At 52.0% G+C, this 140,635-nt stretch overlaps 5 protein-coding genes across 9 annotated transcripts; 1 reads left to right on the top strand and 4 right to left on the bottom strand.

The window, feature by feature from the left end:
• Window positions 1-428: 428 nt before the first annotated feature.
• Window positions 429-6,131, bottom strand: LOC137365578 (caM kinase-like vesicle-associated protein; the record flags this gene model as incomplete). Its single annotated transcript, XM_068027961.1, has 5 exons — window positions 6,024-6,131; window positions 5,260-5,391; window positions 4,600-4,674; window positions 3,931-4,069; window positions 429-549 (listed from the first exon to the last, which is right to left on the bottom strand). Coding segments are annotated over exons 1-5 (562 nt in total), but the record flags the coding sequence as incomplete, so codon positions are not given.
• Window positions 6,132-55,566: 49,435 nt separating this feature from the next.
• On the bottom strand, window positions 55,567-69,945 carry LOC137365577 (NADH dehydrogenase [ubiquinone] 1 beta subcomplex subunit 11, mitochondrial-like). The gene is made up of 3 exons (XM_068027960.1): window positions 69,714-69,945; window positions 67,794-67,924; window positions 55,567-55,844 (listed from the first exon to the last, which is right to left on the bottom strand). Exons 1-3 carry the CDS (start codon window positions 69,906-69,908, stop codon window positions 55,715-55,717), a joined length of 456 nt encoding a protein of 151 aa, XP_067884061.1. The 5' UTR covers window positions 69,909-69,945; the 3' UTR covers window positions 55,567-55,714.
• A 635-nt stretch (window positions 69,946-70,580) lies between these two features.
• Window positions 70,581-86,076, bottom strand: LOC137365576 (immunoglobulin superfamily member 3-like). 2 transcript variants are annotated; one of them, XM_068027958.1, is made up of 6 exons: window positions 85,690-86,076; window positions 83,086-83,499; window positions 81,299-81,709; window positions 79,680-80,096; window positions 79,275-79,383; window positions 70,605-70,724 (listed from the first exon to the last, which is right to left on the bottom strand). In XM_068027958.1, the coding sequence occupies exons 1-6, from the start codon at window positions 85,745-85,747 to the stop codon at window positions 70,685-70,687; spliced, it is 1,449 nt and encodes a 482-aa protein (XP_067884059.1). In that variant the 5' UTR covers window positions 85,748-86,076; the 3' UTR covers window positions 70,605-70,684. The 2 variants fall into 2 exon arrangements, with proteins under 2 accessions (XP_067884060.1, XP_067884059.1); XM_068027959.1 differs by lacking the exon at window positions 79,275-79,383 and having other exon boundaries at window positions 70,581-70,724.
• A 1,358-nt stretch (window positions 86,077-87,434) lies between these two features.
• Window positions 87,435-93,941, top strand: LOC137365580 (selenide, water dikinase 1-like). Its single transcript, XM_068027967.1, has 8 exons — window positions 87,435-87,697; window positions 89,121-89,224; window positions 89,475-89,582; window positions 91,164-91,318; window positions 91,496-91,586; window positions 91,703-91,802; window positions 92,136-92,348; window positions 92,469-93,941. Exons 1-8 carry the CDS (start codon window positions 87,685-87,687, stop codon window positions 92,693-92,695), a joined length of 1,011 nt encoding a protein of 336 aa, XP_067884068.1. The 5' UTR covers window positions 87,435-87,684; the 3' UTR covers window positions 92,696-93,941.
• A 12,664-nt stretch (window positions 93,942-106,605) lies between these two features.
• On the bottom strand, window positions 106,606-125,757 carry LOC137365579 (NF-kappa-B essential modulator-like). Of its 4 annotated transcripts, XM_068027963.1 has the most exons (15): window positions 125,595-125,757; window positions 122,091-122,333; window positions 121,733-121,923; window positions 118,152-118,286; window positions 117,671-117,805; window positions 117,080-117,141; window positions 116,136-116,210; window positions 114,916-115,069; window positions 114,226-114,344; window positions 109,446-109,598; window positions 108,970-109,060; window positions 108,200-108,340; window positions 107,875-108,017; window positions 107,700-107,764; window positions 106,606-107,344 (listed from the first exon to the last, which is right to left on the bottom strand). In XM_068027963.1, the coding sequence occupies exons 2-15, from the start codon at window positions 122,179-122,181 to the stop codon at window positions 107,178-107,180; spliced, it is 1,722 nt and encodes a 573-aa protein (XP_067884064.1). In that variant the 5' UTR covers window positions 122,182-122,333; window positions 125,595-125,757; the 3' UTR covers window positions 106,606-107,177. The 4 variants fall into 4 exon arrangements, with proteins under 4 accessions (XP_067884064.1, XP_067884066.1, XP_067884065.1 ...); XM_068027965.1 differs by lacking the exon at window positions 117,671-117,805; XM_068027964.1 differs by lacking the exon at window positions 118,152-118,286.
• Window positions 125,758-140,635: the final 14,878 nt, after the last annotated feature.

Raw genomic sequence — 140,635 nt, 5'->3', positions numbered from 1 at the left:
CCAATCCTTGTCATCCTGCAGCCACGTCTCCGCAATGGCTATCAGATCATATTTAATAACTTCAATGTGTGCTATCAGTTCGTCCACTTTGTGCATTCGGATACAGAGCCTTTAGTTTTGTCTTTTTGTCAATGTCTGGACACAGTTCCCAGCGGGAATCGTTGGCCAACGAACAGGGGCAGTGACCCCTCCCCCCCACCCCAGCCCAACCGGCAGCATATTTTAACCCCAGCCTACCTCTTCCCCACGCCGGGTGGCACTGAGGCCAGTTGTCGCCCATTCTCAACCCGACCCTGGTGAGACTGGGCCAACTGGGCACCAGGCCTTGGATCGAGCCCAGGCCTTTCCTGCTCTGTAATTGCCGGGTGGTTCAGTCCCAGACCGGGAGCAGCGTGACACACTGTGAGGGGAGATGGCCGGTTCCCTACCCAGATATTCCGGTGTTCCACAGGGATTGGAGATCGATCCAGTCTCGAATCGCGACAAGTGGAAGTCCCCAATCACCACCTTTGAAGGCTTCTGTTGGCTGTAATACATCAGATTCTCCAACTGAAAGATAAAAACAGAGAGAGGCTCCAGTCAGTGTACAGATATCTCCCTGAGAGAGAGGGGACTGAGAGACACCAGTCAGTGTACAGATATCTCCCTGAGAGAGAGGGGACTGAGAGACACCAGTCAGTGTACAGATATCACCCTGAGAGAGAGGGATTGAGAGACACCAGTCAGTGTACAGATATCACCCTGAGAGAGAGGGACTGAGAGACACCAGTCAGTGTACAGATATCACCCTGAGAGAGAGGGGACTGAGAGACACCAGTCAGTGTACAGATATCACCCTGAGAGAGAGGGACTGAGAGACCAGTCAGTGTACAGATATCTCCCTGAGAGAGAGGGGACTGAGACACCAGTCAGTGTACAGATATCACCCTGAGAGAGAGGGGACTGAGAAACACCAGTCAGTGTACAGATATCACCCTGAGAGAGAGGGACTGAGAGACACCAGTCAGTGTACAGATATCACACTGAGAGAGAGGGACTGAGAGACCAGTCAGTGTACAGATATCTCCCTGAGAGAGAGGGGACTGAGACACCAGTCAGTGTACAGATATCACCCTGAGAGAGAGGGATTGAGAGACACCAGTCAGTGTACAGATATCACCCTGAGAGAGAGGGACTGAGAGACCAGTCAGTGTACAGATATCACCCTGAGTGAGAGAGGACTGAGAGACACCAGTCAGTGTACAGATATCTCCCTGAGAGAGAGGGGACTGAGAGACACCAGTCAGTGTACAGATATCACCCTGAGAGGGAGGGGACTGAGAGACACCAGTCAGTGTACAGATATCACCTTGAGAGAGAGGGGACTGAGACACCAGTCAGTGTACAGATATCACACTGAGAGAGAGGGACTGAGAGACCAGTCAGTGTACAGATATCACCCTGAGAGAGAGGGGACTGAGAGACACCAGTCAGTGCACAGATATCACCCTGAGAGAGAGGGACTGAGAGACCAGTCAGTGTACAGATATCACCCTGAGAGAGAGGGACTGAGAGACCAGTCAGTGTACAGGTATCACCCTGAGAGAGAGGGGACTGAGAGACACCAGTCAGTGTACAGATATCACACTGAGAGAGAGGGGACTGAGAGACACTAGTCAGTGTACAGATATCACCCTGAGAGAGAGAGGGACTGAGAGACACCAGTCAGTGTACAGATATCTCCCTGAGAGAGAGGGGACTGAGACACCAGTCAGTGTACAGATATCACCCTGAGAGAGAGGGACTGAGAGACACCAGTCAGTGTACAGATATCACCCTGAGAGAGAGAGGGACTAAGACACCAGTCAGTGTACAGATATCACCCTGAGAGAGGGGGACTAAAACACCAGTCAGTGTACAGATATCACCCTGAGAGAGAGGGACTGAGAGACACCAGTCAGTGTACAGATATCTCCCTGAGAGAGAGGGGACTGAGACACCAGTCAGTGTACAGATATCTCCCTGAGAGAGAGGGGACTGAGACACCAGTCAGTGTACAGAGATCACCCTGAGAGAGCGGGGACTGAGAGACACCAGTCAGTGTCCAGATATCTCCCTGAGAGAGAGGGGACTGAGACACCAGTCAGTGTACAGATATCTCCCTGAGAGAGAGGGGACAGAGACACCAGTCAGTGTACAGATATCACCCTGAGAGAGAGGGACTGAGAGACACCAGTCAGTGTACAGATATCACCCTGAGAGAGAGAGGGACTAAGACACCAGTCAGTGTACAGATATCACCCTGAGAGAGAGGGACTGAGAGACACCAGTCAGTGTACAGATATCACCCTGAGAGAGAGAGGGACTGAGAGACACCAGTCAGTGTACAGATATCACCCTGAGAGAGAGGGACTGAGAGACACCAGTCAGTGTACAGATATCACCCTGAGAGAGAGGGACTGAGAGACACCAGTCAGTGTACAGATATCACCCTGAGAGAGAGGGGACTGAGACACCAGTCAGTGTACAGAGATCACCCTGAGAGAGAGGGGACTGAGACACCAGTCAGTGTACAGAGATCACCCTGAGAGAGCGGGGACTGAGAGACACCAGTCAGTGTACAGATATCTCCCTGAGAGAGAGGGGACTGAGACACCAGTCAGTGTACAGATATCTCCCTGAGAGAGAGGGGACTGAGACACCAGTCAGTGTACAGATATCACCCTGAGAGAGAGGGACTGAGAGACACCAGTCAGTGTACAGAGATCACCCTGAGAGAGAGGGGACTGAGAGACACCAGTCAGTGTACAGATATCTCCCTGAGAGAGAGGGGACTGAGACACCAGTCAGTGTACAGATATGACCCTGAGAGAGAGGGACTGAGAGACACCAGTCAGTGAACAGATGTCTCCCTGAGAGAGAGAGACTGAGAGACACCAGTCAGTGTACAGATATCTCCCTGAGAGAGAGAGACTGAGAGACACCAGTCAGTGTACAGATGTCTCCCTGAGAGAGAGGGGACTGAGAGACACCAGTCAGTGTACAGATATCACCCTGAGAGAGAGGGACTGAGAGACACCAGTCAGTGTCCAGATATCACCCTGAGAGAGAGGGACTGAGAGACACCAGTCAGTGTACAGATATCACCCTGAGAGAGAGGGACTGAGAGACACCAGTCAGTGTACAGATATCACCCTGAGAGAGAGGGACTGAGAGACACCAGTCAGTGTACAGATGTCTCCCTGAGAGACACCAGTCAAGTACAGATATCACCCTGAGAGAGAGGGGACTGAGAGACACCAGTCAGTGTACAGATATCACCCTGAGAGAGAGGGGACTGAGAGACACCAGTCAGTGTACAGATATCACCCTGAGAGAGAGGGACTGAGAGACACCAGTCAGTGTACAGATATCACCCTGAGAGGGAGGGACTAAGACACCAGTCAGTGTACAGATATCACCCTGAGAGAGAGGGACTAAGACACCAGTCAGTGTACAGATATCACCCTGAGAGAGAGGGGACTGAGAGACACCAGTCAGTGTACAGATATCACACTGAGAGAGAGGGGACTGAGAGACACCAGTCAGTGTACAGATATCACCCAGAGAGAGAGGGACTGAGAGACACCAGTCAGTGTACAGATATCACCCTGAGAGGGAGGGACTAAGACACCAGTCAGTGTACAGATATCACCCTGAGAGAGAGGGACTAAGACACCAGTCAGTGTACAGATATCACCCTGAGAGAGAGGGGACTGAGAGACACCAGTCAGTGTACAGATATCACCCTGAGAGAGAGGGGACTGAGACACCAGTCAGTGTACAGATATCTCCCTGAGAGAGAAGGGACTGAGACACCAGTCAGTGTACAGATATCACACTGAGAGAGAGGGGACTGAGAGACACCAGTCAGTGTACAGATGTCTCCCTGCCTGTCACACTGGATCTTACCTTAATGTTACGATGGACAATGCAGAGAGAGTGCAGGTACGAGACCATCTCCAGTACCTGTCGGATCACGTTGCTGGCGTCCCTCTCGGTGTACGAGCCCTGATCGAGAATCCAGTCGAAGAGATCCCCTCCTGTAGCCCTGGAAAACGTCAAGGATGGAGATTAGGTTGAGGGAGGGCGTGGCAGGGAGGGGGAGGTGCAGCGGGGGGCAGGGCAATAGTGGGGAGAAGCTGGGCGACGGGTGAACTCGGTGAAAGTTGAGGATATCAGGGAACACTATTTGTGAGTGGGTGGGAAGTGGATTGGCAGAATGGGCTCGGCGGGGGTGGGGGTTTGTCAGGGCGAATAGGAAAGTTTCAGTGCCGGCTATTCGACTGTGGGGTGAATCACGGCTGAGCTCCATCCCAGTCTCTCTAGCAGAGGGAATCACCCGAGCGGAAGAAGGAGGACCTCTGCCCCCCCCCCCCCACCCTCCCCCCACTCCCCAGATGACATTTGCTCCCACGGGACGCTGAGACAGCTGAGAGCTTTCCCCCAAACCCCAGGGTGAGGTCAGGCTAACTGAGCCTCAGGCCGGAGGCGGAGCCCGGGCCTTGTTGGGCCTCAGTTCTCTCAGCCTGGTTAACAAGGGAAAGTCTCTGTCAGCCCGGCCCTACCGGGTAAACTCACAGCTCCTGAATGATGAAGTATTCTTTCTGAGTCTCAAAGGTGTCGATAAGCTGCAGGATATTTGGGTGATTTACCCTGAAAAAAAAAACAGACAGCAATTACTCATTCAACCTTTCCCCTCTGCCCGGTTTCCCATTTGTCACTGACCATCAGTGGGGCTATTTGTCTGGGACTAAACAAAGGTTCATCCTGTTTATACAGAGTAAAGCTCCCTCTACACTGTCCCCATCAAACACTCCCCAGGACAGGTACAGCACGGGGGTTAGATACAGAGTAAAGCTCCCTCTACACTGACCCCATCAAACACTCCCCAGGACAGGTACAGCACGGGGGGTTAGATACAGAGTAAAGCTCCCTCTACACTGTCCCCATCAAACACTCCCCAGGACAGGTACAGCACGGGGGGTTAGATACAGAGTAAAGCTCCCTCTACACTGTCCCCATCAAACACTCCCCAGGACAGGTACAGCACGGGGGTTAGATACAGAGTAAAACTCCCTCTACACTGTCCCCCATCAAACACTCCCCAGGACAGGTACAGCACGGGGGGTTAGATACAGAGTAAAGCTCCCTCTACACTGTCCCCCATCAAACACTCCCCAGGACAGGTACAGCACGGGGGGTTAGATACAGAGTAAAGCTCCCTCCGACCACACTCACATCTTCAGAATGACAATCTCATTCTTGGCTGCCCTCCGCACTTTCCGTCCATCCGTCTTTGAAAATTTCTTGCAGGAGAACAGCTTGTCGGACAGCTTCTCCCTGGCGACGCAGATCTCGCAGAATTCCTTCCTGTTGTGGAGGGGGTGGGCGGGGAGAAGAGAGATGGACCGTGACTTTGGGATCGGACTTTGCAGGCGGCAGCAGCGAGCGCTTTGGAAAGTGAGGACGCTTTGTTGATCAGTTTGTACGTTGGTGTGGGTCCACCCATGGTGTACATAGACACACACACAGGCCAGTGTTGAGTTGGTTGATCAGTGGATCTTAAAGGTGTCTGGGCTCCACTGCGATGCAACCCATGGCCGAGTAGCCTGCTGATGCTCACTTGTTTCAGGCTGGAGTGGCGCGAAGGCCAATTGGCCCGGTGGGTCACTTGCCCGCCCCGCCCCCCCCACCCCCCCAGCCGTGGGAGGATGTCGGGGGGTGGTGGAGAGAATGATCCAACAAGAGTCATTGAATGCCGAGTTCGGGAGGGCCACTGCTGGCACTTGGCAGAGCGAGGGGGTGAGGACTCTGGGGGACTGGGAGGGGCACAGGCCACGAACCAAAGGCCCCGTCGCAGGGGTCGGACAGCAGGCGAGTTGGCCAGGGGGTGCGTTGCGATCCAGTTGAAATGCTCGCAACGGTGGGAGACAGAGACTCGAGGAGTTGTGGGGGGAACATGTGAGGGAGGAAGGTGCAGCAAGGGAGGGACAATAACTCACGCGCGCAGCAGCTGCCCAATGGTGTACTTGTCAGTCAGTTCACTCAACGTGTTGTAATATTTCCCGCTGCGGAGATTGAGGCAGCTGAATGGCATAGCGGAATATCCCTGTATCCTGGGGAAGAAAGAGAGAGAGGGATCAACTCCGTCCCCAACACTCCCCCCTATATCCACCCTCCCTCCCTGCGACCAAAGCTCTTGACTCCATCCAACACTGCTCCCTCCATCCCTCATCCATCCTCCCTGCCTCTCTTAATCTCCTGCCCATCACATCCCTGCCTTCCGGCAGTGGGGGGGTGGGGTGGGGTGAACGACACTGCACTGTGACCTGGGTGTCCGGGCTGATGTTCAACTGTCCCAGTGACTCGCACGGCTCCTGCCAGCTCCTTGCTATTCCCACAAATCAGAAACTCGGGTCCGCCTCGATCTGATCTCTGGAAGGCCCAGCGGCTCAATGCAGGTCAGAGCCTTCCTCAAGATGCACAACGAGGGAGACAGATGGTCGCCTCCTGCAGCACACACAGATATCAGCCGCTCCGAGCTGTTTACCCAGCACAGAGTGTACCCTGTGACATTACTGTACAGAGAGAGAGAGAGCACAGTGTGTACCCTGTTACATTACCGTACAGAGAAAGAGAGAGAGCACAGAGTGTACCCTGTTACATTACTGTACAGAGAGAGAGAGCACAGAGTGTACCCTGTTACATGACTGTACAGAGAAAGAGAGAGAGATCACAGAGTGTACCCTGTTACATTACTGTACAGAGAGATGGAGAGAGATCACAGAGTGTACCCTGTTACATTACTGTACAGAGAAAGAGAGAGAGATCACAGAGTGTACCCTGTTACATTACTGTACAGAGAGAGAGAGCACAGAGTGTACCCTGTTACATTACTGTACAGAGAGAGAGAGAGCACAGAGTGTACCCTGTTACATTACTGTACAGAGAGAGAGAGAGCACAGAGTGTACCCTGTTACATTACTGTACAGAGAGAGAGTGAGTACAGAGTGTACCCTGTTACATTACTGTACAGAGGGAGAGAGAGCACAGAGTGTACCCTGTTACATTACTGTACAGAGAGAGAGAGAGAGCACAGAGTGAACCCTGTTACATTACTGTACAGAGAGAGAGAGAGCACAGAGTGTACCCTGTTACATTACTGTACAGAGAGAGAGAGAGAGCACAGAGTGTACTCTGTTACATTACTGTACAGAGACAGAGAGAGAGAGCACAGAGTGTACCCTGTTACATTACTGTACAGAGAGAGAGCGAGCACAGAGTGAACCCTGTTACATTACTGTACAGAGAGAGAGAGATCACAGAGTGTACTCTGTTACATTACTGTACAGAGAGAGAAAGAGAGATCACAGAGTGTACTCTGTTACATTACTGTACAGAGAGAGAGAGAGAGCACAGAGTGTACCCTGTTACATTACTGTACAGAGAGAGAGAGAGCACAGAGTGAACCCTGTTACATTACTGTACAGAGAGAGAGAGAGAGAGATCACAGAGTGTACTCTGTTACATTACTGTACAGAGAGAGAGAGATCACAGAGAGGACGCTGTTACATTACTGTACAGAGAGAGAGAGATCACGGAGTGTACCCTGTTACATTACTGTACAGAGAGAGAGAGCACAGAGTGTACCCTGTTACATTACTGTACAGAGAGAGAGAGCACAGAGTGTACCCTGTTACATTACTGTACAGAGAGAGAGAGTACAAAGTGTACCCTGTTACATTACTGCACAGAGAGAGAGAGAGAGAGCACAGAGTGTACCCTGTTACATTACTGTGCAGAGAGAGAGAGATCACAGAGTGTACTCTGTTACATTACTGTACAGAGAGAGAGTGAGTACAGAGTGTACCCTGTTACATTACTGTACAGAGAGAGAGAGAGCACAGAGTGTACCCTGTTACATTACTGTACAGAGAGAGAGAGAGTGAGTACAGAGTGTACCCTGTTACATTACTGTACAGAGAGACAGAGAGAGATCACAGAGTGTACCCTGTGACATTACTGTACAGAGAAAGAGAGAGAGATCACAGAGTGTACCCTGTTAAATTACTGTACAGAGAGAGGGAGAGCACAGAGTGCACCCTGTTACATTACTGTACAGAGAGAGAGAGCACAGAGTGTACCCTGTTACATTACTGTACAGAGAGAGGGAGCACAGAGTGGACCCTGTTACATTACTGTACAGAGAGAAAGAGCACAGAGTGTACCCTGTTACATTACTGTACAGAGAGAGAGAGCACAGAGTGTACCCTGTTACATTACTGTACAGAGCGAGGGAGAGAGAGCACAGATTGTACCCTGTTACATTACTGTATAGAGAGACAGAGAGAGATCACAGAGTGTTCCCTGTGACATTACTGTACAGAGAGAGCACAGAGTGTACCCTGTTACATTACTGTACAGAGAGAGAGAGCACAGTGTACCCTGTTACATTACTGTACAGAGAGAGTGAGTACAGAGTGTACCCTGTTACATTCCTGTACACAGAGAGAGAGCACAGAGTGTACCCTGTTACATTACTGTACAGAGAGAGAAAGAGAGATCACAGAGTGTACTCTGTTACATTACTGTACAGAGACAGAGAGAGAGAGCACAGAGTGTACCCTGTTACATTACTGTACAGAGAGAGAGAGAGCACAGAGTGAACCCTGTTACATTACTGTACAGAGAGAGAGAGAGAGAGATCACAGAGTGTACTCTGTTACATTACTGTACAGAGAGAGAGAGATCACAGAGAGGACGCTGTTACATTACTGTACAGAGAGAGAGAGATCACAGAGTGTACCCTGTTACATTACTGTACAGAGAGAGAGAGCACAGAGTGTACCCTGTTACATTACTGTACAGAGAGAGAGAGTACAAAGTGTACCCTGTTACATTACTGCACAGAGAGAGAGAGAGAGCACAGAGTGTACCCTGTTACATTACTGTGCAGAGAGAGAGAGAGAGATCACAGAGTGTACTCTGTTACATTACTGTACAGAGAGAGAGTGAGTACAGAGTGTACCCTGTTACATTACTGTACAGAGAGAGAGAGAGCACAGAGTGTACACTGTTACATTACTGTACAGAGAGAGAAAGAGAGAGATCACAGAGTGTACTCTGTTACATTACTGTACAGAGAGAGAGAGAGAGCACAGAGTGTACCCTGTTACATTACTGTACAGAGAGAGAGAGAGCACAGAGTGAACCCTGTTACATTACTGTACAGAGAGAGAGAGAGAGAGATCACAGAGTGTACTCTGTTACATTACTGTACAGAGAGAGAGAGATCACAGAGAGGACGCTGTTACATTACTGTACAGAGAGAGAGAGATCACGGAGTGTACCCTGTTACATTACTGTACAGAGAGAGAGAGCACAGAGTGTACCCTGTTACATTACTGTACAGAGAGAGAGAGCACAGAGTGTACCCTGTTACATTACTGTACAGAGAGAGAGAGTACAAAGTGTACCCTGTTACATTACTGCACAGAGAGAGAGAGAGAGAGAGCACAGAGTGTACCCTGTTACATTACTGTGCAGAGAGAGAGAGAGAGATCACAGAGTGTACTCTGTTACATTACTGTACAGAGAGAGAGTGAGTACAGAGTGTACCCTGTTACATTACTGTACAGAGAGAGAGAGAGCACAGAGTGTACCCTGTTACATTACTGTACAGAGAGAGAGAGAGTGAGTACAGAGTGTACCCTGTTACATTACTGTACAGAGAGACAGAGAGAGATCACAGAGTGTACCCTGTGACATTACTGTACAGAGAAAGAGAGAGAGATCACAGAGTGTACCCTGTTAAATTACTGTACAGAGAGAGGGAGAGCACAGAGTGCACCCTGTTACATTACTGTACAGAGAGAGAGTGAGTACAGAGTGTACCCTGTTACATTACTGTACAGAGAGAGAGCACAGAGTGTACCCTGTTACATTACTGTACAGAGAGAGTGAGTACAGAGTGTACCCTGTTACATTACTGTACAGAGAGAGTGAGTACAGAGTGTACCCTGTTACATGACTGTACAGAGAGAGAGAGAGCACAGAGTGTACCCTGTTACATTACTGTGCAGAGAGAGAGAGAGAGATCACAGAGTGTACTCTGTTACATTACTGTGCAGAGAGAGAAAGAGAGATCACAGAGTGTACTCTGTTACATTACTGTACAGAGAGAGAGAGAGAGCACAGAGTGTACCCTGTTACATTACTGTACAGAGAGAGAGAGAGCACAGAGTGAACCCTGTTACATTACTGTATAGAGAGAGAGAGAGAGAGATCACAGAGTGTACTCTGTTACATTACTGTACAGAGAGAGAGAGAGAGCACAGAGTGTACCCTGTTACATTACTGTACAGAGAGAGAGAGAGCACAGAGTGAACCCTGTTACATTACTGTACAGAGAGAGAGAGAGAGAGATCACAGAGTGTACTCTGTTACATTACTGGACAGAGAGAGAGAGATCACAGAGAGGACGCTGTTACATTACTGTACAGAGAGAGAGAGATCACGGAGTGTACCCTGTTACATTACTGTACAGAGAGAGAGAGCACAGAGTGTACCCTGTTACATTACTGTACAGAGAGAGAGAGCACAGAGTGTACCCTGTTACATTACTGTACAGAGAGAGAGAGTACAAAGTGTACCCTGTTACATTACTGCACAGAGAGAGAGAGAGAGAGCACAGAGTGTACCCTGTTACATTACTGTGCAGAGAGAGAGAGAGAGATCACAGAGTGTACTCTGTTACATTACTGTACAGAGAGAGAGTGAGTACAGAGTGTACCCTGTTACATTACTGTACAGAGAGAGAGAGAGCACAGAGTGTACCCTGTTACATTACTGTACAGAGAGAGAGAGAGTGAGTACAGAGTGTACCCTGTTACATTACTGTACAGAGAGACAGAGAGAGATCACAGAGTGTACCCTGTGACATTACTGTACAGAGAAAGAGAGAGAGATCACAGAGTGTACCCTGTTAAATTACTGTACAGAGAGAGGGAGAGCACAGAGTGCACCCTGTTACATTACTGTACAGAGAGAGAGTGAGTACAGAGTGTACCCTGTTACATTACTGTACAGAGAGAGAGCACAGAGTGTACCCTGTTACATTACTGTACAGAGAGAGAGTGAGTACAGAGTGTACCCTGTTACATTACTGTACAGAGAGAGTGAGTACAGAGTGTACCCTGTTACATGACTGTACAGAGAGAGAGAGAGCACAGAGTGTACCCTGTTACATTACTGTACAGAGAGAGAGAGCACAGAGTGTACCCTGTGACATTACTGTACAGAGAGAGAGAGCAAAGAGTGTACCCTGTTACATTACTGTACAGAGAGAGAGAGCACAGAGTGTACCCTGTTACATTACTGTACAGAGAGAGGGAGCACAGAGTGGACCCTGTTACATTACTGTACAGAGAGAAAGAGCACAGAGTGTACCCTGTTACATTACTGTACAGAGAGAGAGAGCACAGAGTGTACCCTGTTACATTACTGTACAGAGCGAGGGAGAGAGAGCACAGATTGTACCCTGTTACATTACTGTATAGAGAGACAGAGAGAGATCACAGAGTGTACCCTGTGACATTACTGTACAGAGAGAGCACAGAGTGTACCCTGTTACATTACTGTACACAGAGAGAGAGCACAGTGTACCCTGTTACATTACTGTACAGAGAGAGTGAGTACAGAGTGTACCCTGTTACATTCCTGTACACAGAGAGAGAGCACAGAGTGTACCCTGTTACATTACTGTACAGAGAGATGGAGAGAGATCACAGAGTGTACCCTGTTACATTACTGCACAGAGAAAGAGAGAGAGATCACAGAGTGTACCCTGTTACATTACTGTACAGAGAGAGAGAGATCACAGAGTGTACCCTGTTACATTACTGTACAGAGAGAGAGAGCACAGAGTGTACCCTGTTACATTACTGTACAGAGAGAGAGAGAGCACAGAGTGTACCCTGTTACATTACTGTACAGAGAGAGAGAGAGCACAGAGTGTACCCTGTTACATTACTGTACAGAGAGAGAGTGAGTACAGAGTGTACCCTGTTACATTACTGTACAGAGGGAGAGAGAGCACAGAGTGTACCCTGTTACATTACTGTACAGAGAGAGAGAGAGCACAGAGTGTACTCTGTTACATTACTGTACAGAGAGAGAGAGAGAGAGCACAGAGTGTACCCTGTTACATTACTGTACAGAGAGAGAGCGAGCACAGAGTGAACCCTGTTACATTACTGTACAGAGAGAGAGATCACAGAGTGTACTCTGTTACATTACTGTACAGAGAGAGAAAGAGAGATCACAGAGTGTACTCTGTTACATTACTGTACAGAGAGAGAGAGAGAGCACAGAGTGTACCCTGTTACATTACTGTACAGAGAGAGAGAGAGCACAGAGTGAACCCTGTTACATTACTGTACAGAGAGAGAGAGAGAGAGATCACAGAGTGTACTCTGTTACATTACTGTACAGAGAGAGAGAGATCACAGAGAGGACGCTGTTACATTACTGTACAGAGAGAGAGAGATCACAGAGTGTACCCTGTTACATTACTGTACAGAGAGAGAGAGCACAGAGTGTACCCTGTTACATTACTGTACAGAGAGAGAGAGTACAAAGTGTACCCTGTTACATTACTGCACAGAGAGAGAGAGAGAGCACAGAGTGTACCCTGTTACATTACTGTACAGAGAGAGAGAGAGCACAGAGTGAACCCTGTTACATTACTGTGCAGAGAGAGAGAGAGAGATCACAGAGTGTACTCTGTTACATTACTGTACAGAGAGAGAGTGAGTACAGAGTGTACCCTGTTACATTACTGTACAGAGAGAGAGAGAGCACAGAGTGTACCCTGTTACATTACTGTACAGAGAGAGAGTGAGTACAGAGTGTACCCTGTTACATTACTGTACAGAGAGAGAGCACAGAGTGTACCCTGTTACATTACTGCACAGAGAGAGAGAGAGCACAGAGTGAACCCTGTTACATTACTGTACAGAGAGAGAGAGATCACAGAGAGGAAGCTGTTACATTACTGTACAGAGAGAGAGAGATCACAGAGTGTACTCTGTTACATTACTGTACAGAGAGAGAAAGAGAGATCACAGAGTATACTCTGTTACATTACTGCACAGAGAGAGAGAGAGAGAGAGCACAGAGTGTACCCTGTTACATTACTGTACAGAGAGACAGAGAGAGATCACAGAGTGTACCCTGTGACATTACTGTACAGAGAAAGAGAGAGAGATCACAGAGTGTACCCTGTTAAATTACTGTACAGAGAGAGAGAGAGCACAGAGTGCACCCTGTTACATTACTGTACAGAGAGAGAGTGAGTACAGAGTGTACCCTGTTACATTACTGTACAGAGAGAGAGCACAGAGTGTACCCTGTTACATTACTGTACAGAGAGAGAGTGAGTACAGAGTGTACCCTGTTACATTACTGTACAGAGAGAGTGAGTACAGAGTGTACCCTGTTACATGACTGTACAGAGAGAGAGAGAGCACAGAGTGTACCCTGTTACATTACTGTACAGAGAGAGAGAGCACAGAGTGTACCCTGTTACATTACTGTACAGAGAGAGAGAGCAAAGAGTGTACCCTGTTACATTACTGTACAGAGAGAGAGAGCACAGAGTGTACCCTGTTACATTACTGTACAGAGAGAAGGAGCACAGAGTGGACCCTGTTGCATTACTGTACAGAGAGAAAGAGCACAGAGTGTACCCTGTTACATTACTGTACAGAGAGAGAGAGCACAGAGTGTACCCTGTTACATTACTGTACAGAGCGAGGGAGAGAGAGCACAGATTGTACCCTGTTACATTACTGTATAGAGAGACAGAGAGAGATCACAGAGTGTACCCTGTGACATTACTGTACAGAGAGAGCACAGAGTGTACCCTGTTACATTACTGTACAGAGAGAGAGAGAGCACAGTGGACCCTGTTACATTACTGTACAGAGAGAGTGAGTACAGAGTGTACCCTGTTACATTACTGTACACAGAGAGAGAGCACAGAGTGTACCCTGTTACATTACTGTACAGAGAGATGGAGAGAGATCACAGAGTGTACCCTGTTACATTACTGCACAGAGAAAGAGAGAGAGATCACAGAGTGTACCCTGTTACATTACTGTACAGAGAGAGAGAGATCACAGAGTGTACCCTGTTACATTACTGCACAGAGAGAGAGCACGGAGTGTACCCTGTTACATTACTGTACAGAGAGAGAGAGAGCACAGAGTGTACCCTGTTACATTACTGTACAGAGAGAGAGAGAGCACAGAGTGTACCCTGTTACATTACTGTACAGAGAGAGAGTGAGTACAGAGTGTACCCTGTTACATTACTGTACAGAGGGAGAGAGAGCACAGAGTGTACCCTGTTACATTACTGTACAGAGAGAGAGAGAGAGCACAGAGTGTACTCTGTTACATTACTGTACAGAGAGAGAGAGAGAGCACAGAGTGTACCCTGTTACATTACTGTACAGAGAGAGAGAGAGCACAGAGTGAACCCTGTTACATTACTGTACAGAGAGAGAGAGAGCACAGAGTGAACCCTGTTACATTACTGTACAGAGAGAGAGAGATCACAGAGAGGAAGCTGTTACATTACTGTACAGAGAGAGAGAGATCACAGAGTGTACCCTGTTACATTACTGTACAGAGAGAGAGAGCACAGAGTGTACCCTGTTACATTACTGTACAGAGAGAGAGAGCACAGAGTGTACCCTGTTACATTACTGTACAGAGAGAGAGAGTACAAAGTGTAGCCTGTTACATTACTGCACAGAGAGAGAGAGAGAGAGCACAGAGTGTACCCTGTTACATTACTGGACAGAGAGAGAGAGAGCACAGAGTGAACCCTGTTACATTACTGTACAGAGAGAGAGAGAGCACAGAGTGTACCCTGTTACATTACTGTACAGAGAGAGAGTGAGTACAGAGTGTACCCTGTTACATTACTGTACAGAGAGAGAGCACAGAGTGTACCCTGTTACATTACTGCACAGAGAGAGAGAGAGAGAGCACAGAGTGTACCCTGTTACATTACTGTACAGAGAGACAGAGAGAGATCACAGAGTGTACCCTGTGACATTACTGTACAGAGAAAGAGAGAGAGATCACAGAGTGTACCCTGTTAAATTACTGTACAGAGAGAGAGAGAGCACAGAGTGCACCCTGTTACATTACTGTACAGAGAGAGAGTGAGTACAGAGTGTACCCTGTTACATTACTGTACAGAGAGAGAGTGAGTACAGAGTGTACCCTGTTACATTACTGTACAGAGAGAGTGAGTACAGAGTGTACCCTGTTACATGACTGTACAGAGAGAGAGAGAGCACAGAGTGTACCCTGTTACATTACTGTACAGAGAGAGAGAGCACAGAGTGTACCCTGTTACATTACTGTACAGAGAGAGAGAGCAAAGAGTGTACCCTGTTACATTACTGTACAGAGAGAGAGAGCACAGAGTGTACCCTGTTACATTACTGTACAGAGAGAGGGAGCACAGAGTGGACCCTGTTACATTACTGTACAGAGAGAAAGAGCACAGAGTGTACCCTGTTACATTACTGTACAGAGAGAGAGAGCACAGAGTGTACCCTGTTACATTACTGTACAGAGCGAGGGAGAGAGAGCACAGATTGTACCCTGTTACATTACTGTATAGAGAGACAGAGAGAGATCACAGAGTGTACCCTGTGACATTACTGTACAGAGAGAGCACAGAGTGTACCCTGTTACATTACTGTACAGAGAGAGAGAGCACAGTGGACCCTGTTACATTACTGTACAGAGAGAGAGAGCACAGAGTGTACCCTGTTACATTACTGTACAGAGAGATGGAGAGAGATCACAGAGTGTACTCTGTTACATTACTGCACAGAGAAAGAGAGAGAGATCACAGAGTGTACCCTGTTACATTACTGTACACAGAGAGAGAGATCACAGAGTGTACCCTGTTACATTACTGTACAGAGAGAGAGAGAGCACAGAGTGTACCCTGTTACATTACTGTACAGAGAGAGAGAGAGCACAGAGTGGACCCTGTTACATTACTGTACAGAGAGAGAGTGAGTACAGAGTGTACCCTGTTACATTACTGTACAGAGGGAGAGAGAGCACAGAGTGTACCCTGTTACATTACTGTACAGAGAGAGAGAGAGAGCACAGAGTGTACTCTGTTACATTACTGTACAGAGAGAGAGAGAGAGAGAGCACAGAGTGTACCCTGTTACATTACTGTACAGAGAGAGAGCGAGCACAGAGTGAACCCTGTTACATTACTGTACAGAGAGAGAGAGATCACAGAGTGTACTCTGTTTCATTACTGTACAGAGAGAGAGAGAGCACAGAGTGTACCCTGTTACATTACTGTACAGAGAGAGAGAGAGCACAGAGTGAACCCTGTTACATTACTGTACAGAGAGAGAGAGAGAGATCACAGAGTGTACTCTGTTACATTACTGTACAGAGAGAGAGAGAGAGATCACAGAGAGGACGCTGTTACATTACTGTACAGAGAGAGAGAGATCACAGAGTGTACTTTGTTACATTACTGTACAGAGAGAGAGAGCACAGAGTGTACCCTGTTACATTACTGTACAGAGAGAGAGAGCACAGAGTGTACCCTGTTACATTACTGTACAGAGAGAGAGAGTACAAAGTGTACCCTGTTACATAACAGTACCGAGAGAGAGAGAGAGCACAGAGTGTACCCTGTTACATTACTGTACAGAGAGAGAGAGAGAGAGCACAGAGTGTACCCTGTTACATTACTGTACAGAGAGAGAGAGAGCACAGAGTGAACCCTGTTACATTACTGTGCAGAGAGAGAGAGAGAGATCACAGAGTGTACTCTGTTACATTACTGTACAGAGAGAGAGAGAGAGATCACAGAGTGTACTCTGTTACATAACAGTACCGAGAGAGAGAGAGAGCACAGAGTGTAACCTGTTACATTACTGTACAGAGAGAGAGAGAGAGAGCACAGAGTGTACCCTGTTACATTACTGTACAGAGAGAGAGAGAGCACAGAGTGAACCCTGTTACATTACTGTGCAGAGAGAGAGAGAGAGATCACAGAGTGTACTCTGTTACATTACTGTACAGAGAGAGAGAGAGAGATCACAGAGTGTACCCTGTTACATTTCTGTACAGAGAGAGAGTGAGTACAGAGTGTACCCTGTTACATTTCTGTACAGAGAGAGAGCACAGAGTGTACCCTGTTACATTACTGCACAGAGAGAGAGCACAGAGTGTACCCTGTTACATTACTGCACAGAGAGAGAGAGAGAGAGAGCACAGAGTGTACCCTGTTACATTACTGTACAGAGAGAGAGTGAGTACAGAGTGTACCCTGTTACATTACTGTACAGAGAGAGAGCACAGAGTGTACCCTGTTACATTACTGCACAGAGAGAGAGAGAGAGAGCACAGAGTGTACCCTGTTACATTACTGTACAGAGAGACAGAGAGAGATCACAGAGTGTACCCTGTGACATTACTGTACAGAGAAAGAGAGAGAGATCACAGAGTGTACCCTGTTAAATTACTGTACAGAGAGAGAGAGAGCACAGAGTGCACCCTGTTACATTACTGTACAGAGAGAGAGTGAGTACAGAGTGTACCCTGTTACATTACTGTACAGAGAGAGAGCACAGAGTGTACCCTGTTACATTACTGTACAGAGAGAGAGTGAGTACAGAGTGTACCCTGTTACATTACTGTACAGAGAGAGTGAGTACAGAGTGTACCCTGTTACATGACTGTACAGAGAGAGAGAGAGCACAGAGTGTACCCTGTTACATTACTGTACAGAGAGAGAGAGCACAGAGTGTACCCTGTTACATTACTGTACAGAGAGAGAGAGCAAAGAGTGTACCCTGTTACATTACTGTACAGAGAGAGAGAGCACAGAGTGTACCCTGTTACATTACTGTACAGAGAGAGGGAGCACAGAGTGGACCCTGTTGCATTACTGTACAGAGAGAAAGAGCACAGAGTGTACCCTGTTACATTACTGTACAGAGAGAGAGAGCACAGAGTGTACCCTGTTACATTACTGTACAGAGCGAGGGAGAGAGAGCACAGATTGTACCCTGTTACATTACTGTATAGAGAGACAGAGAGAGATCACAGAGTGTACCCTGTGACATTACTGTACAGAGAGAGCACAGAGTGTACCCTGTTACATTACTGTACAGAGAGAGAGAGAGCACAGTGGACCCTGTTACATTACTGTACAGAGAGAGTGAGTACAGAGTGTACCCTGTTACATTACTGTACACAGAGAGAGAGCACAGAGTGTACCCTGTTACATTACTGTACAGAGAGATGGAGAGAGATCACAGAGTGTACCCTGTTACATTACTGCACAGAGAAAGAGAGAGAGATCACAGAGTGTACCCTGTTACATTACTGTACAGAGAGAGAGAGAGATCACAGAGTGTACCCTGTTACATTACTGCACAGAGAGAGAGCACGGAGTGTACCCTGTTACATTACTGTACAGAGAGAGAGAGAGCACAGAGTGTACCCTGTTACATTACTGTACAGAGAGAGAGAGAGCACAGAGTGTACCCTGTTACATTACTGTACAGAGAGAGAGTGAGTACAGAGTGTACCCTGTTACATTACTGTACAGAGGGAGAGAGAGCACAGAGTGTACCCTGTTACATTACTGTACAGAGAGAGAGAGAGAGCACAGAGTGTACTCTGTTACATTACTGTACAGAGAGAGAGAGAGAGCACAGAGTGTACCCTGTTACATTACTGTACAGAGAGAGAGAGAGCACAGAGTGAACCCTGTTACATTACTGTACAGAGAGAGAGAGAGCACAGAGTGAACCCTGTTACATTACTGTACAGAGAGAGAGAGATCACAGAGAGGAAGCTGTTACATTACTGTACAGAGAGAGAGAGATCACAGAGTGTACCCTGTTACATTACTGTACAGAGAGAGAGAGCACAGAGTGTACCCTGTTACATTACTGTACAGAGAGAGAGAGCACAGAGTGTACCCTGTTACATTACTGTACAGAGAGAGAGAGTACAAAGTGTAGCCTGTTACATTACTGCACAGAGAGAGAGAGAGAGAGCACAGAGTGTACCCTGTTACATTACTGGACAGAGAGAGAGAGAGCACAGAGTGAACCCTGTTACATTACTGTACAGAGAGAGAGAGAGCACAGAGTGTACCCTGTTACATTACTGTACAGAGAGAGAGTGAGTACAGAGTGTACCCTGTTACATTACTGTACAGAGAGAGAGCACAGAGTGTACCCTGTTACATTACTGCACAGAGAGAGAGAGAGAGAGCACAGAGTGTACCCTGTTACATTACTGTACAGAGAGACAGAGAGAGATCACAGAGTGTACCCTGTGACATTACTGTACAGAGAAAGAGAGAGAGATCACAGAGTGTACCCTGTTAAATTACTGTACAGAGAGAGAGAGAGCACAGAGTGCACCCTGTTACATTACTGTACAGAGAGAGAGTGAGTACAGAGTGTACCCTGTTACATTACTGTACAGAGAGAGAGTGAGTACAGAGTGTACCCTGTTACATTACTGTACAGAGAGAGTGAGTACAGAGTGTACCCTGTTACATGACTGTACAGAGAGAGAGAGAGCACAGAGTGTACCCTGTTACATTACTGTACAGAGAGAGAGAGCACAGAGTGTACCCTGTTACATTACTGTACAGAGAGAGAGAGCAAAGAGTGTACCCTGTTACATTACTGTACAGAGAGAGAGAGCACAGAGTGTACCCTGTTACATTACTGTACAGAGAGAGGGAGCACAGAGTGGACCCTGTTACATTACTGTACAGAGAGAAAGAGCACAGAGTGTACCCTGTTACATTACTGTACAGAGAGAGAGAGCACAGAGTGTACCCTGTTACATTACTGTACAGAGCGAGGGAGAGAGAGCACAGATTGTACCCTGTTACATTACTGTATAGAGAGACAGAGAGATCACAGAGTGTACCCTGTGACATTACTGTACAGAGAGAGCACAGAGTGTACCCTGTTACATTACTGTACAGAGAGAGAGAGCACAGTGGACCCTGTTACATTACTGTACAGAGAGAGAGAGCACAGAGTGTACCCTGTTACATTACTGTACAGAGAGATGGAGAGAGATCACAGAGTGTACCCTGTTACATTACTGCACAGAGAAAGAGAGAGAGATCACAGAGTGTACCCTGTTACATTACTGTACACAGAGAGAGAGATCACAGAGTGTACCCTGTTACATTACTGTACAGAGAGAGAGAGAGCACAGAGTGTACCCTGTTACATTACTGTACAGAGAGAGAGAGAGCACAGAGTGGACCCTGTTACATTACTGTACAGAGAGAGAGTGAGTACAGAGTGTACCCTGTTACATTACTGTACAGAGGGAGAGAGAGCACAGAGTGTACCCTGTTACATTACTGTACAGAGAGAGAGAGAGAGCACAGAGTGTACTCTGTTACATTACTGTACAGAGAGAGAGAGAGAGAGAGCACAGAGTGTACCCTGTTACATTACTGTACAGAGAGAGAGCGAGCACAGAGTGAACCCTGTTACATTACTGTACAGAGAGAGAGAGATCACAGAGTGTACTCTGTTTCATTACTGTACAGAGAGAGAGAGAGCACAGAGTGTACCCTGTTACATTACTGTACAGAGAGAGAGAGAGCACAGAGTGAACCCTGTTACATTACTGTACAGAGAGAGAGAGAGAGAGATCACAGAGTGTACTCTGTTACATTACTGTACAGAGAGAGAGAGAGAGATCACAGAGAGGACGCTGTTACATTACTGTACAGAGAGAGAGTGATCACAGAGTGTACTTTGTTACATTACTGTACAGAGAGAGAGAGCACAGAGTGTACCCTGTTACATTACTGTACAGAGAGAGAGAGTACAGAGTGTACCCTGTTACATTCCTGTACACAGAGAGAGAGCACAGAGTGTACCCTTTTACATTACTGTACAGAGAGAGAGAGTACAGAGTGTACCCTGTTACATAACTGTACCGAGAGAGAGAGAGAGCACAGAGTGTACCCTGTTACATTACTGTACAGAGAGAGAGAGTGCAATGAGTGTACCCTGTTACATTACTGTAGAGAGAGAGAGTGCACAGAGTGTAGCCTGTGACATGACTGTACAGAGAGAGAGAGATGACAGAGTGTACTCTGTTACATTACTGTTCAGAGAGAGAGAGAGTGAGTACAGAGTGTACCCTGTTACATTACTGTACAGAGAGAGAGAGCACAGAGTGTACCCTGTTACATTACTGTACAGAGAGAGTGAGTACAGAGTGTACCCTGTTGCATTACTGTACAGAGAGAGAGAGCACAGAGTGTACCCTGTTACATTACTGTACAGAGAGAGTGAGTACAGAGTGTACCCTGTTACATTACTGCACAGAGAGAGAGAGCACAGAGTGTACCCTGTTACATGACTGTACAGAGAGAGAGCACAGAGTGTACCCTGTTACATTACTGTACAGAGAGAGAGCACAGAGTGTACCCTGTTACATTACTGTATACAGAGAGAGTGAGTGCAGAGTGTACCCTGTTACATTACTATAGAGAGAGAGAGAGAGGGAGAGCACAGAGTGTACCCTGTTACATTACTGTCCAGAGAGAGAGAGCACAGAGTGTACTCTGTTACATTACTGTACAGAGAGAGAGAGAGAGCACAGAGTGTACCCTGTTACATTACTGTACAGAGAGAGAGAGCACAGAGTGTACCCTGTTACATTACTGTACAGAGAGAGAGAGAGCACAGAGTGTACCCTGTTACATTACTGTATAGAGAGAGAGTGAGTACAGAGTGTACCCTGTTACATTACTGTACAGAGAGAGAGAGACAGAGCACAGAGTGTACCGTTACATTACTGTATAGAGAGAGAGTGAGTACAGAGTGTACCCTGTTACATTACTGTACAGAGAGAGAGAGACAGAGCACAGAGTGTACCCTGTTACATTACTGTACAGAGAGAGAGAGAGCACAGAGTGTACCCTGTTACATTACTGTACAGAGAGAGAGAGCACAGTGTGTGCTCTGTTACATTACTGTGCAGAGAGAGAGTGAATACAGAGTGTACCCTGTTACATTACTGTACAGAGAGAGAGAGCACAGAGTGTACCCTGTTACATTACTGTACAGAGAGAGAGAGCACAGAGTGTACCCTGATACATTACTGTACAGAGAGAGAGAGAGAGCACAGAGTGTACCCTGTTACATTACTGTACAGAGAGAGACAGCACAGAGTGTACCCTGTTACATTACTGTACAGAGAGAGAGAGAGCACAGAGTGTACCCTGTTACATTACTGTACAGAGAGAGGCAGAGCACAGAGTGTACCCTGTTACATTACTGCACAGAGAGAGAGAGCATAGAGTGTACCCTGTTACATTACTGTACAGAGAGAGAGCACAGAGTGTACCCTGTTACATTACTGTACAGAGAGAGAGCACAGAGTGTACCCTGTTACATTACTGTATAGAGAGAGAGTGAGTGCAGAGTGTACCCTGTTACATTACTATAGAGAGAGAGGGAGAGCACAGTGTACCCTGTTACATTACTGTACAGAGAGAGAGAGCACAGAGTGTACCCTGTTACATTACTGTACAGAGAGAGAGAGCACAGATTGTACCCTGTTACATTACTGTACAGAGAGAGAGAGAGCACAGAGTGTACCCTGTTACATTACTGTACAGAGAGAGGGAGAGCACAGAGTGTACCCTGTTACATTACTGCACACAGAGAGAGAGCACAGAGTGTACCCTGTTACATTACTGTACAGAGAGAGAGCACAGAGTGTACCCTGTTACATTACTGTACAGAGAGAGAGAGCACAGAGTGTACCCTGTTACATTACTGTATAGAGAGACAGAGAGAGATCACAGAGTGTACCCTGTGACATTACTGTACAGAGAGAGCACAGAGTGTACCCTGTTACATTACTGTACAGAGAGAGAGAGCACAGTGGACCCTGTTACATTACTGTACAGAGAGAGAGAGCACAGAGTGTACCCTGTTACATTACTGTACAGAGAGATGGAGAGAGATCACAGAGTGTACTCTGTTACATTACTGCACAGAGAAAGAGAGAGAGATCACAGAGTGTACCCTGTTACATTACTGTACACAGAGAGAGAGATCACAGAGTGTACCCTGTTACATTACTGTACAGAGAGAGAGAGAGCACAGAGTGTACCCTGTTACATTACTGTACAGAGAGAGAGAGAGCACAGAGTGGACCCTGTTACATTACTGTACAGAGAGAGAGTGAGTACAGAGTGTACCCTGTTACATTACTGTACAGAGGGAGAGAGAGCACAGAGTGTACCCTGTTACATTACTGTACAGAGAGAGAGAGAGAGCACAGAGTGTACTCTGTTACATTACTGTACAGAGAGAGAGAGAGAGAGAGCACAGAGTGTACCCTGTTACATTACTGTACAGAGAGAGAGCGAGCACAGAGTGAACCCTGTTACATTACTGTACAGAGAGAGAGAGATCACAGAGTGTACTCTGTTTCATTACTGTACAGAGAGAGAGAGAGCACAGAGTGTACCCTGTTACATTACTGTACAGAGAGAGAGAGAGCACAGAGTGAACCCTGTTACATTACTGTACAGAGAGAGAGAGAGAGATCACAGAGTGTACTCTGTTACATTACTGTACAGAGAGAGAGAGAGAGATCACAGAGAGGACGCTGTTACATTACTGTACAGAGAGAGAGAGATCACAGAGTGTACTTTGTTACATTACTGTACAGAGAGAGAGAGCACAGAGTGTACCCTGTTACATTACTGTACAGAGAGAGAGAGCACAGAGTGTACCCTGTTACATTACTGTACAGAGAGAGAGAGTACAAAGTGTACCCTGTTACATAACAGTACCGAGAGAGAGAGAGAGCACAGAGTGTACCCTGTTACATTACTGTACAGAGAGAGAGAGAGAGAGCACAGAGTGTACCCTGTTACATTACTGTACAGAGAGAGAGAGAGCACAGAGTGAACCCTGTTACATTACTGTGCAGAGAGAGAGAGAGAGATCACAGAGTGTACTCTGTTACATTACTGTACAGAGAGAGAGAGAGAGATCACAGAGTGTACTCTGTTACATAACAGTACCGAGAGAGAGAGAGAGCACAGAGTGTAACCTGTTACATTACTGTACAGAGAGAGAGAGAGAGAGCACAGAGTGTACCCTGTTACATTACTGTACAGAGAGAGAGAGAGCACAGAGTGAACCCTGTTACATTACTGTGCAGAGAGAGAGAGAGAGATCACAGAGTGTACTCTGTTACATTACTGTACAGAGAGAGAGAGAGAGATCACAGAGTGTACCCTGTTACATTTCTGTACAGAGAGAGAGTGAGTACAGAGTGTACCCTGTTACATTTCTGTACAGAGAGAGAGCACAGAGTGTACCCTGTTACATTACTGCACAGAGAGAGAGCACAGAGTGTACCCTGTTACATTACTGCACAGAGAGAGAGAGAGAGAGAGCACAGAGTGTACCCTGTTACATTACTGTACAGAGAGAGAGTGAGTACAGAGTGTACCCTGTTACATTACTGTACAGAGAGAGAGCACAGAGTGTACCCTGTTACATTACTGCACAGAGAGAGAGAGAGAGAGCACAGAGTGTACCCTGTTACATTACTGTACAGAGAGACAGAGAGAGATCACAGAGTGTACCCTGTGACATTACTGTACAGAGAAAGAGAGAGAGATCACAGAGTGTACCCTGTTAAATTACTGTACAGAGAGAGAGAGAGCACAGAGTGCACCCTGTTACATTACTGTACAGAGAGAGAGTGAGTACAGAGTGTACCCTGTTACATTACTGTACAGAGAGAGAGCACAGAGTGTACCCTGTTACATTACTGTACAGAGAGAGAGTGAGTACAGAGTGTACCCTGTTACATTACTGTACAGAGAGAGTGAGTACAGAGTGTACCCTGTTACATGACTGTACAGAGAGAGAGAGAGCACAGAGTGTACCCTGTTACATTACTGTACAGAGAGAGAGAGCACAGAGTGTACCCTGTTACATTACTGTACAGAGAGAGAGAGCAAAGAGTGTACCCTGTTACATTACTGTACAGAGAGAGAGAGCACAGAGTGTACCCTGTTACATTACTGTACAGAGAGAGGGAGCACAGAGTGGACCCTGTTGCATTACTGTACAGAGAGAAAGAGCACAGAGTGTACCCTGTTACATTACTGTACAGAGAGAGAGAGCACAGAGTGTACCCTGTTACATTACTGTACAGAGCGAGGGAGAGAGAGCACAGATTGTACCCTGTTACATTACTGTATAGAGAGACAGAGAGAGATCACAGAGTGTACCCTGTGACATTACTGTACAGAGAGAGCACAGAGTGTACCCTGTTACATTACTGTACAGAGAGAGAGAGAGCACAGTGGACCCTGTTACATTACTGTACAGAGAGAGTGAGTACAGAGTGTACCCTGTTACATTACTGTACACAGAGAGAGAGCACAGAGTGTACCCTGTTACATTACTGTACAGAGAGATGGAGAGAGATCACAGAGTGTACCCTGTTACATTACTGCACAGAGAAAGAGAGAGAGATCACAGAGTGTACCCTGTTACATTACTGTACAGAGAGAGAGAGAGATCACAGAGTGTACCCTGTTACATTACTGCACAGAGAGAGAGCACGGAGTGTACCCTGTTACATTACTGTACAGAGAGAGAGAGAGCACAGAGTGTACCCTGTTACATTACTGTACAGAGAGAGAGAGAGCACAGAGTGTACCCTGTTACATTACTGTACAGAGAGAGAGTGAGTACAGAGTGTACCCTGTTACATTACTGTACAGAGGGAGAGAGAGCACAGAGTGTACCCTGTTACATTACTGTACAGAGAGAGAGAGAGAGCACAGAGTGTACTCTGTTACATTACTGTACAGAGAGAGAGAGAGAGCACAGAGTGTACCCTGTTACATTACTGTACAGAGAGAGAGAGAGCACAGAGTGAACCCTGTTACATTACTGTACAGAGAGAGAGAGAGCACAGAGTGAACCCTGTTACATTACTGTACAGAGAGAGAGAGATCACAGAGAGGAAGCTGTTACATTACTGTACAGAGAGAGAGAGATCACAGAGTGTACCCTGTTACATTACTGTACAGAGAGAGAGAGCACAGAGTGTACCCTGTTACATTACTGTACAGAGAGAGAGAGCACAGAGTGTACCCTGTTACATTACTGTACAGAGAGAGAGAGTACAAAGTGTAGCCTGTTACATTACTGCACAGAGAGAGAGAGAGAGAGCACAGAGTGTACCCTGTTACATTACTGGACAGAGAGAGAGAGAGCACAGAGTGAACCCTGTTACATTACTGTACAGAGAGAGAGAGAGCACAGAGTGTACCCTGTTACATTACTGTACAGAGAGAGAGTGAGTACAGAGTGTACCCTGTTACATTACTGTACAGAGAGAGAGCACAGAGTGTACCCTGTTACATTACTGCACAGAGAGAGAGAGAGAGAGCACAGAGTGTACCCTGTTACATTACTGTACAGAGAGACAGAGAGAGATCACAGAGTGTACCCTGTGACATTACTGTACAGAGAAAGAGAGAGAGATCACAGAGTGTACCCTGTTAAATTACTGTACAGAGAGAGAGAGAGCACAGAGTGCACCCTGTTACATTACTGTACAGAGAGAGAGTGAGTACAGAGTGTACCCTGTTACATTACTGTACAGAGAGAGAGTGAGTACAGAGTGTACCCTGTTACATTACTGTACAGAGAGAGTGAGTACAGAGTGTACCCTGTTACATGACTGTACAGAGAGAGAGAGAGCACAGAGTGTACCCTGTTACATTACTGTACAGAGAGAGAGAGCACAGAGTGTACCCTGTTACATTACTGTACAGAGAGAGAGAGCAAAGAGTGTACCCTGTTACATTACTGTACAGAGAGAGAGAGCACAGAGTGTACCCTGTTACATTACTGTACAGAGAGAGGGAGCACAGAGTGGACCCTGTTACATTACTGTACAGAGAGAAAGAGCACAGAGTGTACCCTGTTACATTACTGTACAGAGAGAGAGAGCACAGAGTGTACCCTGTTACATTACTGTACAGAGCGAGGGAGAGAGAGCACAGATTGTACCCTGTTACATTACTGTATAGAGAGACAGAGAGATCACAGAGTGTACCCTGTGACATTACTGTACAGAGAGAGCACAGAGTGTACCCTGTTACATTACTGTACAGAGAGAGAGAGCACAGTGGACCCTGTTACATTACTGTACAGAGAGAGAGAGCACAGAGTGTACCCTGTTACATTACTGTACAGAGAGATGGAGAGAGATCACAGAGTGTACCCTGTTACATTACTGCACAGAGAAAGAGAGAGAGATCACAGAGTGTACCCTGTTACATTACTGTACACAGAGAGAGAGATCACAGAGTGTACCCTGTTACATTACTGTACAGAGAGAGAGAGAGCACAGAGTGTACCCTGTTACATTACTGTACAGAGAGAGAGAGAGCACAGAGTGGACCCTGTTACATTACTGTACAGAGAGAGAGTGAGTACAGAGTGTACCCTGTTACATTACTGTACAGAGGGAGAGAGAGCACAGAGTGTACCCTGTTACATTACTGTACAGAGAGAGAGAGAGAGCACAGAGTGTACTCTGTTACATTACTGTACAGAGAGAGAGAGAGAGAGAGCACAGAGTGTACCCTGTTACATTACTGTACAGAGAGAGAGCGAGCACAGAGTGAACCCTGTTACATTACTGTACAGAGAGAGAGAGATCACAGAGTGTACTCTGTTTCATTACTGTACAGAGAGAGAGAGAGCACAGAGTGTACCCTGTTACATTACTGTACAGAGAGAGAGAGAGCACAGAGTGAACCCTGTTACATTACTGTACAGAGAGAGAGAGAGAGAGATCACAGAGTGTACTCTGTTACATTACTGTACAGAGAGAGAGAGAGAGATCACAGAGAGGACGCTGTTACATTACTGTACAGAGAGAGAGTGATCACAGAGTGTACTTTGTTACATTACTGTACAGAGAGAGAGAGCACAGAGTGTACCCTGTTACATTACTGTACAGAGAGAGAGAGTACAGAGTGTACCCTGTTACATTCCTGTACACAGAGAGAGAGCACAGAGTGTACCCTTTTACATTACTGTACAGAGAGAGAGAGTACAGAGTGTACCCTGTTACATAACTGTACCGAGAGAGAGAGAGAGCACAGAGTGTACCCTGTTACATTACTGTACAGAGAGAGAGAGTGCAATGAGTGTACCCTGTTACATTACTGTAGAGAGAGAGAGTGCACAGAGTGTAGCCTGTGACATGACTGTACAGAGAGAGAGAGATGACAGAGTGTACTCTGTTACATTACTGTTCAGAGAGAGAGAGAGTGAGTACAGAGTGTACCCTGTTACATTACTGTACAGAGAGAGAGAGCACAGAGTGTACCCTGTTACATTACTGTACAGAGAGAGTGAGTACAGAGTGTACCCTGTTGCATTACTGTACAGAGAGAGAGAGCACAGAGTGTACCCTGTTACATTACTGTACAGAGAGAGTGAGTACAGAGTGTACCCTGTTACATTACTGCACAGAGAGAGAGAGCACAGAGTGTACCCTGTTACATGACTGTACAGAGAGAGAGCACAGAGTGTACCCTGTTACATTACTGTACAGAGAGAGAGCACAGAGTGTACCCTGTTACATTACTGTATACAGAGAGAGTGAGTGCAGAGTGTACCCTGTTACATTACTATAGAGAGAGAGAGAGAGGGAGAGCACAGAGTGTACCCTGTTACATTACTGTCCAGAGAGAGAGAGCACAGAGTGTACTCTGTTACATTACTGTACAGAGAGAGAGAGAGAGCACAGAGTGTACCCTGTTACATTACTGTACAGAGAGAGAGAGCACAGAGTGTACCCTGTTACATTACTGTACAGAGAGAGAGAGAGCACAGAGTGTACCCTGTTACATTACTGTATAGAGAGAGAGTGAGTACAGAGTGTACCCTGTTACATTACTGTACAGAGAGAGAGAGACAGAGCACAGAGTGTACCCTGTTACATTACTGTATAGAGAGAGAGTGAGTACAGAGTGTACCCTGTTACATTACTGTACAGAGAGAGAGAGACAGAGCACAGAGTGTACCCTGTTACATTACTGTACAGAGAGAGAGAGAGCACAGAGTGTACCCTGTTACATTACTGTACAGAGAGAGAGAGCACAGTGTGTGCTCTGTTACATTACTGTGCAGAGAGAGAGTGAATACAGAGTGTACCCTGTTACATTACTGTACAGAGAGAGAGAGCACAGAGTGTACCCTGTTACATTACTGTACAGAGAGAGAGAGCACAGAGTGTACCCTGATACATTACTGTACAGAGAGAGAGAGAGAGCACAGAGTGTACCCTGTTACATTACTGTACAGAGAGAGACAGCACAGAGTGTACCCTGTTACATTACTGTACAGAGAGAGAGAGAGCACAGAGTGTACCCTGTTACATTACTGTACAGAGAGAGGCAGAGCACAGAGTGTACCCTGTTACATTACTGCACAGAGAGAGAGAGCATAGAGTGTACCCTGTTACATTACTGTACAGAGAGAGAGCACAGAGTGTACCCTGTTACATTACTGTACAGAGAGAGAGCACAGAGTGTACCCTGTTACATTACTGTATAGAGAGAGAGTGAGTGCAGAGTGTACCCTGTTACATTACTATAGAGAGAGAGGGAGAGCACAGTGTACCCTGTTACATTACTGTACAGAGAGAGAGAGCACAGAGTGTACCCTGTTACATTACTGTACAGAGAGAGAGAGCACAGATTGTACCCTGTTACATTACTGTACAGAGAGAGAGAGAGCACAGAGTGTACCCTGTTACATTACTGTACAGAGAGAGGGAGAGCACAGAGTGTACCCTGTTACATTACTGCACACAGAGAGAGAGCACAGAGTGTACCCTGTTACATTACTGTACAGAGAGAGAGCACAGAGTGTACCCTGTTACATTACTGTACAGAGAGAGAGAGCACAGAGTGTACCCTGTTACATTACTGTATAGAGAGAGAGTGTGTGCAGAGTGTACCCTGTTACATTACTATAGAGAGAGAGAGAGAGGGAGAGCACAGTGTACCCTGTTACATTACTGTACAGAGAGAGAGAGCACAGAGTGTACCCTGTTACATTACTGTACAGAGAGAGAGAGCACAGAGTGTACCCTGATACATTACTGGACAGAGAGAGAGAGAGCACAGAGCGTACCCTGTTACATTACTGTACAGAGAGAGAGAGAGCACAGTGTACCCTGTTACATTACTGTACAGAGAGAGAGAGAGCACAGAGTGTATCCTGTTACATTACTGTACAGAGAGAGAGAGAGAGCACAGAGTGTACCCTGTTACATTACTGTATAGAGAGAGAGTGAGTACAGAGTGTACCCTGTTACATTACTGTACAGAGAGAGAGCACAGAGTGTACCCTGTTACATTACTGTACAGAGAGAGAGAGTACAGAGTGTACCCTGTTACATAACTGTACCGAGAGAGAGAGAGAGCACAGAGTGTACCCTGTTACATTACTGTACAGAGAGAGAGAGTGCAATGAGTGTACCCTGTTACATTACTGTAGAGAGAGAGAGTGCACAGAGTGTAGCCTGTGACATGACTGTACAGAGAGAGAGAGATCACAGAGTGTACTCTGTTACGTTACTGTTCAGAGAGAGAGAGAGTGAGTACAGAGTGTACCCTGTTACATTACTGTACAGAGAGAGAGAGCACAGAGTGTACCCTGTTACATTACTGTACAGAGAGAGTGAGTACAGCGTGTCCCCTGTTGCATTACTGTACAGAGAGAGAGAGCACAGAGTGTACCCTGTTACATTACTGTACAGAGAGAGTGAGTACAGAGTGTACCCTGTTACATTACTGCACAGAGAGAGAGAGCACAGAGTGTACCCTGTTACATGACTGTACAGAGAGAGAGCACAGAGTGTACCCTGTTACATTACTGTACAGAGAGAGAGCACAGAGTGTACCCTGTTACATTACTGTATACAGAGAGAGTGAGTGCAGAGTGTACCCTGTTACATTACTATAGAGAGAGAGAGAGAGGGAGAGCACAGAGTGTACCCTGTTACATTACTGTCCAGAGAGAGAGCACAGAGTGTACTCTGTTACATTACTGTACAGAGAGAGAGAGAGAGCACAGAGTGTACCCTGTTACATTACTGTACAGAGAGAGAGAGAGCACAGTGTACCCTGTTACATTACTGTACAGAGAGAGAGAGAGCACAGAGTGTATCCTGTTACATTACTGTACAGAGAGAGAGAGAGAGCACAGAGTGTACCCTGTTACATTACTGTATAGAGAGAGAGTGAGTACAGAGTGTACCCTGTTACATTACTGTACAGAGAGAGAGCACAGAGTGTACCCTGTTACATTACTGTACAGAGAGAGAGAGTACAGAGTGTACCCTGTTACATAACTGTACCGAGAGAGAGAGAGAGCACAGAGTGTACCCTGTTACATTACTGTACAGAGAGAGAGAGTGCAATGAGTGTACCCTGTTACATTACTGTAGAGAGAGAGAGTGCACAGAGTGTAGCCTGTGACATGACTGTACAGAGAGAGAGAGATCACAGAGTGTACTCTGTTACGTTACTGTTCAGAGAGAGAGAGAGTGAGTACAGAGTGTACCCTGTTACATTACTGTACAGAGAGAGAGAGCACAGAGTGTACCCTGTTACATTACTGTACAGAGAGAGTGAGTACAGAGTGTACCCTGTTGCATTACTGTACAGAGAGAGAGAGCACAGAGTGTACCCTGTTACATTACTGTACAGAGAGAGTGAGTACAGAGTGTACCCTGTTACATTACTGCACAGAGAGAGAGAGCACAGAGTGTACCCTGTTACATGACTGTACAGAGAGAGAGCACAGAGTGTACCCTGTTACATTACTGTACAGAGAGAGAGCACAGAGTGTACCCTGTTACATTACTGTATACAGAGAGAGTGAGTGCAGAGTGTACCCTGTTACATTACTATAGAGAGAGAGAGAGAGGGAGAGCACAGAGTGTACCCTGTTACATTACTGTCCAGAGAGAGAGCACAGAGTGTACTCTGTTACATTACTGTACAGAGAGAGAGAGAGAGCACAGAGTGTACCCTGTTACATTACTGTACAGAGAGAGAGAGAGCACAGTGTACCCTGTTACATTACTGTACAGAGAGAGAGAGAGCACAGAGTGTATCCTGTTACATTACTGTACAGAGAGAGAGAGAGAGCACAGAGTGTACCCTGTTACATTACTGTACAGAGAGAGAGAGCACAGAGTGTACTCTGTTACATTACTGTACAGAGAGAGAGAGAGAGCACAGAGCGTACCCTGTTACATTACTGTACAGAGAGAGAGAGAGCACAGTGTACCCTGTTACATTACTGTACAGAGAGAGAGAGAGCACAGAGTGTATCCTGTTACATTACTGTACAGAGAGAGAGAGAGAGCACAGAGTGTACCCTGTTACATTACTGTATAGAGAGAGAGTGAGTACAGTGTGTACCCTGTTACATTACTGTACAGAGAGAGAGCACAGAGTGTACCCTGTTACATTACTGTACAGAGAGAGAGAGTACAGAGTGTACCCTGTTACATAACTGTACCGAGAGAGAGAGAGAGCACAGAGTGTACCCTGTTACATTACTGTACAGAGAGAGAGAGTGCAATGAGTGTACCCTGTTACATTACTGTAGAGAGAGAGAGTGCACAGAGTGTAGCCTGTGACATGACTGTACAGAGAGAGAGAGATCACAGAGTGTACTCTGTTACGTTACTGTTCAGAGAGAGAGAGAGTGAGTACAGAGTGTACCCTGTTACATTACTGTACAGAGAGAGAGAGCACAGAGTGTACCCTGTTACATTACTGTACAGAGAGAGAGAGAGCACAGAGTGTACCCTGTTACATTACTGTACAGAGAGAGAGAGCACAGTGTGTGCTCTGTTACATTACTGTGCAGAGAGAGAGTGAATACAGAGTGTACCCTGTTACATTACTGTACAGAGAGAGAGAGCACAGAGTGTACCCTGTTACATTACTGTACAGAGAGAGAGAGCACAGAGTGTACCCTGATACATTACTGTACAGAGAGAGAGAGAGAGCACAGAGTGTACCCTGTTACATTACTGTAAAGAGAGAGACAGCACAGAGTGTACCCTGTTACATTACTGTACAGAGAGAGAGAGAGCACAGAGTGTACCCTGTTACATTACTGTACAGAGAGAGGCAGAGCACAGAGTGTACCCTGTTACATTACTGCACAGAGAGAGAGAGCATAGAGTGTACCCTGTTACATTACTGTACAGAGAGAGAGCACAGAGTGTACCCTGTTACATTACTGTACAGAGAGAGAGCACAGAGTGTACCCTGTTACATTACTGTATAGAGAGAGAGTGAGTGCAGAGTGTACCCTGTTACATTACTATAGAGAGAGAGGGAGAGCACAGTGTACCCTGTTACATTACTGTACAGAGAGAGAGAGCACAGAGTGTACCCTGTTACATTACTGTACAGAGAGAGAGAGCACAGATTGTACCCTGTTACATTACTGTACAGAGAGAGAGAGAGCACAGAGTGTACCCTGTTACATTACTGTACAGAGAGAGGGAGAGCACAGAGTGTACCCTGTTACATTACTGCACACAGAGAGAGAGCACAGAGTGTACCCTGTTACATTACTGTACAGAGAGAGAGCACAGAGTGTACCCTGTTACATTACTGTACAGAGAGAGAGAGCACAGAGTGTACCCTGTTACATTACTGTATAGAGAGAGAGTGTGTGCAGAGTGTACCCTGTTACATTACTATAGAGAGAGAGAGAGAGGGAGAGCACAGTGTACCCTGTTACATTACTGTACAGAGAGAGAGAGCACAGAGTGTACCCTGTTACATTACTGTACAGAGAGAGAGAGCACAGAGTGTACCCTGATACATTACTGGACAGAGAGAGAGAGAGCACAGAGCGTACCCTGTTACATTACTGTACAGAGAGAGAGAGAGCACAGTGTACCCTGTTACATTACTGTACAGAGAGAGAGAGAGCACAGAGTGTATCCTGTTACATTACTGTACAGAGAGAGAGAGAGAGCACAGAGTGTACCCTGTTACATTACTGTATAGAGAGAGAGTGAGTACAGAGTGTACCCTGTTACATTACTGTACAGAGAGAGAGCACAGAGTGTACCCTGTTACATTACTGTACAGAGAGAGAGAGTACAGAGTGTACCCTGTTACATAACTGTACCGAGAGAGAGAGAGAGCACAGAGTGTACCCTGTTACATTACTGTACAGAGAGAGAGAGTGCAATGAGTGTACCCTGTTACATTACTGTAGAGAGAGAGAGTGCACAGAGTGTAGCCTGTGACATGACTGTACAGAGAGAGAGAGATCACAGAGTGTACTCTGTTACGTTACTGTTCAGAGAGAGAGAGAGTGAGTACAGAGTGTACCCTGTTACATTACTGTACAGAGAGAGAGAGCACAGAGTGTACCCTGTTACATTACTGTACAGAGAGAGTGAGTACAGCGTGTCCCCTGTTGCATTACTGTACAGAGAGAGAGAGCACAGAGTGTACCCTGTTACATTACTGTACAGAGAGAGTGAGTACAGAGTGTACCCTGTTACATTACTGCACAGAGAGAGAGAGCACAGAGTGTACCCTGTTACATGACTGTACAGAGAGAGAGCACAGAGTGTACCCTGTTACATTACTGTACAGAGAGAGAGCACAGAGTGTACCCTGTTACATTACTGTATACAGAGAGAGTGAGTGCAGAGTGTACCCTGTTACATTACTATAGAGAGAGAGAGAGAGGGAGAGCACAGAGTGTACCCTGTTACATTACTGTCCAGAGAGAGAGCACAGAGTGTACTCTGTTACATTACTGTACAGAGAGAGAGAGAGAGCACAGAGTGTACCCTGTTACATTACTGTACAGAGAGAGAGAGAGCACAGTGTACCCTGTTACATTACTGTACAGAGAGAGAGAGAGCACAGAGTGTATCCTGTTACATTACTGTACAGAGAGAGAGAGAGAGCACAGAGTGTACCCTGTTACATTACTGTATAGAGAGATAGTGAGTACAGAGTGTACCCTGTTACATTACTGTACAGAGAGAGAGCACAGAGTGTACCCTGTTACATTACTGTACAGAGAGAGAGAGTACAGAGTGTACCCTGTTACATAACTGTACCGAGAGAGAGAGAGAGCACAGAGTGTACCCTGTTACATTACTGTACAGAGAGAGAGAGTGCAATGAGTGTACCCTGTTACATTACTGTAGAGAGAGAGAGTGCACAGAGTGTAGCCTGTGACATGACTGTACAGAGAGAGAGAGATCACAGAGTGTACTCTGTTACGTTACTGTTCAGAGAGAGAGAGAGTGAGTACAGAGTGTACCCTGTTACATTACTGTACAGAGAGAGAGAGCACAGAGTGTACCCTGTTACATTACTGTACAGAGAGAGTGAGTACAGAGTGTACCCTGTTGCATTACTGTACAGAGAGAGAGAGCACAGAGTGTACCCTGTTACATTACTGTACAGAGAGAGTGAGTACAGAGTGTACCCTGTTACATTACTGCACAGAGAGAGAGAGCACAGAGTGTACCCTGTTACATGACTGTACAGAGAGAGAGCACAGAGTGTACCCTGTTACATTACTGTACAGAGAGAGAGCACAGAGTGTACCCTGTTACATTACTGTATACAGAGAGAGTGAGTGCAGAGTGTACCCTGTTACATTACTATAGAGAGAGAGAGAGAGGGAGAGCACAGAGTGTACCCTGTTACATTACTGTCCAGAGAGAGAGCACAGAGTGTACTCTGTTACATTACTGTACAGAGAGAGAGAGAGAGCACAGAGTGTACCCTGTTACATTACTGTACAGAGAGAGAGAGAGCACAGTGTACCCTGTTACATTACTGTACAGAGAGAGAGAGAGCACAGAGTGTATCCTGTTACATTACTGTACAGAGAGAGAGAGAGAGCACAGAGTGTACCCTGTTACATTACTGTACAGAGAGAGAGAGCACAGAGTGTACTCTGTTACATTACTGTACAGAGAGAGAGAGAGAGCACAGAGCGTACCCTGTTACATTACTGTACAGAGAGAGAGAGAGCACAGTGTACCCTGTTACATTACTGTACAGAGAGAGAGAGAGCACAGAGTGTATCCTGTTACATTACTGTACAGAGAGAGAGAGAGAGCACAGAGTGTACCCTGTTACATTACTGTATAGAGAGAGAGTGAGTACAGTGTGTACCCTGTTACATTACTGTACAGAGAGAGAGCACAGAGTGTACCCTGTTACATTACTGTACAGAGAGAGAGAGTACAGAGTGTACCCTGTTACATAACTGTACCGAGAGAGAGAGAGAGCACAGAGTGTACCCTGTTACATTACTGTACAGAGAGAGAGAGTGCAATGAGTGTACCCTGTTACATTACTGTAGAGAGAGAGAGTGCACAGAGTGTAGCCTGTGACATGACTGTACAGAGAGAGAGAGATCACAGAGTGTACTCTGTTACGTTACTGTTCAGAGAGAGAGAGAGTGAGTACAGAGTGTACCCTGTTACATTACTGTACAGAGAGAGAGAGCACAGAGTGTACCCTGTTACATTACTGTACAGAGAGAGTGAGTACAGAGTGTACCCTGTTGCATTACTGTACAGAGAGAGAGAGCACAGAGTGTACCCTGTTACATTACTGTACAGAGAGAGTGAGTACAGAGTGTACCCTGTTACATTACTGCACAGAGAGAGAGAGCACAGAGTGTACCCTGTTACATGACTGTACAGAGAGAGAGCACAGAGTGTACCCTGTTACATTACTGTACAGAGAGAGAGCACAGAGTGTACCCTGTTACATTACTGTATACAGAGAGAGTGAGTGCAGAGTGTACCCTGTTACATTACTATAGAGAGAGAGAGAGAGGGAGAGCACAGAGTGTACCCTGTTACATTACTGTCCAGAGAGAGAGCACAGAGTGTACTCTGTTACATTACTGTACAGAGAGAGAGAGAGAGCACAGAGTGTACCCTGTTACATTACTGTACAGAGAGAGAGAGAGCACAGTGTACCCTGTTACATTACTGTACAGAGAGAGAGAGAGCACAGAGTGTATCCTGTTACATTACTGTACAGAGAGAGAGAGAGAGCACAGAGTGTACCCTGTTACATTACTGTACAGAGAGAGAGAGCACAGAGTGTACTCTGTTACATTACTGTACAGAGAGAGAGAGAGAGCACAGAGCGTACCCTGTTACATTACTGTACAGAGAGAGAGAGAGCACAGTGTACCCTGTTACATTACTGTACAGAGAGAGAGAGAGCACAGAGTGTATCCTGTTACATTACTGTACAGAGAGAGAGAGAGAGCACAGAGTGTACCCTGTTACATTACTGTATAGAGAGAGAGTGAGTACAGAGTGTACCCTGTTACATTACTGTACAGAGAGAGAGCACAGAGTGTACCCTGTTACATTACTGTACAGAGAGAGAGAGTACAGAGTGTACCCTGTTACATAACTGTACCGAGAGAGAGAGCACAGAGTGTACCCTGTTACATTACTGTACAGAGAGAGAGAGTGCAATGAGTGTACCCTGTTACATTACTGTAGAGAGAGAGAGTGCACAGAGTGTAGCCTGTGACATGACTGTACAGAGAGAGAGAGATCACAGAGTGTACTCTGTTACGTTACTGTTCAGAGAGAGAGAGAGTGAGTACAGAGTGTACCCTGTTACATTACTGTACAGAGAGAGAGAGCACAGAGTGTACCCTGTTACATTACTGTACAGAGAGAGTGAGTACAGAGTGTACCCTGTTGCATTACTGTACAGAGAGAGAGAGCACAGAGTGTACCCTGTTACATTACTGTACAGAGAGAGTGAGTACAGAGTGTACCCTGTTACATTACTGCACAGAGAGAGAGAGCACAGAGTGTACCCTGTTACATGACTGTACAGAGAGAGAGCACAGAGTGTACCCTGTTACATTACTGTACAGAGAGAGAGCACAGAGTGTACCCTGTTACATTACTGTATACAGAGAGAGTGAGTGCAGAGTGTACCCTGTTACATTACTATAGAGAGAGAGAGAGAGGGAGAGCACAGAGTGTACCCTGTTACATTACTGTCCAGAGAGAGAGCACAGAGTGTACTCTGTTACATTACTGTACAGAGAGAGAGAGAGAGCACAGAGTGTACCCTGTTACATTACTGTACAGAGAGAGAGAGCACAGAGTGTACCCTGTTACATTACTGTACAGAGAGAGAGAGAGCACAGAGTGTACCCTGTTACATTACTGTATCGAGAGAGAGTGAGTACAGAGTGTACCCTGTTACATTACTGTACAGAGAGAGAGAGACAGAGCACAGAGTGTACCCTGTTACATTACTGTATAGAGAGAGAGTGAGTACAGAGTGTACCCTGTTACATTACTGTACAGAGAGAGAGAGACAGAGCACAGAGTGTACCCTGTTACATTACTGTACAGAGAGAGAGAGAGCACAGAGTGTACCCTGTTACATTACTGTACAGAGAGAGAGAGCACAGTGTGTACTCTGTTACATTACTGTGCAGAGAGAGAGTGAATACAGAGTGTACCCTGTTACATTACTGTACAGAGAGAGAGAGCACAGAGTGTACCCTGTTACATTACTGTACAGAGAGAGAGAGCACAGAGTGTACCCTGATACATTACTGTACAGAAAGAGAGAGAGAGCACAGAGTGTACCCTGTTACATTACTGTACAGAGAGAGACAGCACAGAGTGTTCCCTGTTACATTACTGTACAGAGAGAGAGAGAGCACAGAGTGTACCCTGTTACATTACTGTACAGAGAGAGGCAGAGCACAGAGTGTACCCTGTTACATTACTGCACAGAGAGAGAGAGCACAGAGTGTACCCTGTTACATTACTGTACAGAGAGAGAGCACAGAGTGTACCCTGTTACATTACTGTACAGAGAGAGAGCACAGAGTGTACCCTGTTACATTACTGTATAGAGAGAGAGTGAGTGCAGAGTGTACCCTGTTACATTACTATAGAGAGAGAGGGAGAGCACAGTGTACCCTGTTACATTACTGTACAGAGAGAGAGAGCACAGAGTGTACCCTGTTACATTACTGTACAGAGAGAGAGAGCACAGAGTGTACCCTGATACATTACTGGACAGAGAGAGAGAGCACAGAGCGTACCCTGTTACATTACTGTACAGAGAGAGAGAGAGCACAGTGTACCCTGTTACATTACTGTACAGAGAGAGAGAGAGCACAGAGTGTACCCTGTTACATTACTGTACAGAGAGAGAGAGAGAGAGCACAGAGTGTACCCTGTTACATTACTGTATAGAGAGAGAGTGAGTACAGAGTGTACCCTGTTACATTACTGTACAGAGAGAGAGCACAGTGTACCCTGTTACATTACTGTACAGAGAGAGAGAGAGCACAGAGTGTACCCTTTTACATTACTGTACAGAGAGAGAGAGAGTACAGAGTGTACCCTGTTACATTACTGGACAGAGAGAGAGAGAGCACAGCGTGTACCCAGTTACATTACTGTACAGAGAGAGGGAGAGCACAGAGTGTACCCTGTTACATTGCTGTACAGAGAGAGAGAGAGCACAGGGTGTACCCTGTTACATTACTGTACAGAGAGAGAGAGCACAGAGTGTACCCTGTTACATTACTGTCCAGAGAGAGAGAGCACAGAGTGTACCCTGTTACATTACTGCACAGAGAGAGAGAGACAGAGCACAGAGTATACCCTGTTACATTACTGTACAGAGAGAGAGAGCACAGAGTGTACCCTGTTACATTACTGTACAGAGAGAGAGAGAGCACAGTATGTACTCTGTTACATTACTGTGCAGAGAGAGAGTGAATACAGAGTGTACCCTGTTACATTACTGTACAGAGAGAGAGAGCACAGAGTGTACCCTGTTACATTACTGTACAGAGAGAGAGAGCACAGAGTGTACCCTGATACATTACTGCACAGAGAGAGAGAGAGCACAGAGTGTACCCTGTTACATTACTGTACAGAGAGAGAGAGCACAGATTGTACCCTGTTACATTACTGTACAGAGAGAGAGAGAGCACAGAGTGTACCCTGTTACATTACTGTACAGAGAGAGGGAGAGCACAGAGTGTACCCTGTTACATTTCTGCACACAGAGAGAGAGCACAGAGTGTACCCTGTTACATTACTGTACAGAGAGAGAGCACAGAGTGTACCCTGTTACATTACTGTATAGAGAGAGAGTGTGTGCAGAGTGTACCCTGTTACATTACTATAGAGAGAGAGAGAGAGGGAGAGCACAGTGTACCCTGTTACATTACTGTACAGAGAGAGAGAGCACAGAGTGTACCCTGTTACATTACTGTACAGAGAGAGAGAGCACAGAGTGTACCCTGATACATTACTGGACAGAGAGAGAGAGAGCACAGAGCGTACCCTGTTACATTACTGTACAGAGAGAGAGAGAGCACAGTGTACCCTGTTACATTACTGTACAGAGAGAGAGAGAGCACAGAGTGTACCCTGTTACATTACTGTACAGAGAGAGAGAGAGAGCACAGAGTGTACCCTGTTACATTACTGTATAGCGAGAGAGTGAGTACAGAGTGTACCCTGTTACATTACTGTACAGAGAGAGAGCACAGAGTGTACCCTGTTACATTACTGTACAGAGAGAGAGAGAGCACAGAGTGTACCCTTTTACATTACTGTACAGAGAGAGAGAGAGTACAGAGTGTACCCTGTTACATTCCTGTACACAGAGAGAGAGCACAGAGTGTACCCTTTTACATTACTGTACAGAGTGTACCCTGTTACATAACTGTACCGAGAGAGAGAGAGAGCACAGAGTGTACCCTGTTACATTACTGTACAGAGAGAGAGAGTGCAATGAGTGTACCCTGTTACATTACTGTAGAGAGAGAGAGTGCACAGAGTGTAGCCTGTGACATGACTGTACAGAGAGAGAGAGATCACAGAGTGTACTCTGTTACATTACTGTTCAGAGAGAGAGAGAGTGAGTACAGAGTGTACCCTGTTACATTACTGTACAGAGAGAGAGAGCACAGAGTGTACCCTGTTACATTACTGTACAGAGAGAGTGAGTACAGAGTGTACCCTGTTGCATTACTGTACAGAGAGAGAGAGCACAGAGTGTACCCTGTTACATTACTGTCCAGAGAGAGAGAGCACAGAGTGTACTCTGTTACATTACTGTACAGAGAGAGAGAGAGAGCACAGAGTGTACCCTGTTACATTACTGTACAGAGAGAGAGAGCACAGAGTGTACCCTGTTACATTACTGTACAGAGAGAGAGAGAGCACAGAGTGTACCCTGTTACATTACTGTATAGAGAGAGAGTGAGTACAGAGTGTACCCTGTTACATTACTGTACAGAGAGAGAGCACAGAGTGTACCCTGTTACATTACTATTCAGAGAGAGAGAGAGAGCACAGAGTGTACCCTTTTACATTACTGTACAGAGAGAGAGAGAGTACAGAGTGTACCCTGTTACATTCCTGTACACAGAGAGAGAGCACAGAGTGTACCCTGTTACATTCCTGTACACAGAGAGAGAGAACAGAGTGTACCCTGTTACATTACTGTACAGAGAGAGAGAGTACAGAGTGTACCCTGTTACATAACTGTACCGAGAGAGAGAGAGAGCAGAGTGTACCCTGTTACATTACTGTACAGAGATAGAGAGCACAGTGTACCCTGTTACATGACTGTACAGAGAGAGTGAGTACAGAGTGTACCCTGTTACATTACTGTACACAGAGAGAGAGCACAGAGTGTACCCTGTTACATTACTGCACAGAGAGAGAGAGAGCACAGAGTGTACCCTGTTACATTACTGTACAGAGAGAGAGAGCACAGAGTGTACCCTGTTACATTACTGTACAGAGAGAGAGCACAGAGTGTACCCTGTTACATGACTGTACAGAGAGAGAGAGCACAGAGTGTACCCTGTTACATTACTGTACAGAGAGAGTGAGTACAGAGTGTACCCTGTTACATTACTGCACAGAGAGAGAGAGCACAGAGTGTACCCTGTTACATGACTGTACAGAGAGAGAGCACAGAGTGTACCCTGTTACATTACTGTACAGAGAGAGAGCACAGAGTGTACCCTGTTACATTACTGTATACAGAGAGAGTGAGTGCAGAGTGTACCCTGTTACATTACTACAGAGAGAGAGAGAGAGGGAGAGCACAGAGTGTACCCTGTTACATTACTGTCCAGAGAGAGAGAGCACAGAGTGTACTCTGTTACATTACTGTACAGAGAGAGAGAGAGAGCACAGAGTGTACCCTGTTACATTACTGTACAGAGAGAGAGAGCACAGAGTGTACCCTGTTACATTACTGTACAGAGAGAGAGAGAGCACAGAGTGTACCCTGTTACATTACTGTATAGAGAGAGAGTGAGTACAGAGTGTACCCTGTTACATTACTGTACAGAGAGAGAGCACAGAGTGTACCCTGTTACATTACTATTCAGAGAGAGAGAGAGAGCACAGAGTGTACCCTTTTACATTACTGTACAGAGAGAGAGAGAGCACAGAGTGTACCCTGTTACATTACTGTACAGAGAGAGAGAGCACAGAGTGTACTCTGTTACATTACTGTACAGAGAGAGAGAGAGAGCACAGAGTGTACCCTGTTACATTACTGTCCAGAGAGAGAGAGCACAGAGTGTACCCTGTTACATTACTGTACAGAGAGAGAGAGAGCACAGAGTGTACCCTGTTACATTACTGTATAGAGAGAGAGTGAGTACAGACTGTACCCTGTTACATTACTGTACAGAGAGAGAGCACAGAGTGTACCCTGTTACATTACTGTACAGAGAGAGAGAGCACAGAGTGTACCCTGTTACATTACTGTACAGAGAGAGTGAGTACAGAGTGTCCCCTGTTAAATTACTGCACAGAGAGAGAGAGCACACAGTGTACCCTGTTACATTACTCGACAGAGAGAGAGAGCACAGAGTGTACCCTGTTACATTACTGTATAGAGAGAGAGTGAGTCGAGTGTACCCTGTTACATTACTGTACAGAGAGAGAGCACAGAGTGTACCCTGTTACATTACTGTACAGAGAGAGAGAGAGCACAGTGTACCCTGTTACATTACTGTACAGAGAGAGAGAGAGCACAGAGTGTACTCTGTTACATTACTGTACAGAGAGAGTAAGCACAGAGTGTACCCTGTTACATTACTGTACAGAGAGAGAGAGCACAGAGTGTACCCTGTTACATTACTGTACAGAGAGAGAGAGCACAGAGTGTACCCTGATACATTACTGTACAGAGAGAGAGAGCACAGAGTGTACCCTGTTACATTACTGTACAGAGAGAGAGAGAGCACAGAGTGTACCCTGTTACATTACTGTACAGAGAGAGAGAGAGCACAGAGTGTACCCTGTTACATGACTGTACAGAGAGAGAGAGAGCACAGAGTGTACTCTGTTACATTACTGTACAGAGAGAGAGAGAGAGAGCACAGAGTGTACCCTGTTACATTACTGTACAGAGAGAGAGAGCACAGAGTGTACTCTGTTACATTACTGTACAGAGAGAGAGAGACAGCACAGAGTGTACCCTGTTACATTACTGTACAGAGAGAGGGAGAGCACAGAGTGTACCCTGTTACATTACTGTACAGAGAGAGAGAGAGCACAGAGTGTACCCTGTTACATTACTGTACAGAGAGAGAGAGCACAGAGTGTACCCTGTTACATTACTGTCCAGAGAGAGAGCACAGAGTGTACCCTGTTACATTACTGCACAGAGAGAGAGAGACAGAGCACAGAGTGTACCCTGTTACATTACTGTACAGAGAGAGAGAGAGCACAGAGTGTACCCTGTTACATTACTGTACAGAGAGAGAGAGAGCACAGTGTGTACTCTGTTACATTACTGTGCAGAGAGAGAGTGAATACAGAGTGTACCCTGTTACATTACTGTACAGAGAGAGAGAGCACAGAGTGTACCCTGTTACATTACTGTACAGAGAGAGAGAGCACAGAGTGTACCCTGATACATTACTGTACAGAGAGAGAGAGAGAGCACAGAGTGTACCCTGTTACATTACTGTACAGAGAGAGACAGCACAGAGTGTACTCTGTTACATTACTGTACAGAGAGCGAGAGAGCACAGAGTGTACCCTGTTACATTACTGTACAGAGAGAGGGAGAGCACAGAGTGTACCCTGTTACATTACTGCACAGAGAGAGAGAGCACAGAGTGTACCCTGTTACATTACTGTACAGAGAGAGAGCACAGAGTGTACCCTGTTACATTACTGTACAGAGAGAGAGCACAGAGTGTAGCCTGTTACATTACTGTATAGAGAGAGAGTGAGTGCAGAGTGTACCCTGTTACATTACTATAGAGAGAGAGGGAGAGCACAGTGTACCCTGTTACATTACTGTACAGAGAGAGAGAGCACAGAGTGTACCCTGATACATTACTGGACAGAGAGAGTGAGTACAGAGTGTACCCTGTTACATTACTGTACACAGAGAGAGAGAGAGCACAGTGTACCCTGTTACATTACTGTACAGAGAGAGAGAGAGCACAGAGTGTACCCTGTTACATTACTGTACAGAGAGAGAGAGAGAGAGCACAGAGTGTACCCTGTTACATTACTGTATAGAGAGAGAGTGAGTACAGAGTGTACCCTGTTACATTACTGTACAGAGAGAGAGCACAGAGTGTACCCTGTTACATTACTGTACAGAGAGAGAGAGAGAGCACAGAGTGTACCCTTTTACATTACTGTACAGAGAGAGAGAGAGTACAGAGTGTACCCTGTTACATTACTGGACAGAGAGAGAGAGAGCACAGAGTGTACCCAGTTACATTACTGTACAGAGAGAGGGAGAGCACAGAGTGTACCCTGTTACATTGCTGTACAGAGAGAGAGAGAGCACAGAGTGTACCCTGTTACATTACTGTACAGAGAGAGAGAGCACAGAGTGTACCCTGTTACATTACTGTCCAGAGAGAGAGAGCACAGAGTGTACCCTGTTATATTACTGCACAGAGAGAGAGAGACAGAGCACAGAGTATACCCTGTTACATTACTGTACAGAGAGAGAGAGAGCACAGAGTGTACCCTGTTACATTACTGTACAGAGAGAGATAGAGCACAGTATGTACTCTGTTACATTACTGTGCAGAGAGAGAGTGAATACAGAGTGTACCCTGTTACATTACTGTACAGAGAGAGAGAGCACAGAGTGTACCCTTTTACATTACTGTACAGAGAGAGAGAGAGTACAGAGTGTACCCTGTTACATTCCTGTACACAGAGAGAGAGCACAGAGTGTACCCTGTTACATTCCTGTACACAGAGAGAGAGCACAGAGTGTACCCTGTTACATTACTGTACAGAGAGAGAGAGCACAGAGTGTACCCTGATACATTACTGCACAGAGAGAGAGAGAGCACAGAGTGTACCCTGTTACATTACTGTACAGAGAGAGAGAGCACAGATTGTACCCTGTTACATTACTGTACAGAGAGAGAGAGAGCACAGAGTGTACCCTGTTACATTACTGTACAGAGAGAGGGAGAGCACAGAGTGTACCCTGTTACATTACTGCACAGAGAGAGAGAGAGCACAGAGTGTACCCTGTTACATTACTGTACAGAGAGAGAGCACAGAGTGTACCCTGTTACATTACTGTACAGAGAGAGAGAGCACAGAGTGTACCCTGTTACATTACTGTATAGCGAGAGAGTGAGTGCAGAGTGTACCCTGTTACATTACTATAGAGAGAGAGAGAGAGAGTGGGAGAGCACAGTGTACCCTGTTACATTACTGTACAGAGAGAGAGAGCACAGAGTGTACCCTGTTACATTACTGTATAGAGAGAGAGTGAGTACAGAGTGTACCCTGTTACATTACTGTACAGAGAGAGAGCACAGAGTGTACCCTGTTACATTACTGTACAGAGAGAGAGAGAGCACAGAGTGTACCCTTTTACATTACTGTACAGAGAGAGAGAGAGTACAGAGTGTACCCTGTTACATTCCTGTACACAGAGAGAGAGCACAGAGTGTACCCTTTTACATTACTGTACAGAGAGAGAGAGTACAGAGTGTACCCTGTTACATAACTGTACCGAGAGAGAGAGAGAGCACAGAGTGTACCCTGTTACATTCCTGTACACAGAGAGAGAGCACAGAGTGTACCCTTTTACATTACTGTACAGAGAGAGAGAGATCACAGAGTGTACTCTGTTACATTACTGTTCAGAGAGAGAGAGAGAGAGTGAGTACAGAGTGTACCCTGTTACATTACTGTACAGAGAGAGAGAGCACAGAGTGTACCCTGTTACATTACTGTACAGAGAGAGTGAGTACAGAGTGTACCCTGTTGCATTACTGTACAGAGAGAGAGAGCACAGAGTGTACCCTGTTACATTACTGTACAGAGAGAGTGAGTACAGAGTGTACCCTGTTACATTACTGCACAGAGAGAGAGAGCACAGAGTGTACCCTGTTACATGACTGTACAGAGAGAGAGCACAGAGTGTACCCTGTTACATTACTGTACAGAGAGAGAGCACAGAGTGTACCCTGTTACATTACTGTCCAGAGAGAGAGAGAGGGAGAGCACAGAGTGTACCCTGTTACATTACTGTACAGAGAGAGAGAGAGGGAGAGCACAGAGTGTACCCTGTTACATTACTGTACAGAGAGAGAGAGAGCACAGAGTGTACCCTGTTACATTACTGTACAGAGAGAGATAGCACAGTGTACCCTGTTATATTACTGTACAGAGAGAGAGAGCACAGAGTGTACCCTGTTACATTACTGTACAGAGAGAGAGAGCACAGAGCGTACCCTGTTACATTACTTTACAGAGAGAGAGAGCACAGAGTGTACCCTGTTACATTACTGTACAGAGAGAGAGAGCACAGAGTGTACCCTGTTACATTACTGTACAGAGAGAAAGAGCACAGAGTGTACCCTGAAAGCTTACTGGACACAGAGAGAGAGCACAGAGTGTACTCTGTTACATTACTGTACAGAGAGAGAGAGAGAGCACAGAGTGTATCCTGTTACATTACTGTACAGAGAGAGAGAGCACAGAGTGTACCCTGTTACATTACTGTACAGAGAGAGAGAGCAGAGTGTACCCTGTTACATTACTGTATAGAGAGAGAGTGAGTACAGAGTGTACCCTGTTACATTACTGTACAGAGAGAGAGCACAGAGTGTACCCTGTTACATTACTGTACAGAGAGAGAGAGAGCACAGAGTGTACTCTGTTACATTACTGTACAGAGAGAGTGAGCACAGAGTGTACCCTGTTACATTACTGTACAGAGAGAGAGAGACCACAGAGTGTACCCTGTTACATGACTGTACAGAGAGGGAGAGCACAGAGTGTACCCTGTTACATTACTGTACAGAGAGAGAGACAGCACAGAGTGTACCCTGTTACATTACTGTACAGAGAGAGGGAGAGCACAGAGTGTACCCTGTTACATTACTGGACAGAGAGAGAGAGAACACAGAGTGTACTCTGTTACATTACTGTACAGAGAGAGAGAGAGTGAGTACAGAGTGTACCCTGTTACATTACTGTAGAGAGAGAGAGAGAGCACAGAGTGTACCCTGTTACATTACTGTGCAGAGAGACAGCACAGAGTGTACCCTGTTACATTACTGTACAGAGAGAGAGAGAGCACAGAGAATACCCTGTTACATTACTGTACAGAGAGAGGGAGAGCACAGAGTGTACCCTGTTACATTACTGTACAGAGAGAGAGACAGCACAGAGTGTACCCTGTTACATTACTGTCCAGAGAGAGTGAGTACAGAGTGTACCCTGTTACATTACTATACAGAGAGAGAGAGAGGGAGAGCACAGAGTGTACCCTGTTACATTACTGTACAGAGAGAGAGAGAGCACAGAGTGTACCCTGTTACATTACTGTACAGAGAGAGATAGCACAGTGTACCCTGTTATATTACTGTACAGAGAGAGAGAGCACAGAGTGTACCCTGTTACGTTACTGTACAGAGAGAGAGAGCACAGAGCGTACCCTGTTACATTACTTTACAGAGAGAGAGAGCACAGAGTATACCCTGTTACATTACTGTACAGAGAGAGAGAGAGCACAGAGTGTACCCTGTTACATTACTGTACACAGAGAGAGAGAGCACAGAGTGTACCCTGTTACATTACTCTACAGAGAGAGGGAGAGAGAGCACAGAGTATACCCTGTTACATTACTGTACAGAGAAAGAGAGAGATCACAGAGTGTACCCTGTTACATTACTGTACAGAGAGAGGGAGAGAGAGCACAGAGTGTACCCTGTTCCATCACTGTACAGAGAGAGGGAGAGAGAGCACAGATTGTACCCTGTGACATTACTGTACAGAGAGAGCACAGAGTGTACCCTGTTACATTACTGTACAGAGAGAGAGCACAGAGTGTACCCTGTTACATTACTGTACAGAGAGAGAGACAGCACAGAGTGTACCCTGTTACATTACTGTACAGAGAGAGAGAGAGAGCACAGAGTGTACCCTGTTACATTACTGGACAGAGAGAGAGAGAGCCCAGAGTGTACTCTGTTACATTACTGTACAGAGAGAGAGAGAGTGAGTACAGAGTGTACCCTGTTACATTACTGTACAGAAAGAGAGAGAGAGAGCCAGAGTGTACCCTGTTACATTACTGTACAGAGAGAGAGAGAGCACAGAGTGTAGCCTGTGGCATGACTGGACAGAGAGAGAGAGAGCACAGAGTGTACTCTGTTACATTACTGTACAGAGAGAGAGAGAGTGAGTGCAGAGTGTACCCTGTTACATTACTGTAGAGAGAGAGAGCACAGAGTGTACCCTGTTACATTACTGTACAGAGAGAGAGACAGCACAGAGTGTACCCTGTTACATTACTGTACAGAGAGAGGGAGAGCACAGAGTGTACCCTGTTACATTACTGGACAGAGAGAGAGAGAACACAGAGTGTACTCTGTTACATTACTGTACAGAGAGAGAGAGAGTGAGTACAGAGTGTACCCTGTTACATTACTGTAGAGAGAGAGAGAGAGCACAGAGTGTACCCTGTTACATTACTGTACAGAGAGAGAGAGAGCACAGAGAATACCCTGTTACATTACTGTACAGAGAGAGGGAGAGCACAGAGTGTACCCTGTTACATTACTGTACAGAGAGAGAGACAGCACAGAGTGTACCCTGTTACATTACTGTCCAGAGAGAGTGAGTACAGAGTGTACCCTGTTACATTACTATACAGAGAGAGAGAGAGGGAGAGCACAGAGTGTACCCTGTTACATTACTGTACAGAGAGAGAGAGAGCACAGAGTGTACCCTGTTACATTACTGTACAGAGAGAGATAGCACAGTGTACCCTGTTATATTACTGTACAGAGAGAGAGAGAGAGCACAGAGTGTACCCTGTTATGTTACTGTACAGAGAGAGAGAGCACAGAGCGTACCCTGTTACATTACTTTACAGAGAGAGAGAGCACAGAGTATACCCTGTTACATTACTGTACAGAGAGAGAGAGAGAGCACAGAGTGTACCCTGTTACATTACTGTACACAGAGAGAGAGAGCACAGAGTGTACCCTGTTACATTACTCTACAGAGAGAGAGAGAGAGATCACAGAGTGTACTCTGTTACATTACTGTACAGAGAGAGGGAGAGAGAGCACAGAGTGTACCCTGTTACATTACTGTACAGAGAAAGAGAGAGATCACAGAGTGTACCCTGTTACATTACTGTACAGAGAGAGGGAGAGAGAGCACAGAGTGTACCCTGTTCCATCACTGTACAGAGAGAGGGAGAGAGAGCACAGATTGTACCCTGTGACATTACTGTACAGAGAGAGCACAGAGTGTACCCTGTTACATTACTGTACAGAGAGAGAGAGAGCACAGAGTGTACCCTGTTACATTACTGTACAGAGAGAGAGAGAGCACAGACTGTACCCTGTTACATTACTGTACAGAGAGAGAGAGCACAGAGTGTACCCTGTTACATAACTGCACCGAGAGAGAGAGAGCACAGAGTGTACCCTGTTATATTACTGCACAGACAGAGAGTGAGTACAGAGTGTACCCTTTTACATTACTGAACAGAGAGAGAGAGAGAGTACAGAGTGTACCCTTTTACATTACTGTACAGAGAGTGAGTACAGAGTGTACCCTGTTACATTACTGTACAGAGAGAGAGTGAGTCCAGAGTGTACCCTGTTACATTCCTATACAGAGAGAGTACAGAGTGTACTCTGATACATTACTGTACAGAGAGTGAGTACAGAGTGTACCCTGTTGCATTACTATACAGAGAGTACAGAGTGTACCCTGTTACATTACTGTACAGAGAGAGAGTACAGAGTGTACCCTGTTACATTACTGTACAGAGAGAGAGTACAGAGTGTACCCTGTTACATTACTGTACAGAGAGTGAGTACAGAGTGTACCCTGTTGCATTACTGTACAGAGAGAGTGAGTACAGAGTGTACCCTGTTACATTACTATACAGAGAGAGAGAGCACAGAGTGTACCCTGTTGCATTACTGTACAGAGAGAGAGAGAGCACAGAGTGTACCCTGTTACATTACTGTACAGAGAGTGAGTACAGAGTGTACCCTTTTGCATTACTATACAGAGAGTGAGTACAGAGTGTACCCTGTTACATTACTGTACAGAGAGAGAGTACAGAGTGTACCCTGTTACATTACTGTACAGAGAGAGAGTACAGAGTGTACCCTGTTACATTACTGTACAGAGAGAGAGTGAGTACAGAGTGTCCCCTGTTACATTACTATACAGAGAGAGAGTACAGAGTGTACCCTGTTGCATTACTGTACAGAGAGTGAGTACAGAGTGTACCCTTTTGCATTACTATGCAGAGAGTACAGAGTGTACCCTGTTACATTACTGTACAGAGAGTGAGTACAGAGTGTACCCTGTTACATTACTGTACAGAGAGAGAGTACAGAGTGTACCCTGTTACATTACTGTACAGAGAGAGAGTACAGAGTGTACCCTGTTACATTACTGTACAGAGAGAGAGTGAGTACAGAGTGTCCCCTGTTACATTACTATACAGAGAGCACAGAGTGTACCCTGTTACATTACTGTACAGAGAGAGAGTACAGAGTGTACCCTGTTGCATTACTATACAGAGAGTACAGAGTGTACCCTGTTACATTACTGTACAGAGAGAGAGTACAGAGTGTACCCTGTTACATTACTGTACAGAGAGAGAGTACAGAGTGTACCCTGTTACATTACTGTACAGAGAGAGAGTACAGAGTGTACCCTGTTACATTACTGTACAGAGAGAGAGTACAGAGTGTACCCTGTTACATTACTGTACAGAGAGTGAGTACAGAGTGTACCCTGTTACATTACTGTACAGAGAGAGATCGGAAGATCGCTAGGCGGGTGGAAAGGGGTCGTGGGGTAATTATCAATGGAGCAGACAGCAGAATTGCTCTGGATGGTCAGTCTCTAATCCTTTATCCGACCACTCGGCTAATCCTTTAAGCTTGGATATTTTAGAGTAAATCTTTTTCCTTGTCCCGTCCCTCCCAGTTCAACAAGCATTTCACTGAAAAGGACCACATCCCCAGATTTCAGATAGCTGATCGCATGAGGAGGGCATCGGCTTCTCGCTCTCAATCTCCGGGCTGTCCACGATTCCCCACCGACTGTGCGGCACTCCCTCAGCACTGACCCTCCGACAGTGCGGCACTCCCTCAGTACTGACCCTCCGACAGTGCGGCACTCCCTCAGTACTGACCCTCCGACAGTGCGGCACTCCCTCAGTACTGACCCTCCGACAGTGCGGCACTCCCTCAGTACTGACCCTCCGACAGTGCGGCACTCCCTCAGTACTGACCCTCCGACAGTGCGGCACTCCCTCAGTACTGACCCTCCGACAGTGCGGCGCTCTCTCAGTACTGACCCTCCGACAGTGCGGCGCTCTCTCAGTACTGACCCTCCGACAGTGCGGCACTCCCTCAGTACTGACCCTCCGACAGTGCGGCACTCCCTCAGTCCTGACCCTCCGACAGTGCGGCGCTCTCTCAGTACTGACCCTCCGACAGTGCGGCGCTCCCTCAGTACTGACCCTCCGACAGTGCGGCGCTCCCTCAGTACTGACCCTCCGACAGTGCGGCGCTCCCTCAGTACTGACCCTCCGACAGTGCGGCGCTCCCTCAGTACTGACCCTCCGACAGTGCGGCGCTCCCTCAGTACTGACCCTCCGACAGTGCGGCGCTCCCTCAGTACTGACCCTCCGACAGTGCGGCGCTCCCTCAGTACTGACCCTCCGACAGTGCGGCGCTCCCTCAGTACTGACCCTCCGACAGTGCGGCGCTCCCTCAGTACTGACCCTCCGACAGTGCGGCGCTCCCTCAGTACCCACCCAGAAGGAAGGATGCTACCAACTGTACCTGGTTAGCACCAGGAGGGGATTGGTTAGTGGGCGAGATAGTTTTGCAGAGGACGATTGGAATTGGGAGATGTCCAGACCTGCTGTAATTTCCTCTCAACCTCCAGTGGGAATCAGTTGACGATGACCGCCTGCAACGGCTGCGTTCGTTCAGTATCTTCTCCCACGTCAGGACATGTCCTCACGTCTTTACGGAAGGAATCCAATTCTCTCCCGTCTCTCCAGCCTCCCAACGCATCCCTCGCACAAACTGAGGTGCAACTTTCTCCGTCATATCCCCCTGTTCTGCCATCGAACAGCGTGTGCTTGACTGCAGTATCACATCTATATTCCCCCGAACAAGGCAGCCCACTTCATGTCTTCTCTCTGTGCGGGCAATAGACTGCCTTCGAGGGAAGCAGTTTCAGCGTCGAGCAACGGGGGTTAGATACAGAGTAAAGCTCCCTCTACACTGTCCCTATCAAACACTCCCCAGGACAGGTACAGCACGGGGGTTAGATACAGAGTAAAGCGATGCCCCCTGCAGTCGAATAGCCCACAGTGAAGGGGAGGGTTTCTGTGGGGCTGTCAGCCTGCTGTGCGCCCGGGGTGAGTGCGGTGGATGAACCTCCCAGCCATCCAGAGCAGGCCGAAGAGGGGGCTGCGGAGCTCTCTCAGAATAATTTGGGGCTGAGCTGGGGTGCTGATGGTTTCTGACCACAAGGTGCTTTTTCTCGCTGAGGAGAGCAGGCACCACACCTTGGTGTGAATTAATGATCAGTAGTTCACAGTCAGCCTTTTGTTCATGCCTCCTTTGCCATCTCCCACTCGGACAACGGGTCCTGCACTTCCAAATGGATTGGGCAGCCATCTCACTGTTTGACTGACCCCCCCCTCTCTCTCCTTCATTGCCTTTAACCCTTTGTGTGCCTATCTCAAGGCTTGTCTTATTTCTCTCTGTCTCAATCTCATGTTCATCTCCTCTGTAACTTTATCCCTCGCCGCTTTATCTGAATCCCCCTCACAGTCTGCATTTAGCTTTCTCTCTCTCCGTCTCTCACTGCCACTGCCTCTCGCTCACTCTGTGTGTGTCTCACCGTCTCCCATCCTCCCTCATATTCTTTCTCCATGTCTCTCTCTCTCTGCCTGTCTCTACATGAGTGCATGTCTGTACATATATTTTTAACTCTGTCTCTGTGGGTCTTGAGGTTTCTCAGTCCAGTGTGTGTTTGTGTGTGTGCCTGTTTGTCTCGGTCATTGTTTCGGGGTGTGTGCGTTTGTCAGGGTGTGTGTGTATCTCTGTTAATGTCTCCACATCTGTCACTGTTTCTATGTATCTGTCAATGTTTGTGTGTGTGAGTATGTCTGTCTGTCAGGGTTTCTGTGTGTGTGTGTGTCTCTGTTAATGTCTCTACATCTGTCAGTGTTTCTGAGTGTGTGTGTCTCTCTCTCTGTCAGTACTCTCACCCCACGAGCAAACAGAACATATGTCAGAAATCACAATTCTTGCAATTTAATCACTCGCAAAATATAAAATCCCCACAGAGAATTGGGAGCAAATGAAGGAACAGAAATGGGGAGGGGGGGGTGGGGGTGGAAGTGAGCTTCGGAAAATTTCCACTTAATGCACTGGCTGCAAGTTTGGGAAGCGGAAAACCAGCTGAAGCCACACTCAGGTCAACCCCAACCGAGTGGGCTTTCTAAAAAACCTTAAGATTTTTAATTACCGTCTACCAGTGCAGTCAACATTTTGGGAGCATCATTCGTTTGAACAGACGAGTCAACATTTTAACAGGAAGATACCCGACCTCGCACTCAGTCAGTCACTTTCTGCTGGATTTTTCTTTTTAAGCTCGAGCGTTTTGGGGAGGATCTGTTTTGAAACTGGGGGCTGGCTTAATTTTAGTCCAACACATACAATTCACTCACACACCAGAATACGAGGCTCAATCCAGCCCCACAACCCCCATCCCCAAACCCGTACCTGTTTTCACAGCGAAATTATCCTTTCCCGAACTCAGAAGTAAGCTGTGGCTCGAGTGTCTGGAAACGAGAGCGAGAGCGAGAGAGAGAGAGAGAGAGAAAGAGAGTGTGTGCTGGTGCTTGAGATGGAGTGAGAGAGATAGAGTAGAGCAGGAGGTGCGGCAGACACTCAAACACTTAAAAGGGAAACAGATATCCCCGCACCGATTTGAAAACAATACCTGAAAATGCCCAAGGGGTCTGACTGATGTGCTGACTCTCGCGTGGGCCCCACCATTTCAGATTTAAAGGGGAAATGTCATCAGTTTCACAGTGCCCCCACCTCACCAGGCAAACGTACTGTTTAGTGGGCTGCTGACACCGGACAGACTGCACCTCACCCCTCCCCTCCGCCCAGAGCCCATCTTAGCTGATTGCAGCTGGAGGCAATCTTGGCCTCAGTGCCCTGAGTAATGGAAGGTGGGCGAGCTGGAGGAGACAGAGCAAGCCTGTGTTCCTGCTCCTGGTCTGCGCTGTGCCTGTCCCGGGAGTGTTTGATGGAGACAGTGTAGAGGGAGCTTTACTCTGTATCTAACCTGCCTGGTTATGCCCGATGCACTGACGGAGCAGAATTAAGGAAGAAAATAATTCGGGGGACGCGTGCAGACTGCCTTTCGTGACAGCTGCACTGGTTCCACCTGACAGATGGTAGATTTATCTCCCGTGTGCTGCAGGAATATTCCTGGGTGTTTTGACACCATTATTTATACTTGCTTCTAGGTGGAGATGGAATGGCGGCTGGCCATTCGGCCGAGGGACAAACACTGGGGCACTATGTGTGGGCCACTAAACGACAAACCATTCGTCTCCTCCCCACCCGCTCCCTCCAATCAGCTTGCGGTCCTCTCGCACCCGCCCCTCGCCGAACCCGCTCACACTGTGGGTTGCCGTGAAATAAAGGCGACGGGACACGGTCAGTAGAGGTGAAATCGTTTTAACGCTTTATTCCCAAAGAGGCAGAGAACGAGTCTGCAACAGCAGCAAGCAAACCGAGACCGGGGCGTCAGGGGGGGGGGTGCGGTTTGAGGTGGTTTGGTGCATTGCGAGGGCTTCCTCCACCTCCTCCTCACTCTGCGTCCGGAGGAGGGAGGACGATCTTGTCCGCGTCGAAGTAGTTTTCGCCAATCGGGGGCAGTCCCTGGGCCTCGTAGAGTTTCAGCCTTCGCTCTGCCTCCCTCCGTGCCCACTGTCGCATCCTGCCAACAGTGAAGGAAAAAAAAGGGAATTCTTTAATCCAGAGTTTTGAGAGAAAGTGGATTTTAAACACCCCTCCCCCATCCCAAAGGGAGGGTGCCGAAAAAGAGCGGCAACGGAGGGCTATTCGACCACATGGGGCATCGCAGCCCTGTTCCATCTCCAAACCATTGCGTGCTTTCCAGCTGAAGGTGGGGGGGGGGGGGCTGGAGGCAAGGGTGTTTACTGGGAGTGAGATAGGGAGTGGGAAATTGTCGGAGGGTCAGTACTGAGGGAGCGCCGCACTGTTGGAGGGTCAGTACCGAGGGAGCGCCGCACTGTCGGAGGGTCAGTACCGAGGGAGCGCCGCACTGTCGGAGGGTCAGTACCGAGGTGAGACTGAGTGGGGAAGTGAGTTAATAAACCATCAATCGGTGGCAGCCTGGGTCCCTGCCCCCGCTGCTTGGCTCCCTCGGAAGGAAGCAAGTGCGATGCGGAGATGGCAAGTGGGAGACAGAGTGAGAGGATGCACGAGCCTGAGAGAGAAAGCGATGGGAGAGAGTCTGTGCGCCCGCGCACGCTTGGGAGTGTTGGGCAGTGAGACAGGGCAAGGCTTGCCAGTGAGGCCCCCTGCAGTCGATCAGCAACCCCCCCCCCCCCACTCGCAACCCTGCGAGGGATTGCGAGCCCGACAAGCGCTAGCGTAGGGCTGCGGACCGTTCAGACGAGTCCTCTGGGCCCTGGCAGAGAGGAATGGACATAGAGAGAGGCACCAACACAAGCTCAGTAAAGCAGGTTACAGAAATATCGCCTCTGATATCTATTTCGGGAAGCAGCATAAATTAGCAACAGGCTGGCAACCAGAATAAAGCAGAACTACGCCATCTCCCCCTCTGAATTTATCACCTGCAAATGTAGGCAATCACTTCAATAAATTAATATTTTCACAAAGCAGTTTGAAACTGTACAAATCATAGTTAATAATTACATGAATATCCGGCCTCCTCCAGTCCCTACAACCCTCCCCATCTCTGTAACCTCCTCCAGTCCCTACAACCCTCCCCATCTCTAACCTCCTCCAGCCCCTACAACCCTCCCCATCTCTGTAACCTCCTCCAGTCCCTACAACACTCCCCATCTCTGTAACCTCCTCCAGTCCCTACAACCCTCCCCATCTCTGTAACCTCCTTCAGTCCCTACAACCCTCCCCATCTCTGTAACCTCCTCCAGTCCCTACAACACTCCCCATCTCTGTAACCTCCTCCAGTCCCTACAACCCTCCCCATCTCTAACCTCCTCCAGTCCCTACAACACTCCCCATCTCTGTAACCTCCTCCAGTCCCTACAACCCTCCCCATCTCTGTAACCTCCTTCAGTCCCTACAACCCTCCCCATCTCTGTAACCTCCTCCAGTCCCTACAACCCTCCCCATCTCTGTAACCTCCTCCAGTCCCTACAACCCTCCCCATCTCTAACCTCCTCCAGCCCCTACAACCCTCCCCATCTCTGTAACCTCCTCCAGTCCCTACAACACTCCCCATCTCTGTAACCTCCTCCAGTCCCTACAACCCTCCCCATCTCTGTAACCTCCTTCAGTCCCTACAACCCTCCCCATCTCTAACCTCCTCCAGTCCCTACAACCCTCCCCATCTCTGTAACCTCCTCCAGTCCCTACAACCCTCCCCATCTCTAACCTCCTCCAGCCCCTACAACCCTCCCCATCTCTGTAACCTCCTCCAGTCCCTACAACCCTCCCCATCTCTGTAACCTCCTCCAGTCCCTACAACCCTCCCCATCTCTAACCTCCTCCAGCCCCTACAACCCTCCCCATCTCTGTAACCTCCTCCAGTCCCTACAACCCTCCCCATCTCTGTAACCTCCTCCAGTCCCTACAACCCTCCCCATCTCTAACCTCCTCCAGCCCCTACAACCCTCCCCATCTCTGTAACCTCCTCCAGTCCCTACAACACTCCCCATCTCTGTAACCTCCTCCAGTCCCTACAACCCTCCCCATCTCTGTAACCTCCTCCAGTCCCTACAACCCTCCCCATCTCTAACCTCCTCCAGCCCCTACAACCCTCCCCATCTCTGTAACCTCCTCCAGTCCCTACAACCCTCCCCATCTCTGTAACCTCCTCCAGTCCCTACAACCCTCCCCATCTCTGTAACCTCCTCCAGTCCCTACAACCCTCCCCATCTCTAACCTCCTCCAGCCCCTACAACCCTCCCCATCTCTGTAACCTCCTCCAGTCCCTACAACCCTCCCCATCTCTAACCTCCTCCAGCCCCTACAACCCTCCCCATCTCTGTAACCTCCTCCAGTCCCTACAACCCTCCCCATCTCTGTAACCTCCTCCAGTCCCTACAACCCTCCCCATCTCTGTAACCTCCTCCAGTCCCTACAACCCTCCCCATCTCTAACCTCCTCCAGCCCCTACAACCCTCCCCATCTCTGTAACCTCCTCCAGTCCCTACAACACTCCCCATCTCTGTAACCTCCTCCAGTCCCTACAACCCTCCCCATCTCTGTAACCTCCTCCAGTCCCTACAACCCTCCCCATCTCTGTAACCTCCTCCAGTCCCTACAACCCTCCCCATCTCTGTAACCTCCTCCAGTCCCTACAACCCTCCCCATCTCTGTAACATCCTCCAGTCCCTACAACCCTCCCTATCTCTGTAACCTCCTCCAGCCCCTACAACCCTCCCCATCTCTGTAACCTCCTCCAGTCCCTACAACCCTCCCCATCTCTGTAACCTCCTCCAGTCCCTACAACCCTCCCTATCTCTGTAACCTCCTCCAGCCCCAACAACCCTCCCTATCTCTGTAACCTCCTCCAGCCCCAACAACCCTCCCTATCTCTGTAACCTCCTCCAGTCCCTACAACCCTCCCTATCTCTGTAACCTCCTCCAGTCCCTACAACCCTCCCCATCTCTAACCTCCTCCAGCCCCTACAACCCTCCCCATCTCTAACCTCCACCAGCCCCTACAACCCTCCCTATCTCTAACCTCCTCCAGTCCCTACAACCCTCCTTATCTCTGTAACCTCCTCCAGCCCCGACAACCCTCCGAGATCTCTCCGCTCCTCCCATTCCGGCCTCTTGACCATCCCCCGATTCCCATCGCTCCACCATTGGCGGCCGTGCCTTCAGCTGCCTGGGGTCCTAAGCTCTGGAATTCCCTCCCTAAACCTCTCCGCCTCTCTCTCTCTCCTCCTTTAAGACGCTGCTTAAAACCAACCTCTCTGACCGAGCTTTTGGTCGCCCGTCCCTGATATCTCCTGATGTGGCTCGGGGGCTGATTTATCCTCACATGAAGCTTCTTGGGGATTTTTTTTTTGTTAAAGCCACTAGATAAATGCAAGTCACTGTTGTGAAAGTAGATCACTTTTTGTCAACACTTTGCCTCAGGACCCAGATGGTCCAGGACTGAGACCACTGACGATCTCCTTGACAGCGAGAGGCAGCTGGATTAACATCAGTAGAGATACAGTCATTAACACAGGGTGCTGGGGGGAGGGGGGTTACTGAGTGACAGTGTGAGGGAGCTGGATTAACATCAGGAGAGATACAGTCAGTAACACAGGGCACTGGGGGGAGAGGGGTTACTGAGTGACAGTGTGAGGGAGCTGGATTAACATCAGTAGAGATACAGTCAGTAACACAGGGCACTGGGGGGAGAGGGGTTACTGAGAGACAGTGTGAGGGAGCTGGATTAACATCAGTAGAGATACAGTCAGTAACACAGGGCGCTGGGGGGAGAGGGGTTACTGAGTGACAGTCTGAGGGAGCTGGATTAACATCAGTAGAGATACAGTCAGTAACACAGGGCGCTGGGGGGAGAGGGGTTACTGAGTGACAGTGTGAGGGTTCTGTCAACGGTGAGTTCCCCTGAGAGACGAGATGGATCATAAATAATATAGTCACAGCTCCACAGCTGTTTTACTGCCAGGAAGTACACTGAGGGACCATTGCCTGGAAGCATGTTAAGCATTTATGTCCTCTATCCCCCACCACCCCCCCAGTACCCTCCTGGGCACTGATTCCCGCTGAGGCCGTGGTTTCCGCCACAGCCAATCGCAGTCACCTCCGCCAGGTGCGGACGGCTGAAGGGGCAGCCTGTTCTCAAGCCATTCCTCTGTGGATGCCTTCACCGTCACCCTGGAGCCTGCCCTTGCCCTGCCTGGGATCTTCCACGTGCACGGGGCTTAGCCCCCACCACCACCAGCTCGTCCTGCATAAAAGGAGCAAGTTGCGGAGAAATTCGGCCACTGGACAACTCAGTCCAGCACCACTGAAATCCTTGGGACCAGAGGTCCCTCAGTGGGACTGACTGATCACGGAACCACTCCCGTTTGTGGAGAGCTCTTCCTGTCAAGCACAGAGAGGGACGGAAACAGAGGGAGGGAGTGAGGGAGGGTGGGGGTTGAGAGAGCAGAGGGAGGGGGAAAGAGAGAGAGGGGGGGAGGCGGGGGGAGAGAGGGAGAGCAGAGGGAGGAGGGGAGGGAGGGAGAGAGCAGAGGGAGGGAGGGAGAGCGGAGGGAGAGAGACACAGAGAGAGAGAGACACACACACACACACACACACACACACACAGAGTTGTTCCACATTCATTCATCAAAACTCCTCAATGTCATGCAGCGTGCCAATGTGGAGCACTGGGGAGCTGCTTATGTAGGACACATCCCAATACACACTGTGCTCCTCACCCTGTGACACACTTAAAAATAAAAGCATTCTGGGAGTCAGAATCGCTTTAGGATATAGGCTACCTTCCAGCTTGAGAGGGACAGTGTAGAGGGAGCTTTACTCTGTATCTAACCCCCGTGCTGTACCTGTCCTGGGAGTGTTTGATGGGGGACAGTGTAGAGGGAGCTTTACTCTGTATCTAACCCCCGTACTGTACCTGTCCTGGGAGTGTTTGATGGGGACAGTGTAGAGGGAGCTTTACTCTGTATCTAACCCCCCGTGCTGTCCCTGTCCTGGGAGTGTTTGATGGGGACAGTGTTGAGGGAGCAATACTGTGTCAGCCATGGTTGAATTGATGGTATTTTGGCCTCTGAGTGAGGAGGTCAAGGGTGCAATTCCCATTCCAGAAACTTGAGCACAAAAACCTACGCTGACACACCCAATGCAGCATTCAGGGAGTGCCGCACTGTCAGAGGGTCAGTACTGAGGGAGCGCCGCACTGTCAGAGGGTCAGTACTGAGGGAGCGCCGCACTGTCAGAGGGTCTGTACTGAGGGAGCGCCGCACTGTCAGAGGGTCAGTACTGAGGGAGCGCCGCACTGTCGGAGGGTCAGTACTGAGGGAGCGCCGCACTGTCGGAGGGTCAGCACTGAGGGAGCGCCGCAGTGTGGGAGGGTCAGTACTGAGGGAGCGCCGCACTGTCAGAGGGTCAGTACTGAGGGAGCGCCGCACTGTCAGAGGGTCAGTACTGAGGGAGCGCCGCACTGTCAGAGGGTCAGTACTGAGGGAGCGCCGCACTGTCAGAGGGTCAGTACTGAGGGAGCGCCGCACTGTCAGAGGGTCAGTACTGAGGGAGCGCCGCACTGTCAGAGGGTCAGTACTGAGGGAGCGACGCACTGTCGGAGGGTCAGTACTGAGGGAGCGACGCACTGTCGGAGGGTCAGTACTGAGGGAGCGACGCACTGTCGGAGGGTCAGTACTGAGGGAGCGACGCACTGTCGGAGGGTCAGTACTGAGGGAGCGACGCACTGTCGGAGGGTCAGTACTGAGAGAGCGCCGCACTGTCGGAGGGTCAGTACTGAGAGAGCGCCGCACTGTCGGAGGGTCAGTACTGAGGGAGCGCTGCACTGTCGGGGGGGTCAGTACTGAGGGAGCAACGCACTGTCGAGAGGGTCAGTACTGAGGGAGCGCCGCACTGTCGGAGGGTCAGTACTGAGGGAGCGCCGCACTGTCGGAGGGTCAGTACATTTCCTACATTACAACAGTGACTACACTTCAAAAAGAAAAATCTCCCTCACTGGCGGGGAGGCGTTCTGGGACGTCCCGAGGTGGGGAAACGGTGCTGGAGAAATGGGAGTCTCTTTCTGTATTGGACCCATGTTGAATATTGCTGGATCGACACGGCCAGCTGTCAAGTTAATGGGGAACAGAAATAAGTACAGACACAATGATTTAAAACCAGGGTCGAAACGACTGCAGCAAGATAGCTTTATACATCACAATCTGCATGGTTAGCTTGATAGTTTGAGCTACACCAGCCCCGGATTAGTGTGTGTGGCTGCGGTCGAGATTGTTCGAACATTTGCTGCACTGTGCAGTCCATTTAAGATTGCCACAAGCATTCGCTGGCTGACTGGTGGGGGGGGGGGGGGGGGGGGAGTTTTGAGGTCCCGAAGTGCGGCCGGGGGCTGGGGTGCTCGAGCAGTCCCAGCAGCTGTGAACACAGGACTGCAGCAGTCATACCACGGAGGCTCCGTCCTGCCGTATCTGTTTAGCACAGGACATAAAAAGCAATTGCTTATTGATTGATGCGGAGTCGGCAAAGACTGGAGGCTAAAGATCGGGCCACACGACATGGGGGGGGGGGGGGGAAGGGGGCGATGGGTCAGCGAGCAGGTGGCTAGAAAATGGGCAACCCCCACCTACACAAGGAGGCAGAGCTGTGCTCACAGATACTTTACTGAGCTGCACCCATCCAGGTAAGTGGAGAGTATTCCATCACACTACTGACTTGTGCCTTGTAGATGGTGCACAGGCTTTGGGGAGACAGGAGGTGAGTTACTCGCCAGGAGCAATGCAAATGGACAGGGCTTGACATCAACAAAAGCATATGGACAGCAGAGGATTAGTGTTACCATCTGCCAAGGTCAAGGAGACTGATGGAGGGCTCAATACAGGACAGGCACCACAACACAGTCACCACACCATCAACACAGGAGAGAGAGAATCAGTTCTGCTGAGGGAAAGCTTCAGGCAGGATGTCAGGTGACGAGAGAGAGAGAGAGAGAGAGAGGGAGGGAGAGAGAGAGGGAGAGAGAGCGTGAGAATGGGCGCCAGTGTGTTCTGACTGGTGTCTCATCAATGTTTAACAACAGGTTTGGGGTTCTTCAGTCGTCTGTGAGTATATTTAGCAACACACAACAGTTTAATCAATTGGTCAGCACCCTTAATTCAGAACAATTCCAAAACCAGCATTAGTCCTGTCCTCACCAGTACTGTACCTCAGTGTTAGACAGTGACAGACCTGTCCTCACCAGTACTGTACCTCAGTGTTATACAGTGACAGACCTGTCCCCACCAGTACTGTACCCCAGTGTTATACAGTGACAGACCTGTCCCCACCAGTACTGTACCTCAGTGTTATACAGTGACAGACCTGTCACCACCAGTACTGTACCCCAGTGTTATACAGTGACAGACCTGTCACCACCAGTACTGTACCCCAGTGTTATACAGTGACAGACCTGTCCTCACCAGTACTGTACCCCAGTGTTATACAGTGACAGACCTGTCCTCACCAGTACTGTACCTCAGTGTTATACAGTGACAGACCTGTCCCCACCAGTACTGTACCCCAGTGTTATACAGTGACAGACCTGTCCCCACCAGTACTGTACCCCAGTGTTATACAGTGACAGACCTGTCCCCACCAGTACTGTACCCCAGTGTTATACAGTGACAGACCTGTCACCACCAGTACTGTACCCCAGTGTTATACAGCGACAGACCTGTCCCCACCAGTACTGTACCCCAGTGTTATACAGTGACAGACCTGTCCCCACCAGTACTGTACCTCAGTGTTATACAGTGACAGACCTGTCCCCACCAGTACTGTACCTCAGTGTTATACAGTGACAGACCTGTCCCCACCAGTACTGTACCTCTGTGTTATACAGTGACAGACCTGTCCCCACCAGTACTGTACCCCAGTGTTATACAGTGACAGACCTGTCCCCACCAGTTCTGTACCCCAGTGTTATACAGTGACAGACCTGTCCCCACCAGTACTGTACCCCAGTGTTATACAGTGACAGACCTGTCCTCACCAGTACTGTACCTCAGTGTTATACAGTGACAGACCTGTCCCCACCAGTACTGTACCCCAGTGATATACAGTGACAGACCTGTCCTCACCAGTACTGTACCCCAGTGTTATACAGTGACAGACCTGTCCCCACCAGTACTGTACCCCAGTGTTATACAGTGACAGACCTGTCACCACCAGTACTGTACCCCAGTGTTATACAGCGACAGACCTGTCCCCACCAGTACTGTACCTCAGTGTTATACAGTGACAGACCTGTCCCCACCAGTACTGTACCCCAGTGATATACAGTGACAGACCTGTCCTCACCAGTACTGTACCCCAGTGTTATACAGTGACAGACCTGTCCCCACCAGTACTGTACCCCAGTGTTATACAGTGACAGACCTGTCCCCACCAGTACTGTACCCCAGTGTTATACAGTGACAGACCTGTCACCACCAGTACTGTACCCCAGTGTTATACAGCGACAGACCTGTCCCCACCAGTACTGTACCCCAGTGTTATACAGTGACAGACCTGTCCCCACCAGTACTGTACCCCAGTGTTATACAGTGACAGACCTGTCTCCACCAGTACTGTACCTCAGTGTTATACAGTGACAGACCTGTCCCCACCAGTACTGTACCCCAGTGTTATACAGTGACAGACCTGTCTCCACCAGTACTGTACCCCAGTGTTATACAGCGACAGACCTGTCCACACCAGTACTGTACCCCAGTGTTATACAGTGACAGACCTGTCCTCACCAGTACTGTACCTCAGTGTTATACAGTGACAGACCTGTCCCCACCAGTACTGTACCCCAGTGTTATACAGTGACAGACCTGTCCCCACCAGTACTGTACCTCTGTGTTATACAGTGACAGACCTGTCCCCACCAGTACTGTACCCCAGTGTTATACAGTGACAGACCTGTCCCCACCAGTTCTGTACCCCAGTGTTATACAGTGACAGACCTGTCCCCACCAGTTCTGTACCCCAGTGTTATACAGTGACAGACCTGTCCCCACCAGTACTGTACCTCAGTGTTATACAATGACAGACCTGTCACCACCAGTACTGTACCCCAGTGTTATACAGTGACAGACCTGTCCCCACCAGTACTGTACCCCAGTGTTATACAGTGACAGACCTGTCCCCACCAGTACTGTACCCCAGTGTTATACAGTGACAGACCTGTCCCCACCAGTACTGTACCCCAGTGTTATACAGTGACAGACCTGTCCCCACCAGTACTGCACCCCAGTGTTATACAGTGACAGACCTGTCCCCACCAGTACTGCACCCCAGTGTTATACAGTGACAGACCCGTCCCCACCAATACTGTACCCCAGTGTTATACAGTGACAGACCTGTCCCCACCAGTACTGTACCCCAGTGTTATACAGTGACAGACCTGTCCCCACCAGTACTGCACCCCAGTGTTATACAGTGACAGACCTGTCCCCACCAGTACTGTACCCCAGTGTTATACAGTGACAGACCTGTCCCCACCAGTACTGCACCCCCGTGTTATACAGTGACAGACCTGTCCCCACCAGTACTGCACCCCCGTGTTATACAGTGACAGACCTGTCCCCACCAGTACTGTACCCCAGTGGTATACAGTGACTGACCTGTCCCCACCAGTACTGTACCCCAGTGTTATACAGTGACAGACCCGTCCCCACCAGTACTGCACCCCCGTGTTATACAGTGACAGACTTGTCCCCACCAGTACTGTACCCCAGTGTTATACAGTGACAGACCTGTACCCACCAGTACTGCACCCCCGTGTTATACAGTGACAGACCTGTCCCCACCAGTACTGTACCCCAGTGTTATACAGTGACAGACCTGTCCCCACCAGTACTGTACCCGTGTTATACAGTGACAGACCTGTCCCCACCAGTACTGTACCCCAGTGTTATACAGTGACAGACCTGTCCCCACCAGTACTGTACCCCAGTGTTATACAGTGACAGACCTGTCCCCACCAGTACTGTACCCTAGTGTTATACAGTGACAGACCTGTCCCCACCAGTACTGTACCCCCGTGTTATACAGTGACAGACCTGTCCCCACCAGTACTGTACCCCAGTGTTATACAGTGACAGACCTGTCACCACCAGTACTGTACCCCAGTGTTATACAGTGACAGACCTGTCCCCACCAGTACTGTACCCCAGTGTTATACAGTGACAGACCTGTCCCCACCAGTACTGTACCCTAGTGTTATACAGTGACAGACCTGTCCCCACCAGTACTGTACCCCCGTGTTATACAGTGACAGACCTGTCCCCACCAGTACTGTACCCCAGTGATATACAGTGACAGACCTGTCCCCACCTGTACTGTACCGCAGTGTTATCCAGCAACATTCACTGGCCAGGCCAGCATTTATTGCCCATCCCTAATTGCCCCTTGAGAAGGTGGTGGTGAGCTGCCTTCTTGAACCGCTGCAGTCCATGTGGGGTAGGAAGGGAGTTCCAGGATTTTGACCCAGCGACAGTGAAGGAACGGCGCTATCGTTCCAAGTCAGGATGGTGTGTGACTTGGAGGGGAACTTGCAGGTGGTGGTGTTCCCATGCAATTGCTGCCCTTGTCCTTCTAGTTGGTAGAGGTCGCGGGTTTGGAAGGTGCTGCTAAGGAGCTTTGGTGCATTGCTGCAGTGCATCTTGTAGATGGTACACACTGCTGCCACTGTGCATCGGTGGTGTAGGGAGTGAATGTTTGTGGATGGGTTGCAATCAAGCGGGCCGCTTTGTCCTGGATGGTGTCGAGCTTCTTGAGTGTTGTTGGAGCTGCACCCATCCAGACAAGTGGAGAGTATTCCATCACACTCCTGACTTGTGCCTTGTAGATGGTGGACAGGCTTTGGGGAGTCAGGAGGTGAGTTACTGACCTGCTCTTGTAGCCACAGTATTTATATGGCTGGCCCAGTTCAGTTTCTGGTCAATGGTAACCCCCTAGGATGTTGATAGTGGGGGATTCAGCGATGGTAATGCCATTGACTGTCAAGGGGAGATGGTTAGATTCTCTCTTGTTGGAGATGGTCATTGCCTGGCACTTGTGTGGCACGAATGTTACTTGCCACTTATCAGGCCCTGCCACGGCCCCCAGTGCCTCAGTGGGGGAAATGCTGCACCTAGTGCGTCATTGAGCCATGTGGAGGGTGAAGAACTGCCCCACCCTCGGCACCACCCCCCCCCCCCCCCCCACCACTGCCCCACCCTCGGCACCACCCCCCCCCACCACTGCCCCCTGACCAAGTTTCAATTCCAGCCTGTGGAGAGTCAGTTGAGCTGCAGTGTTTTCAGGGGCAAGGAGCGAAAAGGAATCAAAAATAAATAAAATTAAACAAACCCAAGTTTCCGATCCAGTAACCTCTGCTGACAAAGACGCGTGCGGCCAGGGGGAAAAACGGGGAACGGGCTCGGCTGCGATGCCTGCCCCAGCCGACCGAAACAGGGCTCGCAAATGGAGCTTCGGTACCAGAGTGCTGCCGGGGGCAAGGCAGGGTCGGGTGGAGGAGCTGAAAGCCTAATTTTACCCGACTTGCTGTCCAGGTGATAAATGGGTTTCTTCACAACATTCTAGTTATTCAGACCTCGGCTTCACTTCTCCGTAAACTATGACGCAGTAGAGTTCTGCGGTTGTCACACCGCAAGTACGAAAAGACACCTGATGGCCTGACAGGGGTGAGCATTGTTAGGGAGAAATGATGGAATGTGCAGCTATTTAAAGCATACAGCTGTCAAACTGTGCGCTTTTTCACTGAAGGAACTGAGCAACACACATTTAATTCAAGGCCAGATCACTGCTGGAGATCGAGCACCACGGTCTGCCAATTAGCACGGTCAGGTGCGTCTCAACAGGCATCACTCTCGCCTCCGAGTCGGCAGGTTGGAGCCCCAGTCTAGAGCACAGAGATCCAGGCTGACATTCCCAGTGCAGTACTGAGCGAAGGACACCTTACCCGCGATCGGGCAGATAGTGGACGAAAATGGAGCCCACCACGATCGCCAGCGAGATCCCGAAGAAAAACGCCAGCCGCATGTTCCAGACGTCGACTGTAGGGTCCGAGCTGAAGCCATGGTAGTCGGGATTCTGCAGGAGAGAGACGGAATGGGTGATTGAGACCATTGTGTTACGACCAAGGCGGGAGCAGTGCACTTGCTTTTTTACATAAACACACAGATTGAAACATAAAAGTTCCCTTTTTACCGTAGCCCCTCACACACACATATACACCGGTTAACCGAAAAAAATAGAAAGATTTACTCTTCAGAGCTCTATTACAAAAATAAAAACAGACAAAAAGAATATTTTGGCCAAATAGTTGCCAATTCTTGAAGGGAAAAACAGAAGATACTGAAAGATGTCAGATGTCCTTTGTTTTGGTTCCAAATACACGTAGACGGTTGGCACCGGGATCTTCCTAGAACAGTTCTTTTCAGACGACGAAGATCAGTTTGGGTAGGCTTTCCAGGAAAAATGCAGCAACAGAGGTTTCAGGCAGTTTCTTACACTTGTTTCTCACCGCTTCTCAAAGAGATGGAAAAGTTGGCGGGCTTTTTTTTTTAAAAAGAGATGGAACAAGCCGAGTTGGGGTTTGCTCCCTTGGCAAGTTTTCTCCAACTGTCTCTTTTACACTGTCCATATCTCAACTCACTTACCAGAGCAAAACCAAAAACAATGTCACAAGAGTCAAGCCTCCCGACCCCTATAAATCTTGACCTGTCACTTCTTTGTAAACATCTTTCCCCAAGTCAAAAAAAAAACCCTGCTGGGTAATTATCTGAAGTCAGGGCTTGTTTTTAAGCACTCTTCGATTCTTCCAGTAACTTTTTTACATAAGCTCAGTCCAAAAGACATTCTAATGGCCTCATTTTTTTCAAAAAACACAAAGTTCCAGAACCTACGGAATTTTTTTTCAGTTTTAACACACAAATCATCATAAATTTAACAAAAAAGAAATGGAAGCACTTGTAATGCAGGGAACAAACAGGGGATTCTGGAGCAGGGTCTAAAAATTAAAGCCAGACCTGTCAGGAGTTTTTTGGCTTTTGGGGATTAGCGCACATCCTGACTTACCCGCCCATCACCCCCCCCCCCCCCCCCCCCCAATAACTCGGGGGGTACAGGTACAAGTGCAAACCTCACCCGTACACCCGCACCGCCCCCCCCCACCCACCCACCCACCCAATCACAATCAGACAATCAATTACGGAAGGCATCACCGTTTACAGATGTGCGTCCCCCACGAGCGCCCAGACCCCCAACCGTGACGGGCTATTCAGCGACGGAAGGCCTCGTGGCGTAGTGGGATGGCAGGTATTTGACACCGCGGGGCATTGCCAGAAGCCCAACCGCGACTACGTGGGCCTCAGCATCTGGCCTCATATTCGATGCAAAGGCTGGGAGGTGGGGGGGGGGGGGGGGGGGTGGTGAGTGGTATCACCACCAGGAGCCCAGACAGCTGATCAACGATGGGGGCCGTCACCTCATTCAACATCTGACGCAATGCGGGGGGGGGGGGGGGGGGGGTGGGAAAGAACGTGGAATCACCGGAAGCCCAGTCGTCAACAGACAGTCAACTGTGGAGGGCATCACCCAATTAGATATTGGGCACAGTGGGGCATCGCCGGGCACCAGTCACGAACTGGGCTTCCAGTCAACTGTGAAGGGCCGCCGTCGTCGCCTCCTGATTGCGGATATTCGACACCGTGGGGCATCACCTGATGCCGAAACACACTGAGCTGATCAACTGCAGAAGGCATCACCTCGTCACGGATATTCGACACCCTGAGGAATCACCAACACCCCCCAGCCTGTCCGTAGGCATGGGGGCGGGGGTATTTATTTCACCCTGTGTCTCTGCCCCGTCCCCCCTCACCTTGTCGTACAGGTTGACCTCCGGGTGCTGGGCATCGCCGTAACCGACCGGGTGATCCTGGGCGCCGGCCAGGGCCGAGGCAGAGCCTGGGGCCGAGCCGGTGTTAGTGAGGGGCCTGCAGGAGGCCCGCGTCGGGAGCCGGAGTCGGGGGCCGCGGCAGCAGCGCCTCAGGAGGACACCCGCCAGCGCCGCCATCTTCAGGCCGAGTGTCTGGGCTCCGGGCCCCTCCCCTTTAAAATGCTCCGCTTCTTCCCTTGACCGACAGCCGGCGTGCCCAATCACAGTCGGGCCCGCCCTCCCGCCCGCCAATGGGCGCCCGGCGGAGGCGGGGCTGCGCCGTCACACGTCGCACGTCCTTAAAGGCGCAGGTCCCCCCCCCCTTGATCCCGGCGGGCGAATTAACTTTTCGCCGATAAGAAAAACGGTGGTGAGTGGGCGGGTCATTTTGTCAAGGCTAATGGCATAATTTTTGCTTTGGGACCTGAGTGGGTGGGGGAGGAAGATCCCCCCCCCACCCAGTGGTACCTCGTACAAGCTCCAACCGCACGCGGGCTCTGAGTGGAAAGTGGGGTGGGCTATTTGGCCATGGGGGGCATCACCGGCTATCCATGTGAACCCACATTTCCCCCTAAAGAAAGAGAGACCGGGTGGCGGATAGGGGGAGGGAGGGTGGTAGGTTGTGAGGGGAGGGGGCAGATCCTGGCATTTTCCATCGGTCTGCTGCCAAGCATCCCGAACGAGTCAACCGTCCACTCGCAATCCTGAACTGCCTTCCTGGGGCGCCCGGGTTATGAGTCGATTATTTCCGACCCCGGACGGGTGACATCAGAGAAATAAAATGGACACACCGGGCTTTCTCTGTGTTCTGACTCTTTATTATTACGAAGTGCTTTCATTTAAAAAAAAATTCAATTATTATCTCAGAAATTTCTCTGCAGTTCCCCACGTCCCTTGCTGCTTCCTCCCATTCCTCAGACATGTTCTGGTAGGATTCGGTTCTTGGATCCAGTCCTGTTTAAAACACAATTCACAAACTTGAGTGTCACAGGCCCTGGGAGCAGCACGCGTCTGAGTAAAGCTCCCTCTACAATGTCCCCATCAAAACCTCCCAGGGCACACTGGGTTGGCTGGCCCCTGAAACCCTCCTCGGGAGCCAGTCCCGCACTACCCGAGCCGCCTCTCGGAAATGCCCTCCGTGCCATTCCGATCGGCGCGGAGGGGTTTCCTGTACGGGCTGCTCCTGCACACTCTCCACTTCCACGCCCTCGTCAGCCGGCAGGACACGCCCAGGCGGTCCCCGTTGCCTTCTGGCGGCGAGGGGGAACCCCGATGGAGGTCTCTCTACGTGGGAGTCTCCCCCTTTACGTCGGGGACCTGGGGTGGAGGGTGCCGCACAGGGCAGTCCCGTGCAATAGACTTTTAAGTAGGTTCACGGACTCCCAGGCCGCCTGTACTTTGTGCGGCCTGGACGAGTCCGTGTTCCATGTATAGATGGAGTGTGCGAGGTTGCAGCCCCTCTTTGAGTATTTGAAGGGGCTGCTCCTCAGGTTTTGGCTGCACTTCAGTCCCACCGTCCTGATCTTTGAGCACCCGGTGCGGAGGGGTGTGGGCCGGGAGGAGGATCTCCCCATCGGTCTGCTTCTGGGCCTGGCCAAGGTGGCACTTCACAGGTCCAGGTTGCGGGCCTTCGGGGGGGGGGGGGGGGGGTTCCGTCCTCCCTGATTGCCTGCCCCTCTTCCGCGGTTACGTTCGTGCCCGGGTGTCCCTGTAGAAGGAGCATGCGGTGTCCGCCGGTACGCTTGAGGCCTTCCACGATGGGTGGGCACTGCAGCGGAGGAAAAGACCTTGGGAATAAGGCTGTATTTGGAGGTGGGTGTCGAGCACCAGACTTTTATTTCATTTGGACTGTTGTGGGAGGTGGAAGAGGCCGGAACAACAAGGGGTGGGGGCTGTATAATTCTACAGGGAGCTGTGCAATTGCATTGAATACACAAGGAAGCTCCCTCCCCACCCCAATTGCCCAGCCCGGGTCAGCTGAAGCTGCCTGGCTAATAGAGACATAAGGATCGAACTAGAGCCTGGGCAGCTTTCGGCTGACCCAGGTGAAGACCCCTCCCACAACCAGAAGACCCAGGAATGTTACTCAGGACTGTTTAGAGTGCACTGTGTCCCACCCTTAAAGCAAAGTCATCACTTACAGCCTGTCTTTCCCCTTTCCTGTATACCCTCAGACTCTCCCCGAACCTACTACCTGTTTGTAAGTTATTTCTTGCAAACTTTCGTTTGTTTGTTTGTTTGTTGTTTTTTTGCAAGCCTACAACTTGGGGTGGGTTTGGTTCTTGAATCCATGGCAAGCCCATCTTCACCGGTGACAGGGCCCTCCCATACCTATGCGGCTGTCGCCTCTGTGACTGCTCATGTGACCCCGTCACCCTTTTAATTAATAACGTCTGGCCATGGGGCAAAGAGCTATCCTCACCCCAATATGTCTATAGAGGCCTGTGTAAAGGCAATGGCCGAGGTTCTCGGCCCCTCGGCCACTGTGGCAGCCTCAAAAATGTACGGGAAGGCTGTGTTCTTCCTGAAGGCCGAGCGGGCGGTGTCCCGGGCCCCGAGTAAGGGGCTCATTGTGGGCGGGACTTTCCTGCCGGTGGACCCTCTGGGGGCCACTGCGCAGCGGGTACTGCTATCGAATGTCCCGTCCTTCATTCCCAGTGAGCTCCTCCTCCCCCATCTGCACCATCTGGGGGAGGTGAGGTCAGGGATCAGCCCAATCCCGCTCGGTCTTCGGGAGAACTGCCTCCAACATGTCTACTCCTTCCGCCGCCAGCTATTTATGCAGCTGGCTCGGGAGGAGGTCTTGGAGGGCCATTTCGATGTAGAGTTCCAGGGGACGGCCTACTGCATCGTCTGGACCTCGGACGGGGCGCAGTGCCATGTCTGCAAGGGGGTGGGGCATGTTCGTAAGAACTGCCCCAACCTCCCGGCCGCCAACTCCACCTTGGCAGCCTAGGGTGGCGCCACAGCATCTCCTCCCACTCCCCCTACATATCCTAAAGACACTGGTCAGTTGGTTCTGGAGGCTGTGATTTTCACAGCCTCCGGTGGGGAGGGGATGCCTGTCTGAATGGATGGAGGACGCGGAGGGAAAAAACCACTGAAAGGCACATCCCTTAGACACCGTGGCACAACCCGAGCCTGAGCTCAGCCCAAGGCCCGGTCCCGGGGAACCCACCTGCCCCAGGGCTGGGCTCAGGCCCAGGGCAACCAAGCAAAAGTAGGGTGCAGAGGTGGAGGCCTCTGACTCTCCATGCCCGAGTGGGAAAAAGAGGAGAAGGCACCCCTCAACGGAGGTAACACAGGGCCCTGAGGTGCACAGCCCATCTGTTGGAGGGGAGCTGTCTCCTGGTTCGGGTCCCCAGGTTCCCCCTGTCACCATCACTAACAAGACTGTAAAACCAGGGCAGGAGCTCCCTACCCCTCAGGATGGAGGGAAGGGCGAGACCCCTGCACATGCGGCCCCTCCTGAAGGAGCAAGTGGCGCCCAGCTTTTGGTGGGGGAACCTGGGGACGCTCCTGGAGAAACTTTCCCGTCTGCCACTGGGTCGGGTGCCCTGAGTGGAGGGTCGGCCCTCCCAACCAAAATCCACTCCTGACCAGGATGTACCTGACCCGATTATTGGTGTAAATGCTGCCCCGTCTGCTGGGTCTGTGGGCGCTGGTGGGGCGGGAGATGGCCTCCTCTCTCCGCCTCCGGTCTCGGCTCCGGCTGGATTTCCGGAGTCGGGAACTTCCATCTCCCCTGGACCACTCATTGGCCTGGGGACGGAGGTGGAGGGGGGTCCTGAACTGCTGGTACCCACAGGCTCCAGGTCCATTCTAGAACCCAGAGAGGACCCCTTCGCCATTGATCCTGGGGGTGGGATCGTGACCGAGGTGGGACCAGCTGGTGCGGCCAGGACGTCCGCCCCACATTGCGCAGTGGCTTTGTCAGCCGCTGGCGGTGATGACCCAGAGGAAGATTGGGACTCGGTGTGGGGCACGGAGGATGACTTTGAATCCATCGCCAGTGAGGTGGTGGAGTCCCTCGTGCCTCCCACCGGGTCTCCCCTCATCCCACCGCGGAACTCCGGGATTTCCTCGCGGCTTGCAGGGGCTGCCGCAATAAAGTTCAGCTGGCCCTTGGCCGTTGGTCGAGTCTGGTGCTGATTATTCAGTCCGTCCGTGCCACCCGCAAGAAAGCGGGCAAGGGTGCGGGCGTGAAACTGGTTGAGAGGCGCCGGTTTAATGCGTTCCTCAATGGGTTGCTGGGGGAGTGGAAGGCGAGGTGCACTTCCACTCCCTCCTCACAGTGAGCTGTTGGTGATGGGTTTTAAGTACCTTTGACATGAAGATAACCATAGCCAGCCTCAACATCAACGGCAGCAGGGGGTCTCACCGCAGATTTCACAATCTCTCAGTCCTCAGGGAAGGGAAATATGCGGTGAGCTTTCTGCAGGAAACCCACACCGTTCTGGGAAACAAAGCCACCTGGCTCCTGGAGTGCCAGGGTGGGTTACTACATGAGTCACCTCACCTCTATTTCTAGTGGGGTGGTTACCTTGTTGGCCCCGACTTTTCAGCTGGAGATTTGGGGGTCAAGGAGCTAGTGCCGGGCCGCTTGCTCCACCTCGCCGTTCGCCTGGGTAGCGTGCCGCTCCACCTAGTGAACGTGTACGCGCCCAGGCCCGGCGCGTTGCAAGCGCGCTTCTTTGAAGAAGTGTCCGCTCTCTTGAGCTCTATCAATAGCGGTGAGTACATCATCCTCGGGGGGGATTTTAACTGCACCCTCGAGGTGGGGGATCGCTCTGGTCCCCAGCGCGGCCAAGCGTCAGTGGAGAAGTTGAGGGGCTGATCAGCTCCCTTAATTTGGTGGACGTCTGGCGAATCTCCATCCCGACTCCAGCGCCTTCACGTGGAGGTCTGGAGGAGGAGGGTCCCGAATGGCACGGAGGAGTTACCTGTACGGGCTGCTCCTGCACACTCTGCACTTCCTCGCCCTCGTCAGCCGGCCGGACACGCCCTGGCGGTCCGCGTTGCCATCTGGCGGCGAGGGGAAACCCCAATGGAGGTCTCTCTACACGAGAGTCTTCCCCCTTTTCATCGGGGACCTGGGGTGGAGGGTGTTGCACAGGGCAGTCCCGTGCAATAGACCTTTAAGTAGGTTCACGGACTCCCCGGCCGCCTGTACTTTCTGCGGCCTGGACGAGTCCGTGTTTCACGTTTATACGGAGTGTGCGAGGTTGCAGCCCCTCTTTGAGTATTTGAAGGGGCTGCTCCTCAAGTTCTGGCTGCACTTCAGTCCCACGCTCCTGATCTTTGGGCACCCGGTGCGGAGGGGCATGGGCCGGGAGGAGGATCTCCTCGTCGGTCTGCTCCTGGGCCTGGCCAAGGTGGCAATTCACAGGTCCAGGCTGCGGGCCGTCGGGGGTTCCGTCCTCCCCGATTGCCTGCCCCTCTACCGCGGTTACGTACACGCCCGGGTGTCCCTGGAGAAGGAGCATGCGGTGTCCGCCGGTACACTCGAGGCCTTCTGGGGCCGGTGGGCACTGCAGGGACTGGAGTGCATTGTCGACGCCGAGAATGGCATTTTAATTTGAGTTTTTTGTTATTTTTCTGTTTTTAATAAAGTTATTTTTAAAATGTAAATATGTATATAAAGGGAGCCTGAGGAATAAAGGCCCCCTCGACATGAAAAAATATAAAAGGGGCCTGAGGAATAAAGGCCACCTAAAAAGAAAAAAAAAAACGGGGTTAGATACAGAGTAAAGCAAAAAAAAAACGGGGTTAGATACAGAGTAAAGCAAAAAAAAAACGGGGTTAGATACAGAGTAAAGCAAAAAAAAAACGGGGTTAGATACAGAGTAAAGCAAAAAAAAACGGGGTTAGATACAGAGTAAAGCAAAAAAAAACGGGGTTAGAAACAGAGTATAGCTCCCTCTACACTGTCCCCATCAAACACTCCCAGGACAGGTACAGCATGGGGTTAGATACAGAGTAAAGCTCCCTCTACACTGTCCCCATCAAACACTCCCCAGGACAGGTACAGTACGGGGGTTAGATACAGAGTAAAGCTCCCTCTACACTGTCCCATCAAACACTCCCAGGACAGGTACAGTACGGGGGTTAGATACAGAGTAAAGCTCCCTCTGCAATACCCCGCATGAATTATGGCTGATTCTGGAATTCTATATGGGAAAGGGTTGGGTCCATTGGGAGTGTGTGCAATGGGAGTGAAAGGGAAGGGGTTTGAGTCCATTGGGATTTTTTTTGTTATTCATTTCATGGGATGTGGGCATCGCTGGCCAGGCCAGCATTTATTGCCCATCCATAATTGCCCCTTGAGAAGGTGGTGGTGAGCTGCCTTCTTGAACCGCTGCAGTCCGTGTGGGGTAGGTACACCCACAGTGCAGTTAGGAAGGGAGTTCCAGGATTTTGACCCAGCGACAGTGAAGGAACGGCAATATAGTTCCAAGTCAGGATGGTGTGTGGCTTGGAGGGGAACTTGCAGGTGGTGGTGTTCCCATGTGTCTGCTACCCTTGTCCTTCTAGTTGGTAGAGGTCGCGGGTTTGGAAGGTGCTGTCTAAGGAGCCTTGGTGCATTGCTGCAGTGCATCTTGTAGATGGTACACACTGCTGCCACTGTGTGTCAGTGGTGTAGGGAGTGAATGTTTGTAGATGGGGTGCCAATCAAGCGGGCTGCTTTGTCCTGGATGGTGTCGAACCTCTTGAGTGTTGTTGGAGCTGCACCCATCCAGGCAAGTGGAGAGTATTCCATCACACTCCTGACTTGTGCCTTGTAGATGGTGGACAGGCTTTGGGGAGTCAGGAGGTGAGTTACTCACAGCAGGATTCCCAGCCTCTGACCTGCTCTTGTAGCCACAGTATTTATAAGGCTGGTCCAGTTCAGTTCCTGGTCAATGGTGACCCCCAGGATGCTGATAGTGGGGGATTCAGCGATGGTAATGTCATTGAATGTCAAGGGGAGATGGTTAGATTCTCTCTTGTTGGAGATGGTCATTGCCTGGCACTTGTGTGGCGCGAATGTTACTTGCCACCTATCAGCCCAAGCCTGGATATTGTCCAGGTCTTGCTGCATTTCTACACGGACTGCTTCAGTATCCGAGGAGTCACGAATGGTGCTGAACATTGTGCAATCATCAGCGAACATCCCCACTTCTGACCTTATGATTGACGGAAGGTCATTGATGAAGCAGCTGAAGTTGGTTGGGCCTCAGACACTACCCTGAGGAACTCCTGCAGCGATGTCCTGGAGCTCAGATGATTGACCTCCAACAACCACAACCATCTTCCTTTGCGCTAGGTATGACTCCAGCCAGTGGAGGGTTTTCCCCCTGATTCCCATTGACCTCAGTTTTGCTAGGGCTCCTTGATGCCATACTCGTTTAAATGCTGCCTTGACGTCAAGGGCAGTCACTCTCACCTCACCTCTTGAGTTCAGCTCTTTTGTCCGTGTTTGAACCAAGGCTGTAATGAGGTCAGGAGCTGAGTGGCCCTGGCAGAACCCAAACTGAGCATCACTGAGCAGGTTATTGCTAAACAAGTGCCACTTGATGGCACTGACGACGACACCTTCCATCACTTTACTGATGATTGAGAGTAGACTGATGGGGCGGTAATCGGCCGGGCTGGACTTGTCCTGCTTTTTGTGTACAGGACATACCTGGGCAATTTTCCACATTGCAGGGTAGATACCAGTGTTGTAGCTGTACTGGAACAGCTTGGCTAGGGGCGCGGCAAGTTCTGGAGCACAGGTCTTCAGTACTATTGCCGGAATATTGTCAGGGCCCATAACCTTTGCAGTATCCAGTGCCTTCAGTCATTTCTTGATATCATGTGGAGCGAATCGAATTGGCTGAAGTCTGGCATCTGTGATGCTGGGGACTTCAGGAGGAGGCCGAGATGGATCATCAACTCAGGACTTCTGGCTGCAGATTGTTGCAAATGCTTCAGCCTTATCTTTCGCACTGATGTGCTGGGCTCCCCCATCATTGAGGATGGGGATATTTGTGGAGCCACCTCCTCCAGTTAGTTGTTTAATTGTCCACCACCATTCACGACTGGATGTGGCAGGACTGCAGAGCTTAGATCTGATCCGTTGGTTATGGGATCGCTTAGCTTTGTCTATTGCATGCTGCTTACGCAGTTTGGCATGCAGGTAGTCCTGTGCTGTAGCTTCACCAGACTGACACCTCATTTTGAGGTATGCCTGGTGCTGCTCCTGGCATGCCCCCCTGCACTCTTCATTGAAACCAGGGTTGGTCTCCTGGCTTGATGGTAATGGTAGAGTGGGGGATATGCCGGGCCATGAGGTTACAGATTGTGGTTGAGTACAATTCTGCTGCTGCTGATGGCCCACAGCGCCTCATGGATGCCCAGTTTTGCATTGCTAGATCTGTTCGAAATCTATCCCATTTAGCACGGTGATAGTGCCACACAACACGATGGAGGGTATCCTCAATGTGAAGACGGGACTTTGTCTCCACAAGGACTGCGGCAGGCAGATTGGTGAGGACAAGGTCAAGTATTCCCTCTTGTTGGTTCCCTCACCACCTGCCGCAGACCCAGTCTAGCAGCTATGTCCTTTAGGACTCGGCCAGCTCGGTCAGTAGTGGTGCTACCGAGCCACTCTTGGTGATAGACTTTGAAGTCCCCCACCCAGAGTACATTCTGTGCCCTCGCCACCCTCAGTTCCTCCTCCAGGTGCTGTTCAACATGGAGGAGTACTGACTCATCAGCTGAGGGAGGACGGTAGGTGGTAATTAGCAGGAGGTTACCTTGCCCCTGTTTGACCTGATGCCATGAGACTTTATGGGGTCCAGAGTCAATGTTTGGGTCCATTGGAATTGTGTACAATGGGAGTGAATGGGAAGGGGTTTGGGTCCATTAGGATTGTGTACAGTGGGAGTGAACGGGAAGGGGTTTGGGTCCATTGGGATTGTGTACAGTGGGAGTGAACGGGAAGGGGTTTGGGTCCATTGGGATTGTGTACAGTGGGAGTGAATGGGAAGGGGTTTGGGTCCATTGGGATTGTGTACAGTGGGAGTGAACGGGAAGGGGTTTGGGTCCATTGGGATTGTGTACAATGGGAGTGAACGGGAAGGGGTTTGGGTCCATTGGGATTGTGTACAATGGGAGTGAACGGGAAGGGGTTTGGGTCCATTGGGATTGTGTACAGTGGGAGTGAACGGGAAGGGGTTTGGGTCCATTGGGATTGTGTACAGTGGGAGTGAACGAGAAGGGGTTTGGGTCCATTGGGATTGTGTACAGTGGGAGTGAACGGGAAGGGGTTTGGGTCCATTGGGATTGTGTACAATGGGAGTGAACGGGAAGAGGTTTGGGTCCATTGGGATTGTGCACGGTGGGAGTGAATGGGAAGGGATTTGGGTCCGTTGGGATTGTGGTTGACTCTGAAATGGGAAACACACTGATCAAAGTCTCTGCTTCCGGTTGCTGGGACCCTGCTCGGCGCAGGCACACCCGTGGCCGACTGGTACTCACAGGAAGCAGGACCCTATCCCGATCGCCATGGCGAACAGGACAACAAAGAAGTGGAGGATGAGCCATAGTATGGCGGTCTCCGACGACGCCGGCAACACCTTCTGTTTCGCTGTGGGGGAAGAAGATGAGGAGACACAGGAATAGAGACGTTAGCGAGTGACAGTCAAAGCCACTTTCCCAACCACCGACGGGAGAGATGGGGCCCAGGGCTAATTCCACCCATCCAAGGCACAGCTACTGGGATCCTCCCAACCCCCGCACCTCTCCCACCCCACCTCTTGCACCTAACCTTCAGGGAAACAAAAGTGGGATGTTCAACTACATGGGGCATCACAGGATATTCAACTACTGGTGTTGGGGAATCCCTGGCCCCTCCTATGCCCACGCACACGCCCGCACACCTACCCTTGATCAAGAAGATGGGGGAGGAGATGTCCTCGCCCGCCCTCCCGGAGATGCCAGCCTCGCACAGGTACTCGCCGGGGTCCTCCTCCTTGACGACGCGGAAGTGGAGCTCGCTGTCGGGCCCCCGGGAGGTCAGGGTGACCCGGTCGCGGTAGCTGGGGTGGACCCGCGAGGCCCGGTCGGTGCCCTGGTCGATCTGCGCCAGGGTGAGGTTGGGGCTGCGCGGCGACGACCAGCGCACGCGGTAGCGGGTCTCGGGGCCCGCGTGCAGCGCCACGATGCGGCAGCTCAGGGTGGCCGGGGACCCCACGTGGGCCTTCACCTTCTCCGAGGTGTTGAGGGCCAGGATCTCGGGTCGGAGCTGGGTCTGCGCCCGGACGGCGGGCACCGCGGACGGGGGCACGTCAGTGACCACATCTGGATGGAAAGCGAGAGAGAGAGACACAAGGAGTTACATCGGATTGACGACACAGGCAGTTCGGCCCAGCTGGTCTCTGCCAGCCCCTTCCCCACCTCACCCCATCAACGTATCCTTCCATTCCATCCTCCCTTCAGCATATCAATTGCTCCGGTTTCTTATGTCAGATCCAGCATGGCCGAGGGGCTGGAAGGAGGGATGGAGATTTCGAAGATGAGGGCACATCTTGAAACGAGGTGGCCCTTTATTTCACGTCCTCTGCCACTGCTCTGTAAACCCGGCCGAGTCTCACAGCCTCTGCTGCACACTGGGCAACACGACAGCAGCCCAAAACCCACCCCAGTCACCACACAGCCGACAAAACAAGATGATCATTTCCACTGAATCCAGTTTGGTCCCTTCAGGGGAGGGGGCCGAGAATGGGAAAGGTAGCGTTTCCCTTGTAGAGGGCCAGCAGGGCCCTGGCGGGCCGAATGGCCCCCCCCCCCCCGGTGCTGCAATCATCCCTGGGACATCAATCCCACACCCTCTAAAAACAGACTCGCACCCCTCCAGCGCCTTTCACCCCCAACGCAGGAACCCCGACGCGCCACATGGCCAATGAGGGACTTTCGCCACGTGGGAAAGGCGGCAGCCAATCTGCGCACAGCAAGATCCCACAGACCCGCAATGTGAGAAGGAGCAGATCGTCTGTGTTTTTTTTTGCTGACGTTGCTTCGAGGGATATCCTGTATGGCCCCAGGACACTCAGTACTGACTCTCCGTCAGTGCGGCGCTCCCTCAGTACTGACCCTCCGACAGTGCGGCGCACCCTCAGTACTGACCCTCTGACAGTGCGGCGCACCCTCAGTACTGACCCTCCGACAGTGCGGCGCACCCTCAGTACTGACCCTCCGACATTGCGGCGCTCCCTCAGTACTGACCCTCCGACAGTGCAGCGCTCCCTCAGTACTGATGATCTGGGTCACTACCTCATGGCTGTGAGTGGGATCTTGCTGTGCGCAAATCGTCGGCCACATTTTCGACAGCAGTGACCGCACTTCAGAAAGTCCAGGCGCTCTGGGACCTCCCGAGCAGGTGAAAGGTGGTGGGGGGAAATGTTTGTCCTTTATCTGTGTCCTTTCTTTACACTCACCGCCCCAACCCCTACCCCCCCACCCCCGCTCCTCTCTGCCCTCCTCCCTCCGTCACTCCGCCTTACCTTCCTCCAGAGTGACCGAGGCCACTGCCATGCCCTCAGGGTGCCCTAACACCCAGGCCTTGCACAGGTACTCTCCGTAATCCTCCTTCTTGACCTGGTGGATAGTCAGGTGCGTGGCAGTGTCCAGCGAGCTGACACTCAGACGCTCCCGGTAGGCAGGGTCGAGGTAGTTGGTGCCCTCCTGGCCCTGGTCGAGGCGGGCCAGGGTCAGGTTGCCTCCGTTCACCGCCTCCCACTGCACGCTGTACCTGGTGCTGGGACCCCCATGCAGGGCCTCGATGCGGCAGTCCAGCTGGGCTGAGGTTCCCAGCCTGGCTCTCACTCGGCCTGAGGTATTGAGGGACTGAATCTCAGCCACCAGAGACTCGTTGTTGCTCTCTGAGGTCAGGAGGTCCAGTTCCATGTGGGTATCTGCAAATAGAGGCAGAACGTTAGTCCCTCCGTCTGTCTGTCTGTCTATCCCTCTCTCTCTTCATCCCTCTTATCTCTCCATCTAATCGTCATCCATCCATCCCTCTCTCTCCATCCCTCCCTCTGTCTCTCCATCAAATCTCCATCCATCCATCTGTCTGTCTATTCCTCTCTCTCTCCAACCCTCTCTCTCCATATCGCTATCTCTCCATCACTCTCTCTGTCTCTCCCTCCCTCTCTCTCTCCAACCCTCTCTCTGTCTGTCCATCCCTCTCTCTGTCGCTCCGTCTAATCTCTCTCCATCCCTCTCTCTGGCTGTCCAATCCCCTCTCTCTCTCCATATCTCACCTTGTCTCTCCATCCTGCTCTGTCTTTCCAGCCCCCTTTCTGTCTCTCCGTCCCTCTGTCTCTCCGTCCCTCTCTCTCTATCTCTCCATCCCTCACTATCTCTCCATCCCTCTCTCTGTCTCTCCAACTAATCTCCATCCATCCCTCTCTCCGTCTGTCCATCCCTCTCTCTGTCTATATCTCTCCCTGTCTCTCCATCCTGCTCTCTATCTCTCCATCTCTCTTTCAGTCTCTTCATCCCTCCCTCTCCAAATCTCTTACTATCTCTCCATCCCTCTCTTTCTCACTATCTCTCCATCCCTCTCTCTCTCTCTCTCCATCTAACCTCCATCCATTCTTCTGCCTCTGTCCATTCCCCTCTATTTCTCTCTCTCTCCATATCTCTCTCTGTTTCTCCATCCCTCTCTCTCTCCATATCTCTCACTATCTCTCCATCCCTCTTTCAGTCTCTTCATCACTCTCTCTGTCTTTCTATCCCTATCTGCCCATCCCTCTCTTTCCATCTCTCAATCCCTCTCTGTCGCTTCATCCCTCTCTCTCCACATCTCTCGCTATCCCTTCATCCCTCTCTCTCCATCCCTCTCTGTCTCTTCATTCCTCTCTCTCTCCATATCTCTCACTACCTCTCCATCCCTCTCTTTATCCTGTCCATCCCTTTCTCTGTCTCTCCATCCCACCATCTCTCCATATCTCCACCTCTCCAGCCCTCTCTGTCTCTTCATCCCTCTCTCTGTCTCTTCATTCCTCTCTCTCCATATCTTTCACTACCTCTCCATCCCTTTCTCTTTCCATCCCTCTCTCTGTCTCTCCATCCCACTTTCTCAATATTTCTCCAACCGACTCTCTCCCTCCCTCCATCCTTTACCTCTCCACCCCCTCTCTTTATCCTGTCCATCCCTTTCTCTGTCTCTTCATCCCAGTATATCTCCGTCCCACCATCTCTCCAGCCCTCAATCCCCCACCACCCCCCCACGACCTATTGGATCGATCCCCCGTGTCCGAGCCAGTTTTCCCGGGAAGACACTTACCCTCGGCCAGCACTGACAGGGAGGAGAAGGATTCCCCCTCCTGGCCCACAATCTCGCCCTTGCAGAGATACTCCCCAAAGTCCTGCTCCTGGACAGACCTGAAGTGCAGGTGGTTCTCGGGTCCCTGGGAGATCAGGGAGACCCGGTCGCGGTAGCGGGGGTTGATAATCGGGGCTGTGTCCGTGCTCTGGTCAATCTGCGCCACAATCAGGTCGGGGAACCGCCCCGCCTCCCAGTGCACCTTGTACTTGGCATTGGGACTGTCTTTGACCAGCATTATACGGCAGTAAAGTGTGGCTGGCTCACCGAGTTTGGCGAGGACAAACCCTGAGGCATTGAGGAAGAGAATTTCCGGGTGGAACGAGGAGTTGCTGCTCTCGGCTGTGATCAGGATGTCGAAAACCTGCACAAAGTCTGCAAACAAAAGAGGAAGAGGAGGTTGACAAAACTACAGCAGGGTGCCCCAGGGCACCTCAGGGCCAATGATGCACTTGGCTTTTTATTCCGAAGTGCACTTACCGTTGTAATGTAGGCAGCGCAGCAGCCAATTTGTGCACAGCAAGATCCCACAAACAGCACCCCCCCCCCACCCCCGTGACAATGAGCCAGATCGTCTGTTCCCCTTTATTCTTTCACGGGTCGCAGCGTCGCTGGCCAGGCCAGCGTTTGCTCCCCGTCCCTCGTCGCCCCTTGCCCATTTTCAGGGGGCAGTTCAGAGTGAACCACATTGCTGTGGGATCCGGAGTCACACGTCGGCCAGAGCCGGGTAAGCTCGGCAGATTTCTGTCCCGAAAGGGCGTGGGCAAACCAGATGGGTTTCCACGACAAATCTGTGATGGTTTCACGGCCCCGTTACTGATACCAGTACTGACCCTCCGACAGTGCGGCACTCCCTCAGTACTGACCCTCCGACAGTGCGGCACTCCCTCAGTACTGACCCTCCCACAGTGCGGCACTCCCTCAGTACTGACCCTCCGACAGTGCGGCGCTCCCTCAGTACTGACCCTCCGACAATGCAGCTCTCCCTCAGTACTGACCCTCCGACAGTGCGGCGCTCCCTCAGTACTGACCCTCCGACAGCGCGGCGCTCCCTCAGTACTGACCCTCCCACAGTGCGGCGCTCCCTCAGTACTGACCCTCCGACAGCGCGGCGCTCCCTCAGTACTGACCCTCCGACAGCGCGGCGCTCCCTCAGTACTGACCCTCCCACAGTGTGGCACTCCCTCAGTACTGACCCTCAGACAGTGCGGCGCTCCCTCAGTACTGACACTCCGACAGTTCAGCACTCCCTCAGTACTGACCCTCCGACAGTGCGGCGCTCCCTCAGTACTGACCCTCCGACAGTGCGGTGCTCCCTCAGTACTGACACTCCGACAGTGCGGCGCTCCCTCAGTACTGACCCTCCGACAGTGCGGCGCTCCCTCAGTACTGACCCTCCGACAGTGCGGCGCTCCCTCAGTACTGACACTCCGACAGTGCGGCGCTCCCTCAGTACTGACCCTCCGACAGTGCGGCGCTCCCTCAGTAATGACCCTCCGACAGCGCGGCGCCCCCTCAGTACTGACCCTCCGACAGCGCGGCGCTCCCTCAGTACTGACCCTCCGACAGTGCGGCGCTCCCTCAGTACTGACCCTCCGTCAGTGCGGCGCTCCCTCAGTACTGACCCTCCGACAGTGCGGTGCTCCCTCAGTACTGACCCTCTGACAGCGTGGCGCTCCCTCAGTACTGACACTCCGACAATGCAGCTCTCCCTCAGTACTGACCCTCCGACAGTGCGGCGCTCCCTCAGTACTGACCCTCCGACAATGCAGCTCTCCCTCAGTACTGACCCTCCGACAGTGCGGCGCTCCCTCAGTACTGACACTCCGACAATGCAGCTCTCCCTCAGTACTGACCCTCCGACAGTGCGGCGCTCCCTCAGTACTGACCCTCCGACAGTGCAGCTCTCCCTCAGTACTGACCCTCCGACAGTGCGGCCCTCCCTCAGTACTGACCCTCTAACAGCGTGGCGCTCCCTCAGTACTGACCCTCCGACAGTGCGGCGCTCCCTCAGTACTGACCCTCTAACAGCGTGGTGCTCCCTCAGTACTGACCCTCTGACAGCGCGGCGCTCCCTCAGTACTGACCCTCAGACAGTGCGGCGCTCCCTCAGTACTGACCCTCAGACAGTGCGGCACTCCCTCAGTACTGACCCTCCGACAGTGCGGCGCTCCCTCAGTACTGACCCTCCGACAGTGCGGCTCTCCCTCAGTACTGACCCTCAGACAGTGCGGCGCTCCCTCAGTACTGACCCTCAGACAGTGCGGCGCTCCCTCAGTACTGATCCTCCGACAGCGCGGCTCTCCCTCAGTACTGACCCTCTGACAGCGTGGCGCTCCCTCAGTACTGACCCTCCGACAGTGCGGCGCTCCCTCAGTACTGACCCTCTGACAGCGTGGCTCTCCCTCAGTACTGACCCTCTGACAGCGTGGCGCTCCCTCAGTACTGACCCTCTAACAGCGTGGCTCTCCCTCAGCACTGCCCCTCCGACAGCGCGGCGCTCCTGCAGCGGGATCTTGCAGTGCGTTCGCGGGGGGCGGGGGAGAATCTAGATTCCCCACGTACCCAATTCTGCAAAGGAGACCTGTAGCATAGCCACAGTGAGCCAGATATAGAGGTACATGACTGGGCGTGGCGGTCGGACGGGACTCCCTGATCACGCCGAGGTGTCGAGTTCCCCCTGCGTCGTGCTCCTATCTCCTCCCAGCTCTTGGCATCGATGAATGAGAACAGGTTTCGTTGTCCCAATCAGGCTGACTGGAACAACTGTTGGATGCCATCTGAAAGGGTTGCGTCTCCAAGGTGATGGGATCTGTTGTCACAACGGTAATTACCCCTTGTGAGCTCACAATCGGTGTGTCGAAGATACAGATCTGGGGGCGTTATCCCATCTGCTGAAGCCGAGAGATCCCACGTCCAGTGGGGGAGCTTTGCCCCGGCCTAACTGGGGAGCAACGGAGGAACCGAAGGCCTGGGGGCGAAGCGGGCTCCAACGAGGCGTCGAGCTGTCTGGGGTCAGCTTCGGATGGTTAGCGAGGGGGGGGGGGGCGGGTGGGGTCATTTCTCCTCCTCTCGGTCCTGAATGATCGGCCCCTTATCCTGAGACTGTGCCCCCGTGTTTTAGACTCCCCGACGAGCGGAGACAATTTCTCAACCCTATCCAGCCCCTTCACAATCTTGTACGTCTCAATGAGATCGCCTCTCATTCTTCTAAACTCCAGAGGGTGCGGGCTCAATTTCCTCGGCCTCTCGTCGTAGGACAACCCTCCCCCCGTCATCGCCGCACCACCCTCCAATTGAGGGAGAGTCAACATTTGTCGCGGTCCCGTAGGAGGCCATTTGTGACTTTGATGAGGGCCGTTTCAGTTCTGGGGCGGTGGGTGGGGCTCGAAACCCAACTGGAGGGGTTCCAAGATGGCGACCCGGGAGAGACGGGCACGGATTTGGGAGGCGACGGGGGCCCGCTCGAGAGGTTTGGGGCGGGGTGGTTGGAGGTGGGTGTGGAGGGGGGGGGGGCGCGGAGGTTCGCAAAGATACAGGGTGGGGGGCGGGGTAGGATGTCGAGGGTTGTTGGTTTTTTTTTTTTGTGGAACCCCCACCCCATGGCGGGAGGGGGAAAGGGAGGCAGGCGGGGGAGGAAGAAGGCCCTGCCGCCCATTTGCTGCCAAAGCCGCATTGACTTGGCCGTTCGTGGGATCCTGCTGTGCACAAGATGTCAACATGAGCGGCGGCGGCAGACGCCAAAGTGGCACTCCAAAGCAATGTCCTTGCTCATGCCGTTAATTAATACATGCATTAATATTTATAACAATGGGTCAGGGAGACATTGCAAGATTTTTCTTCAGGGGCCAATGGCCAAATCAGCAGTCAGCCATGGCCATGGTGGAGGGAAAGGGGGCTGGTTAATTAATATGCACATATTAATGAAGCGTCTCATCAATATTCATGAACATGCGCTCAGGGCGGCGGGCTGAACTATACTCAGGCTAGGTGGGGGGGATATGTGTAAAAGTCAAATATATCCAGCGCAAATGGCTTGAAGCTTATCCAAGCATCAATAAATACTTTCTACTTCAGATCAATTATTCGATGTTTTGCTCCTGATTGGATTCAGTTCCGTCTCTTTCGAGTCCCCAAAATCCTCAACAACACCCCCCCCCCCCCATATCTCCGAACCGAATGGATTCGTCCGCCGCGCGGGCTGGAAGGAAGCGGAGCCCGCCCCCGCGCAACGCGCAGGCCCAGACGGCGACATTTGGAGCAGTTGGGATTCAAATTTCCCGACGGGTGGGCGGGGCCGCAGGTGTGCGCATGTGCGGTTGGGCCCCGCCCCACTGCGACTCATTTGGGAAAATGGCGGCCGCCTTCTACCGCTCGTTCGACCCCGAGGACCATGAGTTGGACAAGGGCTTTCGCCTGACCGCCCTGTCCGAGATGAAGGGATGAGGCTGTAAGGTCCCGCAGGAGGTGCTGCTCAAACTCCTGCAGGGACTCGGCCCGGAGCCGCAGCCCGACGCTGGCGGTGGCGGCGACGACGAGAACCAGTTCCTGGGCACCGTCATGCCGCGGATCGGTACGCGAGGTCGGGGCGGCTGCCAGCGGCGCCGAGTTGCTAGGCCGGGGCGGGCGGTTCCTCGATCTCTGACTGACTGACGGTTGGCCCGGCCAATCAGCGACAGGCCCACTCCTGACGGCGCCCGCCAATTGGCGAGCAGGGCGCCGCTGCTTATTGGATGGCGCCCGTTTGATGAGCACCCGGGCCTGACCAATCGGTGGATGCTTCTTTGCCATTGGGTGGTGCTAGTTGATGGATGGCCGCCCCGGCCAATGATCGATGCCCGTCTGCCCTGGTCACGGCAAGGATCCAGGGGGCGGGTGTTCGGGGCTATTTGATTGACGCACGCCTCCGCCAATCAGGGGCTGGAGGGGGAAGGGGCGGGAATTGACACGGCTCCAGCATAGCCTGTTGTGGGTTTAAAGGACCCTCTCCCTCCCTCTCTTTCTGACCCTGGTATTTGCTTGGGTTTGGGGTCTGCAGGTGGTTGTCTGGTATCTGCGCCCAATGGCATGACCAAAGAGAGAGAGTGAATATTGGTGGGCTATTCAACTGTGGGGGGCATCGCGGCCGAGCCTGATTCCCTCTTTGCTGCAAATCCCTTTGCCCTTGTGCTTTGCAGCGGCACTCGCCAGGCAGTTTTCAGCAGCCTGAGCCTTGGCGGATTCACCCCACCCAAAACACTGGGGTGCTGAGGGCAATTGAGAGCAAAATTGTGCAGCAAATGTCTCCTTACTTCCCCATCTCTCCCCGCCCCACCCCAGTTGCTGCTCCTGCCAGCTCGGGAGAGGCGTGAGGAGCACAACACCCGGCCAGGGGGTGTCACCGTGCTCTCTTGTTCCTTGGATTCCACGTCTTGCTGTATCTCTCTATGACACTATCACCCCTGAACGCCTGGCTCAAATTTTAAGGTTCTGCCCCCTTGTTCTGGACTCAAACTAAAGGCCAAGATTCCACTCGCCTTTTAAACAGCTTTTTTGCAACCGTCTGCCAGCTCGCTTAATCTATCAATGTTCCTTTTGAGCCTACTGCTACCATTTAGACTATGTAATGTGGCACCGGTTTTCAGCAAACTTGGATATACCGATCTCTCCTCTTTCATTCAAGTCATTTTTGGTGTAACGGTGCATATAACTACAGACTCTCCCTTAACGACTACAAGTAGTAATCTCCTCAGTACAAAAACATCAACTAGGTTCACTCAACATGACTTCCCCCTTTGCAAATAGCTTTTGAAGTCTCTGGTTTGAGACGCGCACTCTTCCACGCGGCGGTGACAGTGCGACCCACCGATTCCGCGGTGAAAAGCATCAACCGCTGGTGATTAAAACGGGGAACTGGGAGAAACCTGCTGGTCTGCCCTGGTGCAGCTCCGTGTGTCTCGCTGTGGACCGGGAGGCTTTAACCAGAGTTAACGTATCCTGTCTCTTTTTTTTTTCAGGGATCGGCATGGACTCGTGCGTGATCCCGCTGCGGCACGGGGGGCTCTCTCTCGTGCAGACGACAGACTTCTTCTACCCGTTAGTCGACGACCCGTATATGATGGTATGTTCTGAGCTCGTGGACGCGGTTTTACGTTACCCAGAGGTGTTGAATCAGCCTCGAGCGTGTTCATTCCCTGCACACGGCGCCCCGCCACGACTCGTACAAAGCTGACTTGGGATGGCCTCTGCGTCAGTTCTGTCTGGTAGAGCGATTGCTGTCCCTTCTCGGCCGCGGTGAGCTCTGGTGGGGCCTGCTGAATGTGTTGTGCCTGACGCTTGTGTATTGTTTTTTTTTTTCTCATGCCAACCAGGGGCGGATTGCCTGCGCCAACGTCCTCAGTGACCTCTACGCTATGGGCATCACCGAATGTGACAACATGCTGATGCTACTGAGCGTGAGTCAGAAAATGACCGAAAAGGTGAGTCAGCGACGGTGGAACCCGTGCGTGGAAGGCAACTCCTCGATGACTGAGCGTCCAGGGCTCTCTGGGGGGGTGGGGGGGGAGACATTCCAAAGATTCCTAACCCTCCACGTGAAGAAGTTTCTCCCCGTCTCCATCCGAAATGGCCGGCCCTCTTATCCTGAGACTGTGACCCCGTGTTCGAGACTCTCCAACCTGTGGGGAACAGCATCTTCGTATCCACCCTATCAAACCCCTTGGGAATTTTATACGTTTCAATGAGATCGCCTCTCATTCTTCTAAACTGCAGGGAATATAGGCCTAGTCTACTCAGTCTCTCCTCATTGGACAATCCCCTTATTCCCCCCCCCCCCCCAAACCAATCCCAGGAACCAGTGTACTGAACCTCCCGTGCACGCTCTCTAGAGCAGATATGTCCTTCCTTAGGTAAGGAGACCAAAACTGCCCACAGTACTCCAAGTGTGTTCTCACCAGTACCCTGTATAATTGCAGTAAGACTTCTTTACTCTTGTACTCCAATCCCTTTTATAATAAAGGCGAACATACCAGGTAGCCTCCTAACTGCTGCTGTACCTGCATGTGAACTTGCTGGGATTCGTGTACAAGGGCACCCAGGTCCCTCTGAATGCAAACAGAGTCTCTCTTCCCAGTCTCTCTCCATTTAATTTTGCCGAGAAAAGTGGATAGCTTTACAGACGCGACATCACAGAGCTAAGACAGAGTGACCTGTATTTATACAACATGTAATCTAACTTCGAGACATCTCGAAGCAGTTCAAAGCCGATGAAGTACAACAATTTGCATTTATATAGCGCCTGTAATGTAGGTAGAAACACAACCAAGAGGCTTCAGAGCGTTTTCAAACCAAAATTTGACCCCGAGCCACATCAGGAGATGTCGGGGACAGGCGACCAAAAGCTCGGTCAAAGAGGTCGGTTTTAAGCAGCAGCTTAAAGGAGGAGAGAGAGAGAGAGAGAGGCGGAGAGGTTTAGGGAGGGAGTTCCAGAGCTTGGGGCCCCAGGCAGCTGAAGGCACGGCCGCCAATGGTGGAGCGATGGGAATCGGGGGATGTTCAAGAGGACGGAATTGGAGGAGGGCAGAGATCTCGGAGGGTCGTAGGGGCTGGAGGAGGTTACGGTGGGGGAACGAGGGAGACATGGTGGGATTTGAACACAAGGATGAGAATTTTAAAATGGAGGCATCGCTGGACCAGGAGCCAGTGTCGGTCAGTGAGCACAGAGGGGATGACGGGTGAACAGAACTCGGTGCGAGTTAGGACAAGGGGAGCGGCTAAGTTTCGGATGAGATGATGTTTGCGGAGGGTGGCGTGTGGGAGAGCAGCCAGGAGTGCGCGAGGATAGTCGAGTCGCGAGGGGAACTCTTTACGATACATCTTGAAGCGCAGTCACCAAAGTAAAGTAGCAAACGTGGCAGCCATTTTATGCACAGCAAGATCCCGCAACGAGCAACGCGACGGCGATCGGAGAATGGGCCTTCAAGCGGTGTGAGTGGCCCGTGGCTCGGCGAGGTAGGGAGCGTGGGGCCCCCAGCTGACTCTCCTGTTGCTTGTACTGACAGGAGCGCGACAAGGTGGTTCCACTCATGATCCGCGGCTTCAAGGACACGGCGGAGGAAGGTGGCACCTCGGTGACGGGCGGGCAGACGGTGGTGAACCCGTGGATCATCATCGGAGGGGTGGCGACAGTCGTGTGTCAGCCCAATGAGTTCATCATGTGAGTACCAGAAGCGGGGCCGGCGATAGATTGCCAAACGGGGCGCGGGGCCTGTCGTTACTTGTGATTCCGATCGCGGTTCAGGTGAGCCCCCCCGCCCCAGTCCGTGAGCTTTTCACTCTGTGCTGTGATTTTTATTTTAATTTTTTTTTCATTCCCCCCGTTTCTCTGCCAAAGGCCAGACAACGCAGTTCCAGGGGACGTGTTGGTGTTAACAAAACCATTGGGAACGCAGGTCGCAGTCAACAGCCACCAGTGGCTAGAAAATGTAAGTGCTGTGGGTGGGGGCGATTGCTCTTAAGGGATCGCGCGGGCTGCTGTTATACCCTGAACCCTAACTCTGATTTTCGCCCCTCCCACCCCCCCCCCCCCCTCTCCCGGCAGCCGGAGAAATGGAACAAGATCAAACTGGTGGTTTCGCACGAGGACGTGGAGCTGGCCTATCAGGAGGCCATGTTCAACATGGCCCGGCTGAACCGCACAGGTAAAGCAGCAGCAGGAAACTCTTTCCCCCACCCCCGGTCGCCAAACCTACCTTCTCCCCCCCCCCCCCCCCCCCCCCCCCACCCACCACCCTCGCAAGTCCATCCAGGGGCTGGGGAGAGAAGGTATGGGTTGGCGTTCCTTCTGCGTGCTGTCTGGTGGTCCTGCAATGTGCATGCATGGCAGTACGGTGGGTTAGAGCAGAGTGGGGCTGGGCTGGCAGTTGGCACCCGCGGAAGTTACAGGCCGGTGGGCACCATTGGCGGCTGAGGTGCGGGGAGGTTTTTTTAGCGTCTGACAGGACTAACCCCCTCCCGCTCCTCTCCGTCTCCAGCCGCCGGACTGATGCACACCTTCAACGCCCACGCGGCCACGGACATCACCGGCTTCGGCATCCTCGGCCACGCCCAGAACCTTGCCAAGCAGCAGCGCAACGAGGTCTCCTTTGTCATCCACAACCTGCCGATCATCGCCAAGATGGCGGCCATCAGCAAGGCCTGCGGCAACATGTTCGGGCTGCTGCACGGCACCTCAGCCGAGACGTCAGGTGAGCGAGCGGTCGCCCTGTGGGGCTGCGCGGCTGGCTGCAAGCGTGCCTGTCTTTTTTTTTTTCTTTTTTCCCCTTCGGAAATGTTAAAGCGGCCTCTGTTTTGTTTTGTTTTGGAAGGTGGCTTACTGATCTGCCTGCCCCGGGAGCAAGCGGCCCGCTTCTGCGCCGAGATCAAGTCTCCCAAGTACGGCGAGGGCCACCAGGCCTGGATCATCGGCATCGTGGAGAAGGGCAACAGGACGGCGCGCATCATCGACAAGCCCAGGATCATCGAGGTGGCCCCCCGCGGGGCCTCCTCGCCCCAGGACAACAACTCCAGCGCCAGTCCCGAGACCCCCTCGTAGAACGGCGCCCGCCGCGATGCTGGGTCGGGGGTAAGGGGCGGGCGCTCGAAGCAGACTGTAAAATCCGCGCGGCCCGCTTTAGACGGGCGCGGTCCCACCTGAAACCGGAGTTATCTGCTACAGGGAAGGTGTTGTGTGTCCCCTGCAGTGCGAACCATATCTCTCTCTCTCTCTGTCTCTCCTGCCCCCCCCCCACCCCCCACCTCCAACTCTGGGTGGTGCTGTTTAAACGGGTTTTCTTCTTAAAACCCCTCTGGTTGACGCTGTTTTTATCTCGGTGCGGGGCCCACATCCAAAAGAGCGGGGTACCCCAGCTCATGTTCTCTCTCTCTCTCTGCGGTTGCTGCACAGACTTTACACACTCGACTGGGCCTTGTGATCATCCGTGTCCAGCCACCAGCAGGAGCTTTAGAGGGAATGGGCAACCTTGCTAACACTACTGAGCTGGTCACTCATCCGTCTCGAGCTAAGTGTTCTTGTTGGCCTTTTTTTTTTTTCCTTGGGGTGGGGTCCCTGTTCCACATTACTTGCCTGTTGAGACCCGCTGGATGGTGTGTGTGTGTGTGTCGGAACTGGGTTGTGGGGTACCATATTTGCTCCTTCCACCCCCCCCCCCACCCCCCGCATTTGCAGTCGAAAGCTGCCTGGTGTTTTGTTCGTGCGGCCTCTGTTGCGTTTTTCTGTCACTGGGGTTCCAGTGTTGTACCCGGGCCCCTGCAGGTGTGACGAGCCTGGGTCTCGTTCTGTAGTTGGCATACCCGGAATCATTGATCTACCTGTGATTTTATCCGCTAGTGCAGTGTTAATTATCATCGATAGGATCGTATCCTACTGTAAATTTGAAATCAGGGGGGGTTTCCGAGTCTTTGTACAGGGTTCCATTGTTGCCCCCACCTCCCCAGTGTGCGTGTTTTTGTTTTGTTTTCTCTCTCTCTTCCCAAATTCCGTTTTCCGGCACCGCCCGGCCTCCCAACTCGTCCCAGCCCCTGGATTGAGCAGCACGGGCAGGGGCGCTGGGAGGAAGGGCGGGCGCGAGCGGCAGAGCCAGCCGCCACTGGCCTCGGGGCATCGGCCCACCCTCTGCACATGAAGCCTCCCCCTTCAAAGGCCCGCAGTGGGCCCGGGGGGTCTGGCGGATCACCGGTCCCAGAGGGTGGGCGGGTCCGACCCCAGGGGGGGAACCAGTGGGCTGGCTCCCTTTCACTGTGAATCTGACATCACGTACCAATAAAGGAAGTTTCTACTAGCTCCGCATCTGTCGCGTCCTCATTGCCTGACAAGCCAGACCCTATGCGCAGGCCGCGGCACCGTCTGTGAATCCTGTAATTCTGTCCGCAGCAGGCCAGGGTGCTCTGTGTGTTTTTAGCCAAGTGCGGTTCACAATATATTGAAGGGTTCAGTTCACTGAAGGTCCTGGGGCTCAGTGTCCAGCCTGCCGAGCGTGCGTTCGTTCGTTCGTCTCCCTGCTAATAGCTTTCCAGCAGACAGATAAACCAGCTAGGGTTCCTACTCCTGGCTGCACTCCAATGCTGGAGGAAAGGGTTAGAGGAAGAGCTGAGTTTTTCTGCCCCTTTAACCCTCCGCGCCACCCTCCCCCAACACCCCTCTGCTCATATAGGTGCACAGCCCCCAGGGAAACCCAGTAATGTGCCACAGCCTTCAGGATAAGTGCATTAAAGTCACTGATACTTCAAATGGACAGCGAAGGAACAGTTTCCATGAGCTTCTATTTTCACTATCTGCCTCTTCTGAGGGGCTTTATCAAATGCCTTCTGGAAGTCCATATAAATTACATTGAGACGTTCCCCGGTCCAATACTTTCATCAATCAGATTCATCAGGGATGACCTACTCTTTGCAAATCCATGCTGGCTCTCTCTGATCTGCTGGAAATTTTCAGTCACTCGATGCTTAATTGTAGACACTAGTAATTTCCTGACAGCAGATGTTGGGCTAACTGGTCTATAATTCCCTGGTTTCCCCCTCTCCCCTTTCTTAAATAGCAGTGACGAGCACAGATTTCCAAAATAAATGAATGCTTCCCAAAGCAACAGAACTTTGCAGATTAGGTGTAGAAAATCTGCAATGTTCTCACTGCTTCCATTAAAACCCTGCGTTGAAAATGAGAGAGAGCGGAGGGGGGTGGGGGGGGAAACTGATAGACATCAGTCAGTGTACAGATATCACCCGGAGAGAGAGAGGGGACTGAGAGACACCAGTGAGTGCACAGATATCACACTGAGAGAGAGGGGACTGAGAGACACCAGTGAGTGTACAGATATCACACTGAGAGAGAGGGGACTGAGAGACACCAGTGAGTGTACAGATATCCCCCTGAGAGAGAGGGACTGAGAGGCACCAGTCAGTGGACAGATATCCCCCTGAGAGAGAGGGACTGAGAGGCACCAGTCAGTGTACAGATATCACCCTGAGAGAGAGGGACTGAGAGACACCAGTCAGTGTACAGATATCACCCTGAGACAGAGGGACTGAGAGACACCAGTCAGTGTACAGATATCACCCTGAGAGAGAGGGACGAAGACACCAGTCAGTGTACAGATATCACCCTGAGAGAGAGGGACAGAGAGACACCAGTCAGTGTGCAGATATCACCCTGAGAGAGAGGGACTAAGACACCAGTCAGTGTACAGATATCACCCTGAGAGAGAGGGACTGAGAGACACCAGTGTACTGATATCTCCCTGAGAGAGAGGGACTGAGAGACACCAGTCAGTGTACAGATATCACCCTGAGAGAGAGGGAACTGAGAGACACCAGTCAGTGTACAGATATCACCCTGAGAGAGAGGGGACTGAGAGACACCAGTCAGTGTACAGATATCACCCTGAGAGAGAGGGACTAAGACACCAGTCAGTGTACAGATATCACCCTGAGAGAGAGGGACTAAGACACCAGTGAGTGTACAGATATCACCCTGAGAGAGAGGGGACTGAGAGACACCAGTGAGTGTCCAGATATCCCCCTGAGAGAGAGGGACAGAGAGACACCAGTCAGTGTACAGATATCACCCTGAGACAGAGGGACTGAGAGACACCAGTCAGTGTACAGATATCACCCTGAGAGAGAGGGACAGAGAGACACCAGTCAGTGTGCAGATATCACCCTGAGAGAGAGGGGACTGAGAGACACCAGTCAGTGTACAGATATCACCCTGAGACAGAGGGACTGAGAGACACCAGCCAGTGTACAGATATCACCCTGAGAGAGAGGGACTGAGAGACACCAGTCAGTGTACAGATATCACCCTGAGAGAGAGGGACTAAGACACCAGTCAGTGTACAGATATCACCCTGAGAAAGAGGGACTAAGACACCAGTCAGTGTACAGATATCACCCTGAGAGAGAGGGACTAAGACACCAGTCAGTGTACAGATATCACCCTGAGAGAGAGGGACTGAGAGACACCAGTCAGTGTACAGATATCACCCTGAGAGAGAGGGACTGAGACACCAGTCAGTGCACAGATATCACCCTGAGAGAGAGGGACGAAGACACCAGTCAGTGTACAGATATCACCCTGAGAGAGAGGGGACTGAGAGACACCAGTCAGTGTACAGATATCACCCTGAGACAGAGGGACTGAGAGACACCAGTCAGTGCACAGATATCACCCTGAGAGAGAGGGACTAAGACACCAGTCAGTGTACAGATATCACCCTGAGAGAGAGGGACTGAGACACCAGTCAGTGTACAGATATCACCCTGAGAGAGAGGGACTGAGACACCAGTCAGTGTACAGATATCACCCTGAGAGAGAGGGGACTGAGAGACACCAGTCAGTGTACAGATATCACCCTGAGAGAGAGGGGACTGAGAGACACCAGTCAGTGTACAGATATCACCCTGAGAGAGAGGGACTAAGACACCAGTCAGTGTACAGATATCACCCTGAGACAGAGGGACTGAGAGACGCCAGTCAGTGCACATATATCACCCTGAGAGAGAGGGACAGAGAGACACCAGTCAGTGTACAGATATCACCCTGAGACAGAGGGACTGAGAGACACCAGTCAGTGTACAGATATCACCCTGAGAGAGAGGGACAGAGAGACACCAGTCAGTGTGCAGATATCACCCTGAGAGAGAGGGACTAAGACACCAGTCAGTGTACAGATATCACCCTGAGAGAGAGGGACTGAGAGACACCAGTGTACTGATATCTCCGAGAGAGAGGGACTGAGAGACACCAGTCAGTGTACAGATATCACCCTGAGAGAGAGGGACGAAGACACCAGTCAGTGTACAGATATCACCCTGAGAGAGAGGGACTAAGACACCAGTCAGTGTACAGATATCTCCCTGAGAGAGAGGGACTGAGAGACACCAGTCAGTGTACAGATATCACCCTGAGAGAGAGGGACTGAGAGACACCAGTCAGTGTACAGATATCATCCTGAGAGAGAGGGACTAAGACACCAGTCAGTGTACAGATATCACCCTGAGAGAGAGGGACTAAGACACCAGTCAGTGTACAGATATCACCCTGAGAGAGAGGGGACTGAGAGACACCAGTCAGTGTACAGATATCACCCTGAGAGAGAGGGACTGAGGGACACCAGTCAGTGTACAGATATCTCCCTGAGAGAGAGGGGACTGAGAGACACCAGTCAGTGTACAGATATCACCCTGAGAGAGAGGGACTGAGGGACACCAGTCAGTGTACAGATATCACCCTGAGAGAGAGGGACTAAGACACCAGTCAGTGTACAGATATCACCCTGAGAGAGAGGGACTGAGGGACACCAGTCAGTGTACAGATATCACCCTGAGAGAGAGGGACTCAGACACCAGTCAGTGTACAGATATCACCCTGAGAGAGAGGGGACTGAGAGACACCAGTCAGTGTACACATATCACCCTGAGAGAGAGGGACTAAGACACCAGTCAGTGTACAGATATCACCCTGAGAGAGAGGGGACTGAGAGACACCAGTCAGTGTACAGATATCACCCTGAGAGAGAGGGGACTGAGAGACACCAGTCAGTGTACAGATATCACCCTGAGAGACAGGGACTGAGAGACACCAGTCAGTGTACAGATATCACCCTGAGAGAGAGGGACGAAGACACCAGTCAGTGTACAGATATCACCCTGAGACAGAGGGACTGAGAGACACCAGTCAGTGCACAGATATCACCCTGAGAGAGAGGGACTAAGACACCAGTCAGTGTACAGAAATCACCCTGAGAGAGAGGGACTAAGACACCAGTCAGTGTACAGAAATCACCCTGAGAGAGAGGGACTAAGACACCAGTCAGTGTACAGATATCACCATGAGAGAGAGGGACTAAGACACCAGTCAGTGTACAGATATCACCCTGAGAGAGAGGGGACTGAGAGACACCAGTCAGTGTACAGATATCACCCTGAGAGAGAGGGACAGAGAGACACCAGTCAGTGTGCAGATATCACCCTGAGAGAGAGGGACAGAGAGACACCAGTCAGTGTGCAGATATCACCCTGAGAGAGAGGGACTAAGACACCAGTCAGTGTACAGATATCACCCTGAGAGAGAGGGACTGAGAGACACCAGTCAGTGTACAGATATCACCCTGAGAGAGAGGGACTGAGAGACACCAGTGTACTGATATCTCCCTGAGAGAGAGGGACAGAGAGACACCAGTCAGTGTGCAGATATCACCCTGAGAGAGAGGGACTAAGACACCAGTCAGTGTACAGATATCACCCTGAGAGAGAGGGACTAAGACACCAGTCAGTGTACAGATATCACCCTGAGAGAGAGGGACTGAGAGACACCGGTCAGTGTACAGATATCACCCTGAGAGAGAGGGACTAAGACACCAGTCAGTGTACAGATATCACCCTGAGAGAGAGGGACTAAGACACCAGTCAGTGTACAGATATCACCCTGAGAGAGAGGGACTGAGAGACACCAGTCAGTGTACAGATATCACCCTGAGAGAGAGGGGACTGAGAGACACCAGTCAGTGTACAGATATCCCCCTGAGAGAGAGGGACTGAGAGACACCAGTCAGTGTACAGATATCACCCTGAGAGAGAGGGACTGAGAGACACCAGTCAGTGTACAGATATCACCCTGAGAGAGAAGGGACTGAGAGACACCAGTCAGTGTACAGATATCACCCTGAGAGAGTGGGGACTAAGACACCAGTCAGTGTACAGATATCACCCTGAGAGAGAGGGACTAAGACACCAGTCAGTGTACAGATATCACCCTGAGAGAGAGGGACTAAGACACCAGTCAGTGTACAGATATCACCCTGAGAGAGAGGGGACTGAGAGACACCAGTCAGTGTACAGATATCACCCTGAGAGAGAGGGACTGAGAGACACCAGTCAGTGCACAGTTATCACCCTGAGAGAGAGGGACAGAGAGACACCAGTCAGTGTACAGATATCACCCTGAGAGAGAGGGACTGAGACACCAGTCAGTGTACAGATGTCACCCTGAGAGAGAGGGACAGAGAGACACCAGTCAGTGTGCAGATATCACCCTGAGAGAGAGGGGACTGAGAGACACCAGTCAGTGTACAGATATCACCCTGAGACAGAGGGACAGAGAGACACCAGTCAGTGTGCAGATATCACCCTGAGAAAGAGGGACTAAGACACCAGTCAGTGTACAGATATCACCCTGAGAGAGAGGGACTGAGAGACACCAGTGTACTGATATCTCCCTGAGAGAGAGGGACTGAGAGACACCAGTCAGTGTACAGATATCACCCTGAGAGAGAGGGACTAAGACACCAGTCAGTGTACAGATATCACCCTGAGAGAGAGGGACTAAGACACCAGTCAGTGTACAGATATCACCCTGAGAGAGAGGGACTAAGACACCAGTCAGTGTACAGATATCACCCTGAGAGAGAGGGACTAAGACACCAGTCAGTGTACAGATATCACCCTGAGAGAGAGGGACTAAGACACCAGTCAGTGTACAGATATCACCCTGAGAGAGAGGGGACTGAGAGACACCAGTCAGTGTACAGATATCACCCTGAGAGAGAGGGGACTGAGAGACACCAGTCAGTGTACAGATATCACCCTGAGAGAGAGGGACTGAGGGACACCAGTCAGTGTACAGATATCTCCCTGAGAGAGAGGGGACTGATAGACACCAGTCAGTGTACAGATATCACCCTGAGAGAGAGGGACTGAGGGACACCAGTCAGTGTACAGATATCACCCTGAGAGAGAGGGACTGAGGGACACCAGTCAGTGTACAGATATCACCCTGAGAGAGAGGGACTAAGACACCAGTCAGTGTACAGATATCACCCTGAGAGAGAGGGGACTGAGAGACACCAGTCAGTGTACAGATATCACCCTGAGAGAGAGGGACTAAGACACCAGTCAGTGTACAGATATCTCCCTGAGAGAGAGGGACTGAGAGTCACCAGTCAGTGTACAGATATCACCCTGAGAGGGAGGGACTAAGACACCAGTCAGTGTACAGATATCACCCTGAGAGAGAGGGACTAAGACACCAGTCAGTGTACAGATATCACCCTGAGAGAGAGGGGACTGAGAGACACCAGTCAGTGTACAGATATCACCCTGAGAGAGAGGGGACTGAGAGACACCAGTCAGTGTACAGATATCCCCCTGAGAGAGAGGGACTGAGAGACACCAGTCAGTGTACAGATATCACCCTGAGAGAGGGACTGAGAGACACCAGTCAGTGTACAGATATCACCCTGAGAGAGAGGGGACTGAGAGACACCAGTCAGTGTACAGATATCACCCTGAGAGAAAGGGGACTAAGACACCAGTCAGTGTACAGATATCACCCTGAGAGAGAGGGACTAAGACACCAGTCAGTGTACAGATATCACCCTGAGAGAGAGGGACAGAGAGACACCAGTCAGTGTACAGTTATCACCCTGAGAGAGAGGGTCTAAGACACCAGTCAGTGTACAGATATCACCCTGAGAGAAAGGGGACTAAGACACCAGTCAGTGTACAGATATCACCCTGAGAGAGAGGGACAGAGAGACACCAGTCAGTGTACAGTTATCACCCTGAGAGAGAGGGTCTAAGACACCAGTCAGTGTACAGATATCACCCTGAGAGAGAGGGACTGAGACACCAGTCAGTGTACAGATATCACCCTGAGAGAGAGGGGACTGAGAGACACCAGTCAGTGTACAGATATCCCCCTGAGAGAGAGGGACTGAGAGACACCAGTCAGTGTACAGATATCACCCTGAGAGAGAGGGACTGAGAGACACCAGTCAGTGTGCAGATATCACCCTGAGAGAGAGGGGACTGAGAGACACCAGTCAGTGTACAGATATCACCCTGAGAGAGAGGGGACTAAGACACCAGTCAGTGTACAGTTATCACCCTGAGAGAGAGGGACTAAGACACCAGTCAGTGTACTGATATCTCCCTGAGAGAGAGGGACAGAGAGACACCAGTCAGTGTGCAGATATCACCCTGAGAGAGAGGGACTAAGACACCAGTCAGTGTACAGATATCACCCTGAGAGAGAGGGACTAAGACACCAGTCAGTGTACAGATATCACCCTGAGAGAGAGGGACTGAGAGACACCAGTCAGTGTACAGATATCACCCTGAGAGAGAGGGACTAAGACACCAGTCAGTGTACAGATATCACCCTGAGAGAGAGGGACAGAGAGACACCAGTCAGTGTGCAGATATCACCCTGAGAGAGAGGGACTGAGAGACACCAGTCAGTGTACAGATATCACCCTGAGAGAGAGGGGACTGAGAGACACCAGTCAGTGTACAGATATCCCCCTGAGAGAGAGGGACTGAGAGACACCAGTCAGTGTACAGATATCACCCTGAGAGAGAGGGACTGAGAGACACCAGTCAGTGCACAGATATCACCCTGAGAGAGAGGGACTGAGAGACACCAGTCAGTGTGCAGATATCACCCTGAGAGAGAGGGACTAAGACACCAGTCAGTGTACAGATATCACCCTGAGAGAGAGGGACTAAGACACCAGTCAGTGTACAGATATCACCCTGAGAGAGAGGGACTGAGAGACACCAGTCAGTGTACAGATATCACCCTGAGAGAGAGGGACTAAGACACCAGTCAGTGTACAGATATCACCCTGAGAGAGAGGGACAGAGAGACACCAGTCAGTGTGCAGATATCACCCTGAGAGAGAGGGACTGAGAGACACCAGTCAGTGTACAGATATCACCCTGAGAGAGAGGGGACTGAGAGACACCAGTCAGTGTACAGATATCCCCCTGAGAGAGAGGGACTGAGAGACACCAGTCAGTGTACAGATATCACCCTGAGAGAGAGGGACTGAGAGACACCAGTCAGTGCACAGATATCACCCTGAGAGAGAGGGACTGAGACACCAGTCAGTGTACAGATGTCACCCTGAGAGAGAGGGACAGAGAGACACCAGTCAGTGTGCAGATATCACCCTGAGAGAGAGGGGACTGAGAGACACCAGTCAGTGTACAGATATCACCCTGAGACAGAGGGACTGAGAGACACCAGTCAGTGTACAGATATCACCCTGAGAGAGAGGGACTAAGACACCAGTCAGTGTACAGATATCACCCTGAGAGAGAGGGACTGAGAGACACCAGTGTACTGATATCTCCCTGAGAGAGAGGGACTGAGAGACACCAGTCAGTGTACAGATATCACCCTGAGAGAGAGGGACTAAGACACCAGTCAGTGTACAGATATCACCCTGAGAGAGAGGGACTAAGACACCAGTCAGTGTACAGATATCACCCTGAGAGAGAGGGGACTAAGACACCAGTCAGTGTACAGATATCACCCTGAGAGAGAGGGGACTGAGAGACACCAGTCAGTGTACAGATATCACCCTGAGACAGAGGGACTGAGAGACACCAGTCAGTGTACAGATATCACCCTGAGAGAGAGGGACAGAGAGACACCAGTCAGTGTGCAGATATCACCCTGAGAGAGAGGGACTAAGACACCAGTCAGTGTACAGATATCACCCTGAGAGAGAGGGACTGAGAGACACCAGTGTACTGATATCTCCCTGAGAGAGAGGGACTGAGAGACACCAGTCAGTGTACAGATATCACCCTGAGAGAGAGGGACTAAGACACCAGTCAGTGTACAGATATCACCCTGAGAGAGAGGGACTAAGACACCAGTCAGTGTACAGATATCACCCTGAGAGAGAGGGACTAAGACACCAGTCAGTGTACAGATATCACCCTGAGAGAGAGGGACTGAGACACCAGTCAGTGTACAGATATCACCCTGAGAGAGAGGGGACTGAGAGACACCAGTCAGTGTACAGATATCCCCCTGAGAGAGAGGGACTGAGAGACACCAGTCAGTGTACAGATATCACCCTGAGAGAGAGGGACTGAGAGACACCAGTCAGTGTGCAGATATCACCCTGAGAGAGAGGGGACTGAGAGACACCAGTCAGTGTACAGATATCACCCTGAGAGAGAGGGGACTAAGACACCAGTCAGTGTACAGTTATCACCCTGAGAGAGAGGGACTAAGACACCAGTCAGTGTACTGATATCTCCCTGAGAGAGAGGGACAGAGAGACACCAGTCAGTGTGCAGATATCACCCTGAGAGAGAGGGACTAAGACACCAGTCAGTGTACAGATATCACCCTGAGAGAGAGGGACTAAGACACCAGTCAGTGTACAGATATCACCCTGAGAGAGAGGGACTGAGAGACACCAGTCAGTGTACAGATATCACCCTGAGAGAGAGGGACTAAGACACCAGTCAGTGTACAGATATCACCCTGAGAGAGAGGGACAGAGAGACACCAGTCAGTGTGCAGATATCACCCTGAGAGAGAGGGACTGAGAGACACCAGTCAGTGTACAGATATCACCCTGAGAGAGAGGGGACTGAGAGACACCAGTCAGTGTACAGATATCCCCCTGAGAGAGAGGGACTGAGAGACACCAGTCAGTGTACAGATATCACCCTGAGAGAGAGGGACTGAGAGACACCAGTCAGTGCACAGATATCACCCTGAGAGAGAGGGACTGAGACACCAGTCAGTGTACAGATGTCACCCTGAGAGAGAGGGACAGAGAGACACCAGTCAGTGTGCAGATATCACCCTGAGAGAGAGGGGACTGAGAGACACCAGTCAGTGTACAGATATCACCCTGAGACAGAGGGACTGAGAGACACCAGTCAGTGTACAGATATCACCCTGAGAGAGAGGGACAGAGAGACACCAGTCAGTGTGCAGATATCACCCTGAGAGAGAGGGACTAAGACACCAGTCAGTGTACAGATATCACCCTGAGAGAGAGGGACTGAGAGACACCAGTGTACTGATATCTCCCTGAGAGAGAGGGACTGAGAGACACCAGTCAGTGTACAGATATCACCCTGAGAGAGAGGGACTAAGACACCAGTCAGTGTACAGATATCACCCTGAGAGAGAGGGACTAAGACACCAGTCAGTGTACAGATATCACCCTGAGAGAGAGGGGACTAAGACACCAGTCAGTGTACAGATATCACCCTGAGAGAGAGGGGACTGAGAGACACCAGTCAGTGTACAGATATCACCCTGAGACAGAGGGACTGAGAGACACCAGTCAGTGTACAGATATCACCCTGAGAGAGAGGGACAGAGAGACACCAGTCAGTGTGCAGATATCACCCTGAGAGAGAGGGACTAAGACACCAGTCAGTGTACAGATATCACCCTGAGAGAGAGGGACTGAGAGACACCAGTGTACTGATATCTCCCTGAGAGAGAGGGACTGAGAGACACCAGTCAGTGTACAGATATCACCCTGAGAGAGAGGGACTAAGACACCAGTCAGTGTACAGATATCACCCTGAGAGAGAGGGACTAAGACACCAGTCAGTGTACAGATATCACCCTGAGAGAGAGGGACTAAGACACCAGTCAGTGTACAGATATCACCCTGAGAGAGAGGGGACTGAGAGACACCAGTCAGTGTACAGATATCACCCTGAGAGAGAGGGGACTGAGAGACACCAGTCAGTGTACAGATATCACCCTGAGAGAGAGGGACTGAGGGACACCAGTCAGTGTACAGATATCTCCCTGAGAGAGAGGGGACTGAGAGACACCAGTCAGTGTACAGATATCACCCTGAGAGAGAGGGACTGAGGGACACCAGTCAGTGTACAGATATCACCCTGAGAGAGAGGGACTGAGGGACACCAGTCAGTGTACAGATATCACCCTGAGAGAGAGGGACTAAGACACCAGTCAGTGTACAGATATCACCCTGAGAGAGAGGGGACTGAGAGACACCAGTCAGTGTACAGATATCACCCTGAGAGAGAGGGACTAAGACACCAGTCAGTGTACAGATATCTCCCTGAGAGAGAGGGACTGAGAGTCACCAGTCAGTGTACAGATATCACCCTGAGAGAGAAGGACTAAGACACCAGTCAGTGTACAGATATCACCCTGAGAGGGAGGGACTAAGACACCAGTCAGTGTACAGATATCACCCTGAGAGAGAGGGACTAAGACACCAGTCAGTGTACAGATATCACCCTGAGAGAGAGGGGACTGAGAGACACCAGTCAGTGTACAGATATCACCCTGAGAGAGAGGGGACTGAGAGACACCAGTCAGTGTACAGATATCCCCCTGAGAGAGAGGGACTGAGAGACACCAGTCAGTGTACAGATATCACCCTGAGAGAGGGACTGAGAGACACCAGTCAGTGTACAGATATCACCCTGAGAGAGAGGGGACTGAGAGACACCAGTCAGTGTACAGATATCACCCTGAGAGAAAGGGGACTAAGACACCAGTCAGTGTACAGATATCACCCTGAGAGAGAGGGACTAAGACACCAGTCAGTGTACAGATATCACCCTGAGAGAGAGGGACAGAGAGACACCAGTCAGTGTACAGTTATCACCCTGAGAGAGAGGGTCTAAGACACCAGTCAGTGTACAGATATCACCCTGAGAGAGAGGGACTGAGACACCAGTCAGTGTACAGATATCACCCTGAGAGAGAGGGGACTGAGAGACACCAGTCAGTGTACAGATATCCCCCTGAGAGAGAGGGACTGAGAGACACCAGTCAGTGTACAGATATCACCCTGAGAGAGAGGGACTGAGAGACACCAGTCAGTGTGCAGATATCACCCTGAGAGAGAGGGGACTGAGAGACACCAGTCAGTGTACAGATATCACCCTGAGAGAGAGGGGACTAAGACACCAGTCAGTGTACAGTTATCACCCTGAGAGAGAGGGACTAAGACACCAGTCAGTGTACAGATATCACCCTGAGAGAGAGGGACTGAGAGACACCAGTCAGTGTACAGTTATCACCCTGAGTGAGAGGGTCTAAGACACCAGTCAGTGTACAGATATCACCCTGAGAGAGAGGGACTGAGAGACACCAGTCAGTGTACAGTTATCACCCTGAGAAAGAGGGTCTAAGACACCAGTCAGTGTACAGATATCACCCTGAGAGAGAGGGGACTGAGAGACACCAGTCAGTGTACAGATATCACCCTGAGAGAGAGGGACTAAGACACCAGTCAGTGTACAGTTATCTCCCTGAGAGAGAGGGACTGAGAGACACCAGTCAGTGTACAGATATCACCCTGACAGTGACTAAGACACCAGTCAGTGTACAGATATCACCCTGAGAGAGAGGGGACTGAGAGACCAGTCAGTGTACAGATATCACCCTGAGAGAGAGGGACTGAGAGACACCAGTCAGTGTACAGATATCACCCTGAGAGAGAGGGACTGAGACACCAGTCAGTGTACAGATATCACCCTGAGAGAGAGGGACTAAGACACCAGTCACTGTGCAGATATCACCCTGAGAGAGAGGGACTGAGAGACACCAGTCAGTGTACAGATATCACCCTGAGAGAGAGGGACTAAGACACCAGTCAGTGTACAGATATCACCCCAATGTACAAGCACAGGAATATTTCCGATCAATTTATTAGAAGAATATTTGTGAGATATTAAACATTCATTCGTTCAGTTGCTGTTTTCAGTGAGACATTACAGAGCTGATTGAGATTAAGTCTGCAGTTGAACACTAATTACTCTCAGCAGGGGCTGTTGCAATGGTATGAGTTGGTGTGTGGACAAGGGGCCCCTGGGTTTCACAGTGCTTTCCAGTAAAGACCTGACTGAAGCCCCACCGCAAGTTGACGCAGTCAGTGGGGCAAGGGAAAATGCAGAGCAGAAATCGCAAAAGTGAGATGTTTGTGTCCGCAGTGAGAAACCCAGAGGACGGAAGAAAGCGACTGGCTTGCTCGATAAAAGATTCAGCCCTCCATGCGTTCTCCAGCTGGCCCACTCGCGACAGCGTTGTTGGCATAACGGTGCGTCTTCGATCTCAAAGCGTGCCTCGGTCCTGTCAGTTTTGATGAGGAAGCATTTTTTTTCTTCGAAGGAATCAAACTCTTCAGCCAGCTCGCTCGCTCGCTCTCTGTGCCGAGGAACGGTGGGTGGGTGGGGTGGGGGGGGGGGGCGGCCCCCTCAGCCCGTCACTGGATACAGTCCATGACGTGAATCTGCAGCGTGTCCATGTCGGGCGCCAGGTACTGGCACTTGGGGCAGCGGAAGTCTGGCTGCTCATCCGGGATGCTGCGGCGGGACGACGGCTCAGCGGGAGCGTTGAACGGGATCGTGTTTCCACTCTGGACATAATTGCCTGTGGAAGGGGAGGAAAAAGTGAACAAACAGCCCCTCTGCAATTCGGGACATCCCAAAGCGCCTCCGAGCCAACGAAGGACTTTTTTTTTTTCTTGGCTGTAGAAAACGCGGCAGCTGATTTGCACATGGCAAGATCCCACGAACAGGGACATGATGACTCCGGATCAGCGGTTGAAGGATAGATATTGGACCCAGGACACCAGGCAGAACATTCCCCACCACCCCCTCCCCCACCCGACCCTCTGCCCAACACTCTTCCAGAGGCCTCCTTGGTCTGCCCGAGCAGTTTCTCCCCCACCCCGCGCACTCCCCGGCCCCTGCAGAACAGGTCAGGATGTATCCGGAGCACTCACCTGGGCTGGACATCGGTGCGCGGAGGCTGTCGTTGTGCCGCCTCTGCATTTCTTCGATATGTGCCCTGAGAAAGGGGCAAAGAAGAGAGGGTTCTTAAACGGAAGGGAAACACCAGTGGGTCACGAGCGTGCGCGGAGGGCAGGTTTGACCTCGGCAGGTACTTGGCAGACCTACCGTGCGGCGTCCTCCTGATCTGCGCGCAGCTTATTGTACTCCGCCTGCAGTACCAGCAGCCGTTCCTGCTGGAGTTCCTTCTGTTCGTGCAACTTCTCGCGCGCTGAACGCTCAGCGAGGAAATCGGCCTTGAAAACCTCCGCCTGCCGACACAAAGACATCGTGTTCAGAGAAAGAGAGAGAGGAACGAGGCGCGCCTGCTCTCTCTCCTCCCCGCCCCCACACAACAAGCCCTGCACACCTCTTTCTCCCCCAAACCCCCTCAACTCACCACGCCAAGCATACCCCCCCTCGCCTCGCGCCACCGCCCTCCGCCACTGCGTACCTGGGCGTTGAGGACCGGAATGGTCTCCAGCTCGGTCTTCATCCTCTCCGCGTCCTCCTTCAGCTTGTCAATCAGCTCCTGCTTCATCACCAGGGCGTCCTCCGCCTCCCTCAGCTGCTGCATGACTTCGTCCACCTGAATCTGGAGCAGGAACAATCCCACGCGCATGGTGAGCATCGCCTTTTGGGTGGGTTTGGAGGGGGTAGCCGGACAAACCGTTACGCCGAGCGTTAGGAACAGGAGGAGGCCCATTCACCCGCCTCGGTCCCGTAACCCTTGACCCCTTTACCGAACAAAAAAATCTCTCCATCTCAGTGTTGAAATTTTCAACTGATTACCCACCAACCACCCCCTACACTCTGCCCTCCCCGGTGGCCTTGACAGCTTTTCTGGGGCACAAGAGTTACAGATTTCCACTCCCCCTTTGTGCGAACACGTGCTTCCTGAAATCACCCCTGGCGCGAATTTTAAGGTGCTGTCCTCGGAATTTAGCCCTCCCCACCTCCGGGTATCATTCAGGTGAATCCACACTGCACCCCCTTTCATGACTAATAGATCCGCCCTGTGGTAGGGGGCCCAGTCTACCTACAACCACAGGCAGAAGGTGAGTAAGGAGTGATGACCAGGGGCTAGAATTGCTCCCTTGATCTAACACCAACCCCCACTCCGCCGGAAACTGGCCGTGTTTCTGGGATCTTGCTGTGCGCCCACCGCCTCCGGCTACACGGTGATCGTTTCTATGTCGGCGGGGGAGCAGAACTCGGACTTACTTTGTTGTTCTTGCCATCCACGTTGTTTGCCATGACGTCGTAATCCATGAATAGCTGATGGTAGGCGGCCTGTAGCTGTGCAAGCTTCCGTCTGTCGATCAGAGAGATGACACGGTAATCTAGTCTCGTAGGCCTGAACGCTCCCCGGGGCAGCACGTACAGAATATCACCCAGAGTCACAGCTATTCTGAAGTGAGTTACAGACTGGAATCTAATCGAGGGGTTTGGGGGGTTTATATATAGAATAACAGATACCCGGGAGTGAGTTACAGGCTGGAATCTAATTGAGGGGTTTGGGGGGTTTATATATAGAATAACAGATACCCGGGAGTGAGTTACAGACTGGAATCTAATCGAGGGGTTCAGGGGGTTTATATATAGAATAACAGATACCCGGGAGTGAGTTACAGACTGGAATCTAATCGGGGGTGGGGGGGGGGAAGGTTTAATCCCTTCAGGAATCCGACGATACTCACTTGTCTTCGGATGCGTTCTGCCGTTCGGTTTTGAGTGCGGACTCGTAGCTGTGCACCGCGATTCGCAGCTGATCGACAGTCACACTGGACTGCTTCTTCTGCAGTTCCATCTCCTGCTCCAACACCCGCAGTTTCTCCTCCGTCCTCCGGCACCTGCACGCGGGCGGAAATCCAAGGAAGGGGGTGGGGGAACAGTGGAGGAGAGGGTGGTGAGAGAGAGTGGCCGCAAAGCTTCGGTGTCCTGCAGACAGCGTTTAACCCCTGCAGGGTGGCAAGCATCCCATAAATCCCAGTTGTTTGCACTGGAGTGCTGACTTGGGTTGCATTAGAGTGTTAAAGTGGAAGTTTGGTGACTGAGGAAGTTCGGTGAGGAGGGAGCGAGGAGCTCCTTTAATTTCCTACCTGTCCTCAGAGTGAGGGGAGCTGAGAGTTTCCAAAGAGCACAGCTGAACTGGTGAGTAAGTCCTGGTGGGTATTTTTCAAAGTGGATTGAATTGTAAGTCATTGTTTTAGCAAGACTTAGTTTTTATTAAATTATTATCTTCTAAAGTTTTAAATTTAAAGGGTTTAGTCATGGCAGGAGAGCTTGAAGCTGTGGTTTGCTCCTCTTGCTGCATGTGGGAATCCGGGATCATTTCCAGTCCCCGGGACCAGCACGTGCGCAGGAAGTGTGTCCAGCTGCAGCTCCTGGAAGCTCGGGGTTTCAGAGCTGGAACGGCGGCTGGAAACACAGTGGAGCATCCGTGAGTCTGAGAGCATTGTGGATAGCACGTATAGAGAGGTGGTCACACCGCAGCTGAAGGGACTTGAAGGAAGGGAATGGATGACCACCAGGCAGTCCAAGAGATTCAGGCAGGTAGTTTAGGAGTCCCCTGGGGTCCCGCTTGCAAATCGGTATTCCAGTTTGGAGGCTGATGAGGCTGGTTCCTCCAGGGAGTGCGGACAGAGCCAGGCTTCTGGCACCACAAGCAGTCTGTCTGTACAGGAAGGGGGAAAGAGAGGAAGAGTAATAGTAATAGGGGATTCTATAGTTAGGGGAACAGATAGGCGCTACTGTGGCCATCAACATGACTCCAGGATGGTGTGTTGCCTCCCTGGTGCCAGGGTCCGGGATGTCACTGAACGGCTGCAGGGCATACTGAAGGGGGAGGGTGATAAGGCAGAGGTCATGGTACATGTTGGTACCAATGACATAAGTAGAAAGAGGGATGAGGTCTTGCATCAAGAATTCAGGGAGTTCAGGAGGGAGGGTTTTAGATTCCTGGACCACTGGGACCGTTTCTGGGGAAGGTGGGACCTGTACAAGCGGGATGGTCTACATCTGAACCAGAGGGGGACTAACATCCTTGCTGGATGGTTTGCTAGTGTTGTTGGGAGGAGTTTAAACTAATTTGGCAGGGGGAGGGGATGCAGACTCCTAGCAGAATAGGGACACAACTAAACACAGGAAAGCAAACAAGTCAGAGGGAATACAGCGGAAGTAAGCTTCAAGGGAGTTTCAGAAGAGTAAGACCAGGATGGAAGGCCTCTACTTTAATGCCAGGAGTATTACAGGTAAAACAGATGAGTTAAGGGCAAGGATTGACACGTGGAATTGTGATATAGTAGCCATCACGGAGACATGGTTGAGGGAGGGGCAGGATTGGCAGCTCAATATCCCGGGATATAGAATCTTCAGGCGAGACAGAGGAGGGGGCATTGCAATATTAGTTAAGGACCCAGTTACTGCAGTAAGGAGAGATGATATCTTGGAGGGGGCATCAAATGAAGCTTTATGGGTAGAGTTTAGGAATATAAAAGGGACAGCCACATTGCTAGGTGTTTATTATAGACCCCCAGATAGTCAGCGGGAAATTGAGGAGCAAATATGTGCACAATTTGCAGAGGTGTGTAAAAATAATAGGGTAATTATATTAGGTGATTTCAACTTTCCCAACATTCATTGGGATAGTCATCGTGTTAAGGGCTTAGATGGAGTGGAGTTCTTAAAATGTATACAGGAGAACTTTTTAGCTCAATATGTAGAGGATCCAACAAGGGAGGGTGCAGTGCTGGACCTAATTCTGGGGAATGAAGCCGGACAGGTGGTTGATGTGTTGGTGGGGGAGCATTTTGGTGATAGCGACCGCAACATGGTACAATTTAAGCTTGTTCTGGAGAAAGAAATAGACAAGTTGCAAAAAAAGGTTTTGGATTGCGGGAGAGCGAATTTTAGTAAAATGAGCAGGATCTTGCCATGGTAGACTGGAAAGAGTTACTTGTCGGGAAATCTACAGAAGAGCAGTGGGGGGCATTCAAAAAGGATATGGGGAGGGTACAGGCCCAACATGTTCCCTCTAGGGTAATAGGTTGGAGCAACAAGCCCAGAGAACCATGGATGACCAGAAACATTCAGGGTACGATGAGAAGGAAAAGAGAGGCTTTTAGCAAATACAAGGAGAGCAAATCAATGGAAGCATTAGTGGAATACAGAAAGTGTAGGGTGGAGCTTAAGAGAGCAAAGAGGGGATAGGAGAAAGCTCTGGCTGGTAAAATTAGGGAAAATCCCAAGATATTCTATAAGTATATCAATGGGAAGAAGATAACCAGGGAAAGAGTAGGACCCATTAGGGACCAAGGGGGAAATTTGTGGATGGAGCCAGAGGACATCGGTACGGTGTTGAACGAATACTTCACATCTGTCTTCACCCAAGAGAAAGAGGATGTAGATATGGAACTTGGAGAGAGAGAGAGACTGTGAGGTTCTTGAGCAAATTGTCATAGGGAGTGACAAGGTATTGGAGGTTTTGGAAGGCTTAAAAGTGGACAAATCTCCAGGTCTGGACGATTTGTGTCCCAGGATGCTGTGGGAGGCGAAGGTGGAGATTGCACGGGCTCTGACCCTAATTTTTAATTCCTCTCTGGCTACGGGGGAGGTGCCAGAGGACTGGAGAACAGCTAATGTGGTCCTACTATTTAAGAAAGGTTGTAGAGATAAGCCAGGGAACTACTGACCTCACGTCACGTCAGTGGTAGGGAAACTTGGAGAAAATTCTGAAGGAGAGAATCTATCTCCACTTGGAGAGGTAAAATTTGATTAGGAATAGTCAGCATGGCTTTGTCAGAGGGAGGTCATGCCTAACAAATTTTACTGAATTTTTTGAGCATGTGACCAGGTGTGTAGATGAGGGGAGTGCAGTTGATGTAGTTTACATGGATTTCAGCAAAGCCTTTGACAAGGTCCCACATGGGAGACTGACTTATCAAGAAAGCAAATGCACATGCGATACAGGGTAACTTGATAAGATGGATTCAAAATTGGCTTAGCTGTCGGAGACAGAGCGATGACAGACGGCTGTTTTAGTGACTGGATGCCAGTGTCCAGTGGCGTACCACAGGGATCTGTGCTGGGTCCCCTATTGTTAGTCATCTATGTCGTTTATATAAATGACAATGTGGGGAGTAGGATCAGTAAGTTCGCAGATGACACAAAGATTGGCCGATTGGTTAACAGTGAGGTTGAGTGTCTTGGGTTACAGGAAGATATAGACGGGATGGTCAAATGGGCAGAAAAGTGGCAGATGGAATTTAACCCTGAAAAGTGTGAGGTGATACACTTTGGAAGGAGTAATGTGACACGGAAGTATTCAATGAATGGCCTGACACTGGGAAGTTCCGAGGAACAAAGGGACCTTGGCGTGTTTGTCCATAGATCTCTGAAGGCAGAAGGGCAGGTTAATAGGGTGGTGAAAAAGGCATATGGGACACTTGCCTTTATCAATCGAGGCATAGATTACAAAAGCAGGGAGGTCATGTTGGAGTTGTACAGAACTTTGGTAAGGCCACAGCTGGAGTACTGTGTGCAATTCTGGTCGCCACATTATAGGAAGGATGTGATTGCACTGGAGGGGGTGCAGAGGCGATTCACCAGGATGTTGCCTGGGATGGAACATTGATTGTTTTCGCTGGAGCAGGGAAGACTGAGGGGTGACCTGATCGAGGTGTACAAGATTATGAGGGTCATGGACAGGCTGGATAGGGAGCAGCTGTTCCCCTTAGTTGAAGGGTCAGTTACGAGGGGTCACAAGTTTAAGGTGAGGGGCGGGAGGTTTAAGGGGGAATTTGAGGAAGAACTTTTTTACCCAGAGGGTGGTGACGGTCTGGAATGCACTGCCTGGGAGGGTGGTAGAGGCGGGTTGCCTCACATCCTTTTACAAAGTACCTGGATGAGCACTTGGCACGTCATAACATTCAAGGCTATGGGCCAAGTGCTGGCAAATGGGATTAGGTAGACAGGTCAGGTGTTTTAATGCATCGGTGCAGACTCGATGGGCTGAAGGGCCTCTTCTGCACTGTATTATTCTGTGAAAACCGACCTCTTTGACTAAGCTTTCAGTTGCCTATCCCCGACGATCTCCTTATGCAGCTTGGGGTCAAGTTCTGTCTGGTCTATGAAGCACCTGGGGACTTGTTACTGCGTTAATGGCGCTATATGAATGCAACTGTTGCTCAATGAGCAACGACCGGCGTGAAGGGCCAGCGAACGTCCAGGGGAAGAGCGGGACCGAAATCCACTGCGATTCACCCCATGGTCGATCATCCTGTTCAAGCACGCACCGTCCGGTGGGTGCTGGCCATGTCAAAGATGGGGAGTTGGACTGTCTTCGTCTTACCATGGCGAGAGTTGGGAAGAGGGATTAGCTGTCACCCCTCCCCCCATTGTTCCGATTCTCCCCAATGGATTACCCGTGCCGCCCTGGACAGGCGCAGACACTCAATCTAAACGTGGTGCCACACTCACTTCTGCTCGATCTCCGAGCACTGCTGGGTCTTCACCTCCAGACTGTTCTGGCTGTCCTGCAATTCGGCCAGGAGAGACGTCACCTGTGCCTTGAGAGAGGCCTGGTCCTCAGTCATTTGCTGCAAGACAGTACAACTTCTATCAATCGATAATATTCAACAGATATACCCCACAACCTTCACTGTAACACTCTGATATATCCCACACCCCTCACTGTAACACTCTGTTATATCCCACACCCATCACTGTAACACTCTGATGTATCCCACACTCCTCTCTGTACTGAGGGAGCACCACGCTGTCGGAGGGTCAGTACTGAAGGAGTGCCGCACTGTCGGAGCTGCCTCTTTCAAGATGAGACGTTAAACCCGAGGCCCCCGCCTGCCCCCTCAGGTGGATGTAAAGGATCCCATGGCCACTATTGGAAGAGCAGGAGGAGTTCTCCACGGTGTCCTGGGACCGATATTTATCCCTCAACCGACATCACCAAAGCGGATGATGTGGCATTTGTTACCCTGTTGTTTATGGGATCTTGCTGTGTGATAATTGGCTGCCACGTTTGCTACAGCAGGCGCTTTGGGACGTCTGGAAGCGGTGAAAGGCCCTGGGGAAACGGGACTCGGTGTAGTACTCTCCTCCTCCTGTGCTACCTCCTCCCGAAGCCCCCGGGGCCCGGGCCACTTGCCTCACCTCGAGCTGCTTGCTGAGGCCTTGCAGCTTTTGCTCGCTGGCCACTTTCTGTTCTTGCAGCTCTGCCTCCTGCCGTCTGAGCCTCTCCTGCGACTGCTCGAACTGCGCGATTCGCGTCTGCACCAAAGTCAGTTTGTGCTGCAGGTCCGATTTCCTACAGGCAGAATAAACAACTCACATTTATCCAGCAACTATAACGGCACAAGGCGCTCGCAAATAGTCACAACTTCTGACCCCGAGCCACATCAGGGACGGGCGACCGAAAGCTCGGTCAAAGAGGTCGGTTTTAAGGAGGAGAGGGAGAGGCGGGAGGGTTAGGGTGGGAATTCCAGAGCTTAGGGCCCCAGGCAGCTGAAGGCACGGCAGCCAATGGATGGAGCGACGGGAATCGTCTTCCCCCTCTGGTTCTTTTCCCGATTATCGTAAATCTGTGTCCCTCTGGTTACCGGCCCTCCCGCCACTGGAAACAGTTTCTCCTGATTTATTGCATCGAAACCCTTCCTGATTCTGAACGCCCCGATTAAATCTCCCCTTAACCTTCTCTGCTCGAAGGAGAACAATCCCAGCTTCTCCCAGTCTCCCTACGTCGCCAAATGATTCAATTCTGACTCGTCAGCCAGTAATTATAGAGCTTCCCAGCACTGAAACAGGCCATTCGGCCCAACTGTACAAACCTTCCTTCATAATCCAGGCCGACACTCCCAATGAGGGTGCGCCACACTGTCAGAGGGGCGGTACTGAGGGAGTGCTGCACTGTCGGAGTTGCCGTCTTTCAGGATGAGACGTCAAACCCGAGGCCCCGGTCTGCCCTCTCAGGTGGATGTAAAAGATCCCACGGACGCTATTGGAGCCTGTGGGGGGTGGGGGGGGAGCGGAAGTGGGGCGCTCTCCCTGGTGTCCTGAAGCCGATATGTATCCCTCGACCAACCTCAAACTGGAAAATACATTATAGTCGGTCATGCAACTCATTGGCTGTTTTTGGGATCTTGCTGTGCACATTGTTGAAAAGTGGGGGGGGGGGGTGGTCAGGTGGAGGGGTTTAGGAAAAAGATAATCAGCCCAGCTTCCTCATCACAACAGGAAATCACGAGTTGGGGAGCTTCGGTTGTCGGGTGAGGGCAGGATCTGGGCTCGGATGCGAAGCCCCCTGTAGCTGAATATCCCACCAACCCCCCGCCCACCAACCCCCCGCCCCCCCCCCCCACCGATCTCAAACTCACTCGCTCTCCGCAATCTTCAGTTTGCTCATCCCGTCCTCCAGTTTGATCTCGACAGCTGTATTGGCCGGACTTGAGCTGTGGGCGGGAGGGTGAAGCAGACGGCAATGAGTTACTTTATTGGACTCGCGATCGAGATTCCCCGACTAATGCCCCAGAGACATGGGTTTAAAATCCCATTGAATTTAAATTCAATAAATCTGGAATTTAAAAAAAAAAAGAGCCAATCTGGTTCACTCATGTCTTTCAGGGAAGGAAATCTGCCGTCCTCACCTGGTCTGGCCTCCATGTGACTCCAGATCCACAGCAATGTGGTTGTCTCTTAACTGCCCTCTGAAATGGCCGGGCAAGACACTCTGTTATCAAGGGCACGCACTTTTAATTATCTACAGAGGTACACATTACAAACATGTACTCCTAACCCGACCACCACAGTTTTCAGTCTGTTCCTATTTGTAGGAGCACGAGTGAATCCTCAGTTAATGCTCAACACAAATGATGTGCAATTAACAGACCCTGGCCTAGTTGAAAATCGGAACTCCTCGATCCACTCAGATCTGTTTCAGGGCGGCAGTGGGAGCATAGAATGTTACGCATTGGATCAGTGAAAACGTACATTTTCCCAAAATAACTGTGACGCCAGAGAGACAGAGATAAAGACAGAGAGTGAGAGAGAGAGGCAGAGAGTGACCGAGAGGAAGTGACAGAAAGGGAGAGACAGAGCGAGAGGAAAAGAAAGACAAAGTGAGAGAAATGCAGAGTGAGACAGAGATAGAGTGAGAGGAGAGAGAGGGAGCGTGCTAGAACAGATGATAGAGATAGAGCAGACAGGAAGAGAGGGAGGAAGAGAGAGACAAGAGTTGGAGAAAGATAAAGAGAGACAGACACACAAGAAGAGAGTAACAGGCGGATAGGGACACAGGCCGGTAGCCTTTGAGGATATGTACCTGACTGGGGATGCCACTGCTGCTTGCTGCTGTGTCTCTGGTCCCTGCTCCTCGTTCCTCTCCTGAAAGACAGGGTGTGTTAGTGACGGAGGGGGGCGGGGGTCTCCTTGGACACAAGCAGGGCTCGGTGCGGACAACAGTCGCAGAGACACTGTGTCAGGCATTACCTCTCCTCCCCCAAATCAACAAGTCAAAATCCCACCCCCCACCCCCAACTTTCCCTTTTCTTTCTCTTCCTTCAGCTCTCACTGGAGTAAGTGTGTTGGCCGTGCCTCCGTGGGGTCACTCCCGCCCTCAGAGTCCGAAGGTAGCCGCGCTGTCGGAGGGTCAGTGCCGAGGGAGCGCCGCGCTGTCGGAGGGTCAGTGCCGAGGGAGCGCCGCGCTGTCGGGAGTAGTGCGAGAGTCCAGGTGCTGGATTGGCTCCCTGACGTGCTATAATATCTACACTTCAAGACAACGGGTTTATGTGACAATATACTGTGCCATCGCTCCCTGGACAGAACCTGCGAGGGCCGATGGAGGGGTCATCGAGGGGATGGCAGGGGGTGTGAGGCACTGGGCATCTCCTCTCTCCAGAAGTCGGCCGCCCACCTGTATAACAACGAGGGACCCCGCCACCGCCAGCTTGCGCCGCAATTCCTGGTTCTCCGCCCGCAACGTCTTCAGGACTTCCTCCAGCTCCTCCTTCCGAGCCCTCAGCAGCAGCAGGAACTCATTACCCTCGATCTGAAGCGAACAACACGGAGCGAGACTGAGTGCCGGTGAGAGGGAGCAGGCGGGGAAACACACCTTTGTTCAGTTTAATAATGAAAAAGAGGAAGTGGAAAGATACAGGGAGAGAAGGAAGAGGGGGCAGGGTGTGCCACTCACCGAGTGCCCTATCTCATCCAGGTTGTCTGGGCTGGCGATGCAGTTCGCAACCCTGGCCACTAGAGGGAGCAATGGTGGCCGCTGTGGCGCCCCCCCCCTCCCCCCCCACCCCGTGGAGTTTCCGGGGAAATGATGTGGCCGGGTCAAATCTCACCCACATCTCAGACCTTCCACCCTGCCCCCGCTCCATACGCCAGCTCACCTGGGCTCCACCCGTCACTTGATCCGATGGCCCCTCCTCCAGGCCCTGGCCGACCACATTGGCGAACATGCTCTGACTGATGGTGGTGTAGGAGGCAAGGGAGCTCCTGGCACTGCCAACCTGCAGCCCGGCCGCCTGCACAGGCACAAAGCAACCAGTCAGAAACCGGGGTGGGGTGGAGACCCCGGGGACCCAGGCCTTGAGGAGGGGGCAGGGTTAGGGGGAGAGTTAATAGAACTCGACCCGGGCACAAGCACTGAGTTAAGCAAGAGTGGTCAAACTCCGAGAGAGAGAGACAAGATGGCAAGACCGAGTGAGCAAACTAGCGAGCCACGGAGGCAGGATGTGCAGAGGTGGGGGCATGGAGAGAGAGAGGAGGGAGGGAGGGGTGCGGGGGGAGAGAGAGGAGGGAGGGGTGCGGGGGAGAGAGAGGAGGGAGGGGTGCGGGGGAGAGAGAGGAGGGAGGGGTGCGGGGGAGAGAGAGGAGGGAGGGGGTGCGGGGGAGAGAGAGGAGGGAGGGGTGCGGGGGAGAGAGAGGAGGGAGGGGTGCGGGGAGAGAGAGGAGGGAGGGGTGCGGGGGAGGGAGAGGAGGGAGGGGTGCGGGGGAGGGAGAGGAGGGAGGGGTGCGGGGGAGGGAGAGGAGGGAGGGGTGCGGGGGAGGGAGAGGAGGGAGGGGTGCGGGGGAGGGAGAGGAGGGAGGGGTGCGGGGGAGGGAGGGGTGCGGGGGAGGGAGAGGAGGGAGGGGTGCGGGGGAGGGAGGGGTGCGGGGGAGAGAGAGAGAGAGAGAGGAGGGAGGAGGGGTGCGGGGGAGAGAGAGAGAGGAGGGAGGAGGGGTGCGGGGGAGAGAGAGAGAGAGAGGAGGGGAGGAGGGGTGCGGGGGAGAGAGAGAGAGAGAGAGGAGGGAGGGGTGCGGGGGAGAGGGAGAGAGAGAGAGAGAGAGGAGGGAGGGGTGCGGGGGAGAGAGAGAGAGAGAGAGAGAGGAGGGAGGGGTGCGGGGGAGAGAGAGAGGAGGGAGGGGTGCGGGGGAGAGAGAGAGAGAGAGAGAGGAGGGAGGGGTGCGGGGGAGAGAGAGAGAGAGAGAGAGGAGGGAGGGGTGCCGGGGAGAGAGAGAGAGAGAGAGAGAGGAGGGAGGGGTGCGGGGGAGAGAGAGAGAGAGAGAGAGAGAGGAGGGAGGGGTGCGGGGGAGAGAGAGAGAGAGAGAGAGGAGGGAGGGGTGCGGGGGAGAGAGAGGAGGGAGGGGTGCGGGGGAGAGAGAGGAGGGAGGGGTGCGGGGGAGGGAGAGGAGGGAGGGGTGCGGGGGAGGGAGGGGTGCGGGGGAGGGAGGGGTGCGGGGGAGAGAGAGGAGGGAGGGGTGCGGGGGAGGGAGGGGTGCGGGGGAGGGAGAGGAGGGAGGGGTGCGGGGGAGGGAGAGAGAGAGAGGAGGGAGGGGTGCGGGGGAGAGAGAGAGAGAGAGAGGAGGGAGGGGTGCGGGGGAGAGAGAGAGAGAGGAGGGAGGGGTGCGGGGGAGAGAGAGAGAGAGAGGAGGGAGGGGGTGCGGGGGGGAGAGAGAGAGAGAGAGAGAGAGGAGGGAGGGGTGCGGGGGAGAGAGAGAGAGAGGAGGGAGCGATGCGGGGGAGAGAGAGAGAGAGAGGAGGGAGGGGTGCGGGGGAGATAGAGAGGAGGAGGGGTGCGGGGGAGATAGAGAGGAGGGAGGGGTGCGGGGGAGATAGAGAGGAGGGAGGGGTGCGGGGGAGATAGAGAGGAGGGAGGGGTGCGGGGAGATAGAGAGGAGGGAGGGGTGCGGGGGAGATAGAGAGGAGGGAGGGGTGCGGGGGAGATAGAGAGGAGGGAGGGGTGCGGGGGAGATAGAGAGAGGAGGGAGCGATGCGGGGGAGATAGAGAGAGGAGGGAGCGATGCGGGGGAGAGAGAGAGAGGAGGGAGCGATGCGGGGGAGAGAGAGAGAGAGAGAGAGAGGAGGGAGCGATGCGGGGGAGAGAGAGAGAGAGGAGGGAGCGATGCGGGGGAGAGAGAGAGAGAGGAGGGAGCGATGCGGGGGAGAGAGAGAGAGAGAGGAGGGAGCGATGCGGGGGAGAGAGAGAGAGAGAGGAGGGAGCGATGCGGGGGAGAGAGAGAGAGAGAGGAGGGAGCGATGCGGGGGGAGAGAGAGAGGAGGGAGCGATGCGGGGGGGAGAGAGAGAGGAGGGAGCGATGCGGGGGAGAGAGAGAGAGAGAGGAGGGAGCGATGCGGGGGAGAGAGAGAGAGAGGAGGGAGCGATGCGGGGGGGAGAGAGCGAGGAGGGAGCGATGCGGGGGGGAGAGAGAGAGGAGGGAGCGATGCGGGGGGGAGAGAGAGAGGAGGGAGCAATGCGGGGGAGAGAGAGAGAGAGAGAAGGGAGGGGTGCAGGGGAGAGAGAGAGAGAGGAGGGAGCGAAGCGGGGGAGAGAGAGAGAGAGATGAGGGAGCGGTGCGGGAGAGAGAGAGAGATGAGGGAGGGGTGCGGAGAGAGGTGGGAGGGGTGCGGAGGAGAGGTGGGAGGGGTGCGGGGGAGACAGAAGGGAGGGAGGGGTGCGGGGGAGAGAGGAGGGGGGGGTGCGGGGGGGGGAGAGGAGGGAGGCAGGGGTGCGGGGGGGGGAGAGGAGGGAGGCAGGGGGTGCGGGGGGGGAGAGAGAGAGGAGGGAGGGGTGCGGGGGAGAGAGAGAGAGAGGAGGGAGGGGTGCGGGGAGAGAGAGAGAGAGGAGGGAGGGGTGCGGGGGAGAGAGAGAGAGAGGAGGGAGGGGTGCGGGGAGAGAGAGAGAGAGGAGGGAGGGGTGCGGGGGAGAGAGAGAGAGAGGAGGGAGGGGTGCGGGGGAGAGAGAGAGAGGAGGGAGGGGTGCGGGGGAGAGAGAGAGAGAGGAGGGAGGGGTGCGGGGGAGAGAGAGAGAGAGAGGAGGGAGGGGTGCGGGGGAGAGAGAGAGAGAGGAGGGAGGGGTGCGGGGGAGAGAGAGAGAGAGGAGGGAGGGGTGCGGGGGAGAGAGAGAGAGAGGAGGGAGGGGTGCGGGGGAGAGAGAGAGAGAGGAGGGAGGGGTGCGGGGGAGAGAGAGAGAGAGGAGGGAGGGTGCGGGGGAGAGAGAGAGAGAGGAGGGAGGGGTGCGGGGGAGAGAGAGAGAGAGGAGGGAGGGGTGCGGGGAGAGAGGAGGGAGGGGTGCGGGGGAGAGAGGAGGGAGGGGTGCGGGGGAGAGAGAGAGGAGGGAGGGGTGCGGGGGAGATAGAGAGAGAGAGGAGGGAGGGGTGCGGGGGAGAGAGGTGAGCGGACGGGAAGAGGGAGGGGAGGGAGGTGAGGGGACGGGAAGAGGGAGGGGAGGTGAGGGGACGGGAAGAGGGAGGGGAGGTGAGGGGACGGAAGAGGGAGGGGAGGTGAGGGGACGGGAAGGGGGAGGGAGGGTGTAAGGGGCAGTAGGATGTGGCGCGGGTCGAGTGGTACAGGATGTAGGAGGGGGTGGAGGGATGGAGATAGAGGGGATAGGAGGGTGTAGCGGGGGGGGGGGGGGGGAGGTGAGTGTAGGTGTTGGAGGGTTTAGAGGGGCTGTAGCGGAGGGTGTCGGCTGTAGCAGACAGTAGGTACCTTTCCCTCCTCATATTCTCCCTCTGCACGTCTCTGCAGGTCGCTGTTCGCTGCCCTGAGCTGCTCCACCAGGGCTCTGGCCTCCTGGAACTTCCGGGCCAGGAATACCTTCTCTTCCCGGTTTTTCAGTTGGAATTGCTGCAGCTCCTCGCATCTCTCCTTCAGGGCCTGGTTACTCTGTCGAATCGCCTCTGTCAGAACAGCAAGAGCTGTTAGCTACACCTTGACAAAAAACCTCACCCTTTAAAGGGGCAGGTCCGCCATTCAATAAAGGTCACTGTCACCTCCCTCGACCCCACCTTCTCCCCTCACTCCACGTATCGCTCGAGGTTCATTTCAACCACCCCCCCCACTTTACCTCGGAGGTTGGCGTTTTCCGACTGGAGGTCGCGGTTGAGCTGCAGGGCGCCTCCCAGGCTGTTGAGGTCGGGCCCCTGGGAGCAGGTCATGTTGAGGGCCCCCCTCGGCCGGTTGCCCAGCGACCCCTCATCGCAGTCGCCTCCGAGTCGTTGCTCAGGCTCCCGCTGGGCTGAACCATCGCTGCAAGTGACGCCCCCTGACTCCGAGACATGTGGGTGGGTCCGCAAAAAAAGTGGCCAACCTGAAGGAGGAAACGGGAGATGGTCAATGAACATATAAGACCCACAGCAATGTGGTTGACTTTTACATAGTCATACTTACGGAATCATACCTTACAGACAATGTCCCAGACACCGCCATCACCATCCCCGGGTCTGTCCTCTCCCACCGGCAGGACAGACCCACCAGAGGTGGCAGCACAGTGGTATACAGGCGGGAGGGAGTTGCCCTGGGAGTCCTCAACATCGACTCCGGACCCCATGAGGTCTCATGGTATCAGGTCAAACATGGGCAAGGGAACCTCCTGCTAATTACCACATACCGCCCTCCCTCAGCTGATGAGTCAGTACTCCTCCATGTTGAACAGCACTTGGAGGAAGCACTGAGGGTGGCGAGGGCACAGAATGTGCTCTGGGTGGGGGACTTCACTGTCCGTCACCAAGGGTGGCTCGGTAGCACCACTACTGACCGAGCTGGCCGAGTCCTAAAGGACATATCTGCTAGACTGTGTCTGCGGCAGGTGGTGGGGGAACCAACAAGAGGGAAAAACATACTTGACCTCGTCCTCACCAATCTGCCTGCCGCAGATGCTTCTGTCCATGACAGTATTGGTAGGAGTGACCACCGCACAGTCCTTGTGGAGACTAGGTCCTGCCTTCACATTGAGGATACCCTCCATCGTGTTGTGTGGCACTATCACCGTGCTAAATGGGATAGATTTCGAACAGATCTAGCAATGCAAAACTGGGCATCCATGAGGCGCTGTGGGCCAACAGCAGCAGCAGAATTGTACTCAACCACAATCTGTAACCTCATGGCCCGGCATATCCCCCACTCTACCATTACCATCAAGCCAGGAGACCAACCCTGGTTTCAATGAAGAGTGCAGGGGGGCATGCCAGGAGCAGCACCAGGCATACCTCAAAATGAGGTGTCAGCCTGGTGAAGCTACAACACAGGACTACCTGCGTGCCAAACTGCGTAAGCAGCATGCAATAGACAGAGCTAAACGATCCCATAACCAACGGATCAGATCTAAGCTCTGCAGTCCTGCCACATCCAGCCGTGAATGGTGGTGGACAATTAAACAACTAACTGCAGGAGGTGGCTCCACAAATTTCCCCGTCCTCAATGATGGGGGAGCCCAGCACATCAGTGTAAAAGACAAGGCTGAAGCATTTGCAACAATCTTCAGCCAGAAGTGCCGAGTTGATGATCCATCTCGGCCTCCTCCTGAAGTCCCCAGCATCACAGATGTCAGACTTCAGCCAATTCGATTCACTCCACGTGATATCAAGAAATGACTGAAGGCACTGGATACTGCAAAGGTTATGGGCCCTGACAATATTCCGGCAATAGTACTGAAGACCTGTGCTCCAGAACTTGCCGTGCCCCTAGCCAAGCTGTTCCAGTACAGCTACAACACTGGCATCTACCCTGCAATGTGGAAAATTGCCCAGGTATGTCCTGTACACAAAAAGCAGGACAAGTCCAACCCGGCCGATTACCACCCCATCAGCCTACTCTCAATCATCAGTAAAGTGATGGAAGGTGTCGTCGTCAGTGCTATCAAGCGGCACTTGCTTAGCAATAACCTGCTCAGTGACGCTCAGTTTGGTTTCGCCAGGGCCACTCAGCTCCTGACCTCATTCCAGCCTTGGTCCAAACACGGACAAAAGAGCTGAACTCAAGAGGTGAGGTGAGAGTGACTGCCCTTGACGTCAAGCAGCATTTGACCGAGTATGGCATCGAGGAGCCCTAGCAAAACTGGAGTCAATGGGAATCAGGGGAAAACCCTCTGCTGGTTGGAGTCATACCTAGCACAAAGGAAGATGGCTGTGGTTGTTGGAGGTCAATCATCTGAGCTCCAGGACATCACTGCAGGAGTTCCTCAGGGAAGTGTCCTCAGCCAAACCATCTTCAGCTGCTTCATCAATGACCTTCCTTCAATCATAAGATCAGAAGTGGGGATGTTCACTGATGATTGCACAATGTTCAGCACCATTCGCGACTCCTCAGATACTGAAGCAGTCCGTGTAGAAATGCAGCAAGACCTGGACAATATTTAGGCTTGGGCTGATAAGTGGCAAGTAACATTTGCGCCACACAAGTGCCAGGCAATGACCATCTCCAACAAGAGAGAATCTAACCATCTCCCCTTGACATTCAATGACATTACCATCGCTGAATCCCCCACTATCAACATCCTGGGGGTCACCATTGACCAGGAACTGAACTGGGCCAGCCATATAAATACTGTGGCTACAAGAGCAGGTCAGAGGCTGGGAATCCTGCAGCGAGTAACTCACCTCCTGACTCCCCAAAGCCTGTCCACCATCTACAAGGCATAAGTCAGGAGTGTGATGGAATACTCTCCACTTGGCTGGATGGGTGCAGCTCCAACAACAAGCATCGGGGGGAGGGGTGAAAGGTTATCGGGGGGTCAGCAGAACTGTGGAGCCCAGGTTACCATCAGTCCAGCCATGATCTTATTGCCTGGCCGAGGAGCCCTGTGGCCAGCTCCTGCCCCCAATTCGCCTGAATCGGTAACAAGGGGCATTTGGACAGGATTAGGGAATGGAAATATTACCATGCACCGCCCCACACCCACACATAGGGTTAAAATACTGACAACATGGGCCCATTGAGGCCCCCGTGTCGACAGCAGCACTTGCGAGGGGGACGAGACAGCCGGAGGGGTGGCATATTAAGATGGCGGGTGCAACTGGATGTGAGGGAGGTCAACAGCATCGCTGGCAATCTTTCCAATGCCTGCCAGGAGAGGACCAAGGGCAATTGCAACAGCTATTCCAGCACAGCAACTCTCTCCCCACACACACACACACAGCAAGTCTCCATTTGAGGAAAGGCGTTTGCTTTGGGGATTTTTCTTTCTTCTCCCCCCCACCCCCCCCCCCCCCCCCCCCCCGCCCGTTAAAACTCAGTAGAAACTTGCAACACAAAACAAAAGGGGGAAGAGAATGGAAGGACGGGCGCGGGAGAGAAGGCCTGCAAACGAGACAGAAGCAAAAGAAAAGGCAATCCGGAAGGAGCAGGAGGCACAGAGAGAGAGAGAGCAAGAAATGGGTCAAATGTTGCAAATAACACGCGGCCGAACGAATGGAACGTTGCCCGGGAGGGATAGAACGTTGCCCGGGAGAAACAGACACATTGTGTCAATTACGCGCTACAATGTATCCGGGGCTGGAAATTTCTCAATGGCCGAGGCAGCAGCTCCGGGCGCCCGTTCTCTCGCCCACCACCGCCCCCCCCCCCAGGTTACCTGCTCCTCCCTCGGTTGACCGACCCCGCAACTCTGTGTCCTTCACCCGCTTCTCTCCTTGGGGCAGCCCGCGGCCCGGTCGCGATTTCCAAGGTGCAAACAGAGACCGAGTGATGCAGTCACATCCGAACTTTCACTTTCGTTACTGGTTCCGACAACAGGACGATGCAGGAAGACATTTCCACCCCCACCCCGGTTAAAGGGTGCAGGGGAATGTGCCCACCCACCCACCTCTACTAAATACTGACACACTCCCCCGCAGAACCCCCCTGTAAATACTGACACACTCCGCCGGGCCCCCCCTGTAAATACTGACACACTCCCCCGGGCCCCCCCTGTAAATACTGACACACTCCCCGCAGACCCCCTGTAAATACTGACACACTCCCCGGGGACCCCCTGTAAATACTGACACACTCCCCCGGGCCCCCCCTGTAAATACTGACACACTCCCCGCAGATCCCCCTGTAAATACTGACACACTCTCCCGGGAACCCCTGTAAATACTGACACACTCCCCCGGGCCCCCCCTGTAAATACTGACACACTCCCCCGGGGACCCCCTGTAAATACTGACACACTCCCCCGGGCCCCCCCTGTAAATACTGACACACTCCCCGCAGATCCCCCTGTAAATACTGACACACTCCCCGCAGACCCCCCTGTAAATACTGACACACTCCCCGGGGACCCCCTGTAAATACTGACACACTCCCCGCAGACCCCCCTGTAAATACTGACACACTCCCCGGGAACCCCCTGTAAATACTGACACACTCCCCCGCAGACCCCCCTGTAAATACTGACACACTCCCCGGGACCCCCTGTAAATACTGACACACTCCCCCGCAGACCCCCCTGTAAATACTGACACACTCCCCCGCAGACCCCCCTGTAAATACTGACACACTCCCCCGCAGACCCCCCTGTAAATACTGACACACTCCCCCGCAGACCCCCCTGTAAATACTGACACGCTCCCCGCAGACCCCCCTGTAAATACTGACACACTCCCCGCAGATCCCCCTGTAAATACTGACACACTCCCCCGCAGACCCCCCTGTAAATACTGACACGCTCCCCGCAGACCCCCCTGTAAATACTGACACACTCCCCCGCAGACCCCCCTGTAAATACTGACACACTCCCCCGGGACCCCCCTGTAAATACTGACACACTCCCCCGGGAACCCCCTGTAAATACTGACACACTCCCCGCAGACCCCCCTGTAAATGCTGACACACTCCCCCGGGACCCCCTGTAAATACTGACACTCTCCCCCGGGAACCCCCTGTAAATACTGACACACTCCCCGCAGACCCCCCTGTAAATACTGACACACTCCCCCGGGAACCCCCTGTAAATACTGACACACTCCCCGCAGACCCCCCTGTAAATACTGACACACTCCCCCGGGACTCCCCTGTAAATACTGACACACTCCCCCGGGAACCCCCTGTAAATACTGACACACTCCCCGCAGACCCCCCTGTAAATACTGACACACTCCCCGCAGACCCCCCTGTAAATACTGACACACTCCCCCGGGACCCCCCTGTAAATACTGACACACTCCCCCGGGACCCCCCTGTAAATACTGACACACTCCCCGCAGAACCCCCTGTAAATACTGACACACTCCCCCGGGACCCCCCTGTAAATACTGACACACTCCCCGCAGACCCCCCTGTAAATACTGACACACTCCCCCGGGACCCCCCTGTAAATACTGACACACTCCCCCGGGAACCCCCTGTAAATACTGACACACTCCCCGCAGACCCCCCTGTAAATACTGACACACTCCCCCGGGACCCCCCTGTAAATACTGACACACTCCCCCGGGAACCCCCTGTAAATACTGACACACTCCCCCGCAGACCCCCCTGTAAATACTGACACACTCCCCCGCAGACCCCCCTGTAAATACTGACACACTCCCCGGGGACCCCCTGTAAATACTGACACACTCCCCCGGGAACCCCCTGTAAATACTGACACACTCCCCGCAGAACCCCCTGTAAATACTGACACACTCCCCGCAGACCCCCCTGTAAATACTGACACACTCCCCCGCAGACCCCCCTGTAAATACTGACACACTCCCCGGGGACCCCCCCTGTAAATACTGACACACTCCCCCGGGAACCCCCTGTAAATACTGACACACTCCCCCGGGCCCCCCCAGTAAATACTGACACACTCCCCCGGGCCCCCCCTGTAAATACTGACACACTCCCCGCAGACCCCCCTGTAAATACTGACACACTCCCCCGGGACCCCCCTGTAAATACTGACACACTCCCCCGGGCCCCCCCAGTAAATACTGACACACTCCCCGCAGACCCCCCTGTAAATACTGACACACTCCCCGCAGACCCCCCTGTAAATACTGACACACTCCCCCGGGACCCCCCTGTAAATACTGACACACTCCCCCGGGCCCCCCCAGTAAATACTGACACACTCCCCGCAGATCCCCCTGTAAATACTGACACACTCCCCGGGGACCCCCCTGTAAATACTGACACACTCCCCCGGGAACCCCCTGTAAATACTGACACACTCCCCGCAGATCCCCCTGTAAATACTGACACACTCCCCCGGGAACCCCCTGTAAATACTGACACACTCCCCCGCAGACCCCCCTGTAAATACTGACACACTCCCCCGCAGACCCCCCTGTAAATACTGACACACTCCCCGGGGACCCCCTGTAAATACTGACACACTCCCCCGGGAACCCCCTGTAAATACTGACACACTCCCCGCAGAACCCCCTGTAAATACTGACACACTCCCCGCAGACCCCCCCTGTAAATACTGACACACTCCCCGCAGACCCCCTGTAAATACTGACACACTCCCCGCAGACCCCCCTGTAAATACTGACACACTCCCCCGGGGACCCCCTGTAAATACTGACACACTCCCCGGAGGACCCCCTGTAAATACTGACACACTCCCCCGGGAACCCCCTGTAAATACTGACACACTCCCCGCAGAACCCCCTGTAAATACTGACACACTCCCCCGGGCCCCCCCTGTAAATACTGACACTCTCCCCCGGGCCCCCCCAGTAAATACTGACACACTCCCCACAGAACCCCCTGTAAATACTGACACTCTCCCCGCAGAACCCCCTGTAAATACTGACACACTCCCCGCAGAACCCCCTGTAAATACTGACACACTCCCCGCAGACCCCCCTGTAAAGACTGACACACTCCCCCGGGACCCCCTGTAAATACTGACACACTCCCCGCAGATCCCCCTGTAAATACTGACACACTCCCCCGGGAACCCCCTGTAAATACTGACACACTCCCCGCAGACCCCCCTGTAAATACTGACACACTCCCCGCAGACCCCCCTGTAAATACTGACACACTCCCCGCAGACCCCCCTGTAAATACTGACACACTCCCCGCAGAACCCCCTGTAAATACTGACACACTCCCCCGGGAACCCCCGGTAAATACTGACACACTCCCCGCAGACGCCCCTGTAAATACTGACACACTCCCCCGGGGACCCCCTGTAAATACTGACACACTCCCCGGAGGACCCCCTGTAAATACTGACACACTCCCCCGGGAACCCCCTGTAAATACTGACACACTCCCCGCAGAACCCCCTGTAAATACTGACACACTCCCCCGGGCCCCCCCTGTAAATACTGACACTCTCCCCCGGGCCCCCCCAGTAAATACTGACACACTCCCCACAGAACCCCCTGTAAATACTGACACTCTCCCCGCAGAACCCCCTGTAAATACTGACACACTCCCCGCAGAACCCCCTGTAAATACTGACACACTCCCCGCAGACCCCCCTGTAAAGACTGACACACTCCCCCGGGACCCCCTGTAAATACTGACACACTCCCCGCAGATCCCCCTGTAAATACTGACACACTCCCCCGGGAACCCCCTGTAAATACTGACACACTCCCCGCAGACCCCCCTGTAAATACTGACACACTCCCCGCAGACCCCCCTGTAAATACTGACACACTCCCCGCAGACCCCCCTGTAAATACTGACACACTCCCCGCAGAACCCCCTGTAAATACTGACACACTCCCCCGGGAACCCCCGGTAAATACTGACACACTCCCCGCAGACCCCCCTGTAAATACTGACACACTCCCCCGGGGACCCCCTGTAAATACTGACACACTCCCCGGAGGACCCCCTGTAAATACTGACACACTCCCCCGGGAACCCCCTGTAAATACTGACACACTCCCCGCAGAACCCCCTGTAAATACTGACACACTCCCCCGGGCCCCCCCTGTAAATACTGACACTCTCCCCCGGGCCCCCCCAGTAAATACTGACACACTCCCCACAGAACCCCCTGTAAATACTGACACTCTCCCCCGGGCCCCCCCAGTAAATACTGACACACTCCCCACAGAACCCCCTGTAAATACTGACACACTCCCCGCAGAACCCCCTGTAAATACTGACACACTCCCCGCAGACCCCCCTGTAAATACTGACACACTCCCCCGGGGACCCCCTGTAAATACTGACACACTCCCCGGAGGACCCCCTGTAAATACTGACACACTCCCCCGGGAACCCCCTGTAAATACTGACACACTCCCCGCAGAACCCCCTGTAAATACTGACACACTCCCCCGGGCCCCCCCTGTAAATACTGACACACTCCCCGGAGGACCCCCTGTAAATACTGACACACTCCCCCGGGAACCCCCTGTAAATACTGACACACTCCCCGCAGAACCCCCTGTAAATACTGACACACTCCCCCGGGCCCCCCCTGTAAATACTGACACTCTCCCCCGGGCCCCCCCAGTAAATACTGACACACTCCCCACAGAACCCCCTGTAAATACTGACACCCCCCCCGGGGACCCCCTGTAAATACTGACACTCCCCGCAGAACCCCCTGTAAATACTGACACACTCCCCACAGAACCCCCTGTAAATACTGACACACTCCCCGCAGATCCCCCTGTAAATACTGACACACTCCCCCGGGCCCCCCCTGTAAATACTGACACTCTCCCCCGGGCCCCCCCAGTAAATACTGACACACTCCCCACAGAACCCCCTGTAAATACTGACACACTCCCCGCAGATCCCCCTGTAAATACTGACACACTCCCCCGGGCCCCCCCTGTAAATACTGACACTCTCCCCCGGGCCCCCCCAGTAAAGACTGACACACTCCCCACAGAACCCCCTGTAAATACTGACACTCTCCCCGCAGAACCCCCTGTAAATACTGACACACTCCCCGCAGAACCCCCTGTAAATACTGACACACTCCCCGCAGAACCCCCTGTAAATACTGACACTCTCCCCGCAGAACCCCCTGTAAATACTGACACACTCCCCGCAGATCCCCCTGTAAATACTGACACTCTCCCCCGGGCCCCCCCAGTAAATACTGACACTCTCCCCACAGAACCCCCTGTAAATACTGACACACTCTCCCCGCAGAACCCCCTGTAAATACTGACACACTCTCCCCACAGAACCCCCTGTAAATACTGACACACTCTCCCCGCAGAACCCCCTGTAAATACTGACACACTCCCCCGGGCCCCCCCTGTAAATACTGACACTCTCCCCCGGGCCCCCCCAGTAAATACTGACACACTCCCCGCAGAACCCCCTGTAAATACTGACACACTCCCCGCAGAACCCCCTGTAAATACTGACACACTCCCCTGGGACCCCCCTGTAAATACTGACACACTCCCCCGGGCCCCCCCTGTAAATACTGACACACTCCCCCGGGCCCCCCCAGTAAATACTGACACACTCCCCGCAGAACCCCCTGAAAATACTGACACACTCCCCCGGGAACCCCCTGTAAATACTGACACACTCCCCGCAGAACCCCCTGTAAATACTGACACACTCCCCCGGGCCTCCCCTGTAAATACTGACACACTCCCCCGGGCCCCCCCTGTAAATACTGACACACTCCCCAGGGACCCCCTGAAAATACTGACACACTCCCCCGGGAACCCCCTGTAAATACTGACACACTCCCCCGGGCCCCCCCAGTAAATACTGACACACTCCCTCGGGCCCCCCCTGTAAATACTGACACACTCCCCGCAGACCCCCCCTGTAAATACTGACACACTCCCCGCAGACCCCCCAGTAAATACTGACACACTCCCCCGGGAACCCCCTGTAAATACTGACACACTCCCCCGGGAACCCCCTGTAAATACTGACACACTCCCCGCAGAACCCCCTGTAAATACTGACACACTCCCCCGGGCCCCCCCTGTAAATACTGACACACTCCCCCGGGCCCCCCCTGTAAATACTGACACACTCCCCGCAGACCCCCCAGTAAATACTGACACACTCCCCAGGGACCCCCTGAAAATACTGACACACTCCCCCGGGAACCCCCTGTAAATACTGACACACTCCCCCGGGCCCCCCCAGTAAATACTGACACACTCCCTCGGGCCCCCCCTGTAAATACTGACACACTCCCCGCAGACCCCCCAGTAAATACTGACACACTCCCCCGGGAACCCCCTGTAAATACTGACACACTCCCCCGGGCCCCCCCAGTAAATACTGACACACTCCCTCGGGCCCCCCCTGTAAATACTGACACACTCCCCGCAGACCCCCCTGTAAATACTGACACACTCCCCGCAGACCCCCCAGTAAATACTGACACACTCCCCCGGGAACCCCCTGTAAATACTGACACACTCCCCCGGGCCCCCCCAGTAAATACTGACACACTCCCCCGGGCCCCCCCAGTAAATACTGACACACTCCCCCGGGCCCCCCCAGTAAATACTGACACACTCCCCCGGGCCCCCCCTGTAAATACTGACACACTCCCCGCAGACCCCCCAGTAAATACTGACACACTCCCCCGGGAACCCCCTGTAAATACTGACACACTCCCGCGGGAACCCCCTGTAAATACTGACACACTCCCCCGGGCCCCCCCTGTAAATACTGACACACTCCCCCGGGAACCCCCTGTAAATACTGACACACTCCCCGCAGACCCCCCAGTAAATACTGACACACTCCCCCGGGAACCCCCTGTAAATACTGACACACTCCCCCGGGCCCCCCCAGTAAATACTGACACACTCCCCCGGGAACCCCCTGTAAATACTGACACACTCCCCCGGGCCCCCCCAGTAAATACTGACACACTCCCCCGGGCCCCCCCTGTAAATACTGACACACTCCCCGCAGACCCCCCTGTAAATACTGACACACTCCCCGCAGATCCCCATGTAAATACTGACACTCTCCCCCGGGCCCCCCCAGTAAATACTGACACACTCCCCACAGAACCCCCTGTAAATACTGACACTCTCCCCGCAGAACCCCCTGTAAATACTGACACACTCTCCCCGCAGAACCCCCTGTAAATACTGACACACTCCCCGCAGACCCCCCTGTAAATACTGACACACTCCCCCGGGCCCCCCCTGTAAATACTGACACTCTCCCCCGGGCCCCCCCAGTAAATACTGACACACTCCCCGCAGAACCCCCTGTAAATACTGACACACTCCCCGCAGACCCCCCTGTAAATACTGACACACTCCCCCGGGCCCCCCCTGTAAATACTGACACTCTCCCCCGGGCCCCCCAAGTAAATACTGACACACTCCCCGCAGAACCCCCTGTAAATACTGACACACTCCCCGCAGAACCCCCTGTAAATACTGACACACTCCCCGCAGAACCCCCTGTAAATACTGACACACTCCCCCGGGCCCCCCCAGTAAATACTGACACACTCCCCGCAGAACCCCCTGAAAATACTGACACACTCCCCCGGGAACCCCCTGTAAATACTGACACACTCCCCCGGGCCCCCCCTGTAAATACTGACACACTCCCCCGGGCCCCCCCTGTAAATACTGACACACTCCCCGCAGACCCCCCTGTAAATACTGACACACTCCCCCGGGACCCCCCTGTAAATACTGACACACTCCCCCGGGCCCCCCCAGTAAATACTGACACACTCCCCGCAGACCCCCCTGTAAATACTGACACACTCCCCCGGGAACCCCCTGTAAATACTGACACACTCCCCGCAGACCCCCCTGTAAATACTGACACACTCCCCCGGGCCCCCCCAGTAAATACTGACACACTCCCCGCAGACCCCCCTGTAAATACTGACACACTCCCCCGGGACCCCCCTGTAAATACTGACACACTCCCCCGGGCCCCCCCAGTAAATACTGACACACTCCCCGCAGACCCCCCTGTAAATACTGACACACTCCCCCGGGAACCCCCTGTAAATACTGACACACTCCCCCGGGCCCCCCCAGTAAATACTGACACACTCCCCGCAGACCCCCCTGTAAATACTGACACACTCCCCCGGGACCCCCCTGTAAATACTGACACACTCCCCCGGGCCCCCCCAGTAAATACTGACACACTCCCCGCAGACCCCCCTGTAAATACTGACACACTCCCCGCAGACCCCCCTGTAAATACTGACACACTCCCCCGGGACCCCCCTGTAAATACTGACACACTCCCCGCAGACCCCCCTGTAAATACTGACACACTCCCCGCAGAACCCCCTGTAAATACTGACACACTCCCCCGGGACCCCCCTGTAAATACTGACACACTCCCCCGGGACCCCCCTGTAAATACTGACACACTCCCCCGGGCCCCCCCTGTAAATACTGACACACTCCCCGCAGAACCCCCTGTAAATACTGACACACTCCCCCGGGACCCCCCTGTAAATACTGACACAATCCCCGCAGACCCCCCTGTAAATACTGACACACTCCCCCGGGACCCCCCTGTAAATACTGACACACTCCCCGCAGACCCCCCTGTAAATACTGACACACTCCCCGCAGACCCCTTTGTAAATACTGACACACTCCCCCGGGAACCCCCTGTAAATACTGACACACTCCCAGCAGACCCCCTGTAAATACTGACACACTCCCCCGGGGACCCCCCTGTAAATACTGACACACTCCCCCGCAGACCCCCCTGTAAATACTGACACACTCCCCCGGGGACCCCCTGTAAATACTGACACACTCCCCGGAGGACCCCCTGTAAATACTGACACACTCCCCCGCAGACCCCCCTGTAAATACTGACACACTCCCCCGGGGACCCCCTGTAAATACTGACACACTCCCCGGAGGACCCCCTGTAAATACTGACACACTCCCCGCAGACCCCCCTGTAAATACTGACACACTCCCCCGGGGACCCCCTGTAAATACTGACACACTCCCCGGAGGACCCCCTGTAAATACTGACACACTCCCCGCAGACCCCCCTGTAAATACTGACACACTCCCCCGGGACCCCCCTGTAAATACTGACACACTCCCCCGGGGACCCCCTGTAAATACTGACACACTCCCCGCAGACCCCCCTGTAAATACTGACACACTCCCCCGGGGACCCCCTGTAAATACTGACACACTCCCCGGAGGACCCCCTGTAAATACTGACACACTCCCCGCAGAACCCCCTGTAAATACTGACACACTCCCCCGGGGACCCCCTGTAAATACTGACACACTCCCCCGCAGACCCCCCTGTAAATACTGACACACTCCCCCGCAGACCCCCCTGTAAATACTGACACACTCCCCGGGAACCCCCTGTAAATACTGACACACTCCCCGCAGACCCCCCTGTAAATACTGACACACTCCCCCGGGGACCCCCTGTAAATACTGACACACTCCCCGGAGGACCCCCTGTAAATACTGACACACTCCCCCGGGAACCCCCTGTAAATACTGACACACTCCCCGCAGAACCCCCTGTAAATACTGACACACTCCCCCGGGCCCCCCCTGTAAATACTGACACACTCCCCGGAGGACCCCCTGTAAATACTGACACACTCCCCCGGGAACCCCCTGTAAATACTGACACACTCCCCGCAGAACCCCCTGTAAATACTGACACACTCCCCCGGGCCCCCCCTGTAAATACTGACACTCTCCCCCGGGCCCCCCCAGTAAATACTGACACACTCCCCACAGAACCCCCTGTAAATACTGACACACTCCCCGCAGATCCCCCTGTAAATACTGACACACTCCCCCGGGCCCCCCCTGTAAATACTGACACACTCCCCGGGACACCCCTGTAAATACTGACACACTCCCCGCAGACCCCCCTGTAAATACTGACACACTCCCCCGGGACCCCCCTGTAAATACTGACACACTCCCCGGAGGACCCCCTGTAAATACTGACACACTCCCCGCAGACCCCCCTGTAAATACTGACACACTCCCCGGGACACCCCTGTAAATACTGACACACTCCCCGCAGACCCCCCTGTAAATACTGACACACTCCCCCGGGACCCCCCTGTAAATACTGACACACTCCCCGCAGAACCCCCTGTAAATACTGACACACTCCCCCGGGGACCCCCTGTAAATACTGACACACTCCCCCGCAGACCCCCCTGTAAATACTGACACACTCCCCGGGAACCCCCTGTAAATACTGACACACTCCCCGCAGACCCCCCTGTAAATACTGACACACTCCCCACAGACCCCCCTGTAAATACTGACACACTCCCCCGGGACCCCCCTGTAAATACTGACACACTCCCCGCAGAACCCCCTGTAAATACTGACACACTCCCCCGGGGACCCCCTGTAAATACTGACACACTCCCCGGAGGACCCCCTGTAAATACTGACACACTCCCCCGGAACCCCCTGTAAATACTGACACACTCCCCGCAGAAGCCCCTGTAAATACTGACACACTCCCCGCAGACCCCCTGTAAATACTGACACACTCCCCCGGGACCCCCCTGTAAATACTGACACACTCCCCGCAGAACCCCCTGTAAATACTGACACACTCCCCCGGGGACCCCCTGTAAATACTGACACACTCCCCGGAGGACCCCCTGTAAATACTGACACACTCCCCCGGGAACCCCCTGTAAATACTGACACACTCCCCGCAGAAGCCCCTGTAAATACTGACACACTCCCCCGGGGCCCCCCCTGTAAATACTGACACACTCCCCGGAGGACCCCCTGTAAATACTGACACACTCCCCACAGAACCCCCTGTAAATACTGACACACTCCCCGCAGATCCCCCTGTAAATACTGACACACTCCCCGCAGAACCCCCTGTAAATACTGACACACTCCCCCGGGAACCCCCTGTAAATACTGACACACTCCCCGCAGAACCCCCTGTAAATACTGACACACTCCCCCGGGCCCCCCCTGTAAATACTGACACTCTCCCCCGGGCCCCCCCAGTAAATACTGACACACTCCCCACAGAACCCCCTGTAAATACTGACACACTCCCCGCAGATCCCCCTGTAAATACTGACACACTCCCCCGGGCCCCCCCTGTAAATACTGACACTCTCCCCCGGGCCCCCCCAGTAAATACTGACACACTCCCCACAGAACCCCCTGTAAATACTGACACACTCCCCGCAGATCCCCCTGTAAATACTGACACACTCCCCCGGGCCCCCCCTGTAAATACTGACACTCTCCCCCGGGCCCCCCCAGTAAATACTGACACTCTCCCCACAGAACCCCCTGTAAATACTGACACTCTCCCCGCAGAACCCCCTGTAAATACTGACACACTCTCCCCGCAGAACCCCCTGTAAATACTGACACACTCCCCGCAGACCCCCCTGTAAATACTGACACACTCCCCCGGGCCCCCCCTGTAAATACTGACACTCTCCCCCGGGCCCCCCCAGTAAATACTGACACACTCCCCGCAGAACCCCCTGTAAATACTGACACACTCCCCCGGGAACCCCCTGTAAATACTGACACACTCCCCGGGGACCCCCCTGTAAATACTGACACACTCCCCGGGGACCCCCCTGTAAATACTGACACACTCCCCACTGTCCCCCCTGTAAATACTGACACACTCCCCCGGGGACCCCCCTGTAAATACTGACACACTCCCCACTGTCCCCCCTGTAAATACTGACACTCTCCCCCGGGCCCCCCCAGTAAATACTGACACTCTCCCCGCAGAACCCCCTGTAAATACTGACACACTCCCCGCAGACCCCCCTGTAAATACTGACACACTCCCCCGGGCCCCCCCTGTAAATACTGACACTCTCCCCCGGGCCCCCCCAGTAAATACTGACACACTCCCCGCAGAACCCCCTGTAAATACTGACACACTCCCCGCAGAACCCCCTGTAAATACTGACACACTCCCCTGGGACCCCCCTGTAAATACTGACACACTCCCCCGGGCCCCCCCTGTAAATACTGACACACTCCCCCGGGCCCCCCCAGTAAATACTGACACACTCCCCGCAGAACCCCCTGAAAATACTGACACACTCCCCCGGGAACCCCCTGTAAATACTGACACACTCCCCCGGACCCCCCAGTAAATACTGACACACTCCCCCGGGCCCCCCCTGTAAATACTGACACACTCCCCCGGGCCCCCCCAGTAAATACTGACACACTCCCCGGGGACCCCCTGAAAATACTGACACACTCCCCCGGGAACCCCCTGTAAATACTGACACACTCCCCCGGGCCCCCCCAGTAAATACTGACACACTCCCTCGGGCCCCCCCTGTAAATACTGACACACTCCCCGCAGACCCCCCTGTAAATACTGACACACTCCCCGCAGACCCCCCAGTAAATACTGACACACTCCCCCGGGAACCCCCTGTAAATACTGACACACTCCCCCGGGCCGCCCCAGTAAATACTGACACACTCCCCCGGGCCCCCCCTGTAAATACTGACACACTCCCCCGGGAACCCCCTGTAAATACTGACACACTCCCCCGGGAACCCCCTGTAAATAGTGACACACTCCCCCGGGCCCCCCCAGTAAATACTGACACACTCCCCCGGGAACCCCCTGTAAATACTGACACACTCCCCCGGGCCCCCCCAGTAAATACTGACACACTCCCCCGGGCCCCCCCTGTAAATACTGACACACTCCCCGCAGACCCCCCTGTAAATACTGACACACTCCCCGCAGATCCCCCTGTAAATACTGACACTCTCCCCCGGGCCCCCCCAGTAAATACTGACACTCTCCCCGCAGAACCCCCTGTAAATACTGACACACTCTCCCCGCAGAACCCCCTGTAAATACTGACACACTCCCCGCAGACCCCCCTGTAAATACTGACACACTCCCCCGGGCCCCCCCTGTAAATACTGACACTCTCCCCCGGGCCCCCCCAGTAAATACTGACACACTCCCCGGGCCCCCCCAGTAAATACTGACACACTCCCCGCAGAACCCCCTGTAAATACTGACACACTCCCCGCAGAACCCCCTGTAAATACTGACACACTCCCCCGGGCCCCCCCAGTAAATACTGACACACTTCCCCGGGAACCCCCTGTAAATACTGACACACTCCCCCGGGCCCCCCCTGTAAATACTGACACACTCCCCGCAGACCCCCCTGTAAATACTGACACACTCCCCGCAGACCCCCCTGTAAATACTGACACACTCCCCCGGGGACCCCCTGTAAAAACTGATACACGCCCCGGGGACCCCCCTGTAAATACTGACACACTCCCCCGGGAACCCCCTGTAAATACTGACACACTCCCCCGGGCCCCCCCAGTAAATACTGACACACTCCCCCGGGCCCCCCCTGTAAATACTGACACACTCCCCGCAGACCCCCCTGTAAATACTGACACACTCCCCCGGGACCCCCCTGTAAATACTGACACACTCCCCCGGGCCCCCCCCAGTAAATACTGACACACTCCCCGCAGACCCCCCTGTAAATACTGACACACTCCCCCGGGAACCCCCTGTAAATACTGACACACTCCCCGCAGACCCCCCTGTAAATACTGACACACTCCCCCGGGACCCCCCTGTAAATACTGACACACTCCCCCGGGCCCCCCCAGTAAATACTGACACACTCCCCGCAGACCCCCCTGTAAATACTGACACACTCCCCCGGGAACCCCCTGTAAATACTGACACACTCCCCCGGGCCCCCCCAGTAAATACTGACACACTCCCCGCAGACCCCCCTGTAAATACTGACACACTCCCCCGGGACCCCCCTGTAAATACTGACACACTCCCCCGGGCCCCCCCAGTAAATACTGACACACTCCCCGCAGACCCCCCTGTAAATACTGACACACTCCCCGCAGACCCCCCTGTAAATACTGACACACTCCCCCGGGACCCCCCTGTAAATACTGACACACTCCCCGCAGACCCCCCTGTAAATACTGACACACTCCCCGCAGAACCCCCTGTAAATACTGACACACTCCCCCGGGCCCCCCCTGTAAATACTGACACACTCCCCGCAGAACCCCCTGTAAATACTGACACACTCCCCGGGGACCCCCTGTAAATACTGACAGACTCCCCGGGCACCCCCTGTAAATACTGGCACACTCCCCGGGGACCCCCCTGTAAATACTGACACACTCCCCGGGGACCCCCCTGTAAATACTGACACACTCCCCGGGGACCCCCTGTAAATACTGGCACACTCCCCGGGGACCCCCTGTAAATACTGACACACTCCCCGGGGACCCCCTGTAAATACTGACACACTCCCCGGGCACCCCCTGTAAATACTGACACACTCCCCGGGCACCCCCTGTAAAAACTGACACATTCCCTGGGGACCCCCCTGTAAATACTGACACACTCCCCGGGGACCCCCCTGTAAATACTGACACACTCCCCGGGGACCCCCCTGTAAATACTGACACACTCCCCGGGGACCCCCTGTAAATACTGACACACTCCCCGGGACCCCCTGTAAATACTGACACACTCCCCGGGGACCCCCCTGTAAATACTGACACACTCCCCGGGGACCCCCCTGTAAATACTGACACACTCCCCGGGGACCCCCTGTAAATACTGACACACTCCCCGGGGACCCCCCTGTAAATACTGACATATTCCCCGGGGACCCCCCTGTAAATACTGATACACTCCCCGGGGACCCCCCTGTAAATACTGACACACTCCCCA

The sequence above is a fragment of the Heterodontus francisci genome, unplaced genomic scaffold (genome assembly GCF_036365525.1).
Source record: "Heterodontus francisci isolate sHetFra1 unplaced genomic scaffold, sHetFra1.hap1 HAP1_SCAFFOLD_1164, whole genome shotgun sequence".
In the NCBI taxonomy this organism is placed as follows: domain Eukaryota; kingdom Metazoa; phylum Chordata; class Chondrichthyes; order Heterodontiformes; family Heterodontidae; genus Heterodontus; species Heterodontus francisci.
This window is presented reverse-complemented; position numbering and strand designations above follow the sequence as displayed.

What these genes read in the sequence shown, in the direction of transcription:
- LOC137365577 (XM_068027960.1), bottom strand. Translation starts at nt 69,908, where the DNA reads ATGGCGGCGCTGGCGGGTGTCCTCCTGAGGCGCTGCTGCCGCGGCCCC. An exon ending in AGGTCAACCTGTACGACAAG is followed by an intron (nt 67,925 to 69,713) that starts GTGAGGGGGGAC and finishes TCTCTCCTGCAG; the next exon opens with AATCCCGACTACCATGGCTT. An exon ending in CACTATCTGCCCGATCGCGG is followed by an intron (nt 55,845 to 67,793) that starts GTAAGGTGTCCT and finishes CACTGTTGGCAG; the next exon opens with GATGCGACAGTGGGCACGGA.
- LOC137365576 (XM_068027958.1), bottom strand. Translation starts at nt 85,747, where the DNA reads ATGTACCTCTATATCTGGCTCACTGTGGCTATGCTACAGGTCTCCTTT. An exon ending in CCCCATCTTCTTGATCAAGG is followed by an intron (nt 79,384 to 79,679) that starts GTAGGTGTGCGG and finishes CTTCCCCCACAG; the next exon opens with CGAAACAGAAGGTGTTGCCG. An exon ending in GGGATAGGGTCCTGCTTCCT is followed by an intron (nt 70,725 to 79,274) that starts GTGAGTACCAGT and finishes TGTTTTAAACAG; the next exon opens with GACTGGATCCAAGAACCGAA.
- LOC137365580 (XM_068027967.1), top strand. An exon ending in GCCACCAGTGGCTAGAAAAT is followed by an intron (nt 91,587 to 91,702) that starts GTAAGTGCTGTG and finishes CTCTCCCGGCAG; the next exon opens with CCGGAGAAATGGAACAAGAT. An exon ending in GGCCCGGCTGAACCGCACAG is followed by an intron (nt 91,803 to 92,135) that starts GTAAAGCAGCAG and finishes CTCCGTCTCCAG; the next exon opens with CCGCCGGACTGATGCACACC.
- LOC137365579 (XM_068027963.1), bottom strand. Translation starts at nt 122,181, where the DNA reads ATGACCTGCTCCCAGGGGCCCGACCTCAACAGCCTGGGAGGCGCCCTG. An exon ending in GCAGTGGCATCCCCAGTCAG is followed by an intron (nt 116,211 to 117,079) that starts GTACATATCCTC and finishes TCCCGCCCACAG; the next exon opens with CTCAAGTCCGGCCAATACAG. An exon ending in CGCACCGATGTCCAGCCCAG is followed by an intron (nt 107,345 to 107,699) that starts GTGAGTGCTCCG and finishes CCCCTTCCACAG; the next exon opens with GCAATTATGTCCAGAGTGGA.